The following is a 144,179-nucleotide window of genomic DNA, read 5'->3' on the forward strand; positions in this document are numbered from 1 at the left end:
AAATTTCATGTTTGGTTTTGGAGTTATGATTATTAACTTTTTATATTTAGTATGGCAGTTATACTGTTATATTGAATAAAACAACTAACTTTTGTCTTTGCAAACCTTACAAAAGATATTTTTTCTTGTACAACTAACGAAAATACATATCTCTAGGCTTATTAGCCATTTTGCATGTGTTGATTGGAAGTTATGTTTGAATAAATTTTAATTGCTTTTTTTTTGCATTATCTCAGGATTCTAAGAACATTATAGTCATATTGAGTAAAAAACTACCTTTTGCATTTTCAAGATTTAAAAAAGCATATGTTCCGAGTTTAACTCCCAAAGATGCATTATTTCAGGCATTATAAACCATTTTTCATGTGTGGTGTAGGAGTTATGTTTAAATAACTGTCATATTGAGTGTTACAGTATACATCCATATTGAGTAAAATCTGAATTTTGTATTTGCAAACCATAGAAAAACAAATGTATCTGGTAAAACTCACATTTATTTAATATCACAGCCATTTTTAGACATTTTCCACGTTTGGATTAGGAATTATGTTGGAATAGGGACGGCGTGGCGCAGTGGAAGAGTGGCCGTGCTTCGCGGGACGCTGGTTCAATCCCCACCTAGTACCAACCTCGTCATGTTCGTTGTGTCCTGAGCAAGACACTTCACACTTGTTCCTGATGGGTGCTGGTTAGCGCCTTGCATGGCAGCTCCCTCCATCAGTGTGTGAATGGGTAAATGTAGTAGTGTCAAAGTGCTTTGAGTACCTTGAAGGTAGAAAAGCACTATACAATTAAAACCCAGAGAATACATTTGTATTGCTCTTTTTGCATTATCTCAGGATTTTAAGTACATTACTGTCAAATTGGGTAAAACATTTCTTTTTGTTTTTGCACACTTTACAGAATGTTTTTTTCCAGTAAAACTCACAATGATACATTTCTTCAGGCATTTTTTTGTAATGTGTATTTTTGGAGATATGGTTCAAACACTCTCTTATTGAGTGTGACCAATGTGAGGCCAGTAAAACCAAATTTTTGTATTTGTGAACCTTTCCAAAATACCTAATTCATGTAAAACTCACAGAAAGTCAATATTACAGGCTTTTTTAGACGGATTTCATGTTTGGTTTTGGAGTTATGTTTATGAACCTTTCATATTTAGTATGACAGTTAAACTGTTATAATGAATAAAAATAAAAAAAAATGTATCCTTGCAAACACTGTAAAAATAAATTCTGTAAAAAAAACGGTCATTTACTGGCAGCTACGGCTGCCAAACAAAAACCATAAAATTAAAGTAAAACATTGTAAACCAAATAATGATAAAAAACATTACATTTACAGAAATTTTCATGAAACGTTTTGGGGAGGAATATCGTAATTTTACAGATTTTTATTAAATTATTAAGATCAACCACCTTTAATAAAGTGACGATGCAAACAGTTCTGCAGAAAAATACCTTTATTCTTCAGAGTTTTTCCAAATTATTACGATCAACCACCTTTAGTGAAGTGACAATGCTGGCGGTTCCACAGAAAAATACCATTGTTAAACAGATTTTTTCTGAATTGTTAGGATCAGGAATATCCCAATCACTTCATCAGGGGGCCACTGGATGCAGGAACTTGATGCAAAGTGGATTCGCCTTGCATGAATCGCTATCCCAACCTAGCAACATATTTACCAATCCCTTCATTTCACCGCGAGAATTTCACTGACCCTCATATAGGATTGACTCAAAGTTAGGCCGGGGGAATATGACATGTAGTAACGTGGTGGGGTTTTTTGTACACTCATTCACCAAACCATCAGCGTGCCAAATGAGGCATGTGATGTGCACGGTACTACTGTGCATATGATAGTGACTGCAAGATATACTTGGTCAACAGCCACACAGGTCACACTGACGGTGGCTGTAGAAACAACTTTAACACTGTTACAAATATGCACCACACTGTGAACCCACATCGAACAAGAATGATAAACACATTTCAGGAAAACATCTTCACTGTAATAAAACATAAACACAACATAACAAATACCCACAAGCCCATGCAGCGCTGACTCTTCCGGGCTACACCCCTGCTCCCACCCAACTCTGCGCCCCAAAACATCACCGCCCCCCTCCGTGCGTTGGTTGAGGTGGGCGGGGTTAGGTGGTGGGGGTGTATATGGTAACACATGGAATTTTGGGTATTGTTTCTGTTGTGTTAATGTTGTGTTACGGTGAAGATGTTCTCCTGAAATGTGTTTGTCATTCTTGTTTGATGTGGCTCCACAGTGTGGCGCATATTTGTAACATTGTTAAAGTTGTTTGTATGGCCACCGTCAGTGTGATCTGTAAGGCTGTTGACTGTATATTAAGTATGTCTTGCAGTCTCTCATGTATGTCATATTACAGGGAAAAAAATGTAATTGTTAGTTTGGGCATAAACCTTTAATAAGAGGCTGCATATATTTTTCGACTTCAATGTGAAAATACACATAAATATTAAAAAAATTTGATTGACCTTAAAATTATATATAAAACTGTTAGATTGTTAGTATGGACAAATACCTTTATATAACAAGCTACATATTTAACTAAAGTTAATTACTGTAATTTTACATGAAATTGAAAGTAATTTGAGAAAACAGAAAATAATATGTATAATAAATTTGGTATTTTTCTGTAAAAAAATAGGAATATACATAGTTTTTCATTAATGGCATATTACTTAAAATAACAGGTGGTTTGTTTATTTACAGATAATGTCTTCAATTCTACAGTTTTATAACCTATTTAAAAAAATTGAAAAATCACAGTAGAAATTTAGAGTAAACTAACCATAAAAATCTGATTTTTTTACAGTGAACCCTACAAAAGATAATTTTTTGCTACAACTAACAAATATATAAATCTCTAGGCATTAATAGCCGTTTGCATGTGTTGTTTAAAAGTTGTGTTTGAAAACATTTTTATTGCTTTTTTCGCATTATCTCAGGATTTTAAGGACATTATTGTCATATTGAGTAAAACAACTATTTTTTGCATTGCAAAGATTTAAAAAAGCAATCGTTTCGAGTAAAACTCCCAAAGATGCATTATTTCAGGCATTATTAGCCATTTTTCATGTGTGGTGTAGGAGTTATATTTAAATAACTGTCATATTGAGTGTTACAGTATACAGTCGTATTTAGTAAAACCTAATTTTTGTATTTACAAACCATAGAAAAGCAACTGTATCTAGTAAAACTCACATGGATTCAATATTACAGGCATTTTTAGACAATTTGGACGTTAGGATTAGGAATTATGTTGGAATACATTTTTATTGCTCTTTTTGCATTATCTCACAATTTTAAGAACATTACTGTCAAATTGTGTAAAACATTTATTTTTGTTTTTGCAAACCTAACAAAAAAAATGTTTTCCAGTATAACTTACAAGGATACATTTCTTCAGGCAAACATTGTAAACCAACTAATGATCAAAAACATTTTATTTACAGAAATGTTCATGAAACATTTTGGGGTGAAACATCGTAATTTTACAGATTTTTACGAAATTATTAAGATCAACCACCTTTAATAAAGTGACGATGCAAACAGTTCTGCAGAATAATACCTTTATACTTCAGAGTTTTTCCAAATTATTACGATCAACCACCTTTAGTGAAGTGACAATGCTGGCGGTTCCACAGAAAAATACCATTGTTTTACAGATGTTTTCTGAATTGTTAGGATCAGGGATATCCCAATCACTTCATCAGGGGGCCACTGGATGCAGGAACCTGATGCAAAGTGGACTCGCCTTGCATGAATGGCTATCCCACCCTAGCAACATACTTACCGATCCTACCATTTCACCGCGAGAATTTTACTGACCCTCATGTAGGATTGACCCAAAGTCTGGCCAGGAGACTGACACGTAGTACCGTAGTGCGTATTTTTGTACAATCATTCAACAAATCATCAGCATGCCAACTGATGAGTGTGATGCGCACGGTATTGTCGTGCAAATAATTGTGACTGCAAGACATACTTGGTCAACAGCCACACAGGTCACACTGCTGGTGGCTGTACAAACACTGTTACAAAATATGCACCACACTGTGAATCCACATCGAACAAGAATGATAAACACATTTCAGGAAAACATCCTTACTGTAACAAAACATAAACACAACATAACAAATACTCACAAGCCCATGCAGCGCTGACTCTTCCGGGCTACACCCCTGCGACCACCCAACCCCGCGCCCCAAAACATCACCGAACCCCTCCGTGCGTTGGTTGAGGTGGGCGGGGTTAGGTGGTGGGGGTGTATAGTCATATTGAGAAAAAAACTACTTTTTTATTTTGCAAGATTTAAAAAAGCATGTTTCGAGTAAAACTCCCAAAGATAAATTATTTCAGGCATTATTAGCCATTTTTAATCTGTGGTGTAGGAGTTATGTTTAAATAACTGTCATTTTGAGTGTTACAGTATACAGTCATATTGAGTAATACCTCATTTTTGTATTTGCAAACCATAGAAAAAAAACTGTATCTATTAAAACTCACATGTATTCAATATCACAGGCATTTTTAGACATTTTGCACGTTTGGATTAGGAATTATGTTGGAATACATTTTTATTGCTTTTTTCGCATTATCTCAGGATTCTAAGTACATTACTGTCAAATTGAGTAAAAAAATTACTTTTTGTTTTTGCAAACCCTATCAAATTTGTTTTTTTTTTCAGGAAAACTCTCAAAGATACATTTTTTTCAGGCATTATTAGACATTTTGCATGTATATTTTTGGAGTTACAGTATGTTTCAAAAACTGACATTTTGAGTTTGACCAATATGAGGCCAGTAAAACCTGATTTTTGTATTAGTGAACCTTTCCAAAATACCTGATTCCTGTAAGTCTCTCATAAATTCAATATTAAAGGCTTTTTTTTAGACAAATTTCATGTTTGGTTCTGGAGTTATAATTATAAACCTTTCATATTTAGTATGACAGTTATACTGTTATATTGAATAAAAAACTAACTTGTGTCTTTGTGAACCTCACAAAAGATCATTTTTCTAGTACAAATAAAAAAAGTAAATATCTCTAGGCATTATTAGCCATTTTGCATGTGTTGTTTAGAAGTTATGTTTGATTACATTTTTATTGCTTTTTTCGCATTATCCCAGGATGCATCTTTGAGAGTTTTCCTGAAAAAAAACCATTTGGTAGGGTTTGCAAAAACAAAAAGCATTTTTTTTACTCAATTTGACAGTAATGTACTTAGAATCCTGACATAATGCGAAAAAAGCCATTAAAATCTATTCCGACATGATTCCTAATCTAAACGTTCAAATTGTCTAAAAATGCCTGTAATATTGAATACATGTGAGTTTTACTAGATACAGTTGTTTTTCTATGGTTTGCAAATACAAAAATGAGGTTTTACTCAATATGACTGTATACTGTAACACTCAATATGACAGTTATTTAAACATAACTCCTACACCACACATGAAAAAATGGCAAATAATGCCTGAAATAATGCATCTTTTGGAGTTTTATTCTAAACATATGCTTTTTTAAATCTTGCAAATGCAAAAAGTAGTTTTTTACGTAATATGACTATAATAGTCTTACAATCCTGAGATAATGCGAAAAAAGCAATGAAAATGTTTTCAAACATAACTTCTAAACAACACATGCAAAATGGCTAATAATGCCTAGAGATATGCATTTTTGTTAGTTGTACTACAAAAATTATCTTTTGTGAGGTTCACAAAGACACAAGTTAGTTTTTTATTCAATATAACAGTATAACTGTCATACTAAATACATTTTTATTGCTTTTTTCGTGTATACTGTAACACTCAACATGACAGTTATTTAAACACAACTCGTACACCACACATGAAAAATGGCTAATAATGCCTGAAATAATGCATCTTTTGGCGTTTTATTCCAAACATATGCTTTTTTAAATGTTGCAAATGCAAAAAGTAGTTTTTTACGCAATATGACTATAATAGTCTTACAATCCTGAGATAATGCAAAAAAAGCAATAAAAATGTATTCAAACATAACTTTTAAACAACATATGCAAAATGGCTAATAATGCCTAGAGATGTGTTTTTTTGTTAGTTGTACTAGAAAAATGATCTTTTGTGAGGTTCACAAAGACACAAGTTAGTTTTTTTGTTCAATATAACAGTATAAATGTCATACTAAATATGAAAGGTTTATAATTATAACTCCAGAACCAAACATGAAATTTGTCTAAAAAAAGCCTTTAATATTAAATTAATGTGAGTTTTACCGGAATCAGGTATTTTGGAAAGGTTCACAAATACAAAAATTAGGTTTTACTGGCCTCATATTGGTCAAACTCAAAATGTCAGTTTTTGAAACATAGCTCCAAAAATATACATGCAAAATGTCTAATAATGCCTGAAAAAAATGCATCTATGAGAGTTTTCCTGAAAAAAAAAAAAAAATTGGTAGGGTTTGCAAAAACAAAAAGTAATGTTTTAGTCAATTTGACAGTAATGTACTTAGAATCCTGAGATAATGCGAAAAAAGAAATAAAAATGTATTCCAACATAATTCCTAATCCAAACGTGCAAAATGTCTAAAAATGCCTGTGATATTGAATACATGTGAGTTTTAATAGATACAGTTTTTTTCTATGATTTGCAAATACAAAAATGAGGTATTACTCAATATGACTGTATACTGTAACACTCAATATGACAGTTATTTAAACATAACTCCTACACCACACATAAAAAATGGCTAATAATGCCTGAAATAATTTATCTTTGGGAGTTTTACTCGAAACATATGCTTTTTTAAATCTTGCAAAATAAAAAAGTAGTTTTTTTCTCAATATGACTATACACCCCCACCACCTAACCCCGCCCACCTCAACCAACGCACGGAGTGGTGTGGTGATGTTTTGGGGCGCGGGGTTGGGTGGTAGCAGGGGTGTAGCCCGGAAGAGTCAGCGCTGCATGGGCTTGTGAGTATTTGTTATGTTGTGTTTATGTTTTGTTACAGTAAGGATGTTTTCCTGAAATGTGTTTATCATTCTTGTTCGATGTGGATTCACAGTGTGTTGCATATTTTGTAACAGTGTTAAAGTTGTTTGTACAGCCACCAGCAGTGTGACCTGTGTGGCTGTTGACCAAGTATGTCTTGCAGTCACAATTATTTGCACGACAGTACCGTGCGCATCACACTCATCAGTTGGCATGCTGATGATTTGTTGAATGACTGCACAAAAATGCGCACTACTGTACTACGTGTCAGAGTCGCCTGGCCAGACTTTGGGTCAATCCTACATGAGGGTCAGTAAAATTCTCGCGGTGAAATGGTAGGATCGGTAAGTATGTTGCTAGGGTGGGCTAGCCATTCATGCAAGGTGAATCCACTTTGCATCAAGTTCCTGCATCCAGTACCCCCCCCCGGGTAAAGCCGATGAGACACCCCTGATCCTAACAATTCAGAAAAAATCTGTAAAACAATGGTATTTTTCTGTGGAACCGCCAGCATTGTCACTTCACTAAAGGTGGTTGATCGTAATAATTTGGAAAATCTCTGAAGTATAAAGGTATTATTCTGCAGAACTGTTTGCATCGTCACTTTATTAAAGGTGGTTGATCTTAATAATTTAGTAAAAATCTATAAAATTACAATATTTCACCCCAAAATGTTTCATGAAAATTTCTGTAAATATAATGTTTTTGATCATTAGTTGGTTTACAATGTTTGCCTGAAGAAATGTACCATTGTAAGTTATACTGGAAAAAACATTTTTTGTTAGGTTTGCAAAAACAAAAAGAAATGTTTTACACAATTTGACAGTAAAGTTCTTAAAATTGTGAGATAATGCAAAAAGAGCAATAAAGATGTATTCCAACATATTCCTAATCCTAACTTCCAAATTGTCTAAAATGCCTGTAATATTGAATCCATGTGAGTTTTACTAGATACAGTTGCTTTTCTATGGTTTGCAAATACAAAAATTAGGTTTTACTAAATATGACTGTATACTGTAACACTCAATATGACAGTTATTTAAATATAACACCTACACCACACATGAAAAATGGCTAATAATGCCTGAAATTATGCATCTTTGGGAGTTTTACTCGAAACGATTGCTTTTTTAAATCTTTGCAATGCAAAAAATAGTTGTTTTACTCAATATGACAATAATAATCTTAGAATCCTGAGATAATGCGAAAAAAGCAATAAAAATGTTTTCAAACACAACTTTTAAACAACACATGCAAAACGGCTATTAATGCCTAGAGATTTGTATCTTTGTTAGTTGTAGCAAAAAATTATCTTTTGTAGGGTTCACTGTAAAAAAAAATCTGATTTTTATGGTTAGTTTACTCTAAATTTCTACTGTGATTTTTCAATTTTTTTAAATAGGTTATAAAACTGTAGAATTGAAGACATTATCTGTAAATAAACAAACCACCTGTTATTTTAAGTAATATGCCATTAATGAAAAACTATGTATATTCCTATTTTTTTACAGAAAAATACCAAATTAATTATACATATTATTTTCTGTTTTCTCAAATTACTTTCAATTTCATGTAAAATTACAGTAATTAACTTTAATTAAATATGTAGCTTGTTATATAAAATTATTTGTCCATACTAACAATCTAACAGTTTTAAATGTAATTTTAAGGTAAATCAAATTTTTCTAATATTTATGTGTATTTTCACATTGAAGTCAAAAAATATATGCAGCCTCTTATTAAAGGTTTATGCCTAAACTAACAATTAAATTTTTTTCCCTGTAATATGACATACATGAGTGACTGCAAGACATACTTAATATACAGTCAACAGCCTTACAGATCACACTGACGGTGGCCATACAAACAACTTTAACAATGTTACAAATATGCGCCAAACTGTGGAGCCACATCAAACAAGTATGACAAACACATTTCAGGAGAACATCTTCACCGTTACACAACATTAACACAACAGAAACAATACCTAGAATTCCATGTGTTACAATATATACCCCCACTACCTAACCTTGCCCACCTCAACAAACGTACGGAGGGGGGCGGTGATGTTTTGGGGCGCGGGGTTCAGAGTCAGCGCTGCATGCCCTTCTGGGTATTTGTTATGTTGTTTTTATGTTTTATTACACTGAGGATGTTTTCCTGAAATGTGTTTATCATTCTTGTTCGATGTGGTTTCACAGTGTGGTGCATATTTGTAACAGTGTTAAAGTTGTTTGTACAGCCACCGTCAGTGTGACCTGTGTGGCTGTTGACCAAGTATATCTTGCAGTCCCTTTTCATATGCACAACAAAACCGTTCACATCACATGCCTCAATTGGCACACTGGTGATTTGGTTAATGAGCGTTCAAGAACACCCACCACGGTGCTATGTGTCATATTCGCCCGGTCAAGCTTTGAGTCAACCCTACGTGAGGGTCAGTGAAATTCTCGCGGTGAAATGGTAAGTATGTTGCTAGGGTGGGATAGCCATTCATGCAAGGTTAACCTATTTTGTATCAATTTCCTGCATCCAGTGGCCCCCTGGTTAAGTGCATGAGACACCCCTGATCCTAACAATTCAGAAAAAATATGTTAAACAATGGTAGTTTTCTGTGGAACCGCCAGCATTGTCACTTCACTAAAGGTGGTTGATCGTAATAATTTGGAAAAACTCTGAAGAATAAAGGTATTTTTCTGCAGAACTGTTTGCATCGTCACTTTATTAAAGGTGGTTGATCTTAATAATTGAGTAAAAATCTGTAAAATTACGATATTTCTCCCCACAACGTTTCATGAAAATTTCTGTAAATATAATATTTTTGATCATTATTTGGTTTACAATGTATTACTTTAATTTTCTGGTTTTTGTTTGGCAGCCGTAGCTGCCAGTAAATGACCGTTTTTTTTACAGAATTTATTTTTACAGTGTTTGCAAAGGTACATTTTTTTTTTATTCAATATAACAGTATAACTGTCATACTAAATATGAAAGGTTCATAAACATAACTCCAAAACCAAACATGAAATCCGTCTAAAAAAGCCTGTAATATTGACTTTCTGTGAGTTTTACCTGAATAAGGTATTTTGGAAAGGTTCACAAATACAAACATTTGGTTTTACTGGCCTCACATTGGTCACACTCAATAAGACAGTTTTTGAACCATATCTCCAAAAATACACATGCAAAATTACAAAAAAATGCCTGAAGAAATGTATCATTGTGAGTTTTACTGGAAAAAAAACATTCTGTAAAGTGTGCAAAAACAAAAAGAAATGTTTTACCCAATTTGACAGTAATGTACTTAAAATCCTGAGATAATGCAAAAAGAGCAATACAAATGTATTCTCTGGGTTGTAATTGTATAGTGCTTTTCTACCTTCAAGGTACTCAAAGCGCTTTGACACTACTACATTTACCCATTCACACACAATTTCACACACTGATGGAGGGAGCTGCCATGCAAGGCGCTAACCAGCATCCATAAGGAACAAGGGTGAAGTGTCTTGCTCAGGACACAACGAACATGACGAGGTTGGTACTAGGTGGGGATTGAACCAGCGTCCCGCGGGTTGCGCACGACCACTCTTCCACTGCGCCACGCCGTCCCTATTACAACGAAATTCCTAATCCAAACGTGGAAAATGTCTAAAAATGGCTGTGATATTAAATAAATGTGAGTTTTACTAGATACAGTTGTTTTTCTATGGTTTGCAAATAGAAAATTCAGGTTTTACTCAATATGGATGTATACTGTAACACTCAATCTTGCAAATGCAAAAATGAGTTTTTTACTCAATTTGACTATAAAAGTCTTACAGTCCTGAGATAATGCGAAAAAAGCAATAAAAATTTATTCAAACATAACTTTTAAACAACACATAAAAAATGGCTAATAATGCGTAGAGATATTTATTTGTGTTAGTTGTAATAGAAAAATCATCTTTTGTGAGGTTCACAAAGAAACAAGTTAGTTTTTTTATTCAATATAACAGTATAACTGTCATACTAAATATGAAAGGTTTATAATCATAACTCCAAAACCAAACATGAAATTTGTCTAAAAAAGCCTGTAATATTGAATTTATGTGAGTTTTACCGGAATCAGGTATTTTGGAAAGGTTCACAAATACAAAAATCTGGTTTTACTGGCCTCATATTGGTCAAACTCAAAATGTCAGTTTTTGAAACATAGCTCCAAAAATATATATGCAAAATGTCTAATAATGCCTGAAGAAATGCATCTTTGAGAGTTTTCCTGAAAAAAAAAAACACATTTGGTAGGGTTTGCTAAAAAAATAAAAAGTAATGCTTTACTCAATTTGACAGTAATGTACTTAGAATCCTGAGATAATGCGAAAAAAGCAATAAAAATGTATTCCAACATAATTCCTAATCCAAACGTGCAAAATGTCTAAAAATGCCTGTGATATTGAATACATGTGAGTTTTAATAGATACAGTTTTTTTTCTATGGTTTGCAAATACAAAAATGAGGTATTACTCAATATGACTGTATACTGTAACACTCAAAATGACAGTTATTTAAACATAACTCCTACACCACACATTAAAAATGGCTAATAATGCCTGAAATAATTTATCTTTGGGAGTTTTACTCGAAACATATGCTTTTTTAAATCTTGCAAAATAAAAAAGTAGTTTTTTTCTCAATATGACTATACACCCCCACCACCTAACCCCGCCCACCTCAACCAACGCACGGAGGGGTTCGGTGATGTTTTGGGGCGCGGGGTTGGGTGGTCGCAGGGGTGTAGCCCGGAAGAGTCAGTGCTGCATGGGCTTGTGAGTATTTGTTATGATGTGTTTATGTTTTGTTACAGTAAGGATGTTTTCCTGAAATGTGTTTATCATTCTTGTTCGATGTGGATTCACAGTGTGGTGCATATTTTGTAACAGTGTTTGTACAGCCACCAGCAGTGTGACCTGTGTGGCTGTTGACCAAGTATGTCTTGCAGTCACAATTATTTGCACGACAATACCGTGCGCATCACACTCATCAGTTGGCATGCTGATAATTTGTTGAATGATTGTACAAAAATACGCACTACGGTACTACGTGTCAGAGTCTCCCGGCCAGACTTTAGGTCAATCCTACATGAGGGTCAGTAAAATTCTCGCGGTGAAATGGTAGGATCGGTAAGTATGTTGCTAGGGTGGGATAGCCATTCATGCAAGGCGAATCCACTTTGCATCAAGTTCCTGCATCCAGTGGCCCCCTGATGAAGTGATTTGGATATCCCTGATCCTAACAATTCAGAAAAAATCTGTAAAACAATGGTATTTTTCTGTGGAACCGCCAGCATTGTCACTTCACTAAAGGTGGTTGGTCGTAATAATTTGGAAAAACTCTGAAGTATAAAGGTATTATTCTGCAGAACTGTTTGCATCGTCACTTTATTAAAGGTGGTTGATCTTAATAATTTCGTAAAAATCTGTAAAATTACGATGTTTCACCCCAAAATGTTTCATGAACATTTCTGTAAATATAATGTTTTTGATCATTATTTGGTTTACAATGTTTGCCTGAAGAAATGTATCCTTGTAAGTTATACTGGAAAAAAAAAATTTTGTTAGGTTTGCAAAAACAAAAATAAATGTTTTACACAATTTGACAGTAATGTTCTTAAAATTGTGAGATAATGCAAAAAGAGCAATAAAAATGTATTCCAACATAATTCCTAATCCTAACGTCCAAATTGTCTAAAAGTGCCTGTAATATTGAATCCATGTGAGTTTTACTAGATACAGTTGCTTTTCTATGGTTTGCAAATACAAAAATTAGGTTTTACTAAATACGACTGTATACTGTAACACTCAATATGACAGTTATTTAAACATAACTCCTACACCACACATGAAAAATGGCTAATAATGCCTGAAATAATGCATCTTTGGGAGTTTTACTCGAAACGATTGCTTTTTTAAATCTTTGCAATGCAAAAAATAGTTGTTTTACTCAATATGACAATAATGTCCTTAAAATCCTGAGATAATGCGAAAAAAGCAATAAAAATGTTTTCAAACACAACTTTTAAACAACACATGCAAACGGCTATTAATGCCTAGAGATTTGTATATTTGTTAGTTGTAGCAAAAAATTATCTTTTGTAGGGTTCACTGTAAAAAAATCAGATTTTTATGGTTAGTTTACTCTAAATTTCTACTGTGACTTTTCAATTTTTTTAAATAGGTTATAAAACTGTAGAATTGAAGACATTATCTGTAAATAAACAAACCACCTGTTATTTTAAGTAATATGCCATTAATGAAAAACTATGTATATTCCTATTTTTTTATAGAAAAATACCAAATTTATTATACATATTATTTTCTGTTTTCTCAAATTACTTTCAATTTCATGTAAAATTACAGTAATTAACTTTAGTTAAATATGTAGCTTGTTATATAAAGGTATTTGTCCATACTAACAATCTAACAGTTTTATATATAATTTTAAGGTCAATCAATTTTTTTTAATATTTATGTGTATTTTCACATTGAAGTCGAAAAATATATGCAGCCTCTTATTAAAGGTTTATGCCCAAACTAACAATTACATTTTTTTCCCTGTAATATGACATACATGAGAGACTGCAAGACATACTTAATATACAGTCAACAGCCTTACAGATCACACTGACGGTGGCCATACAAACAACTTTAACAATGTTACAAATATGCGCCACACTGTGGAGCCACATCAAACAAGAATGACAAACACATTTCAGGAGAACATCTTCACCGTAACACAACATTAACACAACAGAAACAATACCCAAAATTCCATGTGTTACCATATACACCCCCACCACCTAACCCCGCCCACCTCAACCAACGCACGGAGGGGGGCGGTGATGTTTTGGGGCGCAGAGTTGGGTGGGAGCAGGGGTGTAGCCCGGAAGAGTCAGCGCTGCATGGGCTTGTGGGTATTTGTTATGTTGTGTTTATGTTTTATTACAGTGAAGATGTTTTCCTGAAATGTGTTTATCATTCTTGTTCGATGTGGGTTCACAGTGTGGTGCATATTTGTAACAGTGTTAAAGTTGTTTCTACAGCCACCGTCAGTGTGACCTGTGTGGCTGTTGACCAAGTATATCTTGCAGTCACTATCATATGCACAGTAGTACCGTGCACATCACATGCCTCATTTGGCACGCTGATGGTTTGGTGAATGAGTGTACAAAAAACCCCACCACGTTACTACATGTCATATTCCCCCGGCCTAACTTTGAGTCAATCCTATATGAGGGTCAGTGAAATTCTCGCGGTGAAATGAAGGGATTGGTAAATATGTTGCTAGGTTGGGATAGCGATTCATGCAAGGCGAATCCACTTTGCATCAAGTTCCTGCATCCAGTGGCCCCCTGATGAAGTGATTGGGATATTCCTGATCCTAACAATTCAGAAAAAATCTGTTTAACAATGGTATTTTTCTGTGGAACCGCCAGCATTGTCACTTCACTAAAGGTGGTTGATCGTAATAATTTGGAAAAACTCTGAAGAATAAAGGTATTTTTCTGCAGAACTGTTTGCATCGTCACTTTATTAAAGGTGGTTGATCTTAATAATTTAATAAAAATCTGTAAAATTACGATATTTCTCCCCAAAACATTTCATGAAAATTTCTGTAAATATAATGTTTTTGATCATTATTTAGTTTACAATGTTTTACTTTAATTTTATGGTTTTTGTTTGCCAGCCGTAGCTGCCAGTAAATGACCGTTTTTTTTACAGAATTTATTTTTACAGTGTTTGCAAAGATACATTTTTTTTTTATTCATTATAACAGTTTAACTGTCATACTAAATATGAAAGGTTCATAAACATAACTCCAAAACCAAACATGAAATCCGTCTAAAAAAGCCTGTAATATTGACTTTCTGTGAGTTTTACATGAATTATGTATTTTGGAAAGGTTCACAAATACAAAAATTTGGTTTTACTGGCCTCACATTGGTCACACTCAATAAGAGAGTTTTTGAACCATATCTCCAAAAATACACATTACAAAAAAATGCCTGAAGAAATGTATCATGGAAAAAAAAACATTCTGTAAAGTGTGCAAAAACAAAAAGAAATGTTTTACCCAATTTGACAGTAATGTACTTAAAATCCTGAGATAATGCAAAAAGAGCAATACAAATGTATTCTCTGGGTTTTAATTGTATAGTGCTTTTCTACCTTCAAGGTACTCAAAGCACTTTGACACTACTACATTTACCCATTCACACACAATTTCACACACTGATGGAGGGAGCTGCCATGCAAGGCGCTAACCAGCACCCATCAGGAACAAGGGTGAAGTGTCTTGCTCAGGACACAACGAACATGACGAGGTTGGTACTAGGTGGGGATTGAACCAGCGTCCCGCGGGTTGCGCACAGCCACTCTTCCACTGCGCCACGCCGTCCCTATTCCAACATAATTCCTAATCCAAACGTGGAAAATGTCTAAAAATGGCTGTGATATTAAATAAATGTGAGTTTTACTAGATACATTTGTTTTTCTATGGTTTGCAAATACAAAATTCAGGTTTTACTCAATATGGATGTATACTGTAACACTCAATAGGACAGTTATTTAAACATAACTCCTACACCACACATGAAAAATGGTTTATAATGCCTGAAATAATGCATCTTTGGGAGTTAAACTCGGAACATATGCTTTTTTAAATATTGAAAATGCAAAAGGTAGTTTTTTACTCAATATGACTATAATGTTCTTAGAATCCTGAGATAATGTAAAAAAAGGAATTAAAATTTATTCAAACATAACTTCCAAACAACACATGCAAAATGGCTAATAAGCCTAGAGATATGTATTTTCGTTAGTTGTACAAGAAAAATATATTTTGTAAGGTTTGCAAAGACACAAGTTAGTTGTTTTGTTCAATATAACAGTATAACTGCCATACTAAATATAAAAAGTTAATAATCATAACTCCAAAACCAAACATGAAATTTCTCTAAAAAAGCCTGTAATATTGAATTTATGTGAGTTTTAGCAGAATCAGGTATTTTGGAAAGGTTCACAAATACAGAAATTAGGTTTTACTGGCCTCATATTGGTCACACTCAAAATTACAATTTTGAAACTTAACTCCAAAAGTAGAAATGCAAAATGTCTAATAATGCCTGAAGAAATGTATCTTTGAGAGTTTTCCTGGGAAAAAAAAACATTTGGTAAGGTTTGCAAAAACAAAAAGTATTTTTTTACTAAATTTGACAGTATTGTACTTAGAATCCTGAGATAATTTAAAAAAATAAAAATAAAATTGTATTCCAACATAATTCCTAATCCAAACGTGCAAAATGTCTAAAAATGCTTGTCATATTGAATACATGTAAGTTTTAATAGATACAGTTGTTTTTCTATGGTTTGCGAAAACAAATTTTAGGTTTTACTCAATATGACTGTATACTGTAACACTCAATATGACAGTTATTTAAACATAACTCCTACACCACACATGAAAAATGGCTTATACTGCCTGAAATAATGCATTTTTGGGAGTTTTACTAGGAACATATGCTTTTTTAAATTTTGCAAATGCAAAAAGTATTTTTTTTCTCAATATGACTATAATGTTCTTAGACTCCTGAGATAATGCGAAAAAAGCAATAAAAATGTATTCAAACATAACTTCTAAACAACACATGCAAAATGGCTAATAATGCCCAGAGATATGTATTTTCGTTAGTTGTACTAGGAAAATGATCTTTTGTAAGGTTTGCAAAGACAAACAATAGTTTTTTTTAATCAATACATTAGTATAACTGTCATACTAAATATGAAAGGTTTATAATCATAACTCCAAAACCAACCATGCAATCTGTTTAAAAAAGCCTGTAATATTGAATTTATGTGAGTTTTACCAGAATCAGGTATTTTGGAAAGGTTCACAAATTCAAAAAATTAGCTGTTACTGGCCTCATATTGGTCACACTCAAAATGACAATTTTGAAAAATAACTCCAAAAGTAGAAATGCGAAATGTCTAATACTGCCTAAAGAAATGTATCTTTGAGAGTTTTCCTGAAAATCAAAACGTTTTGTAAGGTTTGCAAAAACAAAAAGGATTTTTTTTTACTAAATTTGACGGTAATGTACTTAGAATTCTGAGATAATGCGAAAAGAGCAATAAAAATGTATTCCAACACAATTCCTAATCCAAACGTGCAAAATGCTTAAAAATGCCTTTGATATTGAATAAATGTGAGTTTTACTAGATACATTTTTTTTCTATGGTTGCAAATATAAAATTTAGGTTTGATTCAATATGACTGTATACTGTAACACTCAATATGACAGTTATTTAAACTTAACTCCTACACCACACATGAAAAATGGCTAATAATGCCTGAAAAAATGCATCTTTGGGAGTTTTACTCGAAACATATGCTTTTTTAAATCTTGCAAATGCAAAAAGTAGTTTTTTACTCAATATGACTACAATGTTCTTAGAATCCTGAGATAATGCGAAAAAAGCAAAAAAAAAAATGTATTCAAAAATAATTTCTAAACAACACATGCAAAATGGCTAATAATGACTAGAGATATGTATTTTCGTTAGTTGTACTTGAAAAATGATATTTTGTAAGGTTTGCAAAGACACAAGTTAGTTATTTTTATTCAATATAAAAGTATAACTGTCATACTAAATATGAAAGGTTTATAATCATAACTCCAAAACCAAGCATGAAATATGTCTAGAAAAAAAAGCCTGTAATATTGAATTTATGTGAGTCTTAGCAGAATCAGGTATCTTGGAAAGATTCACAAATACAAAAATTAGGTTTTACCGGCCTCAAAATGGTCACACTCAAAACGACAATTTTGAAACAAAACTCCAAAATTCTGAGATAATGCGAAAAAAGCAATAAAAATATATTCCAACATAATTCCTAATCCAAACGTGCAAAATGCTTAAAAATGCCTTTGATATTGAATAAATGTGAGTTTTACTAGATACATTTTTTTTCTATGGTTGCAAATATAAAATTTAGGTTTGATTCAATATGACTGTATACTGTAACACTCAATATGACAGTTATTTAAACTTAACTCCTACACCACACATGAAAAATGGCTAATAATGCCTGAAAAAATGCATCTTTGGGAGTTTTACTCGAAACATATGCTTTTTTAAATCTTGCAAATGCAAAAAGTAGTTTTTTACTCAATATGACTATAATGTTCTTAGAATCCTGAGATAATGCGAATAAAGCAAAAAAAAATGTATTCAAACATAATTTCTAAACAACACATGCAAAATGGCTAATAATGACTAGAGATATGTATTTTCGTTAGTTGTACTTGAAAAATTATATTTTGTAAGGTTTGCAAAGACACAAGTTAGTTATTTTTATTCAATATAAAAGTATAACTGTCATACTAAATATGAAAGGTTTATAATCATAACTCCAAAACCAAACATGAAATATGTCTAAAGAAAAAGCCTGTAATATTGAATTTATGTGAGTTTTAGCAGAATCAGGTATCTTGGAAAGATTCACAAATACAAAAATTAGGTTTTACCGTCCTCAAAATGGTCACACTCAAAACGACAATTTTGAAACAAAACTCCAAAAGTAGAAATGCAAAATGTCTAATACTGCCTGAAGAAATGTATAGTTGAGAGTTTTCCTAGGAAAAAAAAAACATTTGGTAAGGTTTGCAAAAACAAAAAGTAATTTTGTATTAAATTTGACGGTAATGTACGTAGAATCCTGAGATAATGCGAAAAAAGCAATAAAAATTTATTCCAACATAATTCCTAATCCAAACGTGCAAAATGTCTAAAAATGTCTGTGATATTGAATGAATGTGAGTTTTACTAGATACTGTTGTTTTTCTGTGGTTTGCAAATATAAAATTTAGGTTTTACTCAATGACTGTATACTGTAACACTCAATATGACAATTATTTAAACATAACTCCTACACCACACATGAAAAATGGCTAATAATGCCTGATATAATGCATCTTTGGGAGTTTTACTCGAAACATATGCTTTTTTAAATCTTGCAAATGCAAAAAGTAGATTTTTACTCAATATGACTATAATGTTCTTAGAATCCTGAGATAATGCGAAAAAAGCAATAAAAATGTATTCAAACATAACTTCTAAAGAACACATGCAAAAGGAATAATAATCCCTAGAGATATGTATTTTTGTTAGCTGTACTAGAAAAATGATTTGATGTGAGGTTCACAAAAACACAAGTTAGTTTATTATTCAATATAACAGTATAATTGTCATACTAAATATGAAAGGTTTATAATCATAACTCCAAAACCAAACATGAAATTTGTCTAAAAAAGCCTGTAATATTGAATTTATGTGAGTTTTACCGGAATCAGGTATTTTGGAAAGGTTCACAAATACAAACATCAGGTTTTACTGGCCTCATATTGGTCAAAATCACAATGTCAGTTTTTTAAACATAACTCCAAAAATATACATGCAAAATGTCTAATAATGTCTGAAAAATAGCATCTTAGAGAGTTTTCCTGAAAAAAAAAACATTTGGTAGGGTTTGCAAAAACAAAAAGTAATGTTTTACTCAATTTGACAGTAATGTACTTAGAATCCTGAGATAATGCGAAAAAACAATAAAAATGTATTCCAACATGATTCCTAATCCAAACGTGCAAATTGTCTAAAAATGCCTGTAATATTGAATACTTGTGAGTTTTACAAGATACAGTTGTTTTTCTATGGTTTGCAAATACAAAAATGAGGTATTACTCAATATGACTGTATACTGTAACACTCAATATGACAGTTATTTAAACATAACTCCTACACCACACATGAAAAATGGCTAATAATGCCTAAAATAATGCATCTTTGGGAGTTTTATTCGAAACAAATGCTTTTTTAAATCTTGCAAATTCAAAAAGGAGTTTTTTTACTCAATATGACTATAAAAGTCTTACAGTCCTGAGATAATGCGAAAAAAGCAATACAAATGTATTCAAACATAACTTTTAAATAACACATACAAAATGGCTGATAATGCCAAGAGATATTTATTTTTGTTAGTTGTAATAGAAAAATCATATTTTGTGAGGTTCACAAAGAAACAAGTTAGTTTTTTTATTCAATATAACAGTATAACTGTCATACTAAATATGAAAGGTTTATACTCATAACTCCAAAACCAAACATGAAATTTGTCTGAAAAAAGCCTGTAATATTGAATTCATGTGAGTTTTACCGGAATCAGGCATTTTGGAAAGGTTCACAAATACAAAAATCAGGTTTTACTGGCCTCATATTGGTCGAATTCAAAATGTCAGTTTTTGAAACATAACTCCAAAAATACACATGCAAAATGTCTAATAATGCCTGAAGGAATGCATCTTTGAGAGTTTTCCTGAAAAAAAAATATTTGGTAGGGTGTGCAAAAACAAAAAGTAATTTTTTTACTCAATTTGACAGTAATGTACTTAGAATCCTTAGATAACGCGAAAAAAGCAATAAAAATGTATTCCAACATGATTCCTAATCCAAATTTACAAATTGTCTAAAAATGCCTGTAATATTGAATACTTGTGAGTTTTACTGGATACAGTTGTTTTTCTATGGTTTGCAAATACAAAAATTAGGTTTTACTCAATATGACTGTATATTGTAACACTCAATATGACAGTTATTTAAACATAACTCCTACACCACACATGAAAAATGGCTAATAATGCCTGAAATAATGCATCTTTTGGAGTTTTATTCGAAACATATGCTTTTTTAAATCTTGCAAATGCAAAAAGTATTTTTTTACTCAATATGACTATAATAGTCTTACAATCCTGAGATAATGCGAAAAAAGCAATACAAATGTATTCAAACATAACTTCTAAACAACACATGCAAAATGGCTAATAATGCCTAGAGATATGTATTTTTGTTAGTTGTACTACAAAAATGATCTTTTGTGAGGTTCACAAAGACACAAGTTAGTTTTTTATTCAATATAACAGTATAACTGTCATACTAAATATGAAAGATTTATAATCATAACTCCAAAACCAAACATGAAATGTCTCTAAAAAAGCCTGTAATATTGAATTTATTTAAGTTTTACCGGAATCAGGTATTTTGGAAAGGTTCATTAATACAAAAATCAGGTTTTACTGGCCTCATATTGGTCAAACTCAAAATGTCAGTTTTTTAAACATAACTCCAAAAATATACATGCAAAATGTCTAATAATGCCTGAAAAATAGCATCTTAGAGAGTTTTCCTGAAAAAAAAACATCTGTTAGGGTTTGCAAAAACAAAAAGTAATGTTTTACTCAATTTGACAGTAATGTACTTAGAATCCTGAGATAATGCGAAAAAAGCAATAAAAATGTATTCCAACATAATTCCTAATCCAAATGTGCAAAATGTCTAAAAATGCCTGTGATATTGAATACATGTGAGTTTTCCAAGATACAGTTGTTTTTCTATGGTTTGCAAATACAAAAATTAGGTTTTACTGAATATGACTGTATACTGTAACACACAATATGACAGTTATTTAAACATAACTCCTACACCACACATGAAAAATGGCTAATAATGCCTGAAATAATGCATCTTTTGGAGTTTTATTCGAAACATATGCTTTTTTAAATCTTGCAAATGCAAATAGGAGTTTTTTACTCAATATGACTATAAAAGTCTTACAGTCCTGAGATAATGCGAAAAAAGCAATAAAAATGTATTCCAACATGATTCCTAATCCAAACGTACAAATTGTCTAAAAATGCCTGTAATATTGAATACATGTGAGTTTTACTAGGTACAGTTGTTTTTCTATGGTTTGCAAATACAAAAATTAGGTTTTACTCAATATGACTGTATATTGTAACACTCAATATGACAGTTATTTAAACATAACTCCTACACCACACATGAAAAATGGCTAATAATGCCTGAAATAATGCATCTTTTGGAGTTTTATTCGAAACATATGCTTTTTTAAATCTTGCAAATGCAAAAAGTATTTTTTTACTCAATATGACTATAATAGTCTTACAATCCTGAGATAATTCGAAAAAAGCAATACAAATGTATTCAAACATAACTTCTAAACAACACATGCAAAATGGCTAATAATGCCTAGAGATATGTATTTTTGTTAGTTGTACTACAAAAATGATCTTTTGTGAGGTTCACAAAGACACAAGTAAGTTTTTTATTCAATATAACAGTATAACTGTCATACTAAATATGAAAGATTTATAATCATAACTCCAAAACCAAACATGAAATGTGTCTAAAAAAGCCTGTAATATTGAATTTATGTAAGTTTTACCGGAATCAGGTATTTTGGAAAGGTTCATTAATACAAAAATCAGGTTTTACTGGCCTCATATTGGTCAAACTCAAAATGTCAGTTTTTTAAACATAACTCCAAAAATATACATGCAAAATGTCTAAAAATGCCTGAAAAATAGCATCTTAGAGAGTTTTCCTGAAAAAAAAAACATTTGGTAGGGTTTGCAAAAACAAAAAGCAATGTTTTACTCAATTTGACAGTAATGTACTTAGAATCCTGAGATAATGCGAAAAAAGCAATAAAAATGTATTCCAACATAATTCCTAATCCAAATGTGCAAAATGTCTAAAAATGCCTGTGATATTGAATACATGTGAGTTTTCCAAGATACAGTTGTTTTTCTATGGTTTGCAAATACAAAAATTAGGTTTTACTGAATATGACTGTATACTGTAACACACAATATGACAGTTATTTAAACATAACTCCTACACCACACATGAAAAATGGCTAATAATGCCTGAAATAATGCATCTTTTGGAGTTTTATTTGAAACATATGCTTTTTTAAATCTTGCAAATGCAAAAAGAAGTTTTTTACTCAATATGACTATAAAAGTCTTACAGTCCTGAGATAATGCGAAAAAAGCAATAACAATGTATTCCAACATGATTCCTAATCCAAACGTACAAATTGTCTAAAAATGCCTGTAATATTGAATACATGTGAGTTTTACTAGGTACAGTTGTTTTTTTATGGTTTGCAAATATAAAAATTAGGTTTTACTCAATATGACTGTATATTGTAACACTCAATATGACAGTTATTTAAACATAACTCCTACACCACACATGAAAAATGGCTAATAATGCCTGAAATAATGCATCTTTTGGAGTTTTATTCGAAACATATGCTTTTTTAAATCTTGCAAATGCAAAAAGTATTTTTTTACTCAATATGACTATAATAGTCTTACAATCCTGAGATAATGCGAAAAAAGCAATACAAATGTATTCAAACATAACTTCTAAACAACACATGCAAAATGGCTAATAATGCCTAGAGATATGTATTTTTGTTAGTTGTACTAAAAAAATGATCTTTTGTGAGGTTCACAAAGACACAAGTTAGTTTTTTATTCAATATAACAGTATAACTGTCATACTAAATATGAAAGATTTATAATCATAACTCCAAAACCAAACATGAAATGTGTCTAAAAAAGCCTGTAATATTAAATTTATGTAAGTTTTACCGGAATCAGGTATTTTGGAAAGGTTCATTAATACAAAAATCAGGTTTTACTGGCCTCATATTGGTCAAACTCAAAATGTCAGTTTTTTAAACATAACTCCAAAAATATACATGTAAAATGTCTAATAATGCCTGAAAAATAGCATCTTAGAGAGTTTTCCTGAAAAAAAAAACATTTGGTAGGGTTTGCAAAAACAAAAAGTAATGTTTTACTCAATTTGACAGTAATGTACTTTGAATCCTGAGATAATGCGAAAAAAGCAATAAAAATGTATTCCAACATAATTCCTAATCCAAATGTGCAAAATGTCTAAAAATGCCTGTAATATTGAATACATGTAAGTTTTACTAGGTACAGTTGTTTTTCTATGGTTTGCAAATACAAAAATTAGGTTTTACTGAATATGACTGTATACTGTAACACACAATATGACAGTTATTTAAACATAACTCCTACACCACACATGAAAAATGGCTAATAATGCCTGAAATAATGCATCTTTTGGAGTTTTATTCGAAACATATGCTTTTTTAAATCTTGCAAATGCAAAAAGGAGTTTTTTACTCAATATGACTATAAAAGTCTTACAGTCCTGAGATAATGCGAAAAAAGCAATAAAAATGTATTCCAACATGATTCCTAATCCAAACGTACAAATTGTCTAAAAATGCCTGTAATATTGAATACATGTGAGTTTTACTAGGTACAGTTGTTTTTCTATGGTTTGCAAATATAAAAATTAGGTTTTACTCAATATGACTGTATATTGTAACACTCAATATGACAGTTATTTAAACATAACTCCTACACCACACATGAAAAATGGCTAATAATGCCTGAAATAATGCATCTTTTGGAGTTTTATTCGAAACATATGCTTTTTTAAATCTTGCAAATGCAAAAAGTATTTTTTTACTCAATATGACTATAATAGTCTTACAATCCTGAGATAATGCGAAAAAAGCAATACAAATGTATTCAAACATAACTTCTAAACAACACATGCAAAATGGCTAATAATGCCTAGAGATATGTATTTTTGTTAGTTGTACTAAAAAAATGATCTTTTGTGAGGTTCACAAAGACACAAGTTAGTTTTTTATTCAATATAACAGTATAACTGTCATACTAAATATGAAAGATTTATAATCATAACTCCAAAACCAAACATGAAATGTGTCTAAAAAAGCCTATAATATTAAATTTATGTAAGTTTTACCGGAATCAGGTATTTTGGAAAGGTTCATTAATACAAAAATCAGGTTTTACTGGCCTCATATTGGTCAAACTCAAAATGTCAGTTTTTTAAACATAACTCCAAAAATATACATGTAAAATGTCTAATAATGCCTGAAAAATAGCATCTTAGAGAGTTTTCCTGAAAAAAAAAACATTTGGTAGGGTTTGCAAAAACAAAAAGTAATGTTTTACTCAATTTGACAGTAATGTACTTTGAATCCTGAGATAATGCGAAAAAAGCAATAAAAATGTATTCCAACATAATTCCTAATCCAAATGTGCAAAATGTCTAAAAATGCCTGTAATATTGAATACATGTAAGTTTTACTAGGTACAGTTGTTTTTCTATGGTTTGCAAATACAAAAATTAGGTTTTACTGAATATGACTGTATACTGTAACACACAATATGACAGTTATTTAAACGTAACTCCTACACCACACATGAAAAATGGCTAATAATGCCTGAAATAATGCATCTTTTGGAGTTTTATTCGAAACATATGCTTTTTTAAATCTTGCAAATGCAAAAAGGAGTTTTTTACTCAATATGACTATAAAAGTCTTACAGTCCTGAGATAATGCGAAAAAAGCAATAAAAATATATTTCAACATGATTCCTAATCCAAACGTACAAATTGTCTAAAAATGCCTGTAATATTGAATACATGTGAGTTTTACTAGGTACAGTTGTTTTTCTATGGTTTGCAAATACAAAAATTAGGTTTTACTCAATATGACTGTATATTGTAACACTCAATATGACAGTTATTTAAACATAACTCCTACACCACACATGAAAAATGGCTAATAATGCCTGAAATAATGCATCTTTTGGAGTTTTATTCGAAACATATGCTTTTTTAAATCTTGCAAATGCAAAAAGTAGTTTTTTTACTCAATATGACTATAATAGTCTTACAATCCTGAGATAATGCGAAAAAAGCAATACAAATGTATTCAAACATAACTTCTAAACAACACATGCAAAATGGCTAATAATGCCTAGAGATATGTATTTTTGTTAGTTGTACTAAAAAAATGATCTTTTGTGAGGTTCACAAAGACACAAGTTAGTTTTTTATTCAATATAACAGTATAACTGTCATACTAAATATGAAAGATTTATAATCATAACTCCAAAACCAAACATGAAATGTGTCTAAAAAAGCCTGTAATATTGAATTTATGTAAGTTTTACCGGAATCAGGTATTTTGGAAAGGTTCATTAATACAAAAATCAGGTTTTACTGGCCTCATATTGGTCAAACTCAAAATGTCAGTTTTTTAAACATAACTCCAAAAATATACATGTAAAATGTCTAATAATGCCTGAAAAATAGCATCTTAGAGAGTTTTCCTGAAGAAAAAAAAACATTTGGTAGGGTTTGCAAAAACAAAAAGTAATGTTTTACTCAATTTTACAGTAATGTACTTAGAATCCTGAGATAATGCGAAAAAAGCAATAAAAATGTATTCCAACATAATTCCTAATCCAAACGTGCAAAATGTCTAAAAATGCCTGTAGTATTGAATACATGTGAGTTTTCGTAGAGACAGTTGTTTTTCTATGGTTTGCAAATACAAAAATTAGGTTTTACTGAATATGACTGTATACTGTAACACACAATATGACAGTTATTTAAACATAACTCCTACACCACACATGAAAAATGGCTAATAATGCCTGAAATAATGCATCTTTTGGAGTTTTATTCGAAACATATGCTTTTTTAAATCTTGCAAATGCAAAAAGGAGTTTTTTACTCAATATGACTATAAAAGTCTTACAGTCCTGAGATAATGCGAAAAAAGCAATAAAAATGTATTCCAACATGATTCCTAATCCAAACGTACACATTGTCTAAAAATGCCTGTAATATTGAATACATGTGAGTTTTACTAGGTACAGTTGTTTTTCTATGGTTTGCAAATACAAAAATTAGATTTTACTCAATATGACTGTATATTGTAACACTCAATATGACAGTTATTTAAACATAACTCCTACACCACACATGAAAAATGGCTAATAATGCCTGAAATAATGCATCTTTTGGAGTTTTATTCGAAACATATGCTTTTTTAAATCTTGCAAATGCAAAAAGTATTTTTTTACTCAATATGACTATAATAGTCTTACAATCCTGAGATAATTCGAAAAAAGCAATACAAATGTATTCAAACATAACTTCTAAACAACACATGCAAAATGGCTAATAATGCCTAGAGATATGTATTTTTGTTAGTTGTACTACAACAATGATCTTTTGTGAGGTTCACAAAGACACAAGTAAGTTTTTTATTCAATATAACAGTATAACTGTCATACTAAATATGAAAGATTTATAATCATAACTCCAAAACCAAACATGAAATGTGTCTAAAAAAGCCTGTAATATTGAATTTATGTAAGTTTTACCGGAATCAGGTATTTTGGAAAGGTTCATTAATACAAAAATCAGGTTTTACCGGCCTCATATTGGTCAAACTCAAAATGTCAGTTTTTTAAACATAACTCCAAAAATATACATGTAAAATGTCTAATAATGCCTGAAAAATAGCATCTTAGAGAGTTTTCCTGAAAAAAAAAAAACATTTGGTAGGGTTTGCAAAAACAAAAAGTAATGTTTTACTCAATTTGACAGTAATGTACTTTGAATCCTGAGATAATGCGAAAAAAGCAATAAAAATGTATTCCAACATAATTCCTAATCCAAATGTGCAAAATGTCTAAAAATGCCTGTGATATTGAATACATGTGAGTTTTCCAAGATACAGTTGTTTTTCTATGGTTTGCGAATACAAAAATTAGGTTTTACTGAATATGACTGTATACTGTAACACACAATATGACAGTTATTTAAACATAACTCCTACACCACACATGAAAAATGGCTAATAATGCCTGAAATAATGCATCTTTTGGAGTTTTATTCGAAACATATGCTTTTTTAAATCTTGCAAATGCAAAAAGGAGTTTTTTAGTCAATATGACTATAAAAGTCTTACAGTCCTGAGATAATGCGAAAAAAGCAAAAAAAATGTATTCCAACATGATTCCTAATCCAAACGTACAAATTGTCTAAAAATGCCTGTAATATTGAATACATGTGAGTTTTACTAGGTACAGTTGTTTTTCTATGGTTTGCAAATACAAAAATTAGGTTTTACTCAATATGACTGTATATTGTAACTCATAATATGACAGTTATTTAAACATAACTCCTACACCACACATGAAAAATGGCTAATAATGCCTGAAATAATGCATCTTTTGGAGTTTTATTCGAAACATATGCTTTTTTAAATCTTGCAAATGCAAAAAGTATTTTTTTACTCAATATGACTATAATAGTCTTACAATCCTGGGATAATGCGAAAAAAGCAATACAAATGTATTCAAACATAACTTCTAAACAACATATGCAAAATGGCTAATAATGCCTAGAGATATGTATTTTTGTTAGTTGTACTACAAAAATGATCTTTTGTGAGGTTCACAAAGACACAAGTTAGTTTTTTATTCAATATAACAGTATAACTGTCATACTAAATATGAAAGATTTATAATCATAACTCCAAAACCAAACATGAAATGTGTCTAAAAAAGCCTGTAATATTGAATTTATGTAAGTTTTACCGGAATCAGGTATTTTGGAAAGGTTCATTAATACAAAAATCAGGTTTTACTGGCCTCATATTGGTCAAACTCAAAATGTCAGTTTTTTAAACATAACTCCAAAAATATACATGCAAAATGTATAATAATGCCTGAAAAATAGCATCTTAGAGAGTTTTCCTGAAAAAAAAACATTTGGTAAGGTTTGCAAAAACAAAAAGTAATGTTTTACTCAATTTGACAGTAATGTACTTAGAATCCTGAGCTAATGCAAAAAAAAGCAATAAAAATGTATTCCAACATAATTCCTAATCCAAACGTGCAAAATGTCTAAAAATGCCTGTAGTATTGAATACATGTGAGTTTTCCTAGAGACAGTTGTTTTTCTATGGTTTGCAAATACAAAAATTAGGTTTTACTGAATATGACTGTATACTGTAACACCCAATATGACAGTTATTTAAACATAACTCCTACACCACACATGAAAAATGGCTAATAATGCCTGAAATAATGCATCTTTTGGAGTTTAATTCGAAACATATGCTTTTTTAAATCTTGCAATGCAAAAAGGAGTTTTTTACTCAATATGACTATAAAAGTCTTACAGTCCTGAGATAAGGCGAAAAAAGCAATAAAAATGTATTCCAACATGATTCCTAATCCAAACGTACAAATTGTCTAAAAATGCCTGTAATATTGAATACATGTGAGTTTTACTAGGTACAGTTGTTTTTCTATGGTTTGCAAATACAAAAATGTGGTTTTACTCAATATGACTGTATATTGTAACACTCAATATGACAGTTATTTAAACATAACTCCTACACCACACATGAAAAATGGCTAATAATGCCTGAAATAATGCATCTTTTGGAGTTTTATTCGAAACATATGCTTTTTTAAATCTTGCAAATGCAAAAAGTATTTTTTTACTCAATATGACTATAATAGTCTTACAATCCTGAGATAATGCGAAAAAAGCAATACAAATGTATTCAAACATAACTTCTAAACAACACATGCAAAATGGCTAATAATGCCTAGAGATATGTATTTTTGTTAGTTGTACTACAAAAATGATCTTTTGTGAGGTTCACAAAGACACAAGTTAGTTTTTTATTCAATATAACAGTATAACTGTCATACTAAAAATGAAAGATTTATAATCATAACTCCAAAACCAAACATGAAATGTGTCTAAAAAAGCCTGTAATATTGAATTTATGTAAGTTTTACCGGAATCAGGTATTTTGGAAAGGTTCATTAATACAAAAATCAGGTTTTACTGGCCTCATATTGGTCAAACTCAAAATGTCAGTTTTTTAAACATAAATCCAAAAAAATACATGCAAAATGTATAATAATGCCTGAAAAATAGCATCTTAGAGAGTTTTCCTGAAAAAAAAACATTTGGTAGGGTTTGCAAAAACAAAAAGTAATGTTTTACTCAATTTGACAGTAATGTACTTAGAATCCTGAGATAATGCAAAAAAAGCAATAAAAATGTATTCCAACATAATTCCTAATCCAAACGTGCAAAATGTCTAAAAATGCCTGTAGTATTGAATACATGTGAGTTTTCGTAGAGACAGTTGTTTTTCTATGGTTTGCAAATACAAAAATTAGGTTTTACTGAATATGACTGTATACTGTAACACACAATATGACAGTTATTTAAACATAACTCCTACACCACACATGAAAAATGGCTAATAATGCCTGAAATAATGCATCTTTTGGAGTTTTATTCGAAACATATGCTTTTTTAAATCTTGCAAATGCAAAAAGGAGTTTTTTACTCAATATGACTATAAAAGTCTTACAGTCCTGAGATAATGCGAAAAAAGCAATAAAAATGTATTCCAACATGATTCCTAATCCAAACGTACACATTGTCTAAAAATGCCTGTAATATTGAATACATGTGAGTTTTACTAGGTACAGTTGTTTTTCTATGGTTTGCAAATACAAAAATTAGATTTTACTCAATATGACTGTATATTGTAACACTCAATATGACAGTTATTTAAACATAACTCCTACACCACACATGAAAAATGGCTAATAATGCCTGAAATAATGCATCTTTTGGAGTTTTATTCGAAACATATGCTTTTTTAAATCTTGCAAATGCAAAAAGTATTTTTTTACTCAATATGACTATAATAGTCTTACAATCCTGAGATAATTCGAAAAAAGCAATACAAATGTATTCAAACATAACTTCTAAACAACACATGCAAAATGGCTAATAATGCCTAGAGATATGTATTTTTGTTAGTTGTACTACAACAATGATCTTTTGTGAGGTTCACAAAGACACAAGTAAGTTTTTTATTCAATATAACAGTATAACTGTCATACTAAATATGAAAGATTTATAATCATAACTCCAAAACCAAACATGAAATGTGTCTAAAAAAGCCTGTAATATTGAATTTATGTAAGTTTTACCGGAATCAGGTATTTTGGAAAGGTTCATTAATACAAAAATCAGGTTTTACTGGCCTCATATTGGTCAAACTCAAAATGTCAGTTTTTTAAACATAACTCCAAAAATATACATGCAAAATGTCTAATAATGCCTGAAAAATAGCATCTTAGAGAGTTTTCCTGAAAAAAAAAACATTTGGTAGGGTTTGCAAAAACAAAAAGCAATGTTTTACTCAATTTGACAGTAATGTACTTAGAATCCTGAGATAATGCGAAAAAAGCAATAAAAATGTATTCCAACATAATTCCTAATCCAAATGTGCAAAATGTCTAAAAATGCCTGTGATATTGAATACATGTGAGTTTTCCAAGATACAGTTGTTTTTCTATGGTTTGCGAATACAAAAATTAGGTTTTACTGAATATGACTGTATACTGTAACACACAATATGACAGTTATTTAAACATAACTCCTACACCACACATGAAAAATGGCTAATAATGCCTGAAATAATGCATCTTTTGGAGTTTTATTCGAAACATATGCTTTTTTAAATCTTGCAAATGCAAAAAGGAGTTTTTTAGTCAATATGACTATAAAAGTCTTACAGTCCTGAGATAATGCGAAAAAAGCAAAAAAAATGTATTCCAACATGATTCCTAATCCAAACGTACAAATTGTCTAAAAATGCCTGTAATATTGAATACATGTGAGTTTTACTAGGTACAGTTGTTTTTCTATGGTTTGCAAATACAAAAATTAGGTTTTACTCAATATGACTGTATATTGTAACTCATAATATGACAGTTATTTAAACATAACTCCTACACCACACATGAAAAATGGCTAATAATGCCTGAAATAATGCATCTTTTGGAGTTTTATTCGAAACATATGCTTTTTTAAATCTTGCAAATGCAAAAAGTATTTTTTTACTCAATATGACTATAATAGTCTTACAATCCTGAGATAATGCAAAAAAAGCAATACAAATGTATTCAAACATAACTTCTGAACAACACATGCAAAATGGCTAATAATGCCTAGAGATATGTATTTTTGTTAGTTGTACTACAAAAATGATCTTTTGTGAGGTTCACAAAGACACAAGTTAGTTTTTTATTCAATATAACAGTTTAACTGTCATACTAAATATGAAAGATTTATAATCATAACTCCAAAACCAAACATGAAATGTGTCTAAAAAAGCCTGTAATATTGAATTTATGTAAGTTTTACCGGAATCAGGTATTTTGGAAAGGTTCATTAATACAAAAATCAGGTTTTACTGGCCTCATATTGGTCAAACTCAAAATGTCAGTTTTTTAAACATAACTCCAAAAAAATACATGCAAAATGTATAATAATGCCTGAAAAATAGCATCTTAGAGAGTTTTCCTGAAAAAAAAACATTTGGTAGGGTTTGCAAAAACAAAAATTAATGTTTTACTCAATTTGACAGTAATGTACTTAGAATCCTGAGATAATGCAAAAAAAGCAATAAAAATGTATTCCAACATAATTCCTAATCCAAACGTGCAAAATGTCTAAAAATGCCTGTAGTATTGAATACATGTGAGTTTTCCTAGAGACAGTTGTTTTTCTATGGTTTGCAAATACAAAAATTAGGTTTTACTGAATATGACTGTATACTGTAACACACAATATGACAGTTATTTAAACATAACTCCTACACCACACATGAAAAATGGCTAATAATGCCTGAAATAATGCATCTTTTGGAGTTGTATTCGAAACATATGCTTTTTTAAATCTTGCAAATGCAAAAAGGAGTTTTTTACTCAATATGACTATAAAAGTCTTACAGTCCTGAGATAATGCGAAAAAAGCAATAAAAATGTATTCCAACATGATTCCTAATCCAAACGTACAAATTGTCTAAAATGCCTGTAATATTGAATACATGTGAGTTTTACTAGGTACAGTTGTTTTTCTATGGTTTGCAAATACAAAAATTTGGTTTTACTCAATATGACTGTATATTGTAACACTCAATATGACAGTTATTTAAACATAACTCCTACACCACACATGAAAAATGGCTAATAATGCCTGAAATAATGCATCTTTTGGAGTTTTATTCGAAACATATGCTTTTTTAAATCTTGCAAATGCAAAAAGTATTTTTTTACTCAATATGACTATAATAGTCTTACAATCCAGAGATAATGCGAAAAAAGCAATACAAATGTATTCAAACATAACTTCTAAACAACACATGCAAAATGGCTAATAATGCCTAGAGATATGTATTTTTGTTAGTTGTACTACAAAAATGATCTTTTGTGAGGTTCACAAAGACACAAGTTAGTTTTTTATTCAATATAACAGTATAACTGTCATACTAAATATGAAAGATTTATAATCATAACTCCAAAACCAAACATAAAATGTGTCTAAAAAAGCCTGTAATATTGAATTTATGTAAGTTTTACCGGAATCAGGTATTTTGGAAAGGTTCATTAATACAAAAATCAGGTTTTACTGGCCTCATATTGGTCAAACTCAAAATGTCAGTTTTTTAAACATAACTCCAAAAATATACATGCAAAATGTCTAATAATGCCTGAAAAATAGCATCTTAGAGAGTTTTCCTGAAAAAAAAAAACATTTGGTAGGGTTTGCAAAAACAAAAAGTAATGTTTTACTCAATTTGACAGTAATGTACTTTGAATCCTGAGATAATGCGAAAAAAGCAATAAAAATGTATTCCAACATAATTCCTAATCCAAATGTGCAAAATGTCTAAAAATGCCTGTAATATTGAATACATGTGAGTTTTACTAGGTACAGTTGTTTTTCCATGGTTTGCAAATACAAAAATTAGGTTTTACTGAATATGACTGTATACTGTAACACACAATATGACAGTTATTTAAACATAACTCCTACACCACACATGAAAAATGGCTAATAATGCCTGAAATAATGCATCTTTTGGAGTTTTATTCGAAACATATGCTTTTTTAAATCTTGCAAATGCAAAAAGGAGTTTTTTACTCAATATGACTATAAAAGTCTTACAGTCCTGAGATAATGCGAAAAAAGCAAAAAAAATGTATTCCAACATGATTCCTAATCCAAACGTACAAATTGTCTAAAAATGCCTGTAATATTGAATACATGTGAGTTTTACTAGGTACAGTTGTTTTTCTATGGTTTGCAAATACAAAAATTAGGTTTTACTCAATATGACTGTATATTGTAACTCATAATATGACAGTTATTTAAACATAACTCCTACACCACACATGAAAAATGGCTAATAATGCCTGAAACAATGCATCTTTTGGAGTTTTATTCGAAACATATGCTTTTTTAAATCTTGCAAATGCAAAAAGTATTTTTTTACTCAATATGACTATAATAGTCTTACAATCCTGAGATAATGCAAAAAAAGCAATACAAATGTATTCAAACATAACTTCTGAACAACACATGCAAAATGGCTAATAATGCCTAGAGATATGTATTTTTGTTAGTTGTACTACAAAAATGATCTTTTGTGAGGTTCACAAAGACACAAGTTAGTTTTTTATTCAATATAACAGTATAACTGTCATACTAAATATGAAAGATTTATAATCATAACTCCAAAACCAAACATGAAATGTGTCTAAAAAAGCCTGTAATATTGAATTTATGTAAGTTTTACCGGAATCAGGTATTTTGGAAAGGTTCATTAATACAAAAATCAGGTTTTACTGGCCTCATATTGGTCAAACTCAAAATGTCAGTTTTTTAAACATAACTCCAAAAAAATACATGCAAAATGTATAATAATGCCTGAAAAATAGCATCTTAGAGAGTTTTCCTGAAAAAAAAACATTTGGTAGGGTTTGCAAAAACAAAAATTAATGTTTTACTCAATTTGACAGTAATGTACTTAGAATCCTGAGATAATGCAAAAAAAGCAATAAAAATGTATTCCAACATAATTCCTAATCCAAACGTGCAAAATGTCTAAAAATGCCTGTAGTATTGAATACATGTGAGTTTTCCTAGAGACAGTTGTTTTTCTATGGTTTGCAAATACAAAAATTAGGTTTTACTGAATATGACTGTATACTGTAACACACAATATGACAGTTATTTAAACATAACTCCTACACCACACATGAAAAATGGCTAATAATGCCTGAAATAATGCATCTTTTGGAGTTGTATTCGAAACATATGCTTTTTTAAATCTTGCAAATGCAAAAAGGAGTTTTTTACTCAATATGACTATAAAAGTCTTACAGTCCTGAGATAATGCGAAAAAAGCAATAAAAATGTATTCCAACATGATTCCTAATCCAAAAGTACAAATTGTCTAAAATGCCTGTAATATTGAATACATGTGAGTTTTACTAGGTACAGTTGTTTTTCTATGGTTTGCAAATACAAAAATTTGGTTTTACTCAATATGACTGTATATTGTAACACTCAATATGACAGTTATTTAAACATAACTCCTACACCACACATGAAAAATGGCTAATAATACCTGAAATAATGCATCTTTTGGAGTTTTATTCGAAACATATGCTTTTTTAAATCTTGCAAATGCAAAAAGTATTTTTTTACTCAATATGACTATAATAGTCTTACAATCCAGAGATAATGCGAAAAAAGCAATACAAATGTATTCAAACATAACTTCTAAACAACACATGCAAAATGGCTAATAATGCCTAGAGATATGTATTTTTGTTAGTTGTACTACAAAAATGATCTTTTGTGAGGTTCACAAAGACACAAGTTAGTTTTTTATTCAATATAACAGTATAACTGTCATACTAAATATGAAAGATTTATAATCATAACTCCAAAACCAAACATGAAATGTGTCTAAAAAAGCCTGTAATATTGAATTTATGTAAGTTTTACCGGAATCAGGTATTTTGGAAAGGTTCATTAATACAAAAATCAGGTTTTACTGGCCTCATATTGGTCAAACTCAAAATGTCAGTTTTTTAAACATAACTCCAAAAATATACATGTAAAATGTCTAATAATGCCTGAAAAATAGCATCTTAGAGAGTTTTCATGAAAAAAAAAACATTTGGTAGGGTTTGCAAAAACAAAAAGTAATGTTTTACTCAATTTGACAGTAATGTACTTTGAATCCTGAGATAATGCGAAAAAAGCAATAAAAATGTATTCCAACATAATTCCTAATCCAAATGTGCAAAATGTCTAAAAATGCCTGTAATATTGAATACATGTGAGTTTTACTAGGTACAGTTGTTTTTCCATGGTTTGCAAATACAAAAATTAGGTTTTACTGAATATGACTGTATACTGTAACACACAATATGACAGTTATTTAAACATAACTCCTACACCACACATGAAAAATGGCTAATAATGCCTGAAATAATGCATCTTTTGGAGTTTTATTCGAAACATATGCTTTTTTAAATCTTGCAAATGCAAAAAGGAGTTTTTTACTCAATATGACTATAAAAGTCTTACAGTCCTGAGATAATGCGAAAAAAGCAATAAAAATGTATTCCAACATGATTCCTAATCCAAACGTACAAATTGTCTAAAAATGCCTGTAATATTGAATACATGTGAGTTTTACTAGGTACAGTTGTTTTTCTATGGTTTGCAAATACAAAAATTTGGTTTTACTCAATATGACTGTATATTGTAACACTCAATATGACAGTTATTTAAACATAACTCCTACACCACACATGAAAAATGGCTAATAATGCCTGAAATAATGCATCTTTTGGAGTTTTATTCGAAACATATGCTTTTTTAAATCTTGCAAATGCAAAAAGTATTTTTTTACTCAATATGACTATAATAGTCTTACAATCCTGAGATAATGCGAAAAAAGCAATACAAATGTATTCAAACATAACTTCTAAACAACACATGCAAAATGGCTAATAATGCCTAGAGATATGTATTTTTGTTAGTTGTACTACAAAAATGATCTTTTGTGAGGTTCACAAAGACACAAGTTAGTTTTTTATTCAATATAACAGTATAACTGTCATACTAAATATGAAAGATTTATAATCATAACTCCAAAACCAAACATGAAATGTGTCTAAAAAAGCCTGTAATATTGAATTTATGTAAGTTTTACCGGAATCAGGTATTTTGGAAAGGTTCATTAATACAAAAATCAGGTTTTACTGGCCTCATATTGGTCAAACTCAAAATGTCAGTTTTTTAAACATAACTCCAAAAAAATACATGCAAAATGTATAATAATGCCTGAAAAATAGCATCTTAGAGAGTTTTCCTGAAAAAAAAACATTTGGTAGGGTTTGCAAAAACAAAAATTAATGTTTTACTCAATTTGACAGTAATGTACTTAGAATCCTGAGATAATGCAAAAAAAGCAATAAAAATGTATTCCAACATAATTCCTAATCCAAACGTGCAAAATGTCTAAAAATGCCTGTAGTATTGAATACATGTGAGTTTTCCTAGAGACAGTTGTTTTTCTATGGTTTGCAAATACAAAAATTAGGTTTTACTGAATATGACTGTATACTGTAACACACAATATGACAGTTATTTAAACATAACTCCTACACCACACATGAAAAATGGCTAATAATGCCTGAAATAATGCATCTTTTGGAGTTGTATTCGAAACATATGCTTTTTTAAATCTTGCAAATGCAAAAAGGAGTTTTTTACTCAATATGACTATAAAAGTCTTACAGTCCTGAGATAATGCGAAAAAAGCAATAAAAATGTATTCCAACATGATTCCTAATCCAAACGTACAAATTGTCTAAAATGCCTGTAATATTGAATACATGTGAGTTTTACTAGGTACAGTTGTTTTTCTATGGTTTGCAAATACAAAAATTTGGTTTTACTCAATATGACTGTATATTGTAACACTCAATATGACAGTTATTTAAACATAACTCCTACACCACACATGAAAAATGGCTAATAATGCCTGAAATAATGCATCTTTTGGAGTTTTATTCGAAACATATGCTTTTTTAAATCTTGCAAATGCAAAAAGTATTTTTTTACTCAATATGACTATAATAGTCTTACAATCCAGAGATAATGCGAAAAAAGCAATACAAATGTATTCAAACATAACTTCTAAACAACACATGCAAAATGGCTAATAATGCCTAGAGATATGTATTTTTGTTAGTTGTACTACAAAAATGATCTTTTGTGAGGTTCACAAAGACACAAGTTAGTTTTTTATTCAATATAACAGTATAACTGTCATACTAAATATGAAAGATTTATAATCATAACTCCAAAACCAAACATAAAATGTGTCTAAAAAAGCCTGTAATATTGAATTTATGTAAGTCTTACCGGAATCAGGTATTTTGGAAAGGTTCATTAATACAAAAATCAGGTTTTACTGGCCTCATATTGGTCAAACTCAAAATGTCAGTTTTTTAAACATAACTACTCAAAAATATACATGCAAAATGTCTAATAATGCCTGAAAAATAGCATCTTAGAGAGTTTTCCTGAAAAAAAAAACATTTGGTAGGGTTTGCAAAACAAAAAGTAATGTTTTACTCAATTTGACAGTAATGTACTTTGAATCCTGAGATAATGCGAAAAAAGCAATAAAAATGTATTCCAACATAATTCCTAATCCAAATGTGCAAAATGTCTAAAAATGCCTGTAATATTGAATACATGTGAGTTTTACTAGGTACAGTTGTTTTTCCATGGTTTGCAAATACAAAAATTAGGTTTTACTGAATATGACTGTATACTGTAACACACAATATGACAGTTATTTAAACATAACTCCTACACCACACATGAAAAATGGCTAATAATGCCTGAAATAATGCATCTTTTGGAGTTTTATTCGAAACATATGCTTTTTTAAATCTTGCAAATGCAAAAAGGAGTTTTTTACTCAATATGACTATAAAAGTCTTACAGTCCTGAGATAATGCGAAAAAAGCAAAAAAAATGTATTCCAACATGATTCCTAATCCAAACGTACAAATTGTCTAAAAATGCCTGTAATATTGAATACATGTGAGTTTTACTAGGTACAGTTGTTTTTCTATGGTTTGCAAATACAAAAATTAGGTTTTACTCAATATGACTGTATATTGTAACTCATAATATGACAGTTATTTAAACATAACTCCTACACCACACATGAAAAATGGCTAATAATGCCTGAAACAATGCATCTTTTGGAGTTTTATTCGAAACATATGCTTTTTTAAATCTTGCAAATGCAAAAAGTATTTTTTTTACTCAATATGACTATAATAGTCTTACAATCCTGAGATAATGCAAAAAAAGCAATACAAATGTATTCAAACATAACTTCTGAACAACACATGCAAAATGGCTAATAATGCCTAGAGATATGTATTTTTGTTAGTTGTACTACAAAAATGATCTTTTGTGAGGTTCACAAAGACACAAGTTAGTTTTTTATTCAATATAACAGTATAACTGTCATACTAAATATGAAAGATTTATAATCATAACTCCAAAACCAAACATGAAATGTGTCTAAAAAAGCCTGTAATATTGAATTTATGTAAGTTTTACCGGAATCAGGTATTTTGGAAAGGTTCATTAATACAAAAATCAGGTTTTACTGGCCTCATATTGGTCAAACTCAAAATGTCAGTTTTTTAAACATAACTCCAAAAAAATACATGCAAAATGTATAATAATGCCTGAAAAATAGCATCTTAGAGAGTTTTCCTGAAAAAAAAACATTTGGTAGGGTTTGCAAAAACAAAAATTAATGTTTTACTCAATTTGACAGTAATGTACTTAGAATCCTGAGATAATGCAAAAAAAGCAATAAAAATGTATTCCAACATAATTCCTAATCCAAACGTGCAAAATGTCTAAAAATGCCTGTAGTATTGAATACATGTGAGTTTTCCTAGAGACAGTTGTTTTTCTATGGTTTGCAAATACAAAAATTAGGTTTTACTGAATATGACTGTATACTGTAACACACAATATGACAGTTATTTAAACATAACTCCTACACCACACATGAAAAATGGCTAATAATGCCTGAAATAATGCATCTTTTGGAGTTGTATTCGAAACATATGCTTTTTTAAATCTTGCAAATGCAAAAAGGAGTTTTTTACTCAATATGACTATAAAAGTCTTACAGTCCTGAGATAATGCGAAAAAAGCAATAAAAATGTATTCCAACATGATTCCTAATCCAAACGTACAAATTGTCTAAAATGCCTGTAATATTGAATACATGTGAGTTTTACTAGGTACAGTTGTTTTTCTATGGTTTGCAAATACAAAAATTTGGTTTTACTCAATATGACTGTATATTGTAACACTCAATATGACAGTTATTTAAACATAACTCCTACACCACACATGAAAAATGGCTAATAATGCCTGAAATAATGCATCTTTTGGAGTTTTATTCGAAACATATGCTTTTTTAAATCTTGCAAATGCAAAAAGTATTTTTTTACTCAATATGACTATAATAGTCTTACAATCCAGAGATAATGCGAAAAAAGCAATACAAATGTATTCAAACATAACTTCTAAACAACACATGCAAAATGGCTAATAATGCCTAGAGATATGTATTTTTGTTAGTTGTACTACAAAAATGATCTTTTGTGAGGTTCACAAAGACACAAGTTAGTTTTTTATTCAATATAACAGTATAACTGTCATACTAAATATGAAAGATTTATAATCATAACTCCAAAACCAAACATGAAATGTCTCTAAAAAAGCCTGTAATATTGAATTTATGTAAGTTTTACCGGAATCAGGTATTTTGGAAAGGTTCATTAATACAAAAATCAGGTTTTACTGGCCTCATATTGGTCAAACTCAAAATGTCAGTTTTTTAAACATAACTCCAAAAATATACATGTAAAATGTCTAATAATGCCTGAAAAATAGCATCTTAGAGAGTTTTCATGAAAAAAAAAACATTTGGTAGGGTTTGCAAAAACAAAAAGTAATGTTTTACTCAATTTGACAGTAATGTACTTTGAATCCTGAGATAATGCGAAAAAAGCAATAAAAATGTATTCCAACATAATTCCTAATCCAAATGTGCAAAATGTCTAAAAATGCCTGTAATATTGAATACATGTGAGTTTTTACTAGGTACAGTTGTTTTTCCATGGTTTGCAAATACAAAAATTAGGTTTTACTGAATATGACTGTATACTGTAACACACAATATGACAGTTATTTAAACATAACTCCTACACCACACATGAAAAATGGCTAATAATGCCTGAAATAATGCATCTTTTGGAGTTTTATTCGAAACATATGCTTTTTTAAATCTTGCAAATGCAAAAAGGAGTTTTTTACTCAATATGACTATAAAAGTCTTACAGTCCTGAGATAATGCGAAAAAAGCAATAAAAATGTATTCCAACATGATTCCTAATCCAAACGTACAAATTGTCTAAAAATGCCTGTAATATTGAATACATGTGAGTTTTACTAGGTACAGTTGTTTTTCTATGGTTTGCAAATACAAAAATTTGGTTTTACTCAATATGACTGTATATTGTAACACTCAATATGACAGTTATTTAAACATAACTCCTACACCACACATGAAAAATGGCTAATAATGCCTGAAATAATGCATCTTTTGGAGTTTTATTCGAAACATATGCTTTTTTAAATCTTGCAAATGCAAAAAGTATTTTTTTACTCAATATGACTATAATAGTCTTACAATCCTGAGATAATGCGAAAAAAGCAATACAAATGTATTCAAACATAACTTCTAAACAACACATGCAAAATGGCTAATAATGCCTAGAGATATGTATTTTTGTTAGTTGTACTACAAAAATGATCTTTTGTGAGGTTCACAAAGACACAAGTTAGTTTTTTATTCAATATAACAGTATAACTGTCATACTAAATATGAAAGATTTATAATCATAACTCCAAAACCAAACATAAAATGTGTCTAAAAAAGCCTGTAATATTGAATTTATGTAAGTTTTACCGGAATCAGGTATTTTGGAAAGGTTCATTAATACAAAAATCAGGTTTTACTGGCCTCATATTGGTCAAACTCAAAATGTCAGTTTTTTAAACATAACTCCAAAAATATACATGCAAAATGTCTAATAATGCCTGAAAAATAGCATCTTAGAGAGTTTTCCTGAAAAAAAAAACATTTGGTAGGGTTTGCAAAAACAAAAAGTAATGTTTTACTCAATTTGACAGTAATGTACTTAGAATCCTGAGATAATGCGAAAAAAGCAATAAAAATGTATTCCAACATAATTCCTAATCCAAATGTGCAAAATGTCTAAAAATGCCTGTGATATTGAATACATGTGAGTTTTCCAAGATACAGTTGTTTTTCTATGGTTTGCAAATACAAAAATTAGGTTTTACTGAATATGACTGTATACTGTAACACACAATATGACAGTTATTTAAACATAACTCCTACACCACACATGAAAAATGGCTAATAATGCCTGAAATAATGCATCTTTTGGAGTTTTATTCGAAACATATGCTTTTTTAAATCTTGCAAATGCAAAAAGGAGTTTTTTACTCAATATGACTATAAAAGTCTTACAGTCCTGAGATAATGCGAAAAAAGCAATAAAAATGTATTCCAACATGATTCCTAATCCAAACGTACAAATTGTCTAAAAATGCCTGTAATATTGAATACATGTGAGTTTTACTAGGTACAGTTGTTTTTCTATGGTTTGCAAATACAAAAATTTGGTTTTACTCAATATGACTGTATATTGTAACACTCAATATGACAGTTATTTAAACATAACTCCTACACCACACATGAAAAATGGCTAATAATGCCTGAAATAATGCATCTTTTGGAGTTTTATTCGAAACATATGCTTTTTTAAATCTTGCAAATGCAAAAAGTATTTTTTTACTCAATATGACTATAATAGTCTTACAATCCTGAGATAATGCGAAAAAAGCAATACAAATGTATTCAAACATAACTTCTAAACAACACATGCAAAATGGCTAATAATGCCTAGAGATATGTATTTTTGTTAGTTGTACTACAAAAATGATCTTTTGTGAGGTTCACAAAGACACAAGTTAGTTTTTTATTCAATATAACAGTATAACTGCCATACTAAATATGAAAGATTTATAATCATAACTCCAAAACCAAACATGAAATGTGTCTAAAAAAGCCTGTAATATTAAATTTATGTAAGTTTTACCGGAATCAGGTATTTTGGAAAGGTTCATTAAAAAAAATCAGGTTTTACTGGCCTCATATTGGTCAAACTCAAAATGTCAGTTTTTTAAACATAACTCCAAAAATATACATGTAAAATGTCTAATAATGCCTGAAAAATAGCATCTTAGAGAGTTTTCCTGAAAAAAAAACATTTGGTAGGGTTTGCAAAAACAAAAAGTAATGTTTTACTCAATTTGACAGTAATGTACTTTGAATCCTGAGATAATGCGAAAAAAGCAATAAAAATGTATTCCAACCTAATTCCTAATCCAAATGTGCAAAATGTCTAAAAATGCCTGTAATATTGAATACATGTAAGTTTTACTAGGTACAGTTGTTTTTCTATGGTTTGCAAATACAAAAATTAGGTTTTACTGAATATGACTGTATACTGTAACACACAATATGACAGTTATTTAAACATAACTCCTACACCACACATGAAAAATGGCTAATAATGCCTGAAATAATGCATCTTTTGGAGTTTTATTCGAAACATATGCTTTTTTAAATCTTGCAAATGCAAAAAGGAGTTTTTTAGTCAATATGACTATAAAAGTCTTACAGTCCTGAGATAATGCGAAAAAAGCAATAAAAATGTATTCCAACATGATTCCTAATCCAAACGTACAAATTGTCTAAAAATGCCTGTAACATTGAATACATGTGAGTTTTACTAGGTACAGTTGTTTTTCTATGGTTTGCAAATACAAAAATTAGGTTTTACTCAATATGACTGTATATTGTAACACTCAATATGACAGTTATTTAAACATAACTCCTACACCACACATGAAAAATGGCTAATAATGCCTGAAATAATGCATCTTTTGGAGTTTTATTCGAAACATATGCTTTTTTAAATCTTGCAAATGCAAAAAGTATTTTTTTACTCAATATGACTATAATAGTCTTACAATCCTGAGATAATGCGAAAAAAGCAATACAAATGTATTCAAACATAACTTCTAAACAACACATGCAAAATGGCTAATAATGCCTAGAGATATGTATTTTTGTTAGTTGTACTACAAAAATGATCTTTTGTGAGGTTCACAAAGACACAAGTTAGTTTTTTATTCAATATAACAGTATAACTGTCATACTAAATATGAAAGATTTATAATCATAACTCCAAAACCAAACATGAAATGTGTCTAAAAAAGCCTGTAATATTGAATTTATGTAAGTTTTACCGGAATCAGGTATTTTGGAAAGGTTCATTAATACAAAAATCAGGTTTTACTGGCCTCATATTGGTCAAACTCAAAATGTCAGTTTTTTAAACATAACTCCAAAAATATACATGCAAAATGTCTAATAATGCCTGAAAAATAGCATCTTAGAGAGTTTTCCTGAAAAAAAAAACATTTGGTAGGGTTTGCAAAAACAAAAAGTAATGTTTTACTCAATTTGACAGTAATGTACTTTGAATCCTGAGATAATGCGAAAAAAGCAATAAAAATGTATTCCAACATAATTCCTAATCCAAATGTGCAAAATGTCTAAAAATGCCTGTAATATTGAATACATGTAAGTTTTACTAGGTACAGTTGTTTTTCTATGGTTTGCAAATACAAAAATTAGGTTTTACTGAATATGACTGTATACTGTAACACACAATATGACAGTTATTTAAACATAACTCCTACACCACACATGAAAAATGGCTAATAATGCCTGAAATAATGCATCTTTTGGAGTTTTATTCGAAACATATGCTTTTTTAAATCTTGCAAATGCAAAAAGTAGTTTTTTAGTCAATATGACTATAAAAGTCTTACAGTCCTGAGATAATGCGAAAAAAGCAATAAAAATGTATTCCAACATGATTCCTAATCCAAACGTACAAATTGTCTAAAAATGCCTGTAACATTGAATACATGTGAGTTTTACTAGGTACAGTTGTTTTTCTATGGTTTGCAAATACAAAAGTTAGGTTTTATTCAATATGACTGTATATTGTAACACTCAATATGACAGTTATTTAAACATAACTCCTACACCACACATGAAAAATGGCTAATAATGCCTGAAATAATGCATCTTTTGGAGTTTTATTCGAAACATATGCTTTTTTAAATCTTGCAAATGCAAAAAGTATTTTTTTACTCAATATGACTATAATAGTCTTACAATCCTGAGATAATGCGAAAAAAGCAATACAAATGTATTCAAACATAACTTCTAAACAACACATGCAAAATGGCTAATAATGCCTAGAGATATGTATTTTTGTTAGTTGTACTACAAAAATGATCTTTTGTGAGGTTCACAAAGACACAAGTTAGTTTTTTATTCAATATAACAGTATAACTGTCATACTAAATATGAAAGATTTATAATCATAACTCCAAAACCAAACATGAAATGTGTCTAAAAAAGCCTGTAATATTGAATTTATGTAAGTTTTACCGGAATCAGGTATTTTGGAAAGGTTCATTAATACAAAAATCAGGTTTTACTGGCCTCATATTGGTCAAACTCAAAATGTCAGTTTTTTAAACATAACTCCAAAAATATACATGTAAAATGTCTAATAATGCCTGAAAAATAGCATCTTAGAGAGTTTTCATGAAAAAAAAAACATTTGGTAGGGTTTGCAAAAACAAAAAGTAATGTTTTACTCAATTTGACAGTAATGTACTTTGAATCCTGAGATAATGCGAAAAAAGCAATAAAAATGTATTCCAACATAATTCCTAATCCAAATGTGCAAAATGTCTAAAAATGCCTGTAATATTGAATACATGTGAGTTTTACTAGGTACAGTTGTTTTTCCATGGTTTGCAAATACAAAAATTAGGTTTTACTGAATATGACTGTATACTGTAACACACAATATGACAGTTATTTAAACATAACTCCTACACCACACATGAAAAATGGCTAATAATGCCTGAAATAATGCATCTTTTGGAGTTTTATTCGAAACATATGCTTTTTTAAATCTTGCAAATGCAAAAAGGAGTTTTTTACTCAATATGACTATAAAAGTCTTACAGTCCTGAGATAATGCGAAAAAAGCAATAAAAATGTATTCCAACATGATTCCTAATCCAAACGTACAAATTGTCTAAAAATGCCTGTAATATTGAATACATGTGAGTTTTACTAGGTACAGTTGTTTTTCTATGGTTTGCAAATACAAAAATTTGGTTTTACTCAATATGACTGTATATTGTAACACTCAATATGACAGTTATTTAAACATAACTCCTACACCACACATGAAAAATGGCTAATAATGCCTGAAATAATGCATCTTTTGGAGTTTTATTCGAAACATATGCTTTTTTAAATCTTGCAAATGCAAAAAGTATTTTTTTACTCAATATGACTATAATAGTCTTACAATCCTGAGATAATGCGAAAAAAGCAATACAAATGTATTCAAACATAACTTCTAAACAACACATGCAAAATGGCTAATAATGCCTAGAGATATGTATTTTTGTTAGTTGTACTACAAAAATGATCTTTTGTGAGGTTCACAAAGACACAAGTTAGTTTTTTATTCAATATAACAGTATAACTGTCATACTAAATATGAAAGATTTATAATCATAACTCCAAAACCAAACATAAAATGTGTCTAAAAAAGCCTGTAATATTGAATTTATGTAAGTTTTACCGGAATCAGGTATTTTGGAAAGGTTCATTAATACAAAAATCAGGTTTTACTGGCCTCATATTGGTCAAACTCAAAATGTCAGTTTTTTAAACATAACTCCAAAAATATACATGCAAAATGTCTAATAATGCCTGAAAAATAGCATCTTAGAGAGTTTTCCTGAAAAAAAAACATTTGGTAGGGTTTGCAAAAACAAAAAGTAATGTTTTACTCAATTTGACAGTAATGTACTTAGAATCCTGAGATAATGCGAAAAAAGCAATAAAAATGTATTCCAACATAATTCCTAATCCAAATGTGCAAAATGTCTAAAAATGCCTGTGATATTGAATACATGTGAGTTTTCCAAGATACAGTTGTTTTTCTATGGTTTGCAAATACAAAAATTAGGTTTTACTGAATATGACTGTATACTGTAACACACAATATGACAGTTATTTAAACATAACTCCTACACCACACATGAAAAATGGCTAATAATGCCTGAAATAATGCATCTTTTGGAGTTTTATTCGAAACATATGCTTTTTTAAATCTTGCAAATGCAAAAAGGAGTTTTTTACTCAATATGACTATAAAAGTCTTACAGTCCTGAGATAATGCGAAAAAAGCAATAAAAATGTATTCCAACATGATTCCTAATCCAAACGTACAAATTGTCTAAAAATGCCTGTAATATTGAATACATGTGAGTTTTACTAGGTACAGTTGTTTTTCTATGGTTTGCAAATACAAAAATTTGGTTTTACTCAATATGACTGTATATTGTAACACTCAATATGACAGTTATTTAAACATAACTCCTACACCACACATGAAAAATGGCTAATAATGCCTGAAATAATGCATCTTTTGGAGTTTTATTCGAAACATATGCTTTTTTAAATCTTGCAAATGCAAAAAGTATTTTTTTACTCAATATGACTATAATAGTCTTACAATCCTGAGATAATGCGAAAAAAGCAATACAAATGTATTCAAACATAACTTCTAAACAACACATGCAAAATGGCTAATAATGCCTAGAGATATGTATTTTTGTTAGTTGTACTACAAAAATGATCTTTTGTGAGGTTCACAAAGACACAAGTTAGTTTTTTATTCAATATAACAGTATAACTGCCATACTAAATATGAAAGATTTATAATCATAACTCCAAAACCAAACATGAAATGTGTCTAAAAAAGCCTGTAATATTAAATTTATGTAAGTTTTACCGGAATCAGGTATTTTGGAAAGGTTCATTAAAAAAAAATCAGGTTTTACTGGCCTCATATTGGTCAAACTCAAAATGTCAGTTTTTTAAACATAACTCCAAAAATATACATGTAAAATGTCTAATAATGCCTGAAAAATAGCATCTTAGAGAGTTTTCCTGAAAAAAAAAACATTTGGTAGGGTTTGCAAAAACAAAAAGTAATGTTTTACTCAATTTGACAGTAATGTACTTTGAATCCTGAGATAATGCGAAAAAAGCAATAAAAATGTATTCCAACATAATTCCTAATCCAAATGTGCAAAATGTCTAAAAATGCCTGTAATATTGAATACATGTAAGTTTTACTAGGTACAGTTGTTTTTCTATGGTTTGCAAATACAAAAATTAGGTTTTACTGAATATGACTGTATACTGTAACACACAATATGACAGTTATTTAAACATAACTCCTACACCACACATGAAAAATGGCTAATAATGCCTGAAATAATGCATCTTTTGGAGTTTTATTCGAAACATATGCTTTTTTAAATCTTGCAAATGCAAAAAGGAGTTTTTTAGTCAATATGACTATAAAAGTCTTACAGTCCTGAGATAATGCGAAAAAAGCAATAAAAATGTATTCCAACATGATTCCTAATCCAAACGTACAAATTGTCTAAAAATGCCTGTAACATTGAATACATGTGAGTTTTACTAGGTACAGTTGTTTTTCTATGGTTTGCAAATACAAAAATTAGGTTTTACTCAATATGACTGTATATTGTAACACTCAATATGACAGTTATTTAAACATAACTCCTACACCACACATGAAAAATGGCTAATAATGCCTGAAATAATGCATCTTTTGGAGTTTTATTCGAAACATATGCTTTTTTAAATCTTGCAAATGCAAAAAGTATTTTTTTACTCAATATGACTATAATAGTCTTACAATCCTGAGATAATGCGAAAAAAGCAATACAAATGTATTCAAACATAACTTCTAAACAACACATGCAAAATGGCTAATAATGCCTAGAGATATGTATTTTTGTTAGTTGTACTACAAAAATGATCTTTTGTGAGGTTCACAAAGACACAAGTTAGTTTTTTATTCAATATAACAGTATAACTGTCATACTAAATATGAAAGATTTATAATCATAACTCCAAAACCAAACATGAAATGTGTCTAAAAAAGCCTGTAATATTGAATTTATGTAAGTTTTACCGGAATCAGGTATTTTGGAAAGGTTCATTAATACAAAAATCAGGTTTTACCGGCCTCATATTGGTCAAACTCAAAATGTCAGTTTTTTAAACATAACTCCAAAAATATACATGTAAAATGTCTAATAATGCCTGAAAAATAGCATCTTAGAGAGTTTTCCTGAAAAAAAAAAAACATTTGGTAGGGTTTGCAAAAACAAAAAGTAATGTTTTACTCAATTTGACAGTAATGTACTTTGAATCCTGAGATAATGCGAAAAAAGCAATAAAAATGTATTCCAACATAATTCCTAATCCAAATGTGCAAAATGTCTAAAAATGCCTGTAATATTGAATACATGTGAGTTTTACTAGGTACAGTTGTTTTTCCATGGTTTGCAAATACAAAAATTAGGTTTTACTGAATATGACTGTATACTGTAACACACAATATGACAGTTATTTAAACATAACTCCTACACCACACATGAAAAATGGCTAATAATGCCTGAAATAATGCATCTTTTGGAGTTTTATTCGAAACATATGCTTTTTTAAATCTTGCAAATGCAAAAAGGAGTTTTTTACTCAATATGACTATAAAAGTCTTACAGTCCTGAGATAATGCGAAAAAAGCAATAAAAATGTATTCCAACATGATTCCTAATCCAAACGTACAAATTGTCTAAAAATGCCTGTAATATAGAATACATGTGAGTTTTACTAGGTACAGTTGTTTTTCTATGGTTTGCAAATACAAAAATTAGGTTTTACTCAATATGACTGTATATTGTAACTCTCAATATGACAGTTATTTAAACATAACTCCTACACCACACATGAAAAATGGCTAATAATGCCTGAAACAATGCATCTTTTGGAGTTTTATTCGAAACATATGCTTTTTTAAATCTTGCAAATGCAAAAAGTATTTTTTTACTCAATATGACTATAATAGTCTTACAATCCTGAGATAATGCAAAAAAAGCAATACAAATGTATTCAAACATAACTTCTAAACAACACATGCAAAATGGCTAATAATGCCTAGAGATATGTATTTTTGTTAGTTGTACTACAAAAATGATCTTTTGTGAGGTTCACAAAGACACAAGTTAGTTTTTTATTCAATATAACAGTATAACTGTCATACTAAATATGAAAGATTTATAATCATAACTCCAAAACCAAACATGAAATGTGTCTAAAAAAGCCTGTAATATTGAATTTATGTAAGTTTTACCGGAATCAGGTATTTTGGAAAGGTTCATTAATACAAAAATCAGGTTTTACTGGCCTCATATTGGTCAAACTCAAAATGTCAGTTTTTTAAACATAACTCCAAAAATATACATGCAAAATGTCTAATAATGCCTGAAAAATAGCATCTTAGAGAGTTTTCCTGAAAAAAAAACATTTGGTAGGGTTTGCAAAAACAAAAAGCAATGTTTTACTCAATTTGACAGTAATGTACTTAGAATCCTGAGATAATGCGAAAAAAGCAATAAAAATGTATTCCAACATAATTCCTTATCCAAATGTGCAAAATGTCTAAAAATGCCTGTGATATTGAATACATGTGAGTTTTCCAAGATACAGTTGTTTTTCTATGGTTTGCAAATACAAAAATTAGGTTTTACTGAATATGACTGTATACTGTAACACACAATATGACAGTTATTTAAACATAACTCCTACACCACACATGAAAAATGGCTAATAATGCCTGAAATAATGCATCTTTTGGAGTTTTATTCGAAACATATGCTTTTTTAAATCTTGCAAATGCAAAAAGGAGTTTTTTACTCAATATGACTATAAAAGTCTTACAGTCCTGAGATAATGCGAAAAAAGCAATAAAAATGTATTCCAACATGATTCCTAATCCAAACGTACAAATTGTCTAAAAATGCCTGTAATATTGAATACATGTGAGTTTTACTAGGTACAGTTGTTTTTCTATGGTTTGCAAATACAAAAATTTGGTTTTACTCAATATGACTGTATATTGTAACACTCAATATGACAGTTATTTAAACATAACTCCTACACCACACATGAAAAATGGCTAATAATGCCTGAAATAATGCATCTTTTGGAGTTTTATTCGAAACATATGCTTTTTTAAATCTTGCAAATGCAAAAAGTATTTTTTTACTCAATATGACTATAATAGTCTTACAATCCTGAGATAATGCGAAAAAAAGCAATACAAATGTGTTCAAACATAACTTCTAACAACACATGCAAAATGGCTAATAATGCCTAGAGATATGTATTTTTGTTAGTTGTACTACAAAAATGATCTTTTGTGAGGTTCACAAAGACACAAGTTAGTTTTTTATTCAATATAACAGTATAACTGTCATACTAAATATGAAAGATTTATAATCATAACTCCAAAACCAAACATGAAATGTGTCTAAAAAAGCCTGTAATATTGAATTTATGTAAGTTTTACCGGAATCAGGTATTTTGGAAAGGTTCATTAATACAGAAATCAGGTTTTACTGGCCTCATATTGGTCAAACTCCAAGTGTCAGTTTTTTAAAAACAACTCCAAAAATATACATGCAAAATGTATAATAATGCCTGAAAAATAGCATCTTAGAGAGTTTTCCTGAAAAAAAAAAACATTTGGTAGGGTTTGCAAAAACAAAAAGTAATGTTTTACTCAATTTGACAGTAATGTACTTAGAATCCTGAGATAATGCGAAAAAAGCAATAAAAATGTATTCCGACATAATTCCTAATCCAAACGTGCAAAATGTCTAAAAATGCCTGTAATATTGAATACATGTGAGTTTTCCTAGATACAGTTGTTTTTCTATGGTTTGCAAATACAAAAATTAGGTTTTACTGAATATGACTGTATACTGTAACACTCAATATCACAGTTATTTAAACATAACTCCTACACCACACATGAAAAATGGCTAATAATGCCTGAAATAATGCATCTTTTGGAGTTTTATTCGAAACATATGCTTTTTTAAATCTTGCAAATGCAAAAAGGAGTTTTTTACTCAATATGACTATAAAAGTCTTACAGTCCTGAGATAATGCGAAAAAAGCAATAAAAATGTATTCCAACATGATTCCTAATCCAAACGTACAAATTGTCTAAAAATGCCTGTAACATTGAATACATGTGAGTTTTACTAGGTACAGTTGTTTTTCTATGGTTTGCAAATACAAAAATTAGGTTTTACTCAATATGACTGTATATTGTAACACTCAATATGACAGTTATTTAAACATAACTCCTACACCACACATGAAAAATGGCTAATAATGCCTGAAATAATGCATCTTTTGGAGTTTTATTCGAAACATATGCTTTTTTAAATCTTGCAAATGCAAAAAGTATTTTTTTACTCAATATGACTATAATAGTCTTACAATCCTGAGATAATGCGAAAAAAGCAATACAAATGTATTCAAACATAACTTCTAAACAACACATGCAAAATGGCTAATAATGCCTAGAGATATGTATTTTTGTTAGTTGTACTACAAAAATGATCTTTTGTGAGGTTCACAAAGACACAAGTTAGTTTTTTATTCAATATAACAGTATAACTGTCATACAAAATATGAAAAGTTTATAATCATAACTCCAAAACCAAACATGAAATGTGTCTAAAAAAGCCTGTAATATTGAATTTATGTGTGTTTTACCGGAATCAGGTATTTTGGAAAGGTTCACAAATACAAAAATCAGGTTTTACTGGCCTCATATTGGTCAAACTCAAAATGTCAGTTTTTTAAACATAACTCCAAAAATAAACATACAACATGTCTAATAATGCCTGAAAAATAGCATCTTAGAGAGTTTTTCTGAAAAAATAAAAATTTGGTAGGGTTTGCAAAAACAAAAAGTAATGTTTTACTCAATTTGACAGTAATGTACTTAGAATCCTGAGATAATGCGAAAAAAGCAATAAAAATGTATTCCAACATAATTCCTAATCCAAATGTGCAAAATGTCTAAAAATGCCTGTGATATTGAATACATGTGAGTTTTCCAAGATACAGTTGTTTTTCTATGGTTTGCAAATACAAAAATTAGGTTTTACTGAATATGACTGTATACTGTAACACACAATATGACAGTTATTTAAACATAACTCCTACACCACACATGAAAAATGGCTAATAATGCCTGAAATAATGCATCTTTTGGAGTTTTATTCGAAACATATGCTTTTTTAAATCTTGCAAATGCAAAAAGTATTTTTTTACTCAATATGACTATAATAGTCTTACAATCCTGAGATAATGCGAAAAAAGCAATACAAATGTATTCAAACATAACTTCTAAACAACACATGCAAAATGGCTAATAATGCCTAGAGATATGTATTTTTGTTAGTTGTACTACAAAATTGATCTTTTGTGAGGTTCACAAAGACACAAGTTAGTTTTTTATTCAATATAACAGTATAACTGTCATACTAAATATGAAAGATTTATAATCATAACTCCAAAACCAAACATGAAATGTGTCTAAAAAAGCCTGTAATATTGAATTTATGTAAGTTTTACCGGAATCAGGTATTTTGGAAAGGTTCATTAATACAAAAATCAGGTTTTACTGGCCTCATATTGGTCAAACTCAAAATGTCAGTTTTTTAAACATAACTCCAAAAATATACATGCAAAATGTCTAATAATGCCTGAAAAATAGCATCTTAGAGAGTTTTCCTGAAAAAAAAAACATTTGGTAGGGTTTGCAAAAACAAAAAGTAATGTTTTACTCAATTTGACAGTAATGTACTTAGAATCCTGAGATAATTCGAAAAAAGCAATAAAAATGTATTCCAACATAATTCCTAATCAAAATGTGCAAAATGTCTAAAAATGCCTGTAATATTGAATACATGTAAGTTTTACTAGGTACAGTTGTTTTTCTATGGTTTGCAAATACAAAAATTAGGTTTTACTGAATATGACTGTATACTGTAACACACAATATGACAGTTATTTAAACATAACTCCTACACCACACATGAAAAATGGCTAATAATGCCTGAAATACTGCATCTTTTGGAGTTTTATTCGAAACATATGCTTTTTTAAATCTTGCAAATGCAAAAAGGAGTTTTTTAGTCAATATGACTATAAAAGTCTTACAGTCCTGAGATAATGCGAAAAAAGCAATAAAAATGTATTCCAACATGATTCCTAATCCAAACGTACAAATTGTCCAAAAATGCCTGTAACATTGAATACATGTGAGTTTTACTAGGTACAGTTGTTTTTCTATGGTTTGCAAATACAAAAATTAGGTTTTACTCAATATGACTGTATATTGTAACACTCAATATGACAGTTATTTAAACATAACTCCTACACCACACATGAAAAATGGCTAATAATGCCTAAAATAATGCATCTTTTGGAGTTTTATTCGAAACATATGCTTTTTTAAATCTTGCAAATGCAAAAAGTATTTTTTTACTCAATATGACTATAATAGTCTTACAATCCTGAGATAATGCGAAAAAAGCAATACAAATGTATTCAAACATAACTTCTAAACAACACATGCAAAATGGCTAATAATGCCTAGAGATATGTATTTTTGTTAGTTGTACTACAAAAATGATCTTTTGTGAGGTTCACAAAGACACAAGTTAGTTTTTTATTCAATATAACAGTATAACTGTCATACTAAATATGAAAGATTTATAATCATAACTCCAAAACCAAACATGAAATGTGTCTAAAAAAGCCTGTAATATTGAATTTATGTAAGTTTTACCGGAATCAGGTATTTTGGAAAGGTTCATTAATACAAAAATCAGGTTTTACTGGCCTCATATTGGTCAAACTCAAAATGTCAGTTTTTTAAACATAACTCCAAAAATATACATGTAAAATGTCTAATAATGCCTGAAAAATAGCATCTTAGAGAGTTTTCCTGAAAAAAAAAAACATTTGGTAGGGTTTGCAAAAACAAAAAGTAATGTTTTACTCAATTTGACAGTAATGTACTTTGAATCCTGAGATAATGCGAAAAAAGCAATAAAAATGTATTCCAACATAATTCCTAATCCAAATGTGCAAAATGTCTAAAAATGCCTGTAATATTGAATACATGTGAGTTTTACTAGGTACAGTTGTTTTTCCATGGTTTGCAAATACAAAAATTAGGTTTTACTGAATATGACTGTATACTGTAACACACAATATGACAGTTATTTAAACATAACTCCTACACCACACATGAAAAATGGCTAATAATGCCTGAAATAATGCATCTTTTGGATTTTTATTCGAAACATATGCTTTTTTAAATCTTGCAAATGCAAAAAGGAGTTTTTTACTCAATATGACTATAAAAGTCTTACAGTCCTGAGATAATGCGAAAAAAGCAATAAAAATGTATTCCAACATGATTCCTAATCCAAACGTACAAATTGTCTAAAAATGCCTGTAATATTGAATACATGTGGGTTTTACTAGGTACAGTTGTTTTTCTATGGTTTGCAAATACAAAAATTTGGTTTTACTCAATATGACTGTATATTGTAACACTCAATATGACAGTTATTTAAACATAACTCCTACACCACACATGAAAAATGGCTAATAATGCCTGAAATAATGCATCTTTTGGAGTTTTATTCGAAACATATGCTTTTTTAAATCTTGCAAATGCAAAAAGTATTTTTTTACTCAATATGACTATAATAGTCTTACAATCCTGAGATAATGCGAAAAAAGCAATACAAATGTATTCAAACATAACTTCTAAACAACACATGCAAAATGGCTAATAATGCCTAGAGATATGTATTTTTGTTAGTTGTACTAAAAAAATGATCTTTTGTGAGGTTCACAAAGACACAAGTTAGTTTTTTATTCAATATAACAGTATAACTGTCATACTAAATATGAAAGATTTATAATCATAACTTCAAAACCAAACATAAAATGTGTCTAAAAAAGCCTGTAATATTGAATTTATGTAAGTTTTACCGGAATCAGGTATTTTGGAAAGGTTCATTAATACAAAAATCAGGTTTTACTGGCCTCATATTGGTCAAAGTCAAAATGTCAGTTTTTTAAACATAACTCCAAAAATATACATGCAAAATGTCTAATAATGCCTGAAAAATAGCATCTTAGAGAGTTTTCCTGAAAAAAAAACATTTGGTAGGGTTTGCAAAAACAAAAAGTAATGTTTTACTCAATTTGACAGTAATGTACTTAGAATCCTGAGATAATGCGAAAAAAGCAATAAAAATGTATTCCAACATAATTCCTAATCCAAATGTGCAAAATGTCTAAAAATGCCTGTGATATTGAATACATGTGAGTTTTCCAAGATACAGTTGTTTTTCTATGGTTTGCAAATACAAAAATTAGGCTTTACTGAATATGACTGTATACTGTAACACACAATATGACAGTTATTTAAACATAACTCCTACACCACACATGAAAAATGGCTAATAATGCCTGAAATAATGCATCTTTTGGAGTTTTATTCGAAACATATGCTTTTTTAAATCTTGCAAATGCAAAAAGGAGTTTTTTACTCAATATGACTATAAAAGTCTTACAGTCCTGAGATAATGCGAAAAAAGCAATAAAAATGTATTCCAACATGATTCCTAATCCAAACGTACAAATTGTCTAAAAATGCCTGTAATATTGAATACATGTGAGTTTTACTAGGTACAGTTGTTTTTCTATGGTTTGCAAATACAAAAATTTGGTTTTACTCAATATGACTGTATATTGTAACACTCAATATGACAGTTATTTAAACATAACTCCTACACCACACATGAAAAATGGCTAATAATGCCTGAAATAATGCATCTTTTGGAGTTTTATTCGAAACATATGCTTTTTTAAATCTTGCAAATGCAAAAAGTATTTTTTTACTCAATATGACTATAATAGTCTTACAATCCTGAGATAATGCGAAAAAAGCAATACAAATGTATTCAAACATAACTTCTAAACAACACATGCAAAATGGCTAATAATGCCTAGAGATATGTATTTTTGTTAGTTGTACTACAAAAATGATCTTTTGTGAGGTTCACAAAGACACAAGTTAGTTTTTTATTCAATATAACAGTATAACTGTCATACTAAATATGAAAGATTTATAATCATAACTTCAAAACCAAACATAAAATGTGTCTAAAAAAGCCTGTAATATTGAATTTATGTAAGTTTTACCGGAATCAGGTATTTTGGAAAGGTTCATTAATACAAAAATCAGGTTTTACTGGCCTCATATTGGTCAAAGTCAAAATGTCAGTTTTTTAAACATAACTCCAAAAATATACATGCAAAATGTATAATAATGCCTGAAAAATAGCATCTTAGAGAGTTTTCCTGAAAAAAAAACATTTGGTAGGGTTTGCAAAAACAAAAAGTAATGTTTTACTCAATTTGACAGTAATGTACTTAGAATCCTGAGATAATGCGAAAAAAGCAATAAAAATGTATTCCAACATAATTCCTAATCCAAATGTGCAAAATGTCTAAAAATGCCTGTGATATTGAATACATGTGAGTTTTCCAAGATACAGTTGTTTTTCTATGGTTTGCAAATACAAAAATTAGGTTTTACTGAATATGACTGTATACTGTAACACACAATATGACAGTTATTTAAACATAACTCCTACACCACACATGAAAAATGGCTAATAATGCCTGAAATAATGCATCTTTTGGAGTTTTATTCGAAACATATGCTTTTTTAAATCTTGCAAATGTAAAAAGGAGTTTTTTACTCAATATGACTATAAAAGTCTTACAGTCCTGAGATAATGCGAAAAAAGCAATAAAAATGTATTCCAACATGATTCCTAATCCAAACGTACAAATTGTCTAAAAATGCCTGTAATATTGAATACATGTGAGTTTTACTAGGTACAGTTGTTTTTCTATGGTTTGCAAATACAAAAATTAGGTTTTACTCAATATGACTGTATATTGTAACACTCAATATGACAGTTATTTAAACATAACTCCTACACCACACATGAAAAATGGCTAATAATGCCTGAAATAATGCATCTTTTGGAGTTTTATTCGAAACATATGCTTTTTTTAAATCTTGCAAATGCAAAAAGTATTTTTTTACTCAATTTGACTATAATAGTCTTACAATCCTGAGATAATGCGAAAAAAGCAATACAAATGTATTCAAACATAACTTCTAAACAACACATGCAAAATGGCTAATAATGCCTAGAGATATGTATTTTTGTTAGTTGTACTACAAAAATGATCTTTTGTGAGGTTCACAAAGACACAAGTTAGTTTTTTATTCAATAAAACAGTATAACTGTCATACTAAATATGAAAGATTTATAATCATAACTCCAAAACCAAACATGAAATGTGTCTAAAAAAGCCTGTAATATTAAATTTATGTAAGTTTTACCGGAATCAGGTATTTTGGAAAGGTTCATTAATACAAAAATCAGGTTTTACTGGCCTCATATTGGTCAAACTCAAAATGTCAGTTTTTTAAACATAACTCCAAAAATAAACATACAACAAATGCTAATAATGCCTGAAAAATAGCATCTTAGAGAGTTTTCCTGAAAAAAAAACATTTGGTAGGGTTTGCAAAAACAAAAAGTAATGTTTTACTCAATTTGACAGTAATGTACTTAGAATCCTGAGATAATGCGAAAAAAGCAATAAAAATGTATTCCAACATAATTCCTTATCCAAATGTGCAAAATGTCTAAAAATGCCTGTGATATTGAATACATGTGAGTTTTCCAAGATACAGTTGTTTTTCTATGGTTTGCAAATACAAAAATTAGGTTTTACTGAATATGACTGTATACTGTAACACACAATATGACAGTTATTTAAACATAACTCCTACACCACACATGAAAAATTGCTAATAATGCCTGAAATAATGCATCTTTTGGAGTTTTATTCGAAACATATGCTTTTTTAAATCTTGCAAATGCAAAAAGGAGTTTTTTACTCAATATGACTATAAAAGTCTTACAGTCCTGAGATAATGCGAAAAAAGCAATACAAATGTATTCCAACATGATTCCTAATCCAAACGTACAAATTGTCTAAAAATGCCTGTAATATTGAATAAATGTGAGTTTTACTAGGTACAGTTGTTTTTCTATGGTTTGCAAATACAAAAATTTGGTTTTACTCAATATGACTGTATATTGTAACACTCAATATGACAGTTATTTAAACATAACTCCTACACCACACATGAAAAATGGCTAATAATGCCTGAAATAATGCATCTTTTGGAGTTTTATTCGAAACATATGCTTTTTTAAATCTTGCAAATGCAAAAAGTATTTTTTTACTCAATATGACTATAATAGTCTTACAATCCTGAGATAATGCGAAAAAAAGCAATACAAATGTATTCAAACATAACTTCTAACAACACATGCAAAATGGCTAATAATGCCTAGAGATATGTATTTTTGTTAGTTGTACTACAAAAATGATCTTTTGTGAGGTTCACAAAGACACAAGTTAGTTTTTTATTCAATATAACAGTATAACTGTCATACTAAATATGAAAGATTTATAATCATAACTCCAAAACCAAACATGAAATGTGTCTAAAAAAGCCTGTAATATTGAATTTATGTAAGTTTTACCGGAATCAGGTATTTTGGAAAGGTTCATTAATACAGAAATCAGGTTTTACTGGCCTCATATTGGTCAAACTCCAAATGTCAGTTTTTTAAAAATAACTCCAAAAATATACATGCAAAATGTATAATAATGCCTGAAAAATAGCATCTTAGAGAGTTTTCCTGAAAAAAAAAAACATTTGGTAGGGTATGCAAAAACAAAAAGTAATGTTTTACTCAATTTGACAGTAATGTACTTAGAATCCTGAGATAATGCGAAAAAAGCAATAAAAATGTATTCCGACATAATTCCTAATCCAAACGTGCAAAATGTCTAAAAATGCCTGTAATATTGAATACATGTGAGTTTTCCTTGATACAGTTGTTTTTCTATGGTTTGCAAATACAAAAATTAGGTTTTACTGAATATGACTGTATACTGTAACACTCAATATCACAGTTATTTAAACATAACTCCTACACCACACATGAAAAATGGCTAATAATGCCAGAAATAATGCATATTTTGGAGTTTTATTCGACATATATGCTTATTTAAATCTTGCAAATGCAAAAAGGAGTTTTGTACTCAATATGATTATAAAAGTCTTAGAGTCCTGATATAATGCGAAAAAAGCAATAAAAATGTATTCAAACATAACTTCTAAACAACACATGCAAAATGGCTAATAATGCCTAGAGATATGTATTTTGTTAGTTGTACTACAAAAATGATCTTTTGTGAGGTTCACAAAGACACAAGTTAGTTTTTTATTCAATATAACAGTATAACTGTCATACAAAATATGAAAAGTTTATAATCATAACTCCAAAACCAAACATGAAATGTGTCTAAAAAAGCCTGTAATATTGAATTTATGTGTGTTTTACCGGAATCAGGTATTTTGGAAAGGTTCACAAATACAAAAATCAGGTTTTACTGGCCTCATATTGGTCAAACTCAAAATGTCAGTTTTTTAAACATAACTCCAAAAATAAACATACAACATGTCTAATAATGCCTGAAAAATAGCATCTTAGAGAGTTTTTCTGAAAAAATAAAAATTTGGTAGGGTTTGCAAAAACAAAAAGTAATGTTTTACTCAATTTGACAGTAATGTACTTAGAATCCTGAGATAATGCGAAAAAAGCAATAAAAATGTATTCCAACATAATTCCTAATCCAAATGTGCAAAATGTCTAAAAATGCCTGTGATATTGAATACATGTGAGTTTTCCAAGATACAGTTGTTTTTCTATGGTTTGCAAATACAAAAATTAGGTTTTACTGAATATGACTGTATACTGTAACACACAATATGACAGTTATTTAAACATAACTCCTACACCACACATGAAAAATGGCTAATAATGCCTGAAATAATGCATCTTTTGGAGTTTTATTCGAAACATATGCTTTTTTAAATCTTGCAAATGCAAAAAGTATTTTTTTACTCAATATGACTATAATAGTCTTACAATCCTGAGATAATGCGAAAAAAGCAATACAAATGTATTCAAACATAACTTCTAAACAACACATGCAAAATGGCTAATAATGCCTAGAGATATGTATTTTTGTTAGTTGTACTACAAAATTGATCTTTTGTGAGGTTCACAAAGACACAAGTTAGTTTTTTATTCAATATAACAGTATAACTGTCATACTAAATATGAAAGATTTATAATCATAACTCCAAAACCAAACATGAAATGTGTCTAAAAAAGCCTGTAATATTGAATTTATGTAAGTTTTACCGGAATCAGGTATTTTGGAAAGGTTCATTAATACAAAAATCAGGTTTTACTGGCCTCATATTGGTCAAACTCAAAATGTCAGTTTTTTAAACATAACTCCAAAAATATACATGCAAAATGTCTAATAATGCCTGAAAAATAGCATCTTAGAGAGTTTTCCTGAAAAAAAAACATTTGGTAGGGTTTGCAAAAACAAAAAGTAATGTTTTACTCAATTTGACAGTAATGTACTTAGAATCCTGAGATAATGCGAAAAAAGCAATAAAAATGTATTCCAACATAATTCCTAATCCAAATGTGCAAAATGTCTAAAAATGCCTGTGATATTGAATACATGTGAGTTTTCCAAGATACAGTTGTTTTTCTATGGTTTGCAAATACAAAAATTAGGTTTTACTGAATATGACTGTATACTGTAACACACAATATGACAGTTATTTAAACATAACTCCTACACCACACATGAAAAATGGCTAATAATGCCTGAAATAATGCATCTTTTGGAGTTTTATTCGAAACATATGCTTTTTTAAATCTTGCAAATGCAAAAAGGAGTTTTTTACTCAATATGACTATAAAAGTCTTACAGTCCTGAGATAATGCGAAAAAAGCAATAAAAATGTATTCCAACATGATTCCTAATCCAAACGTACAAATTGTCTAAAAATGCCTGTAATATTGAATACATGTGAGTTTTACTAGGTACAGTTGTTTTTCTATGGTTTGCAAATACAAAAATTAGGTTTTACTCAATATGACTGTATATTGTAACACTCAATATGACAGTTATTTAAACATAACTCCTACACCACACATGAAAAATGGCTAATAATGCCTGAAATAATGCATCTTTTGGAGTTTTATTCGAAACATATGCTTTTTTAAATCTTGCAAATGCAAAAAGTATTTTTTTACTCAATATGACTATAATAGTCTTACAATCCTGAGATAATGCGAAAAAAGCAATACAAATGTATTCAAACATAACTTCTAAACAACACATGCAAAATGGCTAATAATGCCTAGAGATATGTATTTTTGTTAGTTGTACTACAAAAATGATCTTTTGTGAGGTTCACAAAGACACAAGTTAGTTTTTTATTCAATATAACAGTATAACTGTCATACTAAATATGAAAGATTTATAATCATAACTCCAAAACCAAACATGAAATGTGTCTAAAAAAGCCTGTAATATTGAATTTATGTAAGTTTTACCGGAATCAGGTATTTTGGAAAGGTTCATTAATACAAAAATCAGGTTTTACTGGCCTCATATTGGTCAAACTCAAAATGTCAGTTTTTTAAACATAACTCCAAAAATAAACATACAACATGTATAATAATGCCTGAAAAATAGCATCTTAGAGAGTTTTCCTGAAAAAAAAAAACATTTGGTAGGGTTTGCAAAAACAAAAAGTAATGTTTTACTCAATTTGACAGTAATGTACTTTGAATCCTGAGATAATGCGAAAAAAGCAATAAAAATGTATTCCAACATAATTCCTAATCCAAATGTGCAAAATGTCTAAAAATGCCTGTAATATTGAATACATGTGAGTTTTACTAGGTACAGTTGTTTTTCTATGGTTTGCAAATACAAAAATTAGGTTTTACTGAATATGACTGTATACTGTAACACACAATATGACAGTTATTTAAACATAACTCCTACACCACACATGAAAAATGGCTAATAATGCCTGAAATAATGCATCTTTTGGAGTTTTATTCGAAACATATGCTTTTTTAAATCTTGCAAATGCAAAAAGGAGTTTTTTACTCAATATGACTATAAAAGTCTTACAGTCCTGAGATAATGCGAAAAAAGCAATAAAAATGTATTCCAACAAGATTCCTAATCCAAGCGTACAAATTGTCTAAAAATGCCTGTAATATTGAATACATTTGAGTTTTACTAGATACAGTTGTTTTTCTATGGTTTGCAAATACAAAAATTAGGTTTTACTCAATATGACTGTATATTGTAACACTCAATAAGACAGTTATTTAAACATAACTCCTACACCACACATGAAAAATGGCTAATAATGCCTGAAATAATGCATCTTTTGGAGTTTTATTCGAAACATATGCTTTTTTAAATCTTGCAAATGCAAAAAGTATTTTTTTACTCAATATGACTATAATAGTCTTACAATCCTGAGATAATGCGAAAAAAGCAATACAAATGTATTCAAACATAACTTCTAAACAACACATGCAAAATGGCTAATAATGCCTAGAGATATGTATTTTTGTTAGTTGTACTACAAAAATGATCTTTTGTGAGGTTCACAAAGACACAAGTTTGTTTTTTATTCAATATAACAGTATAACTGTCATACTAAATATGAAAGATTTATAATCATAACTCCAAAACCAAACATGAAAAGTGTCTAAAAAAGCCTGTAATATTGAATTTATGTAAGTTTTACCGGAATCAGGTATTTTGGAAAGGTTAATTATTACAAAAATCAGGTTTTACTAGCCTCATATTGGTCAAACTCAAAATGTCAGTTTTTTAAACATAACTCCAAAAATATACATGCAAAATGTCTAATAATGCCTGAAAAATAGCATCTTAGAGAGTTTTCCTGAAAAAAAAACATTTGGTAGGGTTTGCAAAAACAAAAAGTAATGTTTTACTCAATTTGACAGTAATGTACTTAGAATCCTGAGATAATGCGAAAAAAGCAATAAAAATGTATTCCAACATAATTCCTAATCCAAATGTGCAAAATGTCTAAAAATGCCTGTGATATTGAATACATGTGAGTTTTCCAAGATACAGTTGTTTTTCTATGGTTTGCAAATACAAAAATTAGGTTTTACTGAATATGACTGTATACTGTAACACACAATATGACAGTTATTTAAACATAACTCCTACACCACACATGAAAAATGGCTAATAATGCCTGAAATAATGCATCTTTTGGAGTTTTATTCGAAACATATGCTTTTTTAAATCTTGCAAATGCAAAAAGTATTTTTTTACTCAATATGACTATAATAGTCTTACAATCCTGAGATAATGCGAAAAAAGCAATACAAATGTATTCAAACATAACTTCTAAACAACACATGCAAAATGGCTAATAATGCATAGAGATATGTATTTTTGTTAGTTGTACTACAAAATTGATCTTTTGTGAGGTTCACAAAGACACAAGTTAGTTTTTTATTCAATATAACAGTATAACTGTCATACTAAATATGAAAGATTTATAATCATAACTCCAAAACCAAACATGAAATGTGTCTAAAAAAGCCTGTAATATTGAATTTATGTAAGTTTTACCGGAATCAGGTATTTTGGAAAGGTTCATTAATACAAAAATCAGGTTTTACTGGCCTCATATTGGTCAAACTCAAAATGTCAGTTTTTTAAACATAACTCCAAAAATATACATGCAAAATGTCTAATAATGCCTGAAAAATAGCATCTTAGAGAGTTTTCCTGAAAAAAAAAACATTTGGTAGGGTTTGCAAAAACAAAAAGTAATGTTTTACTCAATTTGACAGTAATGTACTTAGAATCCTGAGATAATGCGAAAAAAGCAATAAAAATGTATTCCAACATAATTCCTAATCCAAATGTGCAAAATGTCTAAAAATGCCTGTGATATTGAATACATGTGAGTTTTCCAAGATACAGTTGTTTTTCTATGGTTTGCAAATACAAAAATGAGGTTTTACTGAATATGACTGTATACTGTAACACACAATATGACAGTTATTTAAACATAACTCCTACACCACACATGAAAAATGGCTAATAATGCCTGAAATAATGGATCTTTTGGAGTTTTATTCGAAACATATGCTTTTTTAAATCTTGCAAATGCAAAAAGTATTTTTTTACTCAATATGACTATAATAGTCTTACAATCCTGAGATAATGCGAAAAAAGCAATACAAATGTATTCAAACATAACTTCTAAACAACACATGCAAAATGGCTAATAATGCCTAGAGATATGTATTTTTGTTAGTTGTACTACAAAATTGATCTTTTGTGAGGTTCACAAAGACACAAGTTAGTTTTTTATTCAATATAACAGTATAACTGTCATACTAAATATGAAAGATTTATAATCATAACTCCAAAACCAAACATGAAATGTGTCTAAAAAAGCCTGTAATATTGAATTTATGTAAGTTTTACCGGAATCAGGTATTTTGGAAAGGTTCATTAATACAAAAATCAGGTTTTACTGGCCTCATATTGGTCAAACTCAAAATGTCAGTTTTTTAAACATAACTCCAAAAATATACATGCAAAATGTCTAATAATGCCTGAAAAATAGCATCTTGGAGAGTTTTCCTGAAAAAAAAAAAACATTTGGTAGGGTTTGCAAAAACAAAAAGTAATGTTTTACTCAATTTACAGTAATGTACTTAGAATCCTGAGATAATGCGAAAAAAGCAATAAAAATGTATTCCAACATAATTCCTAATCCAAATGTGCAAAATGTCTAAAAATGCCTGTGATATTGAATACATGTGAGTTTTCCAAGATACAGTTGTTTTTCTATGGTTTGCAAATACAAAAATTAGGTTTTACTGAATATGACTGTATACTGTAACACACAATATGACAGTTATTTAAACATAACTCCTACACCACACATGAAAAATGGCTAATAATGCCTGAAATAATGCATCTTTTGGAGTTTTATTCGAAACATATGCTTTTTTAAATCTTGCAAATGCAAAAAGGAGTTTTTTACTCAATATGACTATAAAAGTCTTACAGTCCTGAGATAATGCGAAAAAAGCAATAAAAATGTATTCCAACATGATTCCTAATCCAAACGTACAAATTGTCTAAAAATGCCTGTAATATTGAATACATGTGAGTTTTACTAGGTACAGTTGTTTTTCTATGGTTTGCAAATACAAAAATTAGGTTTTACTCAATATGACTGTATATTGTAACACTCAATATGACAGTTATTTAAACATAACTCCTACACCACACATGAAAAATGGCTAATAATGCCTGAAATAATGCATCTTTTGGAGTTTTATTCGAAACATATGCTTTTTTAAATCTTGCAAATGCAAAAAGTATTTTTTTACTCAATATGACTATAATAGTCTTACAATCCTGAGATAATGCGAAAAAAGCAATACAAATGTATTCAAACATAACTTCTAAACAACACATGCAAAATGGCTAATAATGCCTAGAGATATGTATTTTTGTTAGTTGTACTACAAAAATGATATTTTGTGAGGTTCACAAAGACACAAGTTAGTTTTTTATTCAATATAACAGTATAACTGTCATACTAAATATGAAAGATTTATAATCATAACTCCAAAACCAAACATGAAATGTGTCTAAAAAAGCCTGTAATATTGAATTTATGTAAGTTTTACCGGAATCAGGTATTTTGGAAAGGTTCATTAATACAAAAATCAGGTTTTACTGGCCTCATATTGGTCAAACTCAAAATGTCAGTTTTTTAAACATAACTCCAAAAAAATACATGCAAAATGTATAATAATGCCTGAAAAATAGCATCTTAGAGAGTTTTCCTGAAAAAAAAACATTTGGTAGGGTTTGCAAAAACAAAAAGTAATGTTTTACTCAATTTGACAGTAATGTACTTAGAATCCTGAGATAATGCGAAAAAAGCAATAAAAATGTATTCCAACATAATTCCTAATCCAAATGTGCAAAATGTCTAAAAATGCCTGTGATATTGAATACATGTGAGTTTTCCAAGATACAGTTGTTTTTCTATGGTTTGCAAATACAAAAATTAGGTTTTACTGAATATGACTGTATACTGTAACACACAATATGACAGTTATTTAAACATAACTACTACACCACACATGAAAAATGGCTAATAATGCCTGAAATAATGCATCTTTTGGAGTTTTATTCGAAACATATGCTTTTTTAAATCTTGCAAATGCAAAAAGGAGTTTTTTACTCAATATGACTATAAAAGTCTTACAGTCCTGAGATAATGCGAAAAAAGCAATAAAAATGTATTCCAACATGATTCCTAATCCAAACGTACAAATTGTCTAAAAATGCCTGTAATATTGAATACATGTGAGTTTTACTAGGTACAGTTGTTTTTCTATGGTTTGCAAATACAAAAATTTGGTTTTACTCAATATGACTGTATATTGTAACACTCAATATGACAGTTATTTAAACATAACTCCTACACCACACATGAAAAATGGCTAATAATGCCTGAAATAATGCATCTTTTGGAGTTTTATTCGAAACATATGCTTTTTTTAAATCTTGCAAATGCAAAAAGTATTTTTTTACTCAATATGACTATAATAGTCTTACAATCCTGAGATAATGCGAAAAAAGCAATACAAATGTATTCAAACATAACTTCTAAACAACACATGCAAAATGGCTAATAATGCCTAGAGATATGTATTTTTGTTAGTTGTACTACAAAAATGATCTTTTGTGAGGTTCACAAAGACAAAAGTTAGTTTTTTATTCAATATAACAGTATAACTGTCATACTAAATATGAAAGATTTATAATCATAACTCCAAAACCAAACATGAAATGTGTCTAAAAAAGCCTGTAATATTGAATTTATGTAAGTTTTACCGGAATCAGGTATTTTGGAAAGGTTCATTAATACAAAAATCAGGTTTTACTGGCCTCATATTGGTCAAACTCAAAATGTCAGTTTTTTAAACATAACTCCAAAAATAAACATACAACAATTGCTAATAATGCCTGAAAAATAGCATCTTAGAGAGTTTTCCTGAAAAAAAAAACATTTGGTAGGGTTTGCAAAAACAAAAAGTAATGTTTTACTCAATTTGACAGTAATGTACTTAGAATCCTGAGATAATGCGAAAAAAGCAATAAAAATGTATTCCAACATAATTCCTTATCCAAATGTGCAAAATGTCTAAAAATGCCTGTGATATTGAATACATGTGAGTTTTCCAAGATACAGTTGTTTTTCTATGGTTTGCAAATACAAAAATTAGGTTTTACTGAATATGACTGTATACTGTAACACACAATATGACAGTTATTTAAACATAACTCCTACACCACACATGAAAAATGGCTAATAATGCCTGAAATAATGCATCTTTTGGAGTTTTATTCGAAACATATGCTTTTTTAAATCTTGCAAATGCAAAAAGGAGTTTTTTACTCAATATGACTATAAAAGTCTTACAGTCCTGAGATAATGCGAAAAAAGCAATAAAAATGTATTCCAACATGATTCCTAATCCAAACGTACAAATTGTCTAAAAATGCCTGTAATATTGAATACATGTGAGTTTTACTAGGTACAGTTGTTTTTCTATGGTTTGCAAATACAAAAATTTGGTTTTACTCAATATGACTGTATATTGTAACAGTCAATATGACAGTTATTTAAACATAACTCCTACACCACACATGAAAAATGGCTAATAATGCCTGAAATAATGCATCTTTTGGAGTTTTATTCGAAACATATGCTTTTTTAAATCTTGCAAATGCAAAAAGTATTTTTTTACTCAATATGACTATAATAGTCTTACAATCCTGAGATAATGCGAAAAAAAGCAATACAAATGTATTCAAACATAACTTCTAACAACACATGCAAAATGGCTAATAATGCCTAGAGATATGTATTTTTGTTAGTTGTACTACAAAAATGATCTTTTGTGAGGTTCACAAAGACACAAGTTAGTTTTTTATTCAATATAACAGTATAACTGTCATACTAAATATGAAAGATTTATAATCATAACTTCAAAACCAAACATAAAATGTGTCTAAAAAAGCCTGTAATATTGAATTTATGTAAGTTTTACCGGAATCAGGTATTTTGGAAAGGTTCATTAATACAAAAATCAGGTTTTACTGGCCTCATATTGGTCAAACTCAAAATGTCAGTTTTTTAAACATAACTCCAAAAATATACATGCAAAATGTCTAATAATGCCTGAAAAATAGCATCTTAGAGAGTTTTCCTGAAAAAAAAACATTTGGTAGGGTTTGCAAAAACAAAAAGTAATGTTTTACTCAATTTGACAGTAATGTACTTAGAATCCTGAGATAATGCGAAAAAAGCAATAAAAATGTATTCCAACATAATTCCTAATCCAAATGTGCAAAATGTCTAAAAATGCCTGTGATATTGAATACATGTGAGTTTTACTAGGTACAGTTGTTTTTCTATGGTTTGCAAATACAAAAATTTGGTTTTACTCAATATGACTGTATATTGTAACACTCAATATGACAGTTATTTAAACATAACTCCTACACCACACATGAAAAATGGCTAATAATGCCTGAAATAATGCATCTTTTGGAGTTTTATTCGAAACATATGCTTTTTTTAAATCTTGCAAATGCAAAAAGTATTTTTTTTACTCAATATGACTATAATAGTCTTACAATCCTGAGATAATGCGAAAAAAGCAATACAAATGTATTCAAACATAACTTCTAAACAACACATGCAAAATGGCTAATAATGCCTAGAGATATGTATTTTTGTTAGTTGTACTACAAAAATGATCTTTTGTGAGGTTCACAAAGACAAAAGTTAGTTTTTTATTCAATATAACAGTATAACTGTCATACTAAATATGAAAGATTTATAATCATAACTCCAAAACCAAACATGAAATGTGTCTAAAAAAGCCTGTAATATTGAATTTATGTAAGTTTTACCGGAATCAGGTATTTTGGAAAGGTTCATTAATACAAAAATCAGGTTTTACTGGCCTCATATTGGTCAAACTCAAAATGTCAGTTTTTTAAACATAACTCCAAAAATAAACATACAACAATTGCTAATAATGCCTGAAAAATAGCATCTTAGAGAGTTTTCCTGAAAAAAAAACATTTGGTAGGGTTTGCAAAAACAAAAAGTAATGTTTTACTCAATTTGACAGTAATGTACTTAGAATCCTGAGATAATGCGAAAAAAGCAATAAAAATGTATTCCAACATGATTTCTAATCCAAACGTACAAATTGTCTAAAAATGCCTGTAATATTGAATACATGTGAGTTTTCCAAGATACAGTTGTTTTTCTATGGTTTGCAAATACAAAAATTAGGTTTTACTGAATATGACTGTATACTGTAACACACAATATGACAGTTATTTAAACATAACTCCTACACCACACATGAAAAATGGCTAATAATGCCTGAAATAATGCATCTTTTGGAGTTTTATTCGAAACATATGCTTTTTTAAATCTTGCAAATGCAAAAAGGAGTTTTTTACTCAATATGACTATAAAAGTCTTACAGTCCTGAGATAATGCGAAAAAAGCAATAAAAATGTATTCCAACATGATTCCTAATCCAAACGTACAAATTGTCTAAAAATGCCTGTAATATTGAATACATGTGAGTTTTACTAGGTACAGTTGTTTTTCTATGGTTTGCAAATACAAAAATTTGGTTTTACTCAATATGACTGTATATTGTAACACTCAATATGACAGTTATTTAAACATAACTCCTACACCACACATGAAAAATGGCTAATAATGCCTGAAATAATGCATCTTTTGGAGTTTTATTCGAAACATATGCTTTTTTAAATCTTGCAAATGCAAAAAGTATTTTTTTACTCAATATGACTATAATAGTCTTACAATCCTGAGATAATGCGAAAAAAAGCAATACAAATGTATTCAAACATAACTTCTAACAACACATGCAAAATGGCTAATAATGCCTAGAGATATGTATTTTTGTTAGTTGTACTACAAAAATGATCTTTTGTGAGGTTCACAAAGACACAAGTTAGTTTTTTATTCAATATAACAGTATAACTGTCATACTAAATATGAAAGATTTATAATCATAACTCCAAAACCAAACATGAAATGTGTCTAAAAAAGCCTGTAATATTGAATTTATGTAAGTTTTACCGGAATCAGGTATTTTGGAAAGGTTCATTAATACAGAAATCAGGTTTTACTGGCCTCATATTGGTCAAACTCCAAATGTCAGTTTTTTAAAAATAACTCCAAAAATATACATGCAAAATGTATAATAATGCCTGAAAAATAGCATCTTAGAGAGTTTTCCTGAAAAAAAAAACATTTGGTAGGGTTTGCAAAAACAAAAAGTAATGTTTTACTCAATTTGACAGTAATGTACTTAGAATCCTGAGATAATGCGAAAAAAGCAATACAAATGTATTCCGACATAATTCCTAATCCAAACGTGCAAAATGTCTAAAAATGCCTGTAATATTGAATACATGTGAGTTTTCCTAGATACAGTTGTTTTTCTATGGTTTGCAAATACAAAAATTAGGTTTTACTGAATATGACTGTATACTGTAACACTCAATATCACAGTTATTTAAACATAACTCCTACACCACACATGAAAAATGGCTAATAATGCCAGAAATAATGCATATTTTGGAGTTTTATTCGACATATATGCTTATTTAAATCTTGCAAATGCAAAAAGGAGTTTTGTACTCAATATGATTATAAAAGTCTTAGAGTCCTGATATAATGCAAAAAAAGCAATAAAAATGTATTCAAACATAACTTCTAAACAACACATGCAAAATGGCTAATAATGCCTAGAGATATGTATTTTGTTAGTTGTACTACAAAAATGATCTTTTGTGAGGTTCACAAAGACACAAGTTAGTTTTTTATTCAATATAACAGTATAACTGTCATACAAAATATGAAAAGTTTATAATCATAACTCCAAAACCAAACATGAAATGTGTCTAAAAAAGCCTGTAATATTGAATTTATGTGTGTTTTACCGGAATCAGGTATTTTGGAAAGGTTCACAAATACAAAAATCAGGTTTTACTGGCCTCATATTGGTCAAACTCAAAATGTCAGTTTTTTAAACATAACTCCAAAAATAAACATACAACATGTCTAATAATGCCTGAAAAATAGCATCTTAGAGAGTTTTTCTGAAAAAATAAAAATTTGGTAGGGTTTGCAAAAACAAAAAGTAATGTTTTACTCAATTTGACAGTAATGTACTTAGAATCCTGAGATAATGCGAAAAAAGCAATAAAAATGTATTCCAACATAATTCCTAATCCAAATGTGCAAAATGTCTAAAAATGCCTGTGATATTGAATACATGTGAGTTTTCCTAGATACAGTTGTTTTTCTATGGTTTGCAAATACAAAAATTAGGTTTTACTGAATATGACTGTATACTGTAACACACAATATGACAGTTATTTAAACATAACTCCTACACCACACATGAAAAATGGCTAATAATGCCTTAAATAATGCATCTTTTGGAGTTTTATTCGAAACATATGCTTTTTTAAATCTTGCAAATGCAAAAAGTATTTTTTTACTCAATATGACTATAATAGTCTTACAATCCTGAGATAATGCGAAAAAAGCAATACAAATGTATTCAAACATAACTTCTAAACAACACATGCAAAATGGCTAATAATGCCTAGAGATATGTATTTTTGTTAGTTGTACTACAAAATTGATCTTTTGTGAGGTTCACAAAGACACAAGTTAGTTTTTTATTCAATATAACAGTATAACTGTCATACTAAATATGAAAGATTTATAATCATAACTCCAAAACCAAACATGAAATGTGTCTAAAAAAGCCTGTAATATTGAATTTATGTAAGTTTTACCGGAATCAGGTATTTTGGAAAGGTTCATTAATACAAAAATCAGGTTTTACTGGCCTCATATTGGTCAAACTCAAAATGTCAGTTTTTTAAACATAACTCCAAAAATATACATGCAAAATGTCTAATAATGCCTGAAAAATAGCATCTTAGAGAGTTTTCCTGAAAAAAAAACATTTGGTAGGGTTTGCAAAAACAAAAAGTAATGTTTTACTCAATTTGACAGTAATGTACTTAGAATCCTGAGATAATGCGAAAAAAGCAATAAAAATGTATTCCAACATAATTCCTAATCCAAATGTGCAAAATGTCTAAAAATGCCTGTGATATTGAATACATGTGAGTTTTCCAAGATACAGTTGTTTTTCTATGGTTTGCAAATACAAAAATTAGGTTTTACTGAATATGACTGTATACTGTAACACACAATATGACAGTTATTTAAACATAACTCCTACACCACACATGAAAAATGGCTAATAATGCCTGAAATAATGCATCTTTTGGAGTTTTATTCGAAACATATGCTTTTTTAAATCTTGCAAATGCAAAAAGGAGTTTTTTACTCAATATGACTATAAAAGTCTTACAGTCCTGAGATAATGCGAAAAAAGCAATAAAAATGTATTCCAACATGATTCCTAATCCAAACGTACAATTTGTCTAAAAATGCCTGTAATATTGAATACATGTGAGTTTTACTAGGTACAGTTGTTTTTCTATGGTTTGCAAATACAAAAATTAGGTTTTACTCAATATGACTGTATATTGTAACACTCAATATGACAGTTATTTAAACATAACTCCTACACCACACATGAAAAATGGCTAATAATGCCTGAAATAATGCATCTTTTGGAGTTTTATTCGAAACATATGCTTTTTTAAATCTTGCAAATGCAAAAAGTATTTTTTTACTCAATATGACTATAATAGTCTTACAATCCTGAGATAATGCGAAAAAAGCAATACAAATGTATTCAAACATAACTTCTAAACAACACATGCAAAATGGCTAATAATGCCTAGAGATATGTATTTTTGTTAGTTGTACTACAAAATTGATCTTTTGTGAGGTTCACAAAGACACAAGTTAGTTTTTTATTCAATATAACAGTATAACTGTCATACTAAATATGAAAGATTTATAATCATAACTCCAAAACCAAACATGAAATGTGTCTAAAAAAGCCTGTAATATTGAATTTATGTAAGTTTTACCGGAATCAGGTATTTTGGAAAGGTTCATTAATACAAAAATCAGGTTTTACTGGCCTCATATTGGTCAAACTCAAAATGTCAGTTTTTTAAACATAACTCCAAAAATAAACATACAACATGTCTAATAATGCCTGAAAAATAGCATCTTAGAGAGTTTTCCTGAAAAAAAAAAACATTTGGTAGGGTTTGCAAAAACAAAAAGTAATGTTTTACTCAATTTGACAGTAATGTACTTTGAATCCTGAGATAATGCGAAAAAAGCAATAAAAATGTATTCCAACATAATTCCTTATCCAAATGTGCAAAATGTCTAAAAATGCCTGTAATATTGAATACATGTGAGTTTTACTAGGTACAGTTGTTTTTCTATGGTTTGCAAATACAAAAATTAGGTTTTACTGAATATGACTGTATACTGTAACACACAATATGACAGTTATTTAAACATAACTCCTACACCACACATGAAAAATGGCTAATAATGCCTGAAATAATGCATCTTTTGGAGTTTTATTCGAAACATATGCTTTTTTAAATCTTGCAAATGCAAAAAGGAGTTTTTTACTCAATATGACTATAAAAGTCTTACAGTCCTGAGATAATGCGAAAAAAGCAATAAAAATGTATTCCAACATGATTCCTAATCCAAACGTACAAATTGTCTAAAAATGCCTAAAATATTGAATACATGTGCGTTTTACTAGGTACAGTTGTTTTTCTATGGTTTGCAAATACAAAAATTAGGTTTTACTCAATATGACTGTATATTGTAACTCTCAATATGACAGTTATTTAAACATAACTCCTACACCACACATGAAAAATGGCTAATAATGCCTGAAATAATGCATCTTTTGGAGTTTTATTCGAAACATATGCTTTTTTAAATCTTGCAAATGCAAAAAGTATTTTTTTACTCAATATGACTATAATAGTCTTACAATCCTGAGATAATGCGAAAAAAGCAATACAAATGTATTCAAACATAACTTCTAAACAACACATGCAAAATGGCTAATAATGCCTAGAGATATGTATTTTTGTTAGTTGTACTACAAAAATGATCTTTTGTGAGGTTCACAAAGACACAAGTTAGTTTTTTATTCAATATAACAGTATAACTGTCATACTAAATATGAAAGATTTATAATCATAACTCCAAAACCAAACATGAAATGTGTCTAAAAAAGCCTGTAATATTGAATTTATGTAAGTTTTACCGGAATCAGGTAATTTGGAAAGGTTCATTAATACAAAAATCAGGTTTTACTGGCCTCATATTGGTCAAACTCAAAATGTCAGTTTTTTAAAAATAACTCCAAAAATATACATGCAAAATGTATAATAATGCCTGAAAAATAGCATCTTAGAGAGTTTTCCTGAAAAAAAAAACATTTGGTAGGGTTTGCAAAAACAAAAAGTAATGTTTTACTCAATTTGACAGTAATGTACTTAGAATCCTGAGATAATGCGAAAAAAGCAATACAAATGTATTCCGACATAATTCCTAATCCAAACGTGCAAAATGTCTAAAAATGCCTGTAATATTGAATACATGTGAGTTTTCCTAGATACAGTTGTTTTTCTATGGTTTGCAAATACAAAAATTAGGTTTTACTGAATATGACTGTATACTGTAACACTCAATATCACAGTTATTTAAACATAACTCCTACACCACACATGAAAAATGGCTAATAATGCCAGAAATAATGCATATTTTGGAGTTTTATTCGACATATATGCTTATTTAAATCTTGCAAATGCAAAAAGGAGTTTTGTACTCAATATGATTATAAAAGTCTTAGAGTCCTGATATAATGCGAAAAAAGCAATAAAAATGTATTCAAACATAACTTCTAAACAACACATGCAAAATGGCTAATAATGCCTAGAGATATGTATTTTGTTAGTTGTACTACAAAAATGATCTTTTGTGAGGTTCACAAAGACACAAGTTAGTTTTTTATTCAATATAACAGTATAACTGTCATACAAAATATGAAAAGTTTATAATCATAACTCCAAAACCAAACATGAAATGTGTCTAAAAAAGCCTGTAATATTGAATTTATGTGTGTTTTACCGGAATCAGGTATTTTGGAAAGGTTCACAAATACAAAAATCAGGTTTTACTGGCCTCATATTGGTCAAACTCAAAATGTCAGTTTTTTAAACATAACTCCAAAAATAAACATACAACATGTCTAATAATGCCTGAAAAATAGCATCTTAGAGAGTTTTTCTGAAAAAATAAAAATTTGGTAGGGTTTGCAAAAACAAAAAGTAATGTTTTACTCAATTTGACAGTAATGTACTTAGAATCCTGAGATAATGCGAAAAAAGCAATAAAAATGTATTCCAACATAATTCCTAATCCAAATGTGCAAAATGTCTAAAAATGCCTGTGATATTGAATACATGTGAGTTTTCCTAGAAACAGTTGTTTTTCTATGGTTTGCAAATACAAAAATTAGGTTTTACTGAATATGACTGTATACTGTAACACACAATATGACAGTTATTTAAACATAACTCCTACACCACACATGAAAAATGGCTAATAATGCCTTAAATAATGCATCTTTTGGAGTTTTATTCGAAACATATGCTTTTTTAAATCTTGCAAATGCAAAAAGTATTTTTTTACTCAATATGACTATAATAGTCTTACAATCCTGAGATAATGCGAAAAAAGCAATACAAATGTATTCAAACATAACTTCTAAACAACACATGCAAAATGGCTAATAATGCCTAGAGATATGTATTTTTGTTAGTTGTACTACAAAATTGATCTTTTGTGAGCTTCACAAAGACACAAGTTAGTTTTTTATTCAATATAACAGTATAACTGTCATACTAAATATGAAAGATTTATAATCATAACTCCAAAACCAAACATGAAATGTGTCTAAAAAAGCCTGTAATATTGAATTTATGTAAGTTTTACCGGAATCAGGTATTTTGGAAAGGTTCATTAATACAAAAATCAGGTTTTACTGGCCTCATATTGGTCAAACTCAAAATGTCAGTTTTTTAAACATAACTCCAAAAATATACATGCAAAATGTCTAATAATGCCTGAAAAATAGCATCTTAGAGAGTTTTCCTGAAAAAAAAACATTTGGTAGGGTTTGCAAAAACAAAAAGTAATGTTTTACTCAATTTGACAGTAATGTACTTAGAATCCTGAGATAATGCGAAAAAAGCAATAAAAATGTATTCCAACATAATTCCTAATCCAAATGTGCAAAATGTCTAAAAATGCCTGTGATATTGAATACATGTGAGTTTTCCAAGATACAGTTGTTTTTCTATGGTTTGCAAATACAAAAATTAGGTTTTACTGAATATGACTGTATACTGTAACACACAATATGACAGTTATTTAAACATAACTCCTACACCACACATGAAAAATGGCTAATAATGCCTGAAATAATGCATCTTTTGGAGTTTTATTCGAAACATATGCTTTTTTAAATCTTGCAAATGCAAAAAGTATTTTTTTACTCAATATGACTATAATAGTCTTACAATCCTGAGATAATGCGAAAAAAGCAATACAAATGTATTCAAACATAACTTCTAAACAACACATGCAAAATGGCTAATAATGCCTAGAGATATGTATTTTTGTTAGTTGTACTACAAAAATGATCTTTTGTGAGGTTCACAAAGACACAAGTTAGTTTTTTATTCAATATAACAGTATAACTGTCATACTAAATATGAAAGATTTATAATCATAACTCCAAAACCAAACATGAAATGTGTCTAAAAAAGCCTGTAATATTGAATTTATGTAAGTTTTACCGGAATCAGGTATTTTGGAAAGGTTCATTAATACAAAAATCAGGTTTTACTGGCCTCATATTGGTCAAACTCAAAATGTCAGTTTTTTAAACATAACTCCAAAAATAAACATACAACATGTCTAATAATGCCTGAAAAATAGCATCTTAGAGAGTTTTCCTGAAAAAAAAACATTTGGTAGGGTTTGCAAAAACAAAAAGTAATGTTTTACTCAATTTGACAGTAATGTACTTTGAATCCTGAGATAATGCGAAAAAAGCAATAAAAATGTATTCCAACATAATTCCTAATCCAAATGTGCAAAATGTCTAAAAATGCCTGTAATATTGAATACATGTGAGTTTTCCAAGATACAGTTGTTTTTCTATGGTTTGCAAGTACAAAAATTAGGTTTTACTGAATATGACTGTATACTGTAACACACAATATGACAGTTATTTAAACATAACTCCTACACCACACATGAAAAATGGCTAATAATGCCTGAAATAATGCATCTTTTGGAGTTTTATTCGAAACATATGCTTTTTTAAATCTTGCAAAAGCAAAAAGGAGTTTTTTACTCAATATGACTATAAAAGTCTTACAGTCCTGAGATAATGCGAAAAAAGCAATAAAAATGTATTCCAACATGATTCCTAATCCAAACGTACAAATTGTCTAAAAATGCCTAAAATATTGAATACATGTGCGTTTTACTAGGTACAGTTGTTTTTCTATGGTTTGCAAATACAAAAATTAGGTTTTACTCAATATGACTGTATATTGTAACACTCAATATGACAGTTATTTAAACATAACTCCTACACCACACATGAAAAATGGCTAATAATGCCTGAAATAATGCATCTTTTGGAGTTTTATTCGAAACATATGCTTTTTTAAATCTTGCAAATGCAAAAAGTATTTTTTTACTCAATATGACTATAATAGTCTTACAATCCTGAGATAATGCGAAAAAAAGCAATACAAATGTATTCAAACATAACTTCTAACAACACATGCAAAATGGCTAATAATGCCTAGAGATATGTATTTTTGTTAGTTGTACTACAAAAATGATCTTTTGTGAGGTTCACAAAGACTCAAGTTAGTTTTTTATTCAATATAACAGTATAACTGTCATACTAAACATGAAAGATTTATAATCATAACTCCAAAACCAAACATGAAATGTGTCTAAAAAAGCCTGTAATATTGAATTTATGTAAGTTTTACCGGAATCAGGTATTTTGGAAAGGTTCATTAATACAGAAATCAGGTTTTACTGGCCTCATATTGGTCAAACTCCAAATGTCAGTTTTTTAAACATAACTCCAAAAATATACATGCAAAATGTATAATAATGCCTGAAAAATAGCATCTTAGAGAGTTTTCCTGAAAAAAAAAACATTTGGTAGGGTTTGCAAAAACAAAAAGTAATGTTTTATTCAATTTGACAGTAATGTACTTAGAATCCTGAGATAATGCGAAAAAAGCAATAAAAATGTATTCCAACATAATTCCTAATCCAAACGTGCAAAATGTCTAAAAATGCCTGTAATATTGAATACATGTGAGTTTTTCTAGATACAGTTGTTTTTCTATGGTTTGCAAATACAAAAATTAGGTTTTACTGAATATGACTGTATACTGTAACACTCAATATGACAGTTATTTAAACATAACTCCTACACCACACATGAAAAATGGCTAATAATGCCAGAAATAATGCATATTTTGGAGTTTTATTCGAAATATATGCTTATTTAAATATTGCAAATGCAAAAAGGAGTTTTGTACTCAATATGATTATAAAAGTCTTAGAGTCCTGATATAATGCAAAAAAAGCAATAAAAATGTATTCAAACATAACTTCTAAACAACACATGCAAAATGGCTAATAATGCCTAGAGATATGTATTTTTGTTAGTTGTACTACAAAAATGATCTTTTGTGAGGTTCACAAAGACACAAGTTAGTTTTTTATTCAATATAACAGTACAACTGTCATACAAAATATGAAAAGTTTATAATCAGAACTCCAAAACCAAACATGAAATGTGTCTAAAAAAGCCTGTAATATTGAATTTATGTGTGTTTTACCGGAATCAGGTATTTTGGAAAGGTTCACAAATACAAAAATCAGGTTTTACTGGCCTCATATTGGTCAAACTCAAAATGTCAGTTTTTTAAACATAACTCCAAAAATAAACATACAACATGTCTAATAATGCCTGAAAAATAGCATCTTAGAGAGTTTTTCTGAAAAAATAAAAATTTGATAGGGTTTGCAAAAACAAAAAGTAATGTTTTACTCAATTTGACAGTAATGTACTTAGAATCCTGAGATAATGCGAAAAAAGCAATAAAAATGTATTCCAAAATAATTCCTAATCCAAATGTGCAAAATGTCTAAAAATGCCTGTGATATTGAATACATGTGAGTTTTCCAAGATACAGTTGTTTTTCTATGGTTTGCAAATACAAAAATTAGGTTTTACTGAATATGACTGTATACTGTAACACACAATATGACAGTTATTTAAACATAACTCCTACACCACACATGAAAAATGGCTAATAATGCCTGAAATAATGCATCTTTTGGAGTTTTATTCGAAACATATGCTTTTTTAAATCTTGCAAATGCAAAAAGGAGTTTTTTACTCAATATGACTATAAAAGTCTTACAGTCCTGAGATAATGCGAAAAAAGCAATAAAAATGTATTCCAACAAGATTCCTAATCCAAACGTACAAATTGTCTAAAAATGCCTGTAATATTGAATACATTTGAGTTTTACTAGATACAGTTGTTTTTCTATGGTTTGCAAATACAAAAATTAGGTTTTACTCAATATGACTGTATATTGTAACACTCAATAAGACAGTTATTTAAACATAACTCCTACACCACACATGAAAAATGGCTAATAATGCCTGAAATAATGCATCTTTTGGAGTTTTATTCGAAACATATGCTTTTTTAAATCTTGCAAATGCAAAAAGTATTTTTTTACTCAATATGACTATAATAGTCTTACAATCCTGAGATAATGCGAAAAAAGCAATACAAATGTATTCAAACATAACTTCTAAACAACACATGCAAAATGGCTAATAATGCCTAGAGATATGTATTTTTGTTAGTTGTACTACAAAAATGATCTTTTGTGAGGTTCACAAAGACACAAGTTTGTTTTTTATTCAATATAACAGTATAACTGTCATACTAAATATGAAAGATTTATAATCATAACTCCAAAACCAAACATGAAAAGTGTCTAAAAAAGCCTGTAATATTGAATTTATGTAAGTTTTACCGGAATCAGGTATTTTGGAAAGGTTCATTAATACAAAAATCAGGTTTTACTAGCCTCATATTGGTCAAACTCAAAATGTCAGTTTTTTAAACATAACTCCAAAAATATACATGCAAAATGTCTAATAATGCCTGAAAAATAGCATCTTAGAGAGTTTTCCTGAAAAAAAAAACATTTGGTAGGGTTTGCAAAAACAAAAAGTAATGTTTTACTCAATTTGACAGTAATGTACTTAGAATCCTGAGATAATGCGAAAAAAGCAATAAAAATGTATTCCAACATAATTCCTAATCCAAATGTGCAAAATGTCTAAAAATGCCTGTGATATTGAATACATGTGAGTTTTCCAAGATACAGTTGTTTTTCTATGGTTTGCAAATACAAAAATTAGGTTTTACTGAATATGACTGTATACTGTAACACACAATATGACAGTTATTTAAACATAACTCCTACACCACACATGAAAAATGGCTAATAATGCCTTAAATAATGCATCTTTTGGAGTTTTATTCGAAACATATGCTTTTTTAAATCTTGCAAATGCAAAAAGTATTTTTTTACTCAATATGACTATAATAGTCTTACAATCCTGAGATAATGCGAAAAAAGCAATACAAATGTATTCAAACATAACTTCTAAACAACACATGCAAAATGGCTAATAATGCCTAGAGATATGTATTTTTGTTAGTTGTACTACAAAATTGATCTTTTGTGAGGTTCACAAAGACACAAGTTAGTTTTTTATTCAATATAACAGTATAACTGTCATACTAAATATGAAAGATTTATAATCATAACTCCAAAACCAAACATGAAATGTGTCTAAAAAAGCCTGTAATATTGAATTTATGTAAGTTTTACCGGAATCAGGTATTTTGGAAAGGTTCATTAATACAAAAATCAGGTTTTACTGGCCTCATATTGGTCAAACTCAAAATGTCAGTTTTTTAAACATAACTCCAAAAATATACATGCAAAATGTCTAATAATGCCTGAAAAATAGCATCTTAGAGAGTTTTCCTGAAAAAAAAACATTTGGTAGGGTTTGCAAAAACAAAAAGTAATGTTTTACTCAATTTGACAGTAATGTACTTAGAATCCTGAGATAATGCGAAAAAAGCAATAAAAATGTATTCCAACATAATTCCTAATCCAAATGTGCAAAATGTCTAAAAATGCCTGTGATATTGAATACATGTGAGTTTTCCAAGATACAGTTGTTTTTCTATGGTTTGCAAATACAAAAATTAGGTTTTACTGAATATGACTGTATACTGTAACACACAATATGACAGTTATTTAAACATAACTACACACATGAAAAATGGCTAATAATGCCTGAAATAATGCATCTTTTGGAGTTTTATTCGAAACATATGCTTTTTTAAATCTTGCAAATGCAAAAAGTATTTTTTTACTCAATATGACTATAATAGTCTTACAATCCTGAGATAATGCGAAAAAAGCAATACAAATGTATTCAAACATAACTTCTAAACAACACATGCAAAATGGCTAATAATGCCTAGAGATATGTATTTTTGTTAGTTGTACTACAAAAATGATCTTTTGTGAGGTTCACAAAGACACAAGTTAGTTTTTTATTCAATATAACAGTATAACTGTCATACTAAATATGAAAGATTTATAATCATAACTCCAAAACCAAACATGAAATGTGTCTAAAAAAGCCTGTAATATTGAATTTATGTAAGTTTTACCGGAATCAGGTATTTTGGAAAGGTTCATTAATACAAAAATCAGGTTTTACTGGCCTCATATTGGTCAAACTCAAAATGTCAGTTTTTTAAACATAACTCCAAAAATAAACATACAACATGTCTAATAATGCCTGAAAAATAGCATCTTAGAGAGTTTTCCTGAAAAAAAAACATTTGGTAGGGTTTGCAAAAACAAAAAGTAATGTTTTACTCAATTTGACAGTAATGTACTTTGAATCCTGAGATAATGCGAAAAAAGCAATAAAAATGTATTCCAACATAATTCCTAATCCAAATGTGCAAAATGTCTAAAAATGCCTGTAATATTGAATACATGTGAGTTTTCCAAGATACAGTTGTTTTTCTATGGTTTGCAAATACAAAAATTAGGTTTTACTGAATATGACTGTATACTGTAACACACAATATGACAGTTATTTAAACATAACTCCTACACCACACATGAAAAATGGCTAATAATGCCTGAAATAATGCATCTTTTGGAGTTTTATTCGAAACATATGCTTTTTTAAATCTTGCAAAAGCAAAAAGGAGTTTTTTACTCAATATGACTATAAAAGTCTTACAGTCCTGAGATAATGCGAAAAAAGCAATAAAAATGTATTCCAACATGATTCCTAATCCAAACGTACAAATTGTCTAAAAATGCCTAAAATATTGAATACATGTGCGTTTTACTAGGTACAGTTGTTTTTCTATGGTTTGCAAATACAAAAATTAGGTTTTACTCAATATGACTGTATATTGTAACACTCAATATGACAGTTATTTAAACATAACTCCTACACCACACATGAAAAATGGCTAATAATGCCTGAAATAATGCATCTTTTGGAGTTTTATTCGAAACATATGCTTTTTTAAATCTTGCAAATGCAAAAAGTATTTTTTTACTCAATATGACTATAATAGTCTTACAATCCTGAGATAATGCGAAAAAAGCAATACAAATGTATTCAAACATAACTTCTAAACAACACATGCAAAATGGCTAATAATGCCTAGAGATATGTATTTTTGTTAGTTGTACTACAAAAATGATCTTTTGTGAGGTTCACAAAGACACAAGTTAGTTTTTTATTCAATATAACAGTATAACTGTCATACTAAATATGAAAGATTTATAATCATAACTCCAAAACCAAACATGAAATGTGTCTAAAAAAGCCTGTAATATTGAATTTATGTAAGTTTTACCGGAATCAGGTATTTTGGAAAGGTTCATTAATACAAAAATCAGGTTTTACTGGCCTCATATTGGTCAAACTCAAAATGTCAGTTTTTTAAACATAACTCCAAAAATAAACATACAACATGTCTAATAATGCCTGAAAAATAGCATCTTAGAGAGTTTTCCTGAAAAAAAAACATTTGGTAGGGTTTGCAAAAACAAAAAGTAATGTTTTACTCAATTTGACAGTAATGTACTTTGAATCCTGAGATAATGCGAAAAAAGCAATAAAAATGTATTCCAACATAATTCCTAATCCAAATGTGCAAAATGTCTAAAAATGCCTGTAATATTGAATACATGTGAGTTTTACTAGGTACAGTTGTTTTTCTATGGTTTGCAAATACAAAAATTAGGTTTTACTGAATATGACTGTATACTGTAACACACAATATGACAGTTATTTAAACATAACTCCTACACCACACATGAAAAATGGCTAATAATGCCTGAAATAATGCATCTTTTGGAGTTTTATTCGAAACATATGCTTTTTTAAATCTTGCAAATGCAAAAAGGAGTTTTTTACTCAATATGACTATAAAAGTCTTACAGTCCTGAGATAATGCGAAAAAAGCAATAAAAATGTATTCCAACATGATTCCTAATCCAAACGTACAAATTGTCTAAAAATGCCTAAAATATTGAATACATGTGCGTTTTACTAGGTACAGTTGTTTTTCTATGGTTTGCAAATACAAAAATTAGGTTTTACTCAATATGACTGTATATTGTAACTCTCAATATGACAGTTATTTAAACATAACTCCTACACCACACATGAAAAATGGCTAATAATGCCTGAAATAATGCATCTTTTGGAGTTTTATTCGAAAAATATGCTTTTTTAAATCTTGCAAATGCAAAAAGTATTTTTTTACTCAATATGACTATAATAGTCTTACAATCCTGAGATAATGCGAAAAAAAGCAATACAAAATGATCTTTTGTGAGGTTCACAAAGACACAAGTTAGTTTTTTATTCAATATAACAGTATAACTGTCATACTAAATATGAAAGATTTATAATCATAACTCCAAAACCAAACATGAAATGTGTCTAAAAAAGCCTGTAATATTGAATTTATGTAAGTTTTACCGGAATCAGGTATTTTGGAAAGGTTCATTAATACAAAAATCAGGTTTTACTGGCCTCATATTGGTCAAACTCAAAATGTCAGTTTTTTAAACATAACTCCAAAAATATACATGCAAAATGTCTAATAATGCCTGAAAAATAGCATCTTAGAGAGTTTTCCTGAAAAAAAAAAACATTTGGTAGGGTTTGCAAAAACAAAAAGTAATGTTTTACTCAATTTACAGTAATGTACTTAGAATCCTGAGATAATGCGAAAAAAGCAATAAAAATGTATTCCAACATAATTCCTAATCCAAATGTGCAAAATGTCTAAAAATGCCTGTGATATTGAATACATGTGAGTTTTCCAAGATACAGTTGTTTTTCTATGGTTTGCAAATACAAAAATTAGGTTTTACTGAATATGACTGTATACTGTAACACACAATATGACAGTTATTTAAACATAACTCCTACACCACACATGAAAAATGGCTAATAATGCCTGAAATAATGCATCTTTTGGAGTTTTATTCGAAACATATGCTTTTTTAAATCTTGCAAATGCAAAAAGGAGTTTTTTACTCAATATGACTATAAAAGTCTTACAGTCCTGAGATAATGCGAAAAAAGCAATAAAAATGTATTCCAACATGATTCCTAATCCAAACGTACAAATTGTCTAAAAATGCCTGTAATATTGAATACATGTGAGTTTTACTAGGTACAGTTGTTTTTCTATGGTTTGCAAATACAAAAATTAGGTTTTACTCAATATGACTGTATATTGTAACACTCAATATGACAGTTATTTAAACATAACTCCTACACCACACATGAAAAATGGCTAATAATGCCTGAAATAATGCATCTTTTGGAGTTTTATTCGAAACATATGCTTTTTTAAATCTTGCAAATGCAAAAAGTATTTTTTTACTCAATATGACTATAATAGTCTTACAATCCTGAGATAATGCGAAAAAAGCAATACAAATGTATTCAAACATAACTTCTAAACAACACATGCAAAATGGCTAATAATGCCTAGAGATATGTATTTTTGTTAGTTGTACTACAAAAATGATCTTTTGTGAGGTTCACAAAGACACAAGTTAGTTTTTTATTCAATATAACAGTATAACTGTCATACTAAATATGAAAGATTTATAATCATAACTCCAAAACCAAACATGAAATGTGTCTAAAAAAGCCTGTAATATTGAATTTATGTAAGTTTTACCGGAATCAGGTATTTTGGAAAGGTTCATTAATACAAAAATCAGGTTTTACTGGCCTCATATTGGTCAAACTCAAAATGTCAGTTTTTTAAACATAACTCCAAAAATAAACATACAACATGTCTAATAATGCCTGAAAAATAGCATCTTAGAGAGTTTTCCTGAAAAAAAAACATTTGGTAGGGTTTGCAAAAACAAAAAGTAATGTTTTACTCAATTTGACAGTAATGTACTTTGAATCCTGAGATAATGCGAATAGAAGCAATAAAAATGTATTCCAACATAATTCCTAATCCAAATGTGCAAAATGTCTAAAAATGCCTGTAATATTGAATACATGTGAGTTTTACTAGGTACAGTTGTTTTTCTATGGTTTGCAAATACAAAAATTAGGTTTTACTGAATATGACTGTATACTGTAACACACAATATGACAGTTATTTAAACATAACTCCAACACCACACATGAAAAATGGCTAATAATGCCTGAAATAATGCATCTTTTGGAGTTTTATTCGAAACATATGCTTTTTTAAATCTTGCAAATGCAAAAAGGAGTTTTTTACTCAATATGACTATAAAAGTCTTACAGTCCTGAGATAATGCGAAAAAAGCAATAAAAATGTATTCCAACATGATTCCTAATCCAAACGTACAAATTGTCTAAAAATGCCTGTAATATTGAATACATGTGAGTTTTACTAGGTACAGTTGTTTTTCTATGGTTTGCAAATACAAAAATTAGGTTTTACTCAATATGACTGTATATTGTAACACTCAATATGACAGTTATTTAAACATAACTCCTACACCACACATGAAAAATGGCTAATAATGCCTGAAATAATGCATCTTTTGGAGTTTTATTCGAAACATATGCTTTTTTAAATCTTGCAAATGCAAAAAGTATTTTTTTACTCAATATGACTATAATAGTCTTACAATCCTGAGATAATGCGAAAAAAGCAATACAAATGTATTCAAACATAACTTCTAAACAACACATGCAAAATGGCTAATAATGCCTAGAGATATGTATTTTTGTTAGTTGTACTACAAAAATGATCTTTTGTGAGGTTCACAAAGACACAAGTTAGTTTTTTATTCAATATAACAGTATAACTGTCATACTAAATATGAAAGATTTATAATCATAACTCCAAAACCAAACATGAAATGTGTCTAAAAAAGCCTGTAATATTGAATTTATGTAAGTTTTACCGGAATCAGGTATTTTGGAAAGGTTCATTAATACAAAAATCAGGTTTTACTGGCCTCATATTGGTCAAACTCAAAATGTCAGTTTTTTAAACATAACTCCAAAAATAAACATACAACATGTCTAATAATGCCTGAAAAATAGCATCTTAGAGAGTTTTCCTGAAAAAAAAACATTTGGTAGGGTTTGCAAAAACAAAAAGTAATGTTTTACTCAATTTGACAGTAATGTACTTTGAATCCTGAGATAATGCGAATAGAAGCAATAAAAATGTATTCCAACATAATTCCTAATCCAAATGTGCAAAATGTCTAAAAATGCCTGTAATATTGAATACATGTGAGTTTTACTAGGTACAGTTGTTTTTCTATGGTTTGCAAATACAAAAATTAGGTTTTACTGAATATGACTGTATACTGTAACACACAATATGACAGTTATTTAAACATAACTCCTACACCACACATGAAAAATGGCTAATAATGCCTGAAATAATGCATCTTTTGGAGTTTTATTCGAAACATATGCTTTTTTAAATCTTGCAAATGCAAAAAGGAGTTTTTTACTCAATATGACTATAAAAGTCTTACAGTCCTGAGATAATGCGAAAAAAGCAATAAAAATGTATTCCAACATGATTCCTAATCCAAACGTACAAATTGTCTAAAAATGCCTAAAATATTGAATACATGTGCGTTTTACTAGGTACAGTTGTTTTTCTATGGTTTGCAAATACAAAAATTAGGTTTTACTCAATATGACTGTATATTGTAACTCTCAATATGACAGTTATTTAAACATAACTCCTACACCACAAATGAAAAATGGCTAATAATGCCTGAAATAATGCATCTTTTGGAGTTTTATTCGAAAAATATGCTTTTTTAAATCTTGCAAATGCAAAAAGTATTTTTTTACTCAATATGACTATAATAGTCTTACAATCCTGAGATAATGCGAAAAAAAGCAATACAAATGTATTCAAACATAACTTCTAACAACACATGCAAAATGGCTAATAATGCCTAGAGATATGTATTTTTGTTAGTTGTACTACAAAAATGATCTTTTGTGAGGTTCACAAAGACACAAGTTAGTTTTTTATTCAATATAACAGTATAACTGTCATACTAAATATGAAAGATTTATAATCATAACTCCAAAACCAAACATGAAATGTGTCTAAAAAAGCCTGTAATATTGAATTTATGTAAGTTTTACCGGAATCAGGTATTTTGGAAAGGTTCATTAATACAGAAATCAGGTTTTACTGGCCTCATATTGGTCAAACTCAAAATGTAATTTTTTTAAACATAACTCCAAAAATAAACATACAACATGTCTAATAATGCCTGAAAAATAGCATCTTAGAGAGTTTTCCTGAAAAAAAAACATTTGGTAGGGTTTGCAAAAACAAAAAGTAATGTTTTACTCAATTTGACAGTAATGTACTTAGAATCCTGAGATAATGCGAAAAAAGCAATAAAAATGTATTCCAACATAATTCCTAATCCAAATGTGCAAAATGTCTAAAAATGCCTGTGATATTGAATACATGTGAGTTTTCCAAGATACAGTTGTTTTTCTATGGTTTGCAAATACAAAAATTAGGTTTTACTGAATATGACTGTATACTGTAACACACAATATGACAGTTATTTAAACATAACTCCTACACCACACATGAAAAATGGCTAATAATGCCTGAAATAATGCATCTTTTGGAGTTTTATTCGAAACATATGCTTTTTTAAATCTTGCAAATGCAAAAATGAGTTTTTTACTCAATATGACTATAAAAGTCTTACAGTCCTGAGATAAAGCGAAAAAAGCAATAAAAATGTATTCCAACAAGATTCCTAATCCAAGCGTACAAATTGTCTAAAAATGCCTGTAATATTGAATACATTTGAGTTTTACTAGATACAGTTGTTTTTCTATGGTTTGCAAATACAAAAATTAGGTTTTACTCAATATGACTGTATATTGTAACACTCAATAAGACAGTTATTTAAACATAACTCCTACACCACACATGAAAAATGGCAAATAATGCCTGAAACAATGCATCTTTTGGAGTTTTATTCGAAACATGTGATTTTTTAAATCTTGCAAATGCAAAAAGTATTTTTTTACTCAATATGACTATAATAGTCTTACAATCCTGAGATAATGCGGGAAAAGCAATAAAAATGTATTCAAACATAACTTCTAAACAACACATGCAAAATGGCTAATAATGCCTAGAGATATGTATTTTTGTTAGTTGTACTACAAAAATGATCTTTTGTGAGGTTCACAAAGACACAAGTTAGTTTTTTATTCAATATAACAGTATAACTGTCATACTAAATATGAAAGATTTATAATCATAACTCCAAAACCAAACATGACATTTGTCTAAAAAAGCCTGTAATATTGAATTTATGTAAGTTTTACCGGAATCAGGTATTTTGGAAAGGTTCACAAATACAAAAATCAGGTTTTACTGGCCTCATATTGGTCAAACTCAAAATGTCAGTTTTTCTAAACATAACTCCAAAAATATACATGCAAAATGTCTAATAATGCCTGAAAAATAGCATCTTAGAGAGTTTTCCTGAAAAAAAAAAACATTTGGTAGGGTTTGCAAAAACAAAAAGTAATGTTTTACTCAATTTGACAGTAATGTACTTAGAATCCTGAGATAATGCGAAAAAAGCAATAAAAATGTATTCCAACATGATTCCTAATCCAAACGTACAAATTGTCTAAAAATGCCTGTAATATTGAATACTTGTGAGTTTTACTAGATACAGTTGTTTTTCTATGGTTTGCAAATACAAAAATTAGGTTTTACTGAATATGACTGTATACTGTAACACTCAATATGACAGTTATTTAAACATAACTCCTACACCACACATGAAAAATGGCTAATAATGCCTGAAATAATGCATCTTTTGGAGTTTTATTCGAAACATATGCTTATTTAAATCTTGCAAATGCAAAAAGGAGTTTTTTACTCAATATGACTATAAAAGTCTTACAGTCCTGAGATAATGCGAAAAAAGCAATAAAAATGTATTCCAACATGATTTCTAATCCAAACGTACAAATTGTCTAAAAATGCCTGTAATATTGAATACATGTGAGTTATACTAGATACAGTTGTTTTTCTATGGTTTGCAAATACAAAAATTAGGTTTTACTCAATATGACTGTATATTGTAACACTCAATATGACAGTTATTTAAACATAACTCCTACACCACACATGAAAAATGGCTAATAATGCCTGAAATAATGCATCTTTTGGAGTTTTATTCGAAACATATGCTTTTTTAAATCTTGCAAATGCAAAAAGTATTTTTTTACTCAATATGACTATAATAGTCTTACAATCCTGAGATAATGCGAAAAAAGCAATAAAAATGTATTCTAACATAACTTCTAAACAACACATGCAAAATGGCTAATAATGCCTTGAGATATGTATTTTTGTTAGTTGTACTACAAAAATGATCTTTTTTGAGGTTCACAAAGACAAAAGTTAGTTTTTTATTCAATATAACAGTATAACTGTCATACTAAATATGAAAGGTTTATAATCATAACTCCAAAACTAAACATGAAATTTGTCTAAAAAAGCCTGTAATATTGAATTTATGTGAGTTTTACCGGAATCAGGTATTTTGGAAAGGTTAACAAATACAAACATCAGGTTTTACTGGCCTCATATTGGTCAAAATCAAAATGTCAGTTTTTTAAACATAACTCCAAAAATATACATGCAAAATGTCTAATAATGTCTGAAAAATAGCATCTTAGAGAGTTTTCCTGAAAAAAAAAAAACATTTGGTAGGGTTTGCAAAAACAAAAAGTAATGTTTTACTCAATTTGACAGTAATGAACTTAGAATCCTGAGATAATGCGAAAAAAAACAATAAAAATGTATTCCAACATGATTCCTAATCCAAACGTGCAAATTGTCTAAAAATGCCTGTAATATTGAATACTTGTGAGTTTTACAAGATAGAGTTGTTTTTCTATGGTTTGCAAATACAAAAATGAGGTATTACTCAATATGACTGTATACTGTAACACTCAATATGACAGTTATTTAAACATAACTCCTACACCACACATGAAAAATGGCTAATAATGCCTAAAATAATGCATCTTTGGGAGTTTTATTCGAAACATATGCTTTTTTAAATCTTGCAAATGCAAAAAGGAGTTTTTTTACTCAATATGACTACAAAAGTCTTACAGTCCTGATATAATGCAAAAAAACCAATACAAATGTATTCAAACATAACTTTTAAACAACACATACAAAATGGCTGATAATGCCTAGAGATATTTATTTTTGTTAGTTGTAATAGAAAAATCATATTTTGTGAGGTTCACAAAGAAACAAGTTAGTTTTTTTATTCAATATAACAGTATAACTGTCATACTGAATATGAAAGGTTTATAATCATAACTCCAAAACCAAACGTGAAATGTGTCTAAAAAAGCCTGTAATATTGAATTTATGTGAGTTTTACCGGAATCAGGCATTTTGGAAAGGTTCACAAATACAAAAATCAGGTTTTACTGGCCTCATATTGGTCAAATTCAAAATGTCAGTTTTTGAAACATAACTCCAAAAATAAACATACAACATGTCTAATAATGCCTGAAAAATAGCATCTTAGAGAGTTTTCCTGAAAAAAAAAAACATTTGGTAGGGTTTGCAAAAACAAAAAGTAATGTTTTACTCAATTTGACAGTAATGAACTTAGAATCCTGAGATAATGCGAAAAAAAACAATAAAAATGTATTCCAACATGATTCCTAATCCAAACGTGCAAATTGTCTAAAAATGCCTGTAATATTGAATACTTGTGAGTTTTACAAGATAGAGTTGTTTTTCTATGGTTTGCAAATACAAAAATGAGGTATTACTCAATATGACTGTATACTGTAACACTCAATATGACAGTTATTTAAACATAACTCCTACACCACACATGAAAAATGGCTAATAATGCCTAAAATAATGCATCTTTGGGAGTTTTATTCGAAACATATGCTTTTTTAAATCTTGCAAATGCAAAAAGGAGTTTTTTTACTCAATATGACTACAAAAGTCTTACAGTCCTGATATAATGCAAAAAAACCAATACAAATGTATTCAAACATAACTTTTAAACAACACATACAAAATGGCTGATAATGCCTAGAGATATTTATTTTTGTTAGTTGTAATAGAAAAATCATATTTTGTGAGGTTCACAAAGAAACAAGTTAGTTTTTTTATTCAATATAACAGTATAACTGTCATACTGAATATGAAAGGTTTATAATCATAACTCCAAAACCAAACGTGAAATGTGTCTAAAAAAGCCTGTAATATTGAATTTATGTGAGTTTTACCGGAATCAGGCATTTTGGAAAGGTTCACAAATACAAAAATCAGGTTTTACTGGCCTCATATTGGTCAAATTCAAAATGTCAGTTTTTGAAACATAACTCCAAAAATAAACATACAACATGTCTAATAATGCCTGAAAAATAGCATCTTAGAGAGTTTTCCTGAAAAAAAAAAACATTTGGTAGGGTTTGCAAAAACAAAAAGTAATGTTTTACTCAATTTGACAGTAATGAACTTAGAATCCTGAGATAATGCGAAAAAAAACAATAAAAATGTATTCCAACATGATTCCTAATCCAAACGTGCAAATTGTCTAAAAATGCCTGTAATATTGAATACTTGTGAGTTTTACAAGATAGAGTTGTTTTTCTATGGTTTGCAAATACAAAAATGAGGTATTACTCAATATGACTGTATACTGTAACACTCAATATGACAGTTATTTAAACATAACTCCTACACCACATATGAAAAATGGCTAATAATGCCTAAAATAATGCATCTTTGGGAGTTTTATTCGAAACATATGCTTTTTTAAATCTTGCAAATGCAAAAAGGAGTTTTTTTACTCAATATGACTACAAAAGTCTTACAGTCCTGATATAATGCAAAAAAACCAATACAAATGTATTCAAACATAACTTTTAAACAACACATACAAAATGGCTGATAATGCCTAGAGATATTTATTTTTGTTAGTTGTAATAGAAAAATCATATTTTGTGAGGTTCACAAAGAAACAAGTTAGTTTTTTTATTCAATATAACAGTATAACTGTCATACTGAATATGAAAGGTTTATAATCATAACTCCAAAACCAAACGTGAAATGTGTCTAAAAAAGCCTGTAATATTGAATTTATGTGAGTTTTACCGGAATCAGGCATTTTGGAAAGGTTCACAAATACAAAAATCAGGTTTTACTGGCCTCATATTGGTCAAATTCAAAATGTCAGTTTTTGAAACATAACTCCAAAAATAAACATACAACATGTCTAATAATGCCTGAAAAATAGCATCTTAGAGAGTTTTCCTGAAAAAAAAAAACATTTGGTAGGGTTTGCAAAAACAAAAAGTAATGTTTTACTCAATTTGACAGTAATGTACTTAGAGTCCTGAGATAATGCGAAAAAAGCAATAAAAATGTATTCCAACATAATTCCTAATCCAAATGTGCAAAATGTCTAAAAATGCCTGTGATATTGAATACATGTGAGTTTTCCAAGATACAGTTGTTTTTCTATGGTTTGCAAATACAAAAATTAGGTTTTACTGAATATGACTGTATACTGTAACACACAATATGACAGTTATTTAAACATAACTCCTACACCACAAATGAAAAATGGCTAATAATGCCTGAAATAATGCATCTTTTGGAGTTTTATTCGAAACATATGCTTTTTTAAATCTTGCAAATGCAAAAAGGAGTTTTTTACTCAATATGACTATAAAATTCTTACAGTCCTGAGATAATGCGAAAAAAGCAATAAAAATTTATTCCAACATGATTCCTAATCCAAACGTACAAATTGTCTAAAAATGCCTGTAATATTGAATACATGTGAGTTTTACTAGGTACAGTTGTTTTCTATGGTTTGCAAATACAAAAATTAGGTTTTACTCAATATGACTGTATATTGTAACACTCAATATGACAGTTATTTAAACATAACTACTACACCACACATGAAAAATGGCTAATAATGCCTGAAATAATGCATCTTTTGGAGTTTTATTCGAAACATATGCTTTTTTAAATCTTGCAAATGCAAAAAGTATTTTTTTACTCAATATGACTATAATAGTCTTACAATCCTGAGATAATGCGAAAAAAGCAATACAAATGTATTCAAACATAACTTCTAAACAACACATGCAAAATGGCTAATAATGCCTAGAGATATGTATTTTTGTTAGTTGTATTACAAAAATGATCTTTTGTGAGGTTCACAAAGACACAAGTTAGTTTTTTATTCAATATAACAGTATAACTGTCATACTAAATATGAAAGATTTATAATCATAACTCCAAAACCAAACATGAAATGTGTCTAAAAAAGCCTGTAATATTGAATTTATGTAAGTTTTACCGGAATCAGGTATTTTGGAAAGGTTCATTAATACAAAAATCAGGCCTGATTCCGGTAAAACTTACATAAATTCAATATTACAGGCTTTTTTAGACACATTTCATGTTTGGTTTTGGAGTTATGATTATAAATCTTTTATATTTAGTATGACAGTTATACTGTTATATTGAATAAAAAACTAACTTGTGTCTTTGTGAACGTCACAAAAGATCATTTTTGTTGTACAACTAACAAAAATACATATCTGTAGGCATTATTAGCCATTTTGCATGTGTTGTTTAGAAGTTATGTTTGAATACATTTGTATTGCTTTTTTCGCATTATCTCAGGATTGTAAGACTATTATAGTCATATTGAGTAAAAAACTCCTTTTTGCATTTGCAAGATTTAAAAAAGCATATATTTCGAATAAAACTCCAAAAGATGCATTATTTCAGGCATTATTAGCCATTTTTCATGTGTGGTGTAGGAGTTATGTTTAAATAACTGTCATATTGAGTGTTACAGTATACAGTCATATTCAGTAAAACCTAATTTTTGTATTTGCAAACCATAGAAAAACAACTGTATCTAGGAAAACTCACATGTATTTAATATCACAGGCATTTTTAGACATTTTGCACGTTTGGATTAGGAATTATATTGGAATACATTTTTATTGCTTTTTTCGCATTATCTCAGGATTCTAAGTACATTACTGTCAAATTGAGTAAAACATTACTTTTTGTTTTTGCAAACCCTACCAAATGTTTTTTTTTCAGGAAAACTCTCAAAGATGCATTCCTTCAGGCATTATTAGACATGTTGCATGTATATTTTTGGAGTTATGTTTAAAAAACTGACATTTTGAGTTTGACCAATATGAGGCCAGTAAAACCTGATTTTTGTATTTGTGAACCTTTCCAAAATGCCTGATTCCGGTAAAACTCACATAAATTCAATATTACAGGCTTTTTTAGACACATTTCACGTTTGGTTTTGGAGTTATGATTATAAACCTTTCATATTTAGTATGGCAGTTATACTGTTATATTGAATAAAAAAACTAACTTGTTTCTTTGTGAACCTCACAAAATATGATTTTTCTATTACAACTAACAAAAATAAATATCTCTAGGCATTATCAGCCATTTTGTATGTGTTGTTTAAAAGTTATGTTTGAATACATTTGTATTGCTTTTTTCGCATTATCTCAGGACTGTAAGACTTTTGTAGTCATATTGAGTAAAACAACTCCTTTTTGCATTTGCAAGATTTAAAAAAGCATATGTTTCGAATAAAACTCCAAAAGATGCATTATTTCAGGCATTATTAGCCATTTTTCATGTGTGGTGTAGTAGTTATGTTTAAATAACTGTTATATTGAGTGTTACAATATACAGTTATATTGAGTAAAACCTAATTTTTGTATTTGCAAACCATAGAAAAACAACTGTACCTAGTAAAACTCACATGTATTCAATATTACAGGCATTTTTAGACAATTTGTACGTTTGGATTAGGAATCATGTTGGAATACATTTTTATTGCTTTTTTCGCATTATCTCAGGACTGTAAGACTTTTATAGTCATATTGAGTAAAAACTCCTTTTGCATTTGCAAGATTTAAAAAAGCATAATTTTCGAATAAAACTCCAAAAGATGCATTATTTCAGGCATTATTAGCCATTTTTCATGTGTGGTGTAGGAGTTATGTTTAAATAACTGTCATATTGTGTGTTACAGTATACAGTCATATTTAGTAAAACCAAATTTTTGTATTTGCAAAACATAGAAAAACAACTGTATCTTGGAAAACTCACATGTATTCAATATCACAGGCATTTTTAGACATTTTGCACATTTGGATTAGGAATTATGTTGGAATACATTTTTATTGCTTTTTTCGCATTATCTCAGGACTCTAAGTACATTACTGTCAAATTGAGTAAAACATTACTTTTTGTTTTTGCAAACCCTACCAAATGTTTTTTTTTTCAGGAAAACTCTCTAAGATGCTATTTTTCAGGCATTATTAGACATGTTGTATGTTTATTTTTGGAGTTATGTTTAAAAAACTGACATTTTGAGTTTGACCAATATGAGGCCAGTAAAACCTGATTTTTGTATTTGTGAACCTTTCCAAAATACCTGATTCCGGTAAAACTCACATAAATTCAATATTACAGGCTTTTTTAGACACATTTCACGTTTGGTTTTGGAGTTATGATTATAAACCTTTCATATTTAGTATGACAGTTATACTGTTATATTGAATAAAAAACTAACTTGTGTCTTTGTGAACCTCACAAAAGATCATTTTTGTTGTACAACTAACAAAAATACATATCTCTAGGCATTATTAGCCATTTTGCATGTGTTGTTTAGAAGTTATGTTTGAATACATTTGTATTGCTTTTTTCGCATTATCTCAGGATTGTAAGACTATAATAGTCATATTGAGTAAAAAAATACTTTTTGCATTTGCAAGATTTAAAAAAGCATATGTTTCGAATACAACTCCAAAAGATGCATTATTTCAGGCATTATTAGCCATTTTTCATGTGTGGTGTAGGAGTTATGTTTAAATAACTGTCATATTGAGTGTTACAATATACAGTCATATTGAGTAAAACCTAATTTTTGTATTTGCAAACCATAGAAAAACAACTGTATCTAGTAAAACTCACATGTATTCAATATTACAGGCATTTTTAGACAATTTGTACGTTTGGATTAGGAATCATGTTGGAATACATTTTTATTGCTTTTTTCGCATTATCTCAGGACTGTAAGACTTTTATAGTCATATTGAGTAAAAAACTCCTTTTTGCATTTGCAAGATTTAAAAAAGCATATGTTTCAAATAAAACTCCAAAAGATGCATTATTTCAGGCATTATTAGCCATTTTTCATGTGTGGTGTAGGAGTTATGTTAAATAACTGTCATATTGAGTGTTACAGTATACAGTCATATTCAGTAAAACCTAATTTTTGTATTTGCAAACCATAGAAAAACAACTGTATCCAGGAAAACTCACATGTATTCAATATCACAGGCATTTTTAGACATTTTGCACGTTTGGATTAGGAATTATGTTGGAATACATTTTTATTGCTTTTTTTGCATTATCTCAGGATTCTAAGTACATTACTGTCAAATTGAGTAAAACATTACTTTTTGTTTTTGCAAACCCTACCAAATGTTTTTTTTTCAGGAAAACTCTCTAAGATGCTATTTTTCAGGCATTATTAGACATTTTGCATGTATATTTTTGGAGTTATGTTTAAAAAACTGACATTTTGAGTTTGACCAATATGAGGCCAGTAAAACCTAATTTTTTTATTTGCAAACCATAGAAAAACAACTGTATCTAGTAAAACTCACAAGTATTCAATATTACAGGCATTTTTAGACAATTTGTACGTTTGGATTAGGAATCATGTTGGAATACATTTTTATTGCTTTTTTCGCGTCATCTCAGGATTCTAAGTACATTACTGTCAAATTGAGTAAAAAAATTACTTTTTGTTTTTGCATACCATACCAAATATTTTTTTTCAGGAAAACTCTCAAAGATGCATTCCTTCACGCATTATTAGACATTTTGCATGTGTATTTTTGGAGTTATGTTTCAAAAACTGACATTTTGAATTTGACCAATATGAGGCCAGTAAAACCTGATTTTTGTATTTGTGAACCTTTCCAAAATGCCTGATTCCGGTAAAACTCACATAAATTCAATATTACAGGCTTTTTTTAGACAAATTTCATGTTTGGTTTTGGAGTTATGAATATAAACCTTTCATATTTAGTATGACAGTTATACTGTTATATTGAATAAAAAAACTAACTTGTTTCTTTGTGAACCTCACAAAATATGATTTTTCTATTACAACTAACAAAAATAAATATCTCTAGGCATTATCAGCCATTTTGTATGTGTTGTTTAAAAGTTATGTTTGAATACATTTGTATTGCTTTTTTCGCATTATCTCAGGACTGTAAGACTTTTGTAGTCATATTTAGTAAAAAAACTCCTTTTTGCATTTGCAAGATTTAAAAAAGCATATGTTTCGAATAAAACTCCCAAAGATGCATTATTTTAGGCATTATTAGCCATTTTTCATGTGTGGTGTAGGAGTTATGTTTAAATAACTGTCATATTGAGTGTTACAGTATACAGTCATATTGAGTAATACCTCATTTTTGTATTTGCAAACCATAGAAAAACAACTGTATCTTGTAAAACTCACAAGTATTCAATATTACAGGAATTTTTGGACAATTTGCACGTTTGGATTAGGAATCATGTTGGAATACATTTTTATTGTTTTTTTTCGCAATATCTCAGGATTCTAAGTACATTACTGTCAAATTGAGTAAAACATTACTTTTGTTTTTGCAAACCCTACCAAATGTTTTTTTTTTCAGGAAAACTCTCTAAGATGCTATTTTTCAGACATTATTAGACATTTTGCATGTATATTTTTGGAGTTATGTTTAAAAAACTGACATTTTGATTTTGACCAATATGAGGCCAGTAAGACCTGATGTTTGTATTTGTGAACCTTTCCAAAATACCTGATTCCGGTAAAACTCACATACATTCAATATTACAGGCTTTTTTAGACAAATTTCATGTTTAGTTTTGGAGTTATGATTATAAACCTTTCATATTTAGTATGACAGTTATACTGTTATATTGAATAAAAAACTAACTTTTGTCTTTGTGAACCTCAAAAAAGATCATTTTTGTAGTACAACTAACAAAAATACATATCTCTAGGCATTATTAGCCATTTTGCATGTGTTGTTTAGAAGTTATGTTTGAATACATTTTTATTGCTTTTTTTCGCATTATCTCAGGATTGTAAGACTATTATAGTCATATTGAGTAAAAAATACTTTTTGCATTTGCAAGATTTAAAAAAGCATATGTTTCGAATAAAACTCCAAAAGATGCATTATTTCAGGCATTATTAGCCATTTTTCATGTGTGGTGTAGGAGTTATGTTTAAATAACTGTCATATTGAGTGTTACAATATACAGTCATATTGAGTAAAACCTAATTTTTGTATTTGCAAACCATAGAAAAACAACTGTATCTAGTAAAACTCACATGTATTCAATATCACAGGCATTTTTAGACATTTTGCACGTTTGGATTAGGAATTTTGTTGGAATACATTTTTATTGCTTTTTTCGCATTATCTGGATTCTAAGTACATTACCGTCAGATTGAGTAAAACATTACTTTTTGTTTTTGCAAACCCTACCAAATGTTTTTTTTTTTCAGGAAAACTCTCTAAGATGCTATTTTTCAGGCATTATTAGACATTTTGCATGTATATTTTTGGAGTTATGTTTAAAAAAACGGACATTTTGAGTTTGACCAATATGAGGCCAGTAAAACCTGATTTTTGTATTTGTGAACCTTTCCAAAATACCTGATTCCGGTAAAACTTACATAAATTCAATATTACAGGCTTTTTTAGACACATTTCATGTTTGGTTTTGGAGTTATGATTATAAACCTTTCATATTTAGTATGACAGTTATACTGTTATATTGAATAAAAAACTAACTTGTGTCTTTGTGAACCTCACAAAAGATCATTTTTGTAGTACAACTAACAAAAATACATATCTCTAGGCATTATTAGCCATTTTGCATGTGTTGTTTAGAAGTTATGTTTGAATACATTTGTATTGCTTTTTTCGCATTATCTCAGGATTGTAAGACTATTATAGTCATATTGAGTAAAAAAATACTTTTTGCATTTGCAAGATTTAAAAAAGCATATGTTTCGAATAAAACTCCAAAAGATGCATTATTTCAGGCATTATTAGCCATTTTTCATGTGTGGTGTAGGAGTTATGTTTAAATAACTGTCATATTGAGTGTTACAATATACAGTCATATTGAGTAAAACCTAATTTTTGTATTTGCAAACCATAAAAAAAAATGTATCTAGTATAACTCACATGTATTCAATATTACAGGCATTTTTAGACAATTTGTACGTTTGGATTAGAAATCATGTTGGAATACATTTTTATTGCTTTTTTCGCATTATCTCAGGACTGTAAGACTTTTATAGTCCTATTGAGTAAAAAACTCCTTTTTGCATTTGCAAGATTTAAATAAGCATATGTTTCGAATAAAACTCCAAAAGATGCATTATTTCAGGCATTATTAGCCATTTTTCATGTGTGGTGTAGGAGTTATGTTTAAATAACTGTCATATTGAGTGTTACAGTATACAGTCATATTCAGTAAAACCGAATTTTTGTATTTGCAAACCATAGAAAAACAACTGTACCTATTAAAACGCACATGTATTCAATATTACAGGCATTTTTAGACATTTTGCACGTTTAGATTAGGAATTATGTTGGAATACATTTTTATTGCTTTTTTCGCATTATCTCAGGATTCTAAGTACATTACTGTCAAATTGAGTAAAACATTACTTTTTGTTTTTGCAAACCCTACCAAATGTTTTTTTTTCAGGAAAACTCTCTAAGATGCTATTTTTCAGGCATTATTAGACATTTTGCATGTATTTTTTTGGAGTTATGTTTAAAAAACTGACATTTTGAGTTTGACCAATATGAGGCCAGTAAAACCTGATTTTTGTATTTGTGAACCTTTCCAAAATGCCTGATTCCGGTAAAACTCACATAAATTCAATATTACAGGCTTTTTTAGACACATTTCACGTTTGGTTTTGGAGTTATGATTATAAATCTTTCATATTTAGTATGACAGTTATACTGTTATATTGAATAAAAAACTAACTTGTGTCTTTGTGAACCTCACAAAAGATCATTTTTGTAGTACAACTAACAAAAATACATATCTCTAGGCATTATTAGCCATTTTGCATGTGTTTTTTAGAAGTTATGTTTGAATACATTTGTATTGCTTTTTTCGCATTATCTCAGGATTGTAAGACTATTATAGTCATATTGAGTAAAAAAATACTTTTTGCATTTGCAAGATTTAAAAAAGCATATGTTTCGAATAAAACTCCAAAAGATGCATTATTTCAGGCATTATTAGCCATTTTTCATCTGTGGTTGAGGAGTTATGTTTAAATAACTGTCATATTGAGTGTTACAATATACAGTCATATTGAGTAAAACCAAATTTTTATATTTGCAAACCATAGAAAAACAACAGTACCTAGTAAAACTCACATGTATTCAATATTACAGGCATTTTTAGACAATTTGTACGTTTGGATTAGGAATCATGTTGGAATACATTTTTATTGCTTTTTTCGCATTATCTCAGGACTGTAAGACTTTTATAGTCATATTGAGTAAAAAACTCCTTTTTGCATTTGCAAGATTTAAAAAAGCATATGTTTCGAATAAAACTCCAAAAGATGCATTATTTCAGGCATTATTAGCCATTTTTCATGTGTGGTGTAGGAGTTATGTTTAAATAACTGTCATATTGTGTGTTACAGTATACAGTCATATTCAGTAAAACCTAATTTTTGTATTTGCAAACCATAGAAAAACAACTGTATCTTAAAAAACTCACATGTATTCAATATCACAGGCATTTTTAGACATTTTGCACATTTGGATTAGGAATTATGTTGGAATACATTTTTATTGCTTTTTTCGCATTATCTCAGGATTCTAAGTACATTACTGTCAAATTGAGTAAAACATTACTTTTTGTTTTTGCAAACCCTACCAAATGTTTTTTTTTCAGGAAAACTCTCTAAGATGCTATTTTTCAGGCATTATTAGACATTTTGCATGTATATTTTTGGAGTTATGTTTAAAAAACTGACATTTTGAGTTTGACCAATATGAGGCCAGTAAAACCTGATTTTTGTATTAATGAACCTTTCCAAAATACCTGATTCCGGTAAAACTTACATAAATTCAATATTACAGGCTTTTTTAGACACATTTCATGTTTGGTTTTGGAGTTATGATTATAAATCTTTCATATTTAGTATGACAGTTATACTGTTATATTGAATAAAAAACTAACTTGTGTCTTTGTGAACCTCACAAAAGATCATTTTTGTAGTACAACTAACAATAATACATATCTCTAGGCATTATTAGCCATTTTGCATGTGTTGTTTGGAAGTTATGTTTGAATACATTTGTATTGCTTTTTTCGCATTATCTCAGGATTGTAAGACTATTATAGTCATATTGAGTAAAAAAATACTTTTTGCATTTGCAAGATTTAAAAAAGCATATGTTTCGAATAAAACTCCAAAAGATGCATTATTTCAGGCATTATTAGCCATTGTTCATGTGTGGTGTAGGAGTTATGTTTAAATAACTGTCATATTGAGTGTTACAATATACAGTCATATTGAGTAAAACCTAATTTTTGTATTTGCAAACCATAGAAAAACAACTGTACCTAGTAAAACTCACATGTATTCAATATTACAGGCATTTTTAGACAATTTGTACGTTTGGATTAGGAATCATGTTGGAATACATTTTTATTGCTTTTTTCGCATTATCTCAGGACTGTAAGACTTTTATAGTCATATTGAGTAAAAAACTCCTTTTTGCATTTGCAAGATTTAAAAAAGCATATGTTTCGAATAAAACTCCAAAAGATGCATTATTTCAGGCATTATTAGCCATTTTTCATGTGTGGTGTAGGAGTTATGTTTAAATAACTGTCATATTGTGTGTTACAGTATACAGTCATATTCAGTAAAACCTAATTTTTGTATTTGCAAACCATAGAAAAACAACTGTCTCTAGGAAAACTCACATGTATTCAATATCACAGGCATTTTTCAGACATTTTGCACATTTGGATTAGGAATTATGTTGGAATACATTTTTATTGCTTTTTTCGCATTATCTCAGGATTCTAAGTACATTACTGTCAAATTGAGTAAAACATTACTTTTTGTTTTTGCAAACCCTACCAAATGTTTTTTTTTCAGGAAAACTCTCTAAGATGCTATTTTTCAGGCATTATTAGACATTTTGCATGTATATTTTTGGAGTTATGTTTAAAAAACTGACATTTTGAGTTTGACCAATATGAGGCCAGTAAAACCTGATTTTTGTATTAATGAACCTTTCCAAAATACCTGATTCCGGTAAAACTTACATAAATTCAATATTACAGGCTTTTTTAGACACATTTCATGTTTGGTTTTGGAGTTATGATTATAAATCTTTCATATTTAGTATGACAGTTATACTGTTATATTGAATAAAAAACTAACTTGTGTCTTTGTGAACCTCACAAAAGATCATTTTTGTAGTATAACTAACACAAATACATATCTCTAGGCATTATTAGCCATTTTGCATGTGTTGTTTAGAAGTTATGTTTGAATACATTTGTATTGCTTTTTTCGCATTATCTCAGGATTGTAAGACTATTATAGTCATATTGAGTAAAAAAATACTTTTTGCATTTGCAAGATTTAAAAAAGCATATGTTTCGAATAAAACTCCAAAAGATGCATTATTTCAGGCATTATTAGCCATTTTTCATGTGTGGTGTAGGAGTTATGTTTAAATAACTGTCATATTGAGTGTTACAATATACAGTCATATTGAGTAAAACCTAATTTTTGTATTTGCAAACCATAGAAAAACAACTGTATCTTGGAAAACTCACATGTATTCAATATCACAGGCATTTTTAGACATTTTGCACATTTGGATTAGGAATTATGTTGGAATACATTTTTATTGCTTTTTTCGCATTATCTCAGGATTCTAAGTACATTACTGTCAAATTGAGTAAAACATTACTTTTTGTTTTTGCAAACCCTACCAAATGTTTTTTTTTTCAGGAAAACTCTCTAAGATGCTATTTTTCAGGCATTATTAGACATTTTGCATGTATATTTTTGGAGTTATGTTTAAAAAACTGACATTTTGAGTTTGACCAATATGAGGCCAGTAAAACCTGATTTTTGTATTAATGAACCTTTCCAAAATACCTGATTCCGGTAAAACTTACATAAATTCAATATTACAGGCTTTTTTAGACACATTTCATGTTTGGTTTTGCAGTTATGATTATAAATCTTTCATATTTAGTATGACAGTTATACTGTTATATTGAATAAAAAACTAACTTGTGTCTTTGTGAACCTCACAAAAGATCATTTTTGTAGTACAACTAACAAAAATACATATCTCTAGGCATTATTAGCCATTTTGCATGTGTTGTTTAGAAGTTATGTTTGAATACATTTGTATTGCTTTTTTCGCATTATCACAGGATTGTAAGACTATTATAGTCATATTGAGTAAAAAAATACTTTTTGCATTTGCAAGATTTAAAAAAGCATATGTTTCGAATAAAACTCCAAAAGATGCATTATTTCAGGCATTATTAGCCATTTTTCATGTGTGGTGTAGGAGTTATGTTTAAATAACTGTCATATTGAGTGTTACAATATACAGTCATATTGAGTAAAACCTAATTTTTGTATTTGCAAACCATAGAAAAACAACTGTACCTAGTAAAACTCACATGTATTCAATATTACAGGTATTTTTAGACAATTTGTACGTTTGGATTAGGAATCATGTTGGAATACATTTTTATTGCTTTTTTCGCATTATCTCAGGACTGTAAGACTTTTATAGTCATATTGAGTGAAAACTCCTTTTTGCATTTGCAAGATTTAAAAAAGCATATGTTTCGAATAAAACTCCAAAAGATGCATTATTTCAGGCATTATTAGCCATTTTTCATGTGTGGTGTAGGAGTTATGTTTAAATAACTGTCATATTGTGTGTTACAGTATACAGTCATATTCAGTAAAACCTAATTTTTGTATTTGCAAACCATAGAAAAACAACTGTATCTTGGAAAACTCACATGTATTCAATATCACAGGCCTTTTTAGACATTTTGCACATTTGGATTAGGAATTATGTTGGAATACATTTTTATTGCTTTTTTCACATTATCTCAGGATTCTAAGTACATTACTGTCAAATTGAGTAAAACATTACTTTTTGTTTTTGCAAACCCTACCAAATGTTTTTTTTCAGGAAAACTCTCTAAGATGCTATTTTTCAGGCATTATTAGACATTTTGCATGTATATTTTTGGAGTTATGTTTAAAAAACTGACATTTTGAGTTTGACCAATATGAGGCCAGTAAAACCTGATTTTTGTATTAATGAACCTTTCCAAAATACCTGATTCCGGTAAAACTTACATAAATTCAATATTACAGGCTTTTTTAGAGAAATTTCATGTTTGGTTTTGGAGTTATGATTATAAATCTTTCATATTTAGTATGACAGTTATACTGTTATATTGAATAAAAAACTAACTTGTGTCTTTGTGAACCTCACAAAAGATCATTTTTGTAGTACAACTAACAAAAATACATATCTCTAGGCATTATTAGCCATTTTGCATGTGTTGTTTAGAAGTTATGTTTGAATACATTTGTATTGCTTTTTTCGCATTATCTCAGGATTGTAAGACTATTATAGTCATATTGAGTAAAAAAATACGTTTTGCATTTTCAAGATTTAAAAAAGCATATGTTCCGAGTTTAACTCCCAAAGATGCATTATTTCAGGCATTATAAACCATTTTTCATGTGTGGTGTAGGAGTTATGTTTAAATAACTGTCATATTGAGTGTTACAGTATACATCCATATTGAGTAAAACCTGAATTTTGTATTTGCAAACCATAGAAAAACAAATGTATCTGGTAAAACTCACATTTATTTAATATCACAGCCATTTTTAGACATTTTCCACGTTTGGATTAGGAATTATGTTGGAATAGGGACGGCGTGGCGCAGTGGAAGAGTGGCCGTGCTTCGCGGGACGCTGGTTCAATCCCCACCTAGTACCAACCTCGTCATGTTCGTTGTGTCCTGAGCAAGAAACTTCACACTTGTTCCTGATGGGTGCTGGTTAGCGCCTTGCATGGCAGCTCCCTCCATCAGTGTGTGAAATTGTGTGTGAATGGGTAAATGTAGTAGTGTCAAAGTGCTTTGAGTACCTTGAAGGTAGAAAAGCACTATACAATTACAACCCAGAGAATACATTTGTATTGCTCTTTTTGCATTATCTCAGGATTTTAAGTACATTACTGTCAAATTGGGTAAAACATTTCTTTTTGTTTTTGCACACTTTACAGAATGTTTTTTTCCAGTAAAACTCACAATGATACATTTCTTCAGGCATTTTTTTGTAATGTGTATTTTTGGAGATATGGTTCAAAAACTCTCTTATTGAGTGTGACCAATGTGAGGCCAGTAAAACCAAATTTTTGTATTTGTGAACCTTTCCAAAATACCTCATTCATGTAAAACTCACAGAAAGTCAATATTACAGGCTTTTTTAGACGGATTTCATGTTTGGTTTTGGAGTTATGTTTATGAACCTTTCATATTTAGTATGACAGTTAAACTGTTATAATGAATAAAAATAAAAATAAATGTATCTTTGCAAACACTGTAAAAATAAATTCTGTAAAAAAAACGGTCATTTACTGGCAGCTACGGCTGCCAAACAAAAACCATAAAATTAAAGTAAAACATTGTAAACCAAATAATGATCAAAAACATTATATTTACAGAAATTTTCATGAAATGTTTTGGGGAGGAATATCGTAATTTTACAGATTTTTATTAAATTATTAAGATCAACCACCTTTAATAAAGTGACGATGCAAACAGTTCTGCAGAAAAATACCTTTATTCTTCAGAGTTTTTCCAAATTATTACGATCAACCACCTTTAGTGAAGTGACAATGCTGGCGGTTCCACAGAAAAATACCATTGTTAAAAAGATTTTTTCTGAATTGTTAGGATCAGGAATATCCCAATCACTTCATCAGGGGGCCACTGGATGCAGGAACTTGATGCAAAGTGGCTTCGCCTTGCATGAATCGCTATCCCAACCTAGCAACATATTTACCAATCCCTTCATTTCACCGCGAGAATTTCACTGACCCTCATATAGGATTGACTCAAAGTTAGGCCGGGGGAATATGACATGTAGTAACGTGGTGGGGTTTTTTGTACACTCATTCACCAAACCATCAGCGTGCCAAATGAGGCATGTGATGTGCACGGTACTACTGTGCATATGATAGTGACTGCAAGATATACTTGGTCAACAGCCACACAGGTCACACTGACGGTGGCTGTAGAAACAACTTTAACACTGTTACAAATATGCACCACACTGTGAACCCACATCGAACAAGAATGATAAACACATTTCAGGAAAACATCTTCACTGTAATAAAACATAAACACAACATAACAAATACCCACAAGCCCATGCAGCGCTGACTCTTCCGGGCTACACCCCTGCTCCCACCCAACTCTGCGCCCCAAAACATCACCGCCCCCCTCCGTGCGTTGGTTGAGGTGGGCGGGGTTAGGTGGTGGGGGTGTATATGGTAACACATGGAATTTTGGGTATTGTTTCTGTTGTGTTAATGTTGTGTTACGGTGAAGATGTTCTCCTGAAATGTGTTTGTCATTCTTGTTTGATGTGGCTCCATAGTGTGGCGCATATTTTTAACATTGTTAAAGTTGTTTGTACGGCCACCGTCAGTGTGATCTGTAAGGCTGTTGACTGTATATTAAGTATGTCTTGCAGTCTCTCATGTATGTCATATTACAGGGAAAAAAATGTAATTGTTAGTTTGGGCATAAACCTTTAATAAGAGGCTGCATATATTTTTCGACTTCAATGTGAAAATACACATAAATATTAAAAAAATTTGATTGACCTTAAAATTATATATAAAACTGTTAGATTGTTAGTATGGACAAATACCTTTATATAACAAGCTACATATTTAACTAAAGTTAATTACTGTAATTTTACATGAAATTGAAAGTAATTTGAGAAAACAGAAAATAATATGTATAATAAATTTGGTATTTTTCTGTAAAAAAATAGGAATATACATAGTTTTTCATTAATGGCATATTACTTAAAATAACAGGTGGTTTGTTTATTTACAGATAATGTCTTCAATTCTACAGTTTTATAACCTATTTAAAAAAATTGAAAAATCACAGTAGAAATTTAGAGTAAACTAACCATAAAAATCAGATTTTTTTACAGTGAACCCTACAAAAGATAATTTTTTGCTACAACTAACAAATATACAAATCTCTAGGCATTAATAGCCGTTTGCATGTGTTGTTTAAAAGTTGTGTTTGAAAACATTTTTATTGCTTTTTTCGCATTATCTCAGGATTTTAAGGACATTATTGTCATATTGAGTAAAACAACTATTTTTTGTATTGCAAAGATTTAAAAAAGCAATCGTTTCGAGTAAAACTCCCAAAGATGCATTATTTCAGGCATTATTAGCCATTTTTCATGTGTGGTGTAGGAGTTATATTTAAATAACTGTCATATTGAGTGTTACAGTATACAGTCGTATTTAGTAAAACCTAATTTTTGTATTTACAAACCATAGAAAAGCAACTGTATCTAGTAAAACTCACATGGATTCAATATTACAGGCATTTTTAGACAATTTGGACGTTAGGATTAGGAATTATGTTGGAATACATTTTTATTGCTCTTTTTGCATTATCTCACAATTTTAAGAACATTACTGTCAAATTGTGTAAAACATTTATTTTTGTTTTTGCAAACCTAACAAAAAATTTTTTTTCCAGTATAACTTACAAGGATACATTTCTTCAGGCAAACATTGTAAACCAACTAATGATCAAAAACATTTTATTTACAGAAATGTTCATGAAACATTTTGGGGTGAAACATCGTAATTTTACAGATTTTTACGAAATTATTAAGATCAACCACCTTTAATAAAGTGACGATGCAAACAGTTCTGCAGAATAATACCTTTATACTTCAGAGTTTTTCCAAATTATTACGATCAACCACCTTTAGTGAAGTGACAATGCTGGCGGTTCCACAGAAAAATACCATTGTTTTACAGATGTTTTCTGAATTGTTAGGATCAGGGATATCCCAATGACTTCATCAGGGGGCCACTGGATGCAGGAACTTGATGCAAAGTGGATTCGCCTTGCATGAATGGCTATCCCACCCTAGCAACATACTTACCGATCCTACCATTTCACCGCGAGAATTTTACTGACCCTCATGTAGGATTGACCCAAAGTCTGGCCAGGAGACTCTGACACGTAGTACCGTAGTGCGTATTTTTGTACAATCATCCAACAAATCATCAGCATGCCAACTGATGAGTGTGATGCGCACGGTATTGTCGTGCAAATAATTGTGACTGCAAGACATACTTGGTCAACAGCCACACAGGTCACACTGCTGGTGGCTGTACAAACACTGTTACAAAATATGCACCACACTGTGAATCCACATCGAACAAGAATGATAAACACATTTCAGGAAAACATCCTTACTGTAACAAAACATAAACACAACATAACAAATACTCACAAGCCCATGCAGCGCTGACTCTTCCGGGCTACACCCCTGCGACCACCCAACCCCGCGCCCCAAAACATCACCGAACCCCTCCGTGCGTTGGTTGAGGTGGGCGGGGTTAGGTGGTGGGGGTGTATAGTCATATTGAGAAAAAAACTACTTTTTTATTTTGCAAGATTTAAAAAAGCATGTTTCGAGTAAAACTCCCAAAGATAAATTATTTCAGGCATTATTAGCCATTTTTAATCTGTGGTGTAGGAGTTATGTTTAAATAACTGTCATTTTGAGTGTTACAGTATACAGTCATATTGAGTAATACCTCATTTTTGTATTTGCAAACCATAGAAAAAAAAACTGTATCTATTAAAACTCACATGTATTCAATATCACAGGCATTTTTAGACATTTTGCACGTTTGGATTAGGAATTATGTTGGAATACATTTTTATTGCTTTTTTCGCATTATCTCAGGATTCTAAGTACATTACTGTCAAATTGAGTAAAAAAAATACTTTTTGTTTTTGCAAACCCTATCAAATTTTTTTTTTTTTTTCAGGAAAACTCTCAAAGATACATTTTTTTCAGGCATTATTAGACATTTTGCATGTATATTTTTGGAGTTATGTTTCAAAAACTGACATTTTGAGTTTGACCAATATGAGGCCAGTAAAACCTGATTTTTTTATTTGTGAACCTTTCCAAAATACCTGATTCCTGTAAGTCTCACATAAATTCAATATTAAAGGCTTTTTTTTAGACAAATTTCATGTTTGGTTCTGGAGTTATAATTATAAACCTTTCATATTTAGTATGACAGTTATACTGTTATATTGAATAAAAAACTAACTTGTGTCTTCGTGAACCTCACAAAAGATCATTTTTCTAGTACAATTTTAAAAAATACATATCTCTAGGCATTATTAGCCATTTTGCATGTGTTGTTTAGAAGTTATGTTTGAATACATTTTTATTGCTTTTTTCGCATTATCCCAGAATGCATCTTTGAGAGTTTTCCTGAAAAAAAAACATTTGGTAGGGTTTGCAAAAACAAAAAGCATTTTTTTTACTCAATTTGACAGTAATGTACTTAGAATCCTGACATAATGCGAAAAAAGCCATTAAAATCTATTCCGACATGATTCCTAATCTAAACGTTTAAATTGTCTAAAAATGCCTGTAATATTGAATACATGTGAGTTTTACTAGATACAGTTGTTTTTCTATGGTTTGCAAATACAAAAATGAGGTTTTACTCAATATGACTGTATACTGTAACACTCAATATGACAGTTATTTAAACATAACTCCTACACCACACATGAAAAAATGGCAAATAATGCCTGAAATAATGCATCTTTTGGAGTTTTATTCTAAACATATGCTTTTTTAAATCTTGCAAATGCAAAAAGTAGTTTTTTACGTAATATGACTATAATAGTCTTACAATCCTGAGATAATGCGAAAAAAGCAATGAAAATGTTTTCAAACATAACTTCTAAACAACACATGCAAAATGGCTAATAATGCCTAGAGATATGCATTTTTGTTAGTTGTACTACAAAAATTATCTTTTGTGAGGTTCACAAAGACACAAGTTAGTTTTTTATTCAATATAACAGTATAACTGTCATACTAAATACATTTTTATTGCTTTTTTCGTGTATACTGTAACAATCAACATGACAGTTATTTAAACACAACTCGTACACCACACATGAAAAATGGCTAATAATGCCTGAAATAATGCATCTTTTGGCGTTTTATTCCAAACATATGCTTTTTTAAATGTTGCAAATGCAAAAAGTATTTTTTTACGCAATATGACTATAATAGTCTTACAATCCTGAGATAATGCAAAAAAAGCAATAAAAATGTATTCAAACATAACTTTTAAACAACATATGCAAAATGGCTAATAATGCCTAGAGATGTGTATTTTTGTTAGTTGTACTAGAAAAATGATCTTTTGTGAGGTTCACAAAGACACAAGTTTGTTTTTTTGTTCAATATAACAGTATAAATGTCATACTAAATATGAAAAGTTTATAATTATAACTCCAGAACCAAACATGAAATTTGTCTAAAAAAAGCCTTTAATATTAAATTAATGTGAGTTTTACCGGAATCAGGTATTTTGGAAAGGTTCACAAATACAAAAATTAGGTTTTACTGGCCTCATATTGGTCAAACTCAAAATGTCAGTTTTTGAAACATAGCTCCAAAAATATACATGCAAAATGTCTAATAATGCCTGAAAAAAATGCATCTATGAGAGTTTTCCTGAAAAAAAAAAAAAAATTGGTAGGGTTTGCAAAAACAAAAAGTAATGTTTTACTCAATTTGACAGTAATGTACTTAGAATCCTGAGATAATGCGAAAAAAGAAATAAAAATGTATTCCAACATAATTCCTAATCCAAACGTGCAAAATGTCTAAAAATGCCTGTGATATTGAATACATGTGAGTTTTAATAGATACAGTTTTTTTCTATGATTTGCAAATACAAAAATGAGGTATTACTCAACATTACTGTATACTGTAACACTCAATATGACAGTTATTTAAACATAACTCCTACACCACACATAAAAAATGGCTAATAATGCCTGAAATAATTTATCTTTGGGAGTTTTACTCGAAACATATGCTTTTTTAAATCTTGCAAAATAAAAAAGTAGTTTTTTTCTCAATATGACTATACACCCCCACCACCTAACCCCGCCCACCTCAACCAACGCACGGAGTGGTGCGGTGATGTTTTGGGGCGCGGGGTTGGGTGGTAGCAGGGGTGTAGCCCGGAAGAGTCAGCGCTGCATGGGCTTGTGAGTATTTGTTATGTTGTGTTTATGTTTTGTTACAGTAAGGATGTTTTCCTGAAATGTGTTTATCATTCTTGTTCGATGTGGATTCACAGTGTGTTGCATATTTTGTAACAGTGTTAAAGTTGTTTGTACAGCCACCAGCAGTGTGACCTGTGTGGCTGTTGACCAAGTATGTCTTGCAGTCACAATTATTTGCACGACAGTACCGTGCGCATCACACTCATCAGTTGGCATGCTGATGATTTGTTGAATGACTGCACAAAAATGCGCACTACTGTACTACGTGTCAGAGTCGCCTGGCCAGACTTTGGGTCAATCCTACATGAGGGTCAGTAAAATTCTCGCGGTGAAATGGTAGGATCGGTAAGTACGGTATGTTGCTAGGGTGGGCTAGCCATTCATGCAAGGTGAATCCACTTTGCATCAAGTTCCTGCATCCAGTACCCCCCCCCCCGGTAAAGCCGATGAGACACCCCTGATCCTAACAATTCAGAAAAAATCTGTAAAACAATGGTATTTTTCTGTGGAACCGCCAGCATTGTCACTTCACTAAAGGTGGTTGATCGTAATAATTTGGAAAATCTCTGAAGTATAAAGGTATTATTCTGCAGAACTGTTTGCATCGTCACTTTATTAAAGGTGGTTGATCTTAATAATTTAGTAAAAATCTATAAAATTACAATATTTCACCCCAAAAAGTTTCATGAAAATTTCTGTAAATATAATGTTTTTGATCATTAGTTGGTTTACAATGTTTGCCTGAAGAAATGTACCATTGTAAGTTATACTGGAAAAAACATTTTTTGTTAGGTTTGCAAAAACAAAAAGAAATGTTTTACACAATTTGACAGTAAAGTTCTTAAAATTGTGAGATAATGCAAAAAGAGCAATAAAGATGTATTCCAACATATTCCTAATCCTAACTTCCAAATTGTCTAAAATGCCTGTAATATTGAATCCATGTGAGTTTTACTAGATACAGTTGCTTTTCTATGGTTTGCAAATACAAAAATTAGGTTTTACTAAATATGACTGTATACTGTAACACTCAATATGACAGTTATTTAAATATAACACCTACACCACACATGAAAAATGGCTAATAATGCCTGAAATAATGCATCTTTGGGAGTTTTACTCGAAACGATTGCTTTTTTAAATCTTTGCAATGCAAAAAATAGTTGTTTTACTCAATATGACAATAATAATCTTAGAATCCTGAGATAATGCGAAAAAAGCAATAAAAATGTTTTCAAACACAACTTTTAAACAACACATGCAAAACGGCTATTAATGCCTAGAGATTTGTATCTTTGTTAGTTGTAGCAAAAAATTATCTTTTGTAGGGTTCACTGTAAAAAAAAAATCTGATTTTTATGGTTAGTTTACTCTAAATTTCTACTGTGATTTTTCAATTTTTTTAAATAGGTTATAAAACTGTAGAATTGAAGACATTATCTGTAAATAAACAAACCACCTGTTATTTTAAGTAATATGCCATTAATGAAAAACTATGTATATTCCTATTTTTTTACAGAAAAATACCAAATTAATTATACATATTATTTTCTGTTTTCTCAAATTACTTTCAATTTCATGTAAAATTACAGTAATTAACTTTAATTAAATATGTAGCTTGTTATATAAAATTATTTGTCCATACTAACAATCTAACAGTTTTATATGTAATTTTAAGGTAAATCAAATTTTTCAAATATTTATGTGTATTTTCACATTGAAGTCGAAAAATATATGCAGCCTCTTATTAAAGGTTTATGCCTAAACTAACAATTAAATTTTTTTCCCTGTAATATGACATACCTGAGTGACTGCAAGACATACTTAATATACAGTCAACAGCCTTACAGATCACACTGACGGTGGCCATACAAACAACTTTAACAATGTTACAAATATGCGCCACACTGTGGAGCCACATCAAACAAGTATGACAAACACATTTCAGGAGAACATCTTCACCGTTACACAACATTAACACAACAGAAACAATACCCAGAATTACATGTGTTACAATGTACACCCCCACCACCTAACCCCGCCCACCTCAACCAACGCACGGAGGGGGGCGGTGATGTTTTGGGGCGCAGAGTTGGGTGGGAGCAGGGGTGTAGCCCGGAAGAGTCAGCGCTGCATGGGCTTGTGGGTATTTGTTATGTTGTGTTTATGTTTTATTACAGTGAAGATGTTTTCCTGAAATGTGTTTATCATTCTTGTTCGATGTGGGTTCACAGTGTGGTGCATATTCGTAACAGTGTTAAAGTTTTTTCTACAGCCACCGTCAGTGTGACCTGTGTGGCTGTTGACCAAATATATCTTGCAGTCACTGTCATATGCACAGCAGTACCGTGCACATCACATGCATCATTTGGCACGCTGATGATTTGGTGAATGAGTGTACAAAAAACCCACCATATTCCCCCGGTCTAACTTTGAGTCAATCCTATATGAGGGTTAGTGAAATTCTCGCGGTGAAATGATGGGATTGGTAAGTATGTTGCCAGGTTGGGATAGCGATTCATGCAAGGTTAACCCACTTTGTTTAATTTCCTGCATCCAGTGGCACCCTGGTAAAGTGATTGAGATATCCCTCATCCTAACAATTCAGAAAAAATCTGTTTAACAAAGGTATTTTTCTGTGGAACCACCAGCATTGTCACTTCACTAAAGGTGGTTGATCGTAACAATTTGGATAAACTCTGAAGAATAAAGGTATTTTTCTGCAGAACTGTTTTCATGGTCACTTTATGAAAGGTGGTTGATTTTAATAATTTAGTAAAAATCTGTAAAATTACGATATTTCTCCCCAAAACGTTTCATGAAAATTTCTGTAAATATAATGTTTTTGATCATTATTTGGTTTACAATGTTTTACTTTAAATTTATGGTTTTTGTTTGTAAATGAACATTTTTTTACAGAATTTATTTTTACAGTGTTTGCAAAGATACAAGTTTTTTTTTAATTCAATATAACAGTATAACTGTTATAATACATATGAAAGGTTCATAAACATAACTCCAAAACCAAACATGAAATCTGTCTAAAAAAGCCTGTCATATTGACTTTATGTGAGTTTTACCTGAATTAGGTATTTTGGAAAGGTTCACAAATACAAAAATGTGGTTTTACTGGCCTCACATTGGTCACACTCAATAAGACAGTTTTTGAACCATATTTCCAAAAATACACATGCAAAATTACAAAAAAATGCCTGAAAAAATGTATCTTTGTGAGTTAAATAAATGAATAAATGGGTTGTACTTATATAGCGCTTTTCTACCTTCAAGGTACTCAAAGCGCTTTGACACTACTTCCACATTTACCCATTCACACACACATTCACACACTGATGGAGGGAGCTGCCTTGCAAGGCGCCAACCAGCACCCATCAGGAGCAAGGGTGAAGTATCTTGCTCAGGACACAACGGACGTGACGAGGTTGGGACTAGGTGGGAATTGAACCAGGGACGCTCAGGTTGCGCACGGCCACTCTCCCCACTGCGCCACGCCGTCCCTTTTTTTTATGGTTAGTTTACTCTAAATTTCTACTGTAATTTTTCAAACCGCCTGTTATTTTAAGTAATATGCCATTAATGACAATCTATGTATATTCCTATTTTTTTACAGAAAAATACCAATTTAATCATACGTATTATTTTCTGTTTTCTCAAATTACTTTCAATTTCATGTAAAATTACAGTAATTATTTTTAATTAAATATGTCACTTGTTATATAAAAGTATTTGCCCATACTAACAATCAAACAGTTTTATATGTAATTTTAAGGTAAATCAAAATTTTTTAAGATTTATGTGTATTTTCACATTGAAGTCGAAAAATATGTGTAGCCTCTTATAAAAGGTTTATGCTCAAACTGTAATATGACATACATGAAATACTGCAAGACATTCTTAATCAACAGTCAACAGGCATACAGATCACACTGACGGTGGCCGTACAAACAACTTTAGCGATGTTACAAATATGCGCCACACTGTGGAGCAACATCAAACAAGAATGACAAACACATTTCAGGAGAACATCGTCACCGTAACACAACATTAACACAACAGAAACAATACCTAGAATTCCATGTGTTACAATATATACCCCCACTACCTAACCTTGCCCACCTCAACAAACGTACGGAGGGGGGCGGTGATGTTTTGGGGCGCGGGGTTCAGAGTCAGCGCTGCATGCCCTTCTGGGTATTTGTTATGTTGTTTTTATGTTTTATTACACTGAGGATGTTTTCCTGAAATGTGTTTATCATTCTTGTTCGATGTGGTTTCACAGTGTGGTGCATATTTGTAACAGTGTTAAAGTTGTTTGTACAGCCACCGTCAGTGTGACCTGTGTGGCTGTTGACCAAGTATATCTTGCAGTCCCTTTTCATATGCACAACAAAACCGTTCACATCACATGCCTCAATTGGCACACTGGTGATTTGGTTAATGAGCGTTCAAGAACACCCACCACGGTGCTATGTGTCATATTCGCCCGGTCAAGCTTTGAGTCAACCCTACGTGAGGGTCAGTGAAATTCTCGCGGTGAAATGGTAAGTATGTTGCTAGGGTGGGATAGCCATTCATGCAAGGTTAACCTATTTTGTTTCAATTTCCTGCATCCAGTGGCCCCCTGGTTAAGTGCATGAGACACCCCTGATCCTAACAATTCAGAAAAAATATGTTAAACAATGGTAGTTTTCTGTGGAACCGCCAGCATTGTCACTTCACTAAAGGTGGTTGATCGTAATAATTTGGAAAAACTCTGAAGAATAAAGGTATTTTTCTGCAGAACTGTTTGCATCGTCACTTTATTAAAGGTGGTTGATCTTAATAATTGACTAAAAATCTGTAAAATTACGATATTTCTCCCCACAACGTTTCATGAAAATTTCTGTAAATATAATATTTTTGATCATTATTTGGTTTACAATGTATTACTTTAATTTTCTGGTTTTTGTTTGGCAGCCGTAGCTGCCAGTAAATGACCGTTTTTTTTACAGAATTTATTTTTACAGTGTTTGCAAAGGTACATTTTTTTTTATTCAATATAACAGTATAACTGTCATACTAAATATGAAAGGTTCATAAACATAACTCCAAAACCAAACATGAAATCCGTCTAAAAAAGCCTGTAATATTGACTTTCTGTGAGTTTTACCTGAATTAGGTATTTTGGAAAGGTTCACAAATACAAACATTTGGTTTTACTGGCCTCACATTGGTCACACTCAATAAGACAGTTTTTGAACCATATCTCCAAAAATACACATGCAAAATTACAAAAAAATGCCTGAAGAAATGTATCATTGTGAGTTTTACTGGAAAAAAAACATTCTGTAAAGTGTGCAAAAACAAAAAGAAATGTTTTACCCAATTTGACAGTAATGTACTTAAAATCCTGAGATAATGCAAAAAGAGCAATACAAATGTATTCTCTGGGTTGTAATTGTATAGTGCTTTTCTACCTTCAAGGTACTCAAAGCGCTTTGACACTACTACATTTACCCATTCACACACAATTTCACACACTGATGGAGGGAGCTGCCATGCAAGGCGCTAACCAGCATCCATAAGGAACAAGGGTGAAGTGTCTTGCTCAGGACACAACGAACATGACGAGGTTGGTACTAGGTGGGGATTGAACCAGCGTCCCGCGGGTTGCGCACGACCACTCTTCCACTGCGCCACGCCGTCCCTATTACAACGAAATTCCTAATCCAAACGTGGAAAATGTCTAAAAATGGCTGTGATATTAAATAAATGTGAGTTTTACTAGATACAGTTGTTTTTCTATGGTTTGCAAATAGAAAATTCAGGTTTTACTCAATATGGATGTATACTGTAACACTCAATCTTGCAAATGCAAAAAGGAGTTTTTTACTCAATATGACTATAAAAGTCTTACAGTCCTGAGATAATGCGAAAAAAGCAATAAAAATTTATTCAAACATAACTTTTAAACAACACATAAAAAATGGCTAATAATGCGTAGAGATATTTATTTTTGTTAGTTGTAATAGAAAAATCATCTTTTGTGAGGTTCACAAAGAAACAAGTTAGTTTTTTTATTCAATATAACAGTATAACTGTCATACTAAATATGAAAGGTTTATAATCATAACTCCAAAACCAAACATGAAATTTTCTAAAAAAGCCTGTAATATTGAATTTATGTGAGTTTTACCGGAATCAGGTATTTTGGAAAGGTTCACAAATACAAAAATCAGGTTTTACTGGCCTCATATTGGTCAAACTCAAAATGTCAGTTTTTGAAACATAGCTCCAAAAATATACATGCAAAATGTCTAATAATGCCTGAAGAAATGCATCTTTGAGAGTTTTCCTGGAAAAAAAAAACACATTTGGTAGGGTTTGCTAAAAAAATAAAAAGTAATGCTTTACTCAATTTGACAGTAATGTACTTAGAATCCTGAGATAATGCGAAAAAAGCAATGAAAATGTATTCCAACATAATTCCTAATCCAAACGTGCAAAATGTCTAAAAATGCCTGTGATATTGAATACATGTGAGTTTTAATAGATACAGTTTTTTTTCTATGGTTTGCAAATACAAAAATGAGGTATTACTCAATATGACTGTATACTGTAACACTCAAAATGACAGTTATTTAAACATAACTCCTACACCACACATTAAAAATGGCTAATAATGCCTGAAATAATTTATCTTTGGGAGTTTTACTCGAAACATGCTTTTTTAAATCTTGCAAAATAAAAAAGTAGTTTTTTTCTCAATATGACTATACACCCCCACCACCTAACCCCGCCCACCTCAACCAACGCACGGAGGGGTTCGGTGATGTTTTGGGGCGCGGGGTTGGGTGGTCGCAGGGGTGTAGCCCGGAAGAGTCAGCGCTGCATGGGCTTGTGAGTATTTGTTATGTTGTGTTTATGTTTTGTTACAGTAAGGATGTTTTCCTGAAATGTGTTTATCATTCTTGTTCGATGTGGATTCACAGTGTGGTGCATATTTTGTAACAGTGTTTGTACAGCCACCAGCCGTGTGACCTGTGTGGCTGTTGACCAAGTATGTCTTGCAGTCACAATTATTTGCACGACAATACCGTGCGCATCACACTCATCAGTTGGCATGCTGATAATTTGTTGAATGATTGTACAAAAATACGCACTACGGTACTACGTGTCAGAGTCTCCTGGCCAGACTTTGGGTCAATCCTACATGAGGGTCAGTAAAATTCTCGCGGTGAAATGGTAGGATCGGTAAGTATGTTGCTAGGGTGGGATAGCCATTCATGCAAGGTGAATCCACTTTGCATCAAGTTCCTGCATCCAGTGGCCCCCTGATGAAGTGATTGGGATATCCCTGATCCTAACAATTCAGAAAAAATCTGTAAAACAATGGTATTTTTCTGTGGAACCGCCAGCATTGTCACTTCACTAAAGGTGGTTGGTCGCAATAATTTGGAAAAACTCTGAAGTATAAAGGTATTATTCTGCAGAACTGTTTGCATCGTCACTTTATTAAAGGTGGTTGATCTTAATAATTTCGTAAAAATCTGTAAAATTACGATGTTTCACCCCAAAATGTTTCATGAACATTTCTGTAAATATAATGTTTTTGATCATTAGTTGGTTTACAATGTTTGCCTGAAGAAATGTATCCTTGTAAGTTATACTGGAAAAAAAATTTTTTGTTAGGTTTGCAAAAACAAAAATAAATGTTTTACACAATTTGACAGTAATGTTCTTAAAATTGTGAGATAATGCAAAAAGAGCAATAAAAATGTATTCCAACATAATTCCTAATCCTAACGTCCAAATTGTCTAAAAATGCCTGTAATATTGAATCCATGTGAGTTTTACTAGATACAGTTGCTTTTCTATGGTTTGCAAATACAAAAATTAGGTTTTACTAAATACGACTGTATACTGTAACACTCAATATGACAGTTATTTAAACATAACTCCTACACCACACATGAAAAATGGCTAATAATGCCTGAAATAATGCATCTTTGGGAGTTTTACTCGAAACGATTGCTTTTTTAAGTCTTTGCAATGCAAAAAATAGTTGTTTTACTCAATATGACAATAATGTCCTTAAAATCCTGAGATAATGCGAAAAAAGCAATAAAAATGTTTTCAAACACAACTTTTAAACAACACATGCAAACGGCTATTAATGCCTAGAGATTTGTATATTTGTTAGTTGTAGCAAAAAATTATCTTTTGTAGGGTTCACTGTAAAAAAATCTGATTTTTATGGTTAGTTTACTCTAAATTTCTACTGTGATTTTTCAATTTTTTTAAATAGGTTATAAAACTGTAGAATTGAAGACATTTTCTGTAAATAAACAAACCACCTGTTATTTTAAGTAATATGCCATTAATGAAAAACTATGTATATTCCTATTTTTTTACAGAAAAATACCAAATTTATTATACATATTATTTTCTGTTTTCTCAAATTACTTTCAATTTCATGTAAAATTACAGTAATTAACTTTAGTTAAATATGTAGCTTGTTATATAAAGGTATTTGTCCATACTAACAATCTAACAGTTTTATATATAATTTTAAGGTCAATCAAATTTTTTTAATATTTATGTGTATTTTCACATTGAAGTCGAAAAATATATGCAGCCTCTTATTAAAGGTTTATGCCCAAACTAACAATTACATTTTTTTCCCTGTAATATGACATACATGAGAGACTGCAAGACATACTTAATATACAGTCAACAGCCTTACAGATCACACTGACGGTGGACATACAAACAACTTTAACAATGTTACAAATATGCGCCACACTGTGGAGCCACATCAAACAAGAATGACAAACACATTTCAGGAGAACATCTTCACCGTAACACAACATTAACACAACAGAAACAATACCCAAAATTCCATGTGTTACCATATACACCCCCACCACCTAACCCCGCCCACCTCAACCAACGCACGGAGGGGGGCGGTGATGTTTTGGGGCGCAGAGTTGGGTGGGAGCAGGGGTGTAGCCCGGAAGAGTCAGCGCTGCATGGGCTTGTGGGTATTTGTTATGTTGTGTTTATGTTTTATTACAGTGAAGATGTTTTCCTGAAATGTGTTTATCATTCTTGTTCGATGTGGGTTCACAGTGTGGTGCATATTTGTAACAGTGTTAAAGTTGTTTCTACAGCCACCGTCAGTGTGACCTGTGTGGCTGTTGACCAAGTATATCTTGCAGTCACTATCATATGCACAGTAGTACCGTGCACATCACATGCCTCATTTGGCACGCTGATGGTTTGGTGAATGAGTGTACAAAAAACCCCACCACGTTACTACATGTCATATTCCCCCGGCCTAACTTTGAGTCAATCCTATATGAGGGTCAGGGAAATTCTCGCGGTGAAATGAAGGGATTGGTAAATATGTTGCTAGGTTGGGATAGCGATTCATGCAAGGCGAATCCACTTTGCATCAAGTTCCTGCATCCAGTGGCCCCCTGATGAAGTGATTGGGATATTCCTGATCCTAACAATTCAGAAAAAAATCTGTTTAACAATGGTATTTTTCTGTGGAACCGCCAGCATTGTCACTTCACTAAAGGTGGTTGATCGTAATAATTTGGAAAAACTCTGAAGAATAAAGGTATTTTTCTGCAGAACTGTTTGCATCGTCACTTTATTAAAGGTGGTTGATCTTAATAATTTAATAAAAATCTGTAAAATTACGATATTTCTCCCCAAAACATTTCATGAAAATTTCTGTAAATATAATGTTTTTGATCATTATTTATTTTACAATGTTTTACTTTAATTTTATGGTTTTTGTTTGGCAGCCGTAGCTGCCAGTAAATGACCGTTTTTTTTACAGAATTTATTTTTACAGTGTTTGCAAAGATACATTTTTTTTTTAATTCATTATAACAGTTTAACTGTCATACTAAATATGAAAGGTTCATAAACATAACTCCAAAACCAAACATGAAATCCGTCTAAAAAAGCCTGTAATATTGACTTTCTGTGAGTTTTACATGAATTAGGTAATTTGGAAAGGTTCACAAATACAAAAATTTGGTTTTACTGGCCTCACATTGGTCACACTCAATAAGAGAGATTTTGAACCATATCTCCAAAAATACACATTACAAAAAAATGCCTGAAGAAATGTATCATGGAAAAAAAAACATTCTGTAAAGTGTGCAAAAACAAAAAGAAATGTTTTACCCAATTTGACAGTAATGTACTTAAAATCCTGAGATAATGCAAAAAGAGCAATACAAATGTATTCTCTGGGTTTTAATTGTATAGTGCTTTTCTACCTTCAAGGTACTCAAAGCACTTTGACACTACTACATTTACCCATTCACACACAATTTCACACACTGATGGAGGGAGCTGCCATGCAAGGCGCTAACCAGCACCCATCAGGAACAAGGGTGAAGTGTCTTGCTCAGGACACAACGAACATGACGAGGTTGGTACTAGGTGGGGATTGAACCAGCGTCCCGCGGGTTGCGCACGGCCACTCTTCCACTGCGCCACGCCGTCCCTATTCCAACATAATTCCTAATCCAAACGTGGAAAATGTCTAAAAATGGCTGTGATATTAAATAAATGTGAGTTTTACTAGATACATTTGTTTTTCTATGGTTTGCAAATACAAAATTCAGGTTTTACTCAATATGGATGTATACTGTAACACTCAATATGACAGTTATTTAAACATAACTCCTACACCACACATGAAACATGGTTTATAATGCCTGAAATAATGCATCTTTGGGAGTTAAACTCGGAACATATGCTTTTTTAAATCTTGAAAATGCAAAAGGTAGTTTTTTACTCAATATGACTATAATGTTCTTAGAATCCTGAGATAATGCAAAAAAAGCAATTAAAATGTATTCAAACATAACTTCCAAACAACACATGCAAAATGGCTAATAAGCCTAGAGATATGTATTTTCGTTAGTTGTACAAGAAAAATATCTTTTGTAAGGTTTGCAAAGACACAAGTTAGTTGTTTTGTTCAATATAACAGTATAACTGCCATACTAAATATAAAAAGTTAATAATCATAACTCCAAAACCAAACATGAAATTTCTCTAAAAAAGCCTGTAATATTGAATTTATGTGAGTTTTTGCAGAATCAGGTATTTTGGAAAGGTTCACAAATACAGAAATTAGGTTTTACTGGCCTCATATTGGTCACACTCAAAATTACAATTTTGAAACTTAACTCCAAAAGTAGAAATGCAAAATGTCTAATAATGCCTGAAGAAATGTATCTTTGAGAGTTTTCCTGGGAAAAAAAACATTTGGTAAGGTTTGCAAAAACAAAAAGTATTTTTTTACTAAATTTGACAGTATTGTACTTAGAATCCTGAGATAATTAAAAAAAATAAAAATAAAATTGTATTCCAACATAATTCCTAATCCAAACGTGCAAAATGTCTAAAAATGCTTGTCATATTGAATATATGTAAGTTTTACTAGATACAGTTGTTTTTCTATGGTTTGCAAAAACAAATTTGAGGTTTTACTCAATATGACTGTATACTGTAACACTCAATATGACAGTTATTTAAACATAACTCCTACACCACACATGAAAAATGGCTTATACTGCCTGAAATAATGCATTTTTGGGAGTTTTACTAGGAACATATGCTTTTTTAAATTTTGCAAATGCAAAAAGTATTTTTTTTCTCAATATGACTATAATGTTCTTAGACTCCTGAGATAATGCGAAAAAAACAATAAAAATGTATTCAAACATAACTTCTAAACAACACATGCAAAATGGCTAATAATGCCCAGAGATATGTATTTTCGTTAGTTGTACTAGGAAAATGATCTTTTGTAAGGTTTGCAAAGACAAACAATAGTTTTTTTTAATCAATACATTAGTATAACTGTCATACTAAATATGAAAGGTTTATAATCATAACTCCAAAACCAACCATGCAATCTGTTTAAAAAAGCCTGTAATATTGAATTTATGTGAGTTTTACCAGAATCAGGTATTTTGGAAAGGTTCACAAATTCAAAAAATTAGGTGTTACTGGCCTCATATTGGTCACACTCAAAATGACAATTTTGAAAAATAACTCCAAAAGTAGAAATGCGAAATGTCTAATACTGCCTAAAGAAATGTATCTTTGAGAGTTTTCCTGAAAATCAAAACGTTTTGTAAGGTTTGCAAAAACAAAAAGGAATTTTTTTTACTAAATTTGACGGTAATGTACTTAGAATTCTGAGATAATGCGAAAAAAGCAATAAAAATGTATTCCAACACAATTCCTAATCCAAACGTGCAAAATGCTTAAAAATGCCTTTGATATTGAATAAATGTGAGTTTTACTAGATACATTTTTTTTCTATGGTTGCAAATATAAAATTTAGGTTTGATTCAATATGACTGTATACTATAACACTCAATATGACAGTTATTTAAACTTAACTCCTACACCACACATGAAAAATGGCTAATAATGCCTGAAAAAATGCATCTTTAGGAGTTTTACTCGAAACATATGCTTTTTTAAATCTTGCAAATGCAAAAAGTATTTTTTTACTCAATATGACTATAATGTTCTTAGAATCCTGAGATAATGCGAAAAAAGCAAAAAAAAATGTATTCAAAAATAATTTCTAAACAACACATGCAAAATGGCTAATAATGACTAGAGATATGTATTTTCGTTAGTTGTACTTGAAAAATGATATTTTGTAAGGTTTGCAAAGACACAAGTTAGTTATTTTTATTCAATATAAAAGTATAACTGTCATACTAAATGTGAAAGGTTTTTAATCATAACTCCAAAACCAAACATGAAATATGTCTAAAAAAGCACCTTTAGTGAAGTGACAATGCTGGCGGTTCCACAGAAAAATACCATTGTTAAACAGATTTTTTCTGAATTGTTAGGATCAGGAATATCCCAATCACTTCATCAGGGGGCCACTGGATGCAGGAACTTGATGCAAAGTGGATTCGCCTTGCATGAATCGCTATCCCAACCTAGCAACATATTTACCAATCCCTTCATTTCACCGCGAGAATTTCACTGACCCTCATATAGGATTGACTCAAAGTTAGGCCGGGGGAATATGACATGTAGTAACGTGGTGGGGTTTTTTGTACACTCATTCACCAAACCATCAGCGTGCCAAATGAGGCATGTGATGTGCACGGTACTACTGTGCATATGATAGTGACTGCAAGATATACTTGGTCAACAGCCACACAGGTCACACTGACGGTGGCTGTAGAAACAACTTTAACACTGTTACAAATATGCACCACACTGTGAACCCACATCGAACAAGAATGATAAACACATTTCAGGAAAACATCTTCACTGTAATAAAACATAAACACAACATAACAAATACCCACAAGCCCATGCAGCGCTGACTCTTCCGGGCTACACCCCTGCTCCCACCCAACTCTGCGCCCCAAAACATCACCGCCCCCCTCCGTGCGTTGGTTGAGGTGGGCGGGGTTAGGTGGTGGGGGTGTATATGGTAACACATGGAATTTTGGGTATTGTTTCTGTTGTGTTAATGTTGTGTTACGGTGAAGATGTTCTCCTGAAATGTGTTTGTCATTCTTGTTTGATGTGGCTCCACAGTGTGGCGCATATGTGTAACATTGTTAAAGTTGTTTGTATGGCCACCGTCAGTGTGATCTGTAAGGCTGTTGACTGTATATTAAGTATGTCTTGCAGTCTCTCATGTATGTCATATTACAGGGAAAAAAATGTAATTGTTAGTTTGGGCATAAACCTTTAATAAGAGGCTGCATATATTTTTCGACTTCAATGTGAAAATACACATAAATATTAAAAAAATTTGATTGACCTTAAAATTATATATAAAACTGTTAGATTGTTAGTATGGACAAATACCTTTATATAACAAGCTACATATTTAACTAAAGTTAATTACTGTAATTTTACATGAAATTGAAAGTAATTTGAGAAAACAGAAAATAATATGTATAATAAATTTGGTATTTTTCTGTAAAAAAATAGGAATATACATAGTTTTTCATTAATGGCATATTACTTAAAATAACAGGTGGTTTGTTTATTTACAGAAAATGTCTTCAATTCTACAGTTTTATAACCTATTTAAAAAAATTGAAAAATCACAGTAGAAATTTAGAGTAAACTAACCATAAAAATCTGATTTTTTTACAGTGAACCCTACAAAAGATAATTTTTTGCTACAACTAACAAATATACAAATCTCTAGGCATTAATAGCCGTTTGCATGTGTTGTTTAAAAGTTGTGTTTGAAAACATTTTTATTGCTTTTTTCGCATTATCTCAGGATTTTAAGGACATTATTGTCATATTGAGTAAAACAACTATTTTTTGCATTGCAAAGATTTAAAAAAGCAATCGTTTCGAGTAAAACTCCAAAAGATGCATTATTTCAGGCATTATTAGCCATTTTTCATGTGTGGTGTAGGTGTTATATTTAAATAACTGTCATATTGAGTGTTACAGTATACAGTCATATTTACTAAAACCTAATTTTTGTATTTGCAAACCATAGAAAAGCAACTGTATCTAGTAAAACTCACATGGATTCAATATTACAGGCATTTTTAGACAATTTGGAAGTTAGGATTAGGAATATGTTGGAATACATCTTTATTGCTCTTTTTGCATTATCTCACAATTTTAAGAACATTACTGTCAAATTGTGTAAAACATTTCTTTTTGTTTTTGCAAACCTAACAAAAAATGTATTTTCCAGTATAACTTACAATGATACATTTCTTCAGGCAAACATTGTAAACCAACTAATGATCAAAACATTATATTTACAGAAATTTTCATGAAACATTTTGGGGTGAAATATTGTAATTTTATAGATTTTTACTAAATTATTAAGATCAACCACCTTTAATAAAGTGACGATGCAAACAGTTCTGCAGAATAATACCTTTATACTTCAGAGATTTTCCAAATTATTACGATCAACCACCTTTAGTGAAGTGACAATGCTGGCGGTTCCACAGAAAAATACCATTGTTTTACAGATTTTTACCGGGGGAGGGTACTGGATGCAGGAACTTGATGCAAAGTGGATTCACCTTGCATGAATGGCTATCCCACCCTAGCAACATACTTACCGATCCTACCATTTCACCGCGACAATTTTACTGATCCTCATGTAGGATTGACCCAAAGTCTGGCCAGGCGACTCTGACACGTAGTACAGTAGTGCGTATTTTTGTGCAGTCATTCAACAAATCATCAGCATGCCAACTGATGAGTGTGATGCGCACGGTACTGTCGTGCAAATAATTGTGACTGCAAGACATACTTGGTCAACAGCCACACAGGTCACACTACTGGTGGCTGTACAAACAACTTTAACACTGTTACAAAATATGCAACACACTGTGAATCCACATCGAACAAGAATGATAAACACATTTCAGGAAAACATCCTTACTGTAACAAAACATAAACACAACATAACAAATACTCACAAGCCCATGCAGCGCTGACTCTTCCGGGCTACACCCCTGCTACCACCCAACCCCGCGCCCCAAAACATCACCGTACCACTCCGTGCGTTGGTTGAGGTGGGCGGGGTTAGGTGGTGGGGGTGTATAGTCATATTGAGAAAAAAACTACTTTTTTATTTTGCAAGATTTAAAAAAGCATATGTTTCGAGTAAAACTCCCAAAGATAAATTATTTCAGGCATTATTAGCCATTTTTTATGTGTGGTGTAGGAGTTATGTTTAAATAACTGTCATATTGAGTGTTACAGTATACAGTCATATTGAGTAATACCTCATTTTTGTATTTGCAAATCATAGAAAAAAAACTGTATCTATTAAAACTCACATGTATTCAATATCACAGGCATTTTTAGACATTTTGCACGTTTGGATTAGGAATTATGTTGGAATACATTTTTATTGCTTTTTTCGCATTATCTCAGGATTCTAAGTACATTACTGTCAAATTGAGTAAAACATTACTTTTTGTTTTTGCAAACCCTACCAATTTTTTTTTTTTTTTCAGGAAAACTCTCATAGATGCATTTTTTTCAGGCATTATTAGACATTTTGCATGTATATTTTTGGAGCTATGTTTCAAAAACTGACATTTTGAGTTTGACCAATATGAGGCCAGTAAAACCTAATTTTTGTATTTGTGAACCTTTCCAAAATACCTGATTCCGGTAAAACTCACATAAATTTAATATTAAAGGCTTTTTTTAGACAAATTTCATGTTTGGTTCTGGAGTTATAATTATAAACCTTTCATATTTAGTATGACATTTAAACTGTTATATTGAACAAAAAAACTAACTTGTGTCTTTGTGAACCTCAAAAAAGATAATTTTTCTAGTACAACTAACAAAAATACATATCTCTAGGCATTATTAGCCATTTTGCATATGTTGTTTAAAAGTTATGTTTGAATACATTTTTATTGCTTTTTTTGCATTATCTCAGGATTGTAAGACTATTATAGTCATATTGCGTAAAAAACAACTTTTTGCATTTGCAAGATTTAAAAAAGCATATGTTTGGAATAAAACGCCAAAAGATGCATTATTTCAGGCATTATTTGCCATTTTTCATGTGTGGTGTACGAGTTGTGTTTAAATAACTGTCATGTTGAGTGTTACAGTATACAGTCATATTGAGTAAAACCTCATTTTTGTATTTGCAAACCATAGAAAAACAACTGTATCTAGTAAAACTCACATGTATTCAATATTACAGGCATTTTTAGACAATTTGAACGTTTAGATTAGGAATCATGTCGGAATAGATTTTAATGGCTTTTTTCGCATTATCTCAGGATTCTAAGTACATTACTGTCAAATTGAGTAAAAAAAATGCTTTTTGTTTTTGCAAACCCTACCAAATGTTTTTTTTCAGGAAAACTCTCAAAGATGCATCCTGGGATAATGCGAAAAAAGCAATAAAAATGTATTCAAACATAACTTCTAAACAACACATGCAAAATGGCTAATAATGCCTAGAGATATGTATTTTTTTAAATTGTACTAGAAAAATGATCTTTTGTGAGGTTCACAAAGACACAAGTTAGTTTTTTATTCAATATAACAGTATAACTGTCATACTAAATATGAAAGGTTTATAATTGTAACTCCAGAACCAAACATGAAATTTGTCTAAAAAAAAAGCCTTTAATATTGAATTTATGTGAGACTTACAGGAATCAGGTATTTTGGAAAGGTTCACAAATACAAAAATCAGGTTTTACTGGCCTCATATTGGTCAAACTCAAAATGTCAGTTTTTGAAACATAACTCCAAAAATATACATGCAAAATGTCTAATAATGCCTGAAAAAAATGTATCTTTGAGAGTTTTCCTGAAAAAAAAAAACAAATTTGATAGGGTTTGCAAAAACAAAAAGTAATTGTTTTACTCAATTTGACAGTAATGTACTTAGAATCCTGAGATAATGCGAAAAAAGCAATAAAAATGTATTCCAACATAATTCCTAATCCAAACGTGCAAAATGTCTAAAAATGCCTGTGATATTGAATACATGTGAGTTTTAATAGATACAGTTTTTTTCTATGGTTTGCAAATACAAAAATGAGGTATTACTCAATATGACTGTATACTGTAACACTCAAAATGACAGTTATTTAAACATAACTCCTACACCACACATTAAAAATGGCTAATAATGCCTGAAATAATTTATCTTTGGGAGTTTTACTCGAAACATGCTTTTTTAAATCTTGCAAAATAAAAAAGTAGTTTTTTTCTCAATATGACTATACACCCCCACCACCTAACCCCGCCCACCTCAACCAACGCACGGAGTGGGGTGCGGTGATGTTTTGGGGCGCGGGGTTGGGTGGTCGCAGGGGTGTAGCCCGGAAGAGTCAGCGCTGCATGGGCTTGTGAGTATTTGTTATGTTGTGTTTATGTTTTGTTACTGTAAGGATATTTTCCTGAAATGTGTTTATCATTCTTGTTCGATGTGGATTCACAGTGTGGTGCATATTTTGTAACAGTGTTTGTACAGCCACCAGCAGTGTGACCTGTGTGGCTGTTGACCAAGTATGTCTTGCAGTCACAATTATTTGCACGACAATACCGTGCGCATCACACTCATCAGTTGGCATGCTGATAATTTGTTGAATGTTTGTACAAAAATACGCACTATGGTACTACGTGTCAGAGTTGCCTGGCCAGACTTTGGGTCAATCCTACATGAGGGTCAGTAAAATTCTCGCGGTGAAATGGTAGGATCAGTAAGTATGTTGCTAGGGTGGGATAGCCATTCACGCAAGGCGAATCCTCTTTGCATCAAGTTCCTGCATCCAGTGGCCCCCTGATGAAGTGATTGGGATATCCCTGATCCTAACAATTCAGAAAAAATCTGTAAAACAATGGTATTTTTCTGTGGAACCGCCAGCATTGTCACTTCACTAAAGGTGGTTGATCGTAATAATTTGGAAAAGCTCTGAAGTATAAAAGTATTATTCTGCAGAACTGTTTGCATCGTCACTTTATTAAAGGTGGTTGATCTTAATAATTTTGTAAAAATCTGTAAAATTACGATGTTTCACCCCAAAATGTTTCATGAACATTTCTGTAAATAGAATGTTTTTGATCATTAGTTGGTTTACAATGTTTGCCTGAAGAAATGTATACTTGTAAGTTATACTGGAAAAAAAAATTTTTGTTAGGTTTGCAAAAACAAAAATAAATGTTTTACACAATTTGACAGTAATGTTCTTAAAATTGTGAGATAATGCAAAAAGAGCAATAAAAATGTATTCCAACATAATTCCTAATCCTAACGTCCAAATTGTCTAAAAATGCCTGTAATATTGAATACATGTGAGTTTTACTAGATACAGTTGCATTTCTATGGTTTGCAAATACAAAAATTAGGTTTTACTAAATACGACTGTATACTGTAACACTCAATATGACAGTTATTTAAACATAACTCCTACACCACACATGAAAAATGGCTAATAATGCCTGAAATAATGCATCTTTTGGAGTTTTACTCGAAACGATTGCTTTTTTAAATCTTTGCAATGCAAAAAATAGTTGTTTTACTCAATATGACAATAATGTCCTTAAAATCCTGAGATAATGCGAAAAAAGCAATAAAAATGTTTTCAAACACAACTTTTAAACAACACATACAAACGGCTATTAATGCCTAGAGATTTGTATATTTGTTAGTTGTAGCAAAAAATTATCTTTTGTAGGGTTCACTGTAAAAAAATCTGATTTTTATGGTTAGTTTACTCTAAATTTCTACTGTGATTTTTCAATTTTTTTAAATAGGTTATAATACTGTAGAATTGAAAACATTATCTGTAAATAAACAAACCACCTGTTATTTTAAGTAATATGCCATTAATGAAAAACTATGTTTATTCCTATTTTTTTACAGAAAAATACCAAATTTATTATACATATTATTTTCTGTTTTCTCAAATTACTTTCAATTTCATGTAAAATTACAGTAATTAACTTTAGTTAAATATGTAGCTTGTTATATAAAGGTATTTGTCCATACTAACAATCTAACAGTTTTATATGTAATTTTAAGGTCAATCAAATTTTTTTAATATTTATGTGTATTTTCACATTAAAGTCGAAAAATATATGCAGCCTCTTATTAAAGGTTTATGCCCAAACTAACAATTACATTTTTTTCCCTGTAATATGACATGCATGAGAGACTGCAAGACATACTTAATATACAGTCAACAGCCTTACAGATCACACTGATGGTGGCCATACAAACAACTTTAACAATGTTACAAATATGCGCCACACTGTGGAGCCACATCAAACAAGAATGACAAACACATTTCAGGAGAACATCTTCACCGTAACACAACATTAACACAACAGAAACAATACCCAGAATTCCATGTGTTACAATATACACCCCCACCACCTAACCCCGCCCACCTCAACCAACGCACGGAGGGGGGCGGTGATGTTTTGGGGCGCAGAGTTGGGTGGGAGCAGGGGTGTAGCCCGGAAGAGTCAGCGCTGCATGGGCTTGTGGGTATTTGTTATGTTGTGTTTATGTTTTATTACAGTGAAGATGTTTTCCTGAAATGTGTTTATCATTCTTGTTCGATGTGGGTTCACAGTGTGGTGCATATTTGTAACAGTGTTAAAGTTGTTTCTACAGCCACCGTCAGTGTGACCTGTGTGGCTGTTGACCAAGTATATCTTGCAGTCACAATCATATGCATAGCAGTGCCGTGCACATCACATGCCTCATTTGGCACGCTGATGGTTTGGTGAATGAGTGTATAAAAAACCCCACCACGGTACTACATGTCATATTCCCCCGGCTTAACTTTGAGTCAATCCTATATGAGGGTCAGTGAAATTCACGCGGTGAAATGAAGGGATTGATAAATATGTTGCTAGGTTGGGATAGCGATTCATGCAAGGCGAATCCACTTTGCATCTAGTTCCTGCATCCAGTGGCCCCCTGATGAAGTGATTGGGATATTCCTGATCCTAACAATTCACAAAAAAATGGGTTTAACAATTGTATTTTTCTGTGGAACCGCCAGCATTGTCACTTCACTAAAGGTGGTTGATCGTAATAATTTGGAAAAACTCTGAAGAATAAAGGTATTTTTCTGCAGAACTGTTTGCATCGTCACTTTATTAAAGGTGGTTGATCTTAATAATTTAATAAAAATCTGTAAAATTACGATATTTCTCCCCAAAACGTTTCATGAAAATTTCTGTAAATATAATGTTTTTGATCATTATTTGGTTTACAATGTTTTACTTTAATTTTATGGTTTTTGTTTGGCAGCCGTAGCTGCCAGTAAATGACCGTTTTTTTTACATAATTTATTTTTACAGTGTTTGCAAAGATACCATTTTTTTTATTTTTATTCATTATAACAGTTTAACTGTCATACTAAATATGAAAGGTTCATAAACATAACTCCAAAACCAAACATGAAATCCGTCTAAAAAAGCCTGTAATATTGACTTTCTGTGAGTTTTACATGAATGAGGTATTTTGGAAAGGTTCACAAATACAAACATTTGGTTTTACTGGCCTCACATTGGTCACACTCAATAAGAGAGTTTTTGAACCATATCTCCAAAAATACACATTACAAAAAAATGCCTGAAGAAATGTATCATGGAAAAAAAAACATTCTGTAAAGTGTGCAAAAACAAAAAGAAATGTTTTACCCAATTTGACAGTAATGTACTTAAAATCCTGAGATAATGCAAAAAGAGCAATACAAATGTATTCTCTGGGTTTTAATTGTATAGTGCTTTTCTACCTTCAAGGTACTCAAAGCACTTTGACACTACTACATTTACCCATTCACACACAATTTCACACACTGATGGAGGGAGCTGCCATGCAAGGCGCTAACCAGCACCCATCAGGAACAAGGGTGAAGTGTCTTGCTCAGGACACAACGAACATGACGAGGTTGGTACTAGGTGGGGATGGAACCAGCGTCCCGCGGGTTGCGCACAGCCACTCTTCCACTGCGCCACGCCGTCCCTATTCCAACATAATTCCTAATCCAAACGTGGAAAATGTCTAAAAATGGCTGTGATATTAAATAAATGTGAGTTTTACTAGATACATTTGTTTTTCTATGGTTTGCAAATACAAAATTCAGGTTTTACTCAATATGGATGTATACTGTAACACTCAATATGACAGTTATTTAAACATAACTCCTACACCACACATGAAAAATGGTTTATAATGCCTGAAATAATGCATCTTTGGGAGTTAAACTCGGAACATATGCTTTTTTAAATCTTGAAAATGCAAAAGGTAGTTTTTTACTCAATATGACTATAATGTTCTTAGAATCCTGAGATAATGCAAAAAAAAAGCAATTAAAATTTATTCAAACATAACTTCCAAACAACACATGCAAAATGGCTAATAAGCCTAGAGATATGTATTTTCGTTAGTTGTACAAGAAAAAATATCTTTTGTAAGGTTTGCAAAGACAAACGTTAGTTGTTTTATTCAATATAACAGTATAACTGCCATACTAAATATAAAAAGTTAATAATCATAACTCCAAAACCAAACATGAAATTTCTCTAAAAAAGCCTGTAATATTGAATTTATGTGAGTTTTAGCAGAATCAGGTATTTTGGAAAGGTTCACAAATACAGAAATTAGGTTTTACTGGCCTCATATGGGTCACACTCAAAATTACAATTTTGAAACTTAACTCCAAAAGTAGAAATGCAAAATGTCTAATAATGCCTGAAGAAATGTATCTTTGAGAGTTTTCCTGGGAAAAAAAAACATTTGGTAAGGTTTGCAAAAACAAAAAGTATTTTTTTACTAAATTTGACAGTATTGTACTTAGAATCCTGAGATAATGCAAAAAAATAAAAATAAAATTGTATTCCAACATAATTCCTAATCCAAACATGCAAAATGTCTAAAAATGCTTGTCATATTGAATACATGTAAGTTTTACTAGATACAGTTGTTTTTCTATGGTTTGCAAAAACAAATTTTAGGTTTTACTTAATATGACTGTATACTGTAACACTCAATATGACAGTTATTTAAACATAACTCCTACACCACACATGAAAAATGGCTTATACTGCCTGAAATAATGCATTTTTGGGAGTTTTACTAGGAACATATGCTTTTTTAAATTTTGCAAATGCAAAAAGTATTTTTTTTCTCAATATGACTATAATGTTCTTAGACTCCTGAGATAATGCGAAAAAAGCAATAAAAATGTATTCAAACATAACTTCTAAACAACACATGCAAAATGGCTAATAATGCCTAGAGATATGTATTTTCGTTAGTTGTACTAGGAAAATTATCTTTTGTAAGGTTTGCAAAGACAAACAATAGTTTTTTTTACTCAATACATTAGTATAACTGTCATACAAAATATGAAAGGTTTATAATCATAACTCCAAAACCAACCATGCAATCTGTTTAAAAAAGCCTGTAATATTGAATTTATGTGAGTTTTACCAGAATCAGGTATTTTGGAAAGGTTCACAAATTCAAAAAATTAGGTGTTACTGGCCTCATATTGGTCACACTCAAAATGACAATTTTGAAAAATAACTCCAAAAGTAGAAATGCGAAATGTCTAATACTGCCTAAAGAAATGTATCTTTGAGAGTTTTCCTGAAAATCAAAAAGTTTTGTAAGGTTTGCAAAAACAAAAAGGAATTTTGTTTTACTAAATTTGACAGTAATGTACTTAGAATTCTGAGATAATGCGAAAAAAGCAATAAAAATGTATTCCAACACAATTCCTAATCCAAACGTGCAAAATGCTTAAAAATGCCTTTGATATTGAATAAATGTGAGTTTTACTAGATATATTTTTTTTCTATGGTTGCAAATATAAAATTTAGGTTTGATTCAATATGACTGTATACTGTAACACTCAATATGACAGTTATTTAAACTTAACTCCTACACCACACATGAAAAATGGCTAATAATGCCTGAAAAATGCATCTTTGGGAGTTTTACTCGAAACATATGCTTTTTTAAATCTTGCAAATGCAAAAAGTAGTTTTTTACTCAATATGACTATAATGTTCTTAGAATCCTGAGATAATGCGAAAAAAGCAAAAAAAAATGTATTCAAACATAATTTCTAAACAACACATGCAAAATGGCTAATAATGACTAGAGATATGTATTTTCGTTAGTGGTACTTGAAAAATGATATTTTGTAAGGTTTGCAGAGACACAAGTTATTTATTTTTATTCAATATAAAAGTATAATTGTCATACTAAATATGAAAGGTTTATAATCATAACTCCAAAACCAAACATGAAATATGTATAAAGAAAAAGCCTGTAATATTGAATTCATGTGAGTTTTAGCAAAATCAGGTATCTCGGAAAGATTCACAAATACAAAAATTAGGTTTTACCGGCCTCAAAATGGTCACACTCAAAACGACAATTTTGAAACAAAACTCCAAAAGTAGAAATGCAAAATGTCTAATACTGCCTGAAGAAATGTATAGTTGAGAGTTTTCCTAGGAAAAAAAAACATTTGGTAAGGTTTGCAAAAACAAAAAGTAATTTTGTATTAAATTTGACGGTAATGTACGTAGAATCCTGAGATAATGCGAAAAAAGCAATAAAAATTTATTCCAACATAATTCCTAATCCAAACGTGCAAAATGTCTAAAAATGTCTGTGATATTGAATGAATGTGAGTTTTACTAGATATTGTTGTTTTTCTGTAGTTTGCAAATATAAAATTTAGGTTTTACTCAATGACTGTATACTGTAACACTCAATATGACAGTTATTTAAACATAACTCCTACACCACACATGAAAAATGGCTAATAATGCCTGAAATAATGCATCTTTGGGAGTTTTACTCGAAACATATGCTTTTTTAAATCTTGCAAATGCAAAAAGTAGATTTTTACTCAATATGACTATAATGTTCTTAGAATCCTGAGATAATGCGAAAAAAGCAATAAAAATGTATTCAAACTTAACTTCTAAACAACACATGCAAAATGGCTAATAATCCCTAGAGATATGTATTTTTGTTAGTTGTACTAGAAAAATGATTTGATGTGAGGTTCACAAAAACACAAGTTAGTTTTTTTATTCAATAGAACAGTATAACTGTCATACTAAATATGAAAGGTTTATAATCATAACTCCAAAACCAAACATGAAATTTGTCTAAAAAAGCATGTAATATTGAATTTATGTGAGTTTTACCGGAATCAGGCATTTTGGAAAGGTTCACAAATACAAAAATCAGGTTTTACTGGCCTCATATTGGTCAAATTCAAAATGTCAGTTTTTGAAACATAACTCCAAAAATACACATGCAACATGTCTAATAATGCTTGAAGGAATGCATCTTTGAGAGTTTTCCTGAAAAAAAAAACATTTGGTAGGGTTTGCAAAAACAAAAAGTAATGTTTTACTCAATTTGACAGTAATGTACTTAGAATCCTGAGATAATGCGAAAAAAGCAATAAAAATGTATTCCAACATAATTCCTAATCCAAACGTGCAAAATGTCTAAAAATGCCTGTGATATTGAATACATGTGAGTTTTTCTAGATACCGTTGTTTTTCTATGGTTTGCAAATACAAAAATTAGGTTTTACTGAATATGACTGTATACTGTAACACTCAATTTGACAGTTATTTAAACATAACTCCTACACCACACATGAAAAATGGCTAATAATGCCTGAAATAATGCATCTTTTGGAGTTTTATTCGAAACATATGCTTTTTTAAATTTTGCAAATGCAAAAAGGAGTTTTTTACTCAATATGACTATAAAAGTCTTACAGTCCTGAGATAATAGGAAAAAAGCAATAAAGATGTATTCCAACATGATTCCTAATCCAAACGTACAAATTGTCTAAAAATGCCTGTAATATTTAATACATGTGAGTTTTACTAGATACAGTTGTTTTTCTATGGTTTGCAAATACAAAAATTAGGTTTTACTCAATATGACTGTATATTGTAACACTCAATATGACAGTTATTTAAACATAATTCCTACACCACACATGAAAAATGGCTGATAATGCCTGAAATAATGCATCTTTTGGAGTTTTATTCGAAACATATGCTTTTTTAAATCTTGCAAATGCAAAAAGTATTTTTTTACTCAATATGACTATAATAGTCTTACAATCCTGAGATAATGCGAAAAAAGCAATACAAATGTATTCAAACATAACTTCTAAACAACACATGCAAAATGGCTAATAATGCCTAGAGATATGTATTTTTGTTAGTTGTACAACAAAAATGATCTTTTGTGAGGTGCACAAAGACAGAAGTTAGTTTTTTATTCAATATAACAGTTTAACTGTCATACTAAATATGAAAGATTTATAATCATAACTCCAAAACCAAACATGAAATGTGTCTAAAAAAACCTGTAATATTGAATTTATGTAAGTTTTACCGGAATCAGGCATTTTGGAAAGGTTCATTAATACAAAAATCAGGTTTTACTGGCCTCATATTGGTCAAACTCAAAATGTCAGTTTTTTAAACATAACTCCAAAAATATATATGCAAAATGTATAATAATGCCTGAAAAATAGCATCTTAGAGAGTTTTCCTGAAAAAAAAACATTTAGTAGGGTTTGCAAAAACAAAAAGTAATGTTTTAATCAATTTGACAGTAATGTACTTAGAATCCTGAGATAATGCGAAAAAAGCAATAAAAATGTATTCCAACATAATTCCTAATCCAAACGTGCAAAATGTCTAAAAATGCCTGTAATATTGAATACATGTGAGTTTTCCTAGATACAGTTGTTTTTTTATGGTTTGCAAATACAAAAGTTAGGTTTTACTGAATATGACTGTATACTGTAACACTCAATATGACAGTTATTTAAACATAACTCCTACACCACACATGAAAAATGGCTAATAATGCCTGAAATAATGCATCTTTTGGAGTTTTATTCGAAACATATGCTTATTTAAATCTTGCAAATGCAAAAAGGAGTTTTTTACTCAATATGACTATAAAAGTCTTACAGTCCTGAGATAATGCGAAAAAAGCAAAAAAAATGTATTCAAACATAACTTCTAAACAACACATGCAAAATGGCTAATAATGCCTAGAGATATGTATTTTTGTTAGTTGTACTACAAAAATGATCTTTTGTGAGGTTCACAAAGACACAAGTTAGTTTTTTATTCAATATAACAGTATAACTGTCATACTAAATATGAAAGGTTTATAATCATAACTCCAAAACCAAACGTAAAATGTGTCTAAAAAAGCCTGTAATATTGAATTTATGTGAGTTTTACCGGAATCAGGTATTTTGGAAAGGTTCACAAATACAAAAATCAGGTTTTACTGGCCTCATATTGGTCAAACTCAAAATGTCAGTTTTTTAAACATAACTCCAAAAATAAACATACAACATGTCTAATAATGCCTGAAAAATAGCATCTTAGAGAGTTTTCCTGAAAAAAAAACGTTTGGTAGGGTTTGCAAAAACAAAAAGTAATGTTTTACTCAATTTGACAGTAATGTACTTAGAATCCTGAGATAATGCGAAAAAAGCAATAAAAATGTATTCCAACATAATTCCTAATCCAAATGTGCAAAATGTCTAAAAATGCCTGTGATATTGAATACATGTGAGTTTCCCAAGATACAGTTGTTTTTCTATGGTTTGCAAATACAAAAATTAGGTTTTACTGAATATGACTGTATACTGTAACACACAATATGACAGTTAATTAAACATAACTCCTACACCACACATGAAAAATGACTAATAATGCCTGAAATAATGCATCTTTTGGAGTTTTATTCGAAACATATGCTTTTTTAAATCTTGCAAATGCAAACAGTATTTTTTTAGTCAATATGACTATAATAGTCTTACAATCCTGAGATAATGCGAAAAAAGCAATACAAATGTAATCAAACATAACTTCTAAACATTACATGCAAAATGGCTAATAATGCCTAGAGATATGTATTTTTGTTAGTTGTACTACAAAAATGATCTTTTGTGAGGTTCACAAAGACACAAGTTAGTTGTTTATTCAATATAACAGTATAACTGTCATACTAAATATGAAAGATTTATAATCATAAGTCCAAAACCAAACATGAAATGTGTCTAAAAAAGCCTTTAATATTGAATTTATGTAAGTTTTACCGGAATCAGGTATTTTGGAAAGGTTCATTAATAAAAAAATCAGGTTTTACTGGCCTCATATTGGTCAAACTCAAAATGTCAGTTTTTTAAACATAACTCCAAAAATATACATGCAAAATGTCTAATAATGCCTGAAAAATAGCATCTTAGAGAGTTTTCCTGAAAAAAAAAACATTTGGTAGGGTTTGCAAAAACAAAAAGTAATGTTTTACTCAATTTGACAGTAATGTACTTAGAATCCTGAGATAATGCGAAAAAAGCAATAAAAATGTATTCCAACATAATTCCTAATCCAAATGTGCAAAATGTCTAAAAATGCCTGTGATATTGAATACATGTGAGTTTTCCAAGATACAGTTGTTTTTCTATGGTTTGCAAATACAAAAATTAGGTTTTACTGAATATGACTGTATACTGTAACACACAATATGACAGTTATTTAAACATAACTCCTACACCACACATGAAAAATGGCTAATAATGCCTGAAATAATGCATCTTTTGGAGTTTTATTCGAAACATATGCTTTTTTAAATCTTGCAAATGCAAAAAGGAGTTTTTTACTCAATATGACTATAAAAGTCTTACAGTCCTGAGATAATGCGAAAAAAGCAATAAAAATGTATTCCAACATGATTCCTAATCCAAACGTACAACTTGTCTAAAAATGCCTGTAATATTGAATACATGTGAGTTTTACTAGGTACAGTTGTTTTTCTATGGTTTGCAAATACAAAAATTAGGTTTTACTCAATATGACTGTATATTGTAACACTCAATATGACAGTTATTTAAACATAACTCCTACACCACACATGAAAAATGGCTAATAATGCCTGAAATAATGCATCTTTTGGAGTTTTATTCGAAACATATGCTTTTTTAAATCTTGCAAATGCAAAAAGTATTTTTTTACTCAATATGACTATAATAGTCTTACAATCCTGAGATAATGCGAAAAAAGCAATACAAATGTATTCAAACATAACTTCTAAACAACACATGCAAAATGGCTAATAATGCCTAGAGATATGTATTTTTGTTAGTTGTACTACAAAAATGATCTTTTGTGAGGTTCACAAAGACACAAGTTAGTTTTTTATTCAATATAACAGTATAACTGTCATACTAAATATGAAAGATTTATAATCATAACTCCAAAACCAAACATGAAATGTGTCTAAAAAAGCCTGTAATATTGAATTTATATAAGTTTTACCGGAATCAGGTATTTTGGAAAGGTTCATTAATACAAAAATCAGGTTTTACTGGCCTCATATTGGTCAAACTCAAAATGTCAGTTTTTTAAACATAACTCCAAAAATATACATGCAAAATGTCTAATAATGCCTGAAAAATAGCATCTTAGAGAGTTTTCCTGAAAAAAAACATTTGGTAGGGTTTGCAAAAACAAAAAATAATGTTTTACTCAATTTGACAGTAATGTACTTTGAATCCTGAGATAATGCGAAAAACCAATAAAAATGTATTCCAACATAATTCCTAATCCAAATGTGCAAAATGTCTAAAAATGCCTGTAATATTGAATACATGTGAGTTTTACTAGGTACAGTTGTTTTTCTATGGTTTGCAAATACAAAAATTAGGTTTTACTGAATATGACTGTATACTGTAACACACAATATGACAGTTATTTAAACATAACTCCTACACCACACAGGAAAAATGATTAATAACGCCTGAAATAATGCATCTTTTGGAGTTTTATTCGAAACATATGCTTTTTTAAATCTTGCAAATGCAAAAAGGAGTTTTTTACTCAATATGACTATAAAAGTCTTACAGTCCTGAGATAATGCGAAAAAAGCAATACAAATGTATTCTAACATGATTCCTAATCCAAACATACAAATTGTCTAAAAATGCCTGTAATATTGAATACATGTGAGTTTTACTAGGTACAGTTGTTTTTCTATGGTTTGCAAATATAAAAATTTGGTTTTACTCAATATGACTGTATATTGTAACACTCAATATGACAGTTATTTAAACATAACTCCTACACCACACATGAAAAATGGCTAATAATGCCTGAAATAATGCATCTTTTGGAGTTTTATTCGAAACATATGCTTTTTTAAATCTTGCAAATGCAAAAAGTATTTTTTTACTCAATATGACTATAATAGTCTTACAATCCTGAGATAATGCGAAAAAAGCAATACAAATGTATTCAAACATAACTTCTAAACAACACATGCAAAATGGCTAATAATGCCTAGAGATATGTATTTTTGTTAGTTGTACTACAAAAATGATCTTTTGTGAGGTTCACAAAGACACAAGTTAGTTTTTTATTCAATATAATAGTATAACTGTCATACTAAATATGAAAGATTTATAATCATAACTCCAAAACCAAACATGAAATGTGTCTAAAAAAGCCTGTAATATTGAATTTATGTAAGTTTTACCGGAATCAGGTATTTTGGAAAGGTTCATTAATACAAAAATCAGGTTTTACTGGCCTCATATTGGTCAAACTCAAAATGTCAGTTTTTTAAACATAACTCCAAAAATATACATGCAAAATGTCTAATAATGCCTGAAAAATAGCATCTTAGAGAGTTTTCCTGAAAAAAAAACATTTGGTAGGGTTTGCAAAAACAAAAAATAATGTTTTACTCAATTTGACAGTAATGTACTTTGAATCCTGAGATAATGCGAAAAAAGCAATAAAAATGTATTCCAACATAA

This window comes from Nerophis ophidion, linkage group LG01 (genome assembly GCF_033978795.1).
Source record: "Nerophis ophidion isolate RoL-2023_Sa linkage group LG01, RoL_Noph_v1.0, whole genome shotgun sequence".
Lineage (NCBI taxonomy): Eukaryota > Metazoa > Chordata > Actinopteri > Syngnathiformes > Syngnathidae > Nerophis > Nerophis ophidion.